The sequence below is a fragment of the Manis pentadactyla genome, chromosome X, assembly GCF_030020395.1.
Source record: "Manis pentadactyla isolate mManPen7 chromosome X, mManPen7.hap1, whole genome shotgun sequence".
In the NCBI taxonomy this organism is placed as follows: Eukaryota; Metazoa; Chordata; class Mammalia; order Pholidota; family Manidae; genus Manis; species Manis pentadactyla.
This window is the reverse complement of record NC_080038.1, coordinates 115,448,634-115,592,812: the sequence shown is the minus strand read 5'-3', so window position 1 is coordinate 115,592,812 and position 144,179 is coordinate 115,448,634. Positions and strand designations below refer to the sequence as shown.

General features: G+C 37.6%; 1 protein-coding gene and 1 long non-coding RNA gene across 10 annotated transcripts; one reads left to right on the top strand and one right to left on the bottom strand.

The window, feature by feature from the left end:
* The first annotated feature begins 39,695 nt into the window (after positions 1-39,695).
* On the top strand, positions 39,696-113,360 carry PLS3 (plastin 3). Of its 9 annotated transcripts, none has more exons than XM_036929939.2 (17): positions 39,696-39,741; positions 77,520-77,603; positions 79,784-79,867; positions 88,264-88,427; positions 93,817-93,946; positions 94,452-94,584; positions 96,868-96,949; positions 97,753-97,918; positions 99,800-99,942; positions 102,316-102,411; positions 106,522-106,717; positions 107,829-107,907; positions 108,681-108,795; positions 109,012-109,145; positions 109,805-109,928; positions 110,142-110,266; positions 112,130-113,360. In XM_036929939.2, exons 3-17 carry the CDS (start codon positions 79,804-79,806, stop codon positions 112,260-112,262), a joined length of 1,884 nt encoding a protein of 627 aa, XP_036785834.1. In that variant the 5' UTR covers positions 39,696-39,741; positions 77,520-77,603; positions 79,784-79,803; the 3' UTR covers positions 112,263-113,360. The 9 variants fall into 9 exon arrangements, with proteins under 9 accessions (XP_036785834.1, XP_036785843.1, XP_036785838.1 ...); XM_036929943.2 differs by having other exon boundaries at positions 39,701-39,720; XM_036929940.2 differs by lacking the exon at positions 39,696-39,741 and adding an exon at positions 40,244-40,407.
* Positions 113,361-128,109: 14,749 nt separating this feature from the next.
* LOC130681983 (uncharacterized) lies at positions 128,110-133,554 on the bottom strand. Its single transcript, XR_008995291.1, has 3 exons — positions 133,416-133,554; positions 132,919-133,192; positions 128,110-128,848 (listed from the first exon to the last, which is right to left on the bottom strand). It is a non-coding gene; the product is annotated as an uncharacterized LOC130681983 (long non-coding RNA).
* Positions 133,555-144,179: the final 10,625 nt, after the last annotated feature.

The following is a 144,179-nucleotide window of genomic DNA, read 5'->3' as shown; positions in this document are numbered from 1 at the left end:
TAAAGAAATAATATGTTCAATGATATTCACTGTAGTATTTCCCATAGTGGCAAAAAACTAGAAACACACCCTTACAATGTAATATTATGTAGAAATAAAAATAATATTGTTGGTAAGTATTCGTTGTAATGAAAAGTTCATAAAAATATCATTAAATGAAAATTGAAAGATGTGGTAATTGCATATATATAGCTTATATGTATATAATTGTATATAGTTATATATTGTAATACATATGTATAATATATATAATTATATATGCATGAAAATATTTTCTGAGAGGGACACCAAGGAGCTAATTGTGCCTATCTGGTGGTAGTGTTGTGTGCATTTTTAATTTTCTTCTTTTTTTTATATTTATTTTCTAAAATTTGTATAGAATGAACAAATTGCTTTTTTTCAGGAAGATTGCTTTTCTAATTTTCCAAAAAGTTGTCTTACTAGTAATAAGTAGTCTTCATTTTCAAAAAGGTCAGAAATGATTGTTCAAGTCTGTTTGGGCCTCTGGAACCAACCAATTTTATGCTCTGTTAGCTGAATTCCCTATCCTTGGCATTTTGCCTATCTGATCTCTAATTTCTCTCTGATACTTTCCATTAAAGCAGGCTATATTTTCAAGTCAAGTCATTCTACTACATAGTTTTTGTCTATTGAACTTATCCATCAAAAGAGATGTGGGGGTGAGGTGTGGCTGTAGCAGTGATCATCCCCCAGCCTAGATTAGCCCTCATTTCTATCCTGAGTCTGTGGTTAAATTTGTCAGATTAGTCTTTATTCTGAGCACACCTTCAAAAACTGTAATTATGACTAGTGACTTGTGGAGACATTTCAGAAACTTGCATATGCTGAGAGGCAAGAACAGAAATGAGGAATAAGTGACCCACCAAGATCTCCGTTTCTGATTAAAATGCATGTATGAGATCCAACATACATAGCAGTAGCAGTTGCTCTCTAACCTAGCAAACTTCTGTGCTTGCTACTTTTATGAATGCTGATTATGAAATTTTATTGCTTGATCTGCTCGCCCTTAAGCAGATCTGCTCAAATATTTGGATGTAGCAGGCTGATCTGCAACCAACATTTAGATATTTTTCTTCTTTGAATTTAATGGATTCCAGGAGGCCTGATCTCTTGCCAGTGTTTTCTTTGTGATTCCATCCAGTGACTATGAGGCAGACACAAAGTCAATTTCTCAGAACCTCTCTCTCTCTTTCTGCCTCTCTCTTCTTCCCTCCCTCCCTCCCTCTAAACTCATTCTGTGTCAAAAAGCTTCTATTAATAGCATGGGCCTAGAAATTGAATGGTGTGTAATTTTTCTTTATTAAAAGAGATGTGTTTTTCTGAAATAATATCTCTACTATTTGAATGCATAGTTGGTATGAAATTCAGTCAAAGTACAGTAATCAGCAGTTTGTATCTATTAACCCCTTTTTCATTTTTTTTCCTTCTGGATTGCCACAGACTTCTTCCTGTTATTCACATCTGTCAGAATCTTAGTCACAACATTTCTAGTTCCTTTTTAGCTTAAGCTCTTTTCAGTCAGTATCGAGTTAAATCATTTGAAGTAAGCAAGATCATCTTTGATATCTGATCCTAATTGAACTCAAACTTTGTGTACAGTTTATACTCTTCATTTAAAGGGCTTCATATTCCCTGAAATCCACAACCTTTAGGGAGTTTTAACTCAAGAACCATTTTATAGTGTTTTCTACTCTGATTTTTCTCCTGTGCCTGCTTGACAAATATAGACATAATGTCTGTGTCCCTGTGGACATTTTCCCCTGAAATGGTATTTCTTTCTCCTTTAGAAAAGAATCTAATACTTTTCATTGAGTTTCAGTGTATTTGGCACATGTGGACGCTAATAAATCATAAAAAGAGAGCCTGATTCTCCTAAGAAAGGAAGTTTGTCATATGCCTGTGGAAAAATACTAAGGGCATTTCTCCATGAGGTTTATTAGATTCAAGAGGAGAATCATTTTTCCTCATATTTCCCAGTCCTGTAGATTTTGTGGAGCCACCTTGCCAGTGTATTTACACCATGCAATTCAGGTAGAAGTGTAAGGCCATGATGGGGTTCTGACTAGAGAAAATCTTAACACGTGGCAATCTTACAGTCTTCATCTTAGAAGATCACATCCTCTTGAAACAGTGTTCCCTTGGTTTCTGGGACAGACCCCTCTTTCAGTGTCCTGCCTGTTATCTGGTCACTCCTCTGGCATCTTTTTTGGCTCCTCCACTTTTGACTACACATTAAATGTTGGAGATCCTCAGGGTATGGCCTTTTCTCCTTAAATTATGTCATTCATTCATTCCCAGGGTTTCAGTTAGGTACCAGTGACACCATTGTGGATTTTTATTCTGAACTTAAACCCTGCCTACTGCAGGTATCTGCTAGGCATCAAAAACTGAACAGAACAAAAAGTATATTCAAGATGTATACCACCTTTCTCAAAGTCCTGTTTCTCTTTCAGTTCTCTGCATTTCAGTTAAAGGTACCATTATCCACCCAACTATTCAAGTCAGAAATCCAGAAGTCAGCTTCGGCATTAGAGTCTCTCTTCTGCAATCAATTAATCACTAAATCCTCTTGATTCCAAGTCTGACATGCCCCCCAAATCTGTCCACTTCTCCCCAGCTCCATTACCAGGACTTAGGGTAAGCTGACAGGTATTGCTCCCTCTGCCTCTAGCCTTGCCCAATCCATTTTGCACACTGTACATCTGGTGACCTTTTAAACACATGAATCAGATTGCATCGCTCTTGAACATGAAAACCATTCAGTGATTTCCAATGGCTCTTAGGGTGAAGCCCAAATTCTCACCCTTACTCACTATCCTTGAACTATTTCTGGCCTTCTTTTACATCCACCAACATGCGAAGTTCCTTACCATCTCAGATCCTCTATACATGTTTTTCTATTTGAAATATCCTGCAACACCCTCTCCCTGCATTCCCAGTTTAATTTTCAAATGAATGAATGCCACTAGAACTGACATTATGGAAACTATGGATGGTAGCACTTAGGAAATCCTTTGGTTTACCTAATAGCAAACACACCAAACAGAAAAACATACAAATCCTGTATGAAGTCCTTCCTGTTAGGCCTGCCGACCTTAGTATGAATCAATATAATCAAACTTTGTTGTTCTTTTTAGTACAATACTCTCTTCTATAGAAAGAAATGAATAAGTAAAAAAGATGTTTTTGCAGTGTCCAGATGGTTATGGCTAACGTGTTGTAGGAAAAATGGAAGTGTTATTCTGTCATCATGGAGATATAGTCCAGATTTCTGACTGAAAGTTTCCATTTTTATCTAAATATTTGTGGTTGTCTGTACACATTATCTGCTTTATGAAGCTACCCACTTATTTTCAGGAATCTTTAAAGTATGGTACTTATATTATCAAACAAGATTCCTGTGGATCTAAGCCATCTGTGAAGCTAAAGATGAAAGAATTATTTTGATAATAACATCTGAATAAGATTCCTTAAAATTACATTCAGTGGCAATATAGGACATCAGAAAAGGTAAACAGTGACATTAGACTTGAGTTGGATGGTCAGTGGCTCACTAATTTTCTCTTTCCAATATTATTTACATTTTATACATGTATTTTAAAAGATAAATGACCTTTTCTTTGTGTTTAACTATATATATTTCTTTGTCTAGTGATACAGAAAGGATATTGGCAATGGGAAATGTTAGAATAATGCCCCATCTTATTCAATTTTACCCCTAGATTGCTCAGAGTTTAAAATAAATAAGAGGCAAATTGTCCTAGGCATGTACAGGACACTGTCCAAGGCCTGTCTCCTACTGTAACAGGTGTGCTTTCAATGGCCTTTTATTGCTCTTTTTCTCCCCCTCCTGTTCTGTTATCCCCTAGAGTCAACAGCTGTGACTACTGTTTGGTCTCTATAGCACCCAGATTCCTTTCTCCTGCAGTCTTTCAGCAATCTCATTTTCCTAATGACTTTGTTTATCTGCTATTGATTATGCTGCAATGTATATTGCAGTGGCTATTAGACTTTGAAGCTGTAGTTAATCTAGTTTGAATACACATAACTCCATAAATTTGTGTAGATTATACAGAAGCTAACTCTTTCTGGGCATAGCCTAGAAACACCTTGGCTAGCTATGTCATACATGAAAGCCCCATGCCTCCTAGTTGGGAATGACCCAGGAACCCAAAGTTAAGTAAGTACCCGAAGCCTTCCTTAGGCTAGACATATATTCTCCATCCATACATTCATCCCTTACTCCTTCAAAAACCATTTATTGAACAGCTACCTATGCAAGCCCCTGTACCAGGCAATGGAGATACAGAGATGAGTAAGATACAGTTCCCTGCCCATAAGGCTTAAGAGTCTTATGGTATAGAAAGACACAAACATAGCTACTATGAAATATGGTTAATAAGGATGGAGGAGAGCTGTAGGGTCACGAAAGAAAGATACTTTAGTGTCAGGAAAGCTTCCCAGAGGAAGTGGCATCTAAACGGGGATCTAAAGGCTTTATAGGATTTAGCCTCACTAAGAACTACAAAATAGCCATCTCAGGCAGAGAAGCCAGTGTTTACAAAGGCACAAAACCTTGAGATAACATAGTTTATTGGGTGAATTCTCAGTAATTCCTCATGTCTGGAACATAACATTCATGGGTAGGGAGAGGAGCATAGTAAAAGAAGCCTGAGGAAGAAAACAGGGACAACTTAGCTAGACTGAGAATCATGAGCTTTATCATTTAGAGCATGGGGATCCACAAAATGTTTTTAATAGTGTCTTGAATGGGCACCTGGGTACAATATGGAAAAATAGGAAAGGGTCATTGCTGGATACTATTGTAATAATCAAGGTGAGAGATCATAACAAACTGAACTAAAACACTGGTTGGAGAAGATATATTCGAGTAATATATGGAAGCTGAATTGCCAGTACAGGTAATTATATAGTTATGATTCAACATGCAAAGCACTCTGTCTTGCCAATGGGTTTCAGCCCCGGACAAGTTCACTATGGATTCAACGAGACTGAAAAAATAACAGTGGAACACTCTTGGGGTGAAAGGGTTTATACCCAACTTTATTCCCATGGTGGCAGGTCAATCACTAGAATCCTGTCCACTCAGAGCGAGTCTGCATGCAGCAAGCCGGTCTCTGCCTCTAGGCCTCTCTGCCTCCACAGCCGTCTCAGTCTCTGTCCTCAGTGCTGCCACCACTCCAGTCTCTGCTCTCCTGCAGCATTGCAGCCCAGAGCACGCAGAGCTCTTTATATACAGTCAATAACAGCCTATTGCCCACAGTATGTAGTCAGCAAGCCGACCAGGGCCATTTGAGAATCCGGGCCATAGGAACCTTCACTTTCTCCACACACTGTAATAACCATAAATACAGAATACTATCAAAAAGAGAAAGGAAACATTTTTTGTCTGCAAGGGTTGGGGGAGACTAATGAAAAGATGAGCTTTGGTTATCCCAGGCAGAAGAATTAACATGTGCAATGGCACAAACAAGTGAAAGCAATTGTGTGTTCAGTAAATGGCTTCAGGTGTGTGTGTGTGTGTTTTCAGCAACAGAGCACTTTATCCCAAATAAATCTTTCTCTAAACCTTAATGTTTAAAATAGACGTGATGAACCAATGCCTCAGGTAGGTTAAATATTTTGGCAAAATGTCATTGTTTGCAGAACTCTGGAGCACCCTGCCCTTTGAGTACCTATGGAGCCCAATTGAAAAATGGGGTAGGACTTTATCTACTAAAGTCCAAATCACTGAACTAGGCTAGAAGTGGGTCCTAAGAAATTACATGAGCTGACTCTTATCAGTCCATTGTTTCCTGAATCTAAGCTGTGTGCCATATGCTACCTAAAATGCTTCAGAGAGATTTATTTAACTCCTGCAGTTAGGGAGAATCTGGGAAATCAGGTAAACAGGTAACTTTATTTGCGGCCTTCATCAAAAGAGAGTTTTATGTACTGAGTTCCTTTATCCAAAGGGCCAAAAGCACTTCTGAAATCTCCCACCATCCTCCCTTCCAGCCTTTGTACCAGACTTCTACAATTTAGTGTGAACACAACTAAATGAATTCCTTGTCCCAAGGACATGAGCAATGTATGCTTGGTGAGTTCAGGATTGAGTATATGAGTTTTGGGGTCCCATATCACAATGACTCAACATTGACTCTTTTTTCAAAAAATGTGATAGCGTCTGGATGGGGTCAATAGGCATAACGCCTTCCTCCTTTCTCCAATTCCCTGCTTTTCACATTATTCTGTTCTTTGGGTCAATGTTGTTCAAACTGGGCACACATACTCCTGGGATGCATGAAGACTCTAAAGAGATATATAAGCAGGTTTTGTCTGTGTGTCTGTTTGTGGGGAAGTTGGGGTTCCTATAGCCAGGATCCTCACTGAACTTAAACCACCTGATGATGTAACTGGCCTGTTGCTGGGCTACTGCTTCCACACCTTTAGGCAATAAGTTATTATTGCGCTATATAGAGAGCTCGGCCCAGTGCTCTGGGCGGAGGCAGAGATGCTAGTGCTCCACCTACCACCAGGAGAACAAGCTGGGTAATAAACCCTTTCACTCCAAGAACGTTTTGCTATCAATTTCTTTGGTCACATTGAATCCATAGCGAACTTGCCTGGGGCTGAAACCCATTGGCAAGACAATTGGTGAAAGTCGGCAGGGTTCACTGTTGACCAAGGAAAAAGACAGGCTGCCCTTATGGGAGGGGTGCTTCAGCGGGCTGCCCCTGTGAATGGGGAGACAGTGGATCGTCCCCCAGTGGGTATGTGGTCTGAGGTGGCTTGCTTCCTAGAGGACTGGGCCCCATCCCAGGACTGGAGGCAAGTGGAGGTGACACCTAAGGCAGTAGGGGTGGCCCTTGGTATAGTAAGCAGATCCTTTGAGAAGCAGAATGCCCGTGAGGCAGCGGGGACTGTGGGTTGGCTGCTTCTCACAGTCTTAAAAAGGTCTATAGAGGAAACCCAAGAAATGGCGGCGTGAGAACACGAGCTGCAAACTTCAGTAGATTCCCTGAGGAGAGAAGTGGCATTGTTGCAAGAGGCAGTATGAGTCGCGAGCTGCAGACTTCTGTGGATGCCATGAGGAGGGAAATGGTATTGATGCGGGAGGAGGCCGCACAAGAACGTGAGCTGAAGACTTTTGTGGATTCCCTGAGGAAGGAGATGGCCTTGATGTGAGAGGAGGCGGCACAAGAACGCCAGCAGCAAAGTGTCTCACAATTGATCTTCTTTCTCTGGGGAATTGCCCTGAGCTGTCAGGAGCTACTTCTCCAGGAAAGTTGTGTCCTAGGTTGGGGGTGGCCCATAAATTCTGAACCACTGATAGAGGTATAAAAGGCTGACTTCTTGACAAAAATAGGGACAGCTCTGCAGTGTGGTTTATGCTCCAGAACCCTAACCCAATGGCTCAAACCAAGGCTAGGCTCATCTTAGACCACACCCTTTCCTGGTTCTCTTGGCTTTTCTGTCCTGTTCCCCTCACTTACTTACTGGTGTTTCCTAAAGAGCATTCGCTCAAAATGTCATTTGCAACCATATCCCTGCTTCTGCAGAATCTGACACAAGAGGGATGAGGCTAATAATGTTCATAAAACACTATAAAGTTAAGCTTAGACAGCACATTCAGCAAACCAACTCACAAGACTAAAATGATCATATGTAACCATGGATGCTCTTTGAAGACAAGGAAAAACTGTTGCAATATTTTAAGTATCAGGTTTTAAGAGCCAGGATTTAGAGAGTGAAAACGACAGAAGAGGTTGAATCTAACACATTTTTTTAAATTGGCAAAATTAAAAATAGTAGCTACCATTTATTGTTTTCTACATGCCTTCATGTAAATCAGGCAACAATACAACTCAGTTATAATCTTAATATAGAGCCCCTTGAGAGCTAGCACCACATCTTTGCACAGTACCTGGCTCACTGTTGAAGCTCGAGCAAAGTCTGTTAATGGAAGAAAGTCGTGTGTCCAAGGGACACCGAGATTTCTAGGTTGGAAGCACAGATGAATACCATCAAGAAAAAGGGAAAGCTGGCAAGATGATGACTTCATTTTTAAATAAGGATTTGCGGTGACCCAAATTAGAGAAACTCATGAAGACTGCTATAGACAGCTGGAAACAAAGGTGTGGCCAAAAAAAGTGAAAGTTCAGGGCCAAACATGTATATTAGGAAGTGGATTTCTGATTACAATGTCATTCATATAAACTCAGTCTTTATAATTCAGCATGAAGCCAGGGCATCTGATCACAGTTTTAAAAATCTAAAAAGAAAATTGCTAAACACAAATGTCTAGCTGCTCTTTCTCCTGAGTGATCTTCTGGAAATTTTACTTAAAGGAAACTTTGGTAAAGGACTTTCAATATAACAAAAGATGCTTCTGTGTAGCAAGCGACTGTGGAAGAAAGTTATTCTTTGATGCCACTGGTATGGAACTTTCCCCTGAGGAGAACTTTTTGTGTCAATTAGCCTGTGGGTTTTCACATACTTTTTTGAAAAACTTAGGTTCCCCAAAAGATATTCAAACCGATACTTTATGAACCAGCCACACACCTGAATTTTTGCACTGAAAAATAAGGTTTGCAATTTGCTACTTGAGGTTTTTTAAAGTAATATTTTTATGGCTAAAAAGCAGTCATTCTCTATAATAGTCCCTTTTCTCTTCTCAGGGTTTGGTCCACTTTTAATGGGCTGAGGACTCAGAGGCTTGTTTCTTTGATCTTATGCACCAGTTACATTATGCACTAAAGATGTGATGACTCATGCCTCCCAAGAACCATCTACATTGTCTAGGCAGCTCCATTTTCTTCTAAGAACAGCAAATGTATGGATGTTGAAGAAAATGCAGGCAATATGGAAGCTGGCTCCTGAGAGATAAAATACAAATGTGCAGACAACCTAGAATTTAAGATGAGTCTGAGTAAGTGTAAACCTTAAGAAGACAAGAAGAAAAAGGACTGAAGTGAGAAGAAGGACAGACTGGAGAAAAAGTAAAATGGAGAAACTGGGCAATTGACTAGAGAGCAGCTCATGTAACCTGACTTAGGCCAAGTTTCCAGGCTAAGGTTTTATTCAGGGGATTTAGAGGAGAGCAGTCCACCTGGGCTGTCAGGGTAATTGCTATGTCATAATTGATTTAGAATCTTAGGCTTACACCTGCAGTCCAGTCACAAAGACCTATTTTTCTGTAGTTACCAGGGGCTTAATAGTTGTCCTGGTTGGCTTGAGGGTAAAGGATGTCAAAACTAAGAAGACAAACTTAAGCTTTGCTCCATATAATCTAGGCTATTATCATTTGTTTCCCTGGGTGTGGTTTGGAACCTGAGATTTTTCACCAAGTGGCTATCCATGCATCCTTTGTGGTGGTATCCAAGTCAATTCTGAGGAGCGGTACTGACATCCAGAAGGGGAAAATCTTCAACCACTGAGGACTGGCGATGAGAAACTGATGACAAAAATGGGGAATATTCTGTTATTTGAGTAGTCCTGGCATTTTGGCCAAAAAAAAAAAGCATGTGAAAAGTCTCAGCCACCTTCTAGTTAACATCTGCAACACTCTGCTCTTTAAAACTGTGAAAATCTCAAATTTTGTGAATAGAATGGAAAAGATGATTAAAATAAGTTTGATATTCACAGAGCAGTTTCTTGAAGTAGTCAAAAGTGCATCCTTAAGAACGACAAAGTCTCTTTCTTGTATTAGCTGCTAATAGCAAACATACACCATTTGGTATCAACTGATACTCTTAAATGAACCCCAGAGAGATAAGCAAGTTAGCTAATTACTGTAAACAATCCCAAAGGAACAAAAACACCATTACTATGGTTTTCAAAGGAATATTATTGGTATACTCAGCTGAACATATATACTCAACAGACTATTTCGTGTGCTTAAATCCATATTCTAGAGGCTGTAGTCACTACTGCCCACTTGTCATATTGTCATGTTTCCTATTAGCAAAATTGTTCACAAGGGGGGGCAGTATATGCAGTAGTTAAAGTCATAAACTTTAACCTTTCAAGGTACAAATCTGGTTTCCATCATTTCCTGGTTGTGTGGCTCTGAGCAAGTCTCTGGATGTCTCTGAGCCTCAATGCTCACAGAGCACACACTGCACAGGGTTATGATGAGAGGTGAATAAGGCTTGGTACATGCCCCCAAATGATAGGTGCTGTGATATGGCAATTATTTCATTCTTCTCATTAAGTGATAGAATCAAATGAAAAAATATCATCTGTTAAAGTCCCTCAAAGAGCCCTATGACTTCCAAGTCCTCTGACATTTCAGCAAGTTTGAGAACTTCCCTTGTAGAGCATAGCCTGTGCCTGGATCCAAGATATTACACCTCAGGAGAAAACTGGACTGAAGGTGAACCTTTGGATGAACAAAAGACATGAAGGGGAGCCTTCGGGGAGAAAAACTACATGAGGAGAGATACTGCTGGGGAGAAAATCTACATCCAAACGTCAGAGGGTTAGGAAGTACAGGATCTTCAGGGAGAGTCAATGTTACTGCATTGCAACTGGGTCTGCATGATCACATTAGCTTTGTAGGAAAGGGAAAAATCTCAAACCAGGGTTTTTCTGGCTTTGTTCCCATGCACTCTCAAGGAACTTCACTCCCCATTCCATAGGCACACATTCCCATATATCCTCTCTCTTGCCCCTGCCTCCCATAAAAAGAAAACAAACTCCAGAAAACCAGTAAGATATCTCACAAGTTCTCTGCAATCTGGTGCTCATGGCCACCACAAGTCTCCCATTTCGCTTCTTCTCATCCAGAGCTTGCTCTGGGTATGTATGCTGTCGTGGCCAATGGCCATCAAAAGCAAGACTCCTATTGATGCTGCCCATGGTGTGACTGGTGGCCAACAGTGTCCAGGCTGGCAGTGCCCTCTAAGGCAGGTGCCATCTTCCCGTGCTGCAGAAGCCAGTCGTGCAGTCTCCCAGGGGGTTGCCATAGTTGTTGGCACTGAGGTTGCTGACATAATGCCATAAAGTTATTTTGTTAGAGATCCTCTGCTATAAGATTCAGGGATGGTTCAGGGGCTGGGCCAGAAGATATCTATCACAGACACTGTGCTGGGCTCATAATCTACCCAAGGCCCCTATACTGGACCAACTGACCTTGAAATAAGTGCTGTGACCCCCTTTTTAACTTTGGATGATTTATTTCCCAGGAGGCTTCTTGATGCTTATACCTTATCAAACCTCCTGGTGTGTGCAGCCAGTCATGTCTGACTTTTAGAGTAAACACCTAAATTGATGAGGAGGTTCTTTATTATGATGAGATGGTGAGAAGAACAGAATAGGGATAGTGAGGTGAAATCCACTGAGCAGTTGGGCTTCTCAGGCATTACTGAATACCTATTGTGTGCTCCATAACAACCTTGCAAGGCTGCCATTATTATACTCACTTTACTGGTATTATACTCCATTTGCTAATGGTCAGTCATTCAAAGGAATAAGAGTAAGGTCACACAGACAGTATGACAAAGTTAGAATTTGAAACCAGGTCTTCCTACTCCAGTTGTCCCTACTTGCCATAGTACTCTGTGCTTCTTCATGTCATAATTATCACTAAGAGTAATTATATTTGGTCCTAGGGAATTAGAACTAAATGTTCAAGAGGATACAAGCACACAGATTCTGCAGCATTATCTCTTTAACAGACTGTGTGCCCCCCTCTAATCTGGGGGTCAGCAAACTACAGCCTGAAGGCCCATAACCTGGTTTTGTAGATGAGGTTATACTGGAACACAGCCATGCTCATCCATTCACTTACATATGGTCTGCAAATGAAGAGATGAGTAGTTGTCACAGAGACCATACACCTGCAAACCTAAAATATTTATTTTCTGGGCCTTGAAGGGAACGTTTGGCAACACCTGCTAATTGCATCAAAATGTCCTATGGGCCTCAGGGGTGCCTTCATTGACAAATGATATTTCCCACCCCCTTTTAAAACCCTAAGGAGGCTGAAGAAGACCTAGTCCTGTGTTTCAGGAGAAACTGTAAACTCCAAGTACCCACAGAGCCCCAGCTCAGGCTGAAGAATGGCACCGTGGTGCACAGGTTCTTAACCTGGGGCTGCCACACACTTGCATAAGTTGATTTTTCTGGGGCAAAGATCTGTAGCTTTTACCATGTCAAAGAATAGTTAGGAAACACTAATTTAATCATTGTCAGAGAGACACATGTTCAAGTCTCACCTCAGGCACTGACCAGGTGTGTGGTTTTGGCCAATTAGTTCAACCCTTGGAGCTTCTCTTTTCTTTTTTGTCAAATTGTGTCTATGGACATCTCCTAGGATCAGGTCATCCCTTCAATGTGTGAATCTACTTGTAACTTTAGATCAGGGACGGGTTCACAGCTTCTGTTCTCCCTCTTTTCCTTAAACCAAACGTGACCACAGAGGATAGAATGTAAGGGGGCCAAGGACAGAAAGAACATGACTAGTTGTAAGACTAAATGAGGAAGAGATTGAAGCTTCTTTCTTTGAATTATGTCCAAAAGTGAAAATAAGTTTTTATTAAACAGTAAAATGACGCCAAGGTACTATTCTTTTCTTTTATTTAACCAAGAAACAGTTTTGCATAGCAGAGTCCGCATGAAACACTCTAGGTCAGCTGGATGCTTTGTTAGAGACCTGAAGACGTAGGATTGGTGCACTGCATTACAAGAGTATTGCAAGGTAATAGTCTATAAATTATATAACTTGTGTGGGCCCATGTTTTACATCAACTTCTGCCTATCCCAGGCCTCCTACCTCTTCTGGGCAGGCTGGAAGCCTCTAGTCCTCCGAGGGCAAATTCTTGTCACATCCAGTGCCATTATCTCAACTCAGGCAAATCACCACTTACAATACACTTTATCTATTGAGCTTCAGAATCCTTCTCAACACCATGCATTTTTTAAGACAGCCATTATTGATTCATTAGACTTGGCACCAAAAACTAAACTTGTTTAGTATCTCTAGTCTCACAGTTGTTATGTTCTTCTTTGCAGGGCACCTTCATGAGAGAATGAAATGGGGCTGATAACCACCCACGCTCTGTTCTTCATGGGCTGGGTCTGTGTTTGAAGCCTGTCTTTTCCAATCACATGTAGGCACTGTTTGGACTAGCAGCAGTTTTGTGTGTGTTAGGGGAATAGGCAGGGTGGGGCACTAAAAACATTCATCTTTGAAGAATGGCTAAGATTTGATTTTTAAATAGGCAATGACCTGTGTGACAACGAGGTTAGTGTGAAAATAGTCTAACTGAGCTAGATGTTGTAAATAGGGCGTGCAAAAGCAGGGTTGTAAAGAACAGGGGTTGGCCCTGCCTAATGGAGATGCTTCCCTAAGTGGTTATTGCTTCTGCCTCTTGACAACTAATTAAAGCCAACTTTGGTTTCTGAGCATGTTCAATGTTGGATGCTTTTCTGTCCAAGAAACTTAATATAATGTAAACCCAACAGCAGTTTTCTATTTACTGGTGCATTTTTGTTATTTGTTAACTTATGTTCTGTATTAAAGAAACACACACATGACATTATAATTTTACACAATAAATTAAGTGCCAAATGATTCATAGTGCCACAGTTCCTCAGGTGAGTCTAATATACATAAACTTGGTTGAAACCCATGGAACCTAAAGAGTAAGTCAACTGGCCTGGAGGGAGAATCAGACCAGAACCTAATGAATCAGCTTTCAGGCTCATTAAATAAGACTGTTCACCTGCCCCTTACCAGTGTATAAGGACATCCTGACATTCCCCATCCTGCAATGAGAAGCTCTAAAAATGGGGATGTGCTGAACTGAAAGTGTCAGCTGACAACATGGCGGACAGGGAAGAGCAAAACTTCAGCCCCAAGGCCATTTGGGGGAGAAACTGTTTAGCACACATGCTCTAGCAAGATTCCAGTAACAAAGACTGCCGGCCACATAGCCCCCTGATGAGAGTTTCATTAAGAAGAGTTGTCATTTTTGTATCACCTGCTCCCCCACCACCCCAACCTTGCTTTCTGTAATCCCCTTCATTGTCACTTGGGTTGCTTTTCTCTTCATCTTCTCTGACTCTATCATTCCTGTCTTACACACAGACTAGAGCTACAAAACACAGCCCAGATGCACATACCTCAAGGAATTATTGAAAAGTAGGATGACTGCTTACAGGTTTTTTCTCCTATTTTTCGTAATGATGTTCAACATTTTCCTGATTATTTTAGCCAAAGCAACACTTATGCAGCATCCTCAGGGAACAGTTTCTAAGGACTCTAGGCTCCCTTTCCTTGGGGGTAACAGCTCAGTACTCGTCATTTTAAAACATGCTTGAAGAGATGGAGAAGTGGAAAGGTGGAAATACAGATGTGATTTGAAAAACCAATGTATGGAGGTTAGGAACATTCACTCGGGTGGCTATTTGGAGAAAACACCTCATATTTGCATAATGCTTTATGGTTTGAAAGGGTCTTTCATGTATATTTGCACTAAACCTTCACAATAACTGATTAGAAAACTAAGTGCACTTTTCCATTATACAGTAGTTGTGCAATGAAGCTGGTATTAGAACTGAAGTCTGGCTCCTTCCTCCATGCTAGACTGCTTTATTGTTTGTTAGGAAACCCTGGGCCATCTTGACATCACAAAGTAAGTTGTGTGTTTTAGAAAAGATTTTATTTGAAAAAAATCCAAAAGTTCATACGGTAACTTTATAAAGAAATTTATGAGACTAAAGGTAACCAGTGGAGCATGCATGATAAAATGCCCATCTCCCTCAAATCTAAAGAAAATGTAGGGCTCTCTTTGTGACCGCTCATACTGTAAATTTAATCATGTTTCAGGCTTTAAAACCTTAGTGGTCAAAAATACAGCAAAGGGACCAAGGGGGAATTTTATTTAAGATTGTCAACTGTCAAAAGCAGCTACAGATGGAGGACTTCTATAGTGCTGCTTCCTCTGTGGGGAAAGATATTTTCATTCCATGCTGGAAGCTGTTCTTTCTCCATCATTCAGATTACTTTATGAGCCATTTGCTTTGCAAGTATTTTTTTTCTTTTAACAGAATGAAATGGTACAAGGTTAAAGCTCATTATCAGATTGGAATGCAGAAACATTGGTTCACAGTCTAAATTTGCCATTGTGGAAACTGTAAAGAAGAATATATATATATATATATAAAGAAGTTTGTTAGCCACTGAAAAATTCTGAAGAGACCTTGATACATTCAAGGCTGTCAATTTAAAAGAAATACTCAACTAAAACCATGCAAATGAAGGAAGACATTTTACATTTCATATTTCTTGAAATTTCAACTATCCACGAAGTTTTAATGCTCAGAAAGGAAAAAATCTCCCTATCTATAAACATCTATGAATATGAAACCACTTAGCAGTCATTTAGCGGAGTAACTAAATATAAACAAAACTTTACTACAGGATATGAGTAGGTGAATGGAACAAATTAACCGATATGAGTGAGTGGGAAAAGAGGCTAGTTGTAAAGAAGGAAAGGAAAGACAATTGTGTAGCACATCACCAACTCGTAGGTCCATATTCTATACAGAATAGTGAGTGCATCCCACATTACTTTTTGTTCTTTTGAAAAAGTGCAAACATATTCAAGGACAAAGTAAAAGATTAATGATTTTAGACTTAACACTAGAATGTGCTAAAGAAACCATCATAAGGAAACAAAAATCACATTGTTGGTAAGCCATATAAACTGACAATTTGGCTATCAGCTTGGTTGAGTATGAAGGGTATGTGTCCTCAAAAGAGAGTCCAAATATTTAGCACTAGAATAAGACTGCAGGTACTTTTTTTTTAAATAGTACTTTAAAGGTCTTTGCAATTACCAGTTTGTAGTCTACCCTGTGAATGCCTTGAAAGTCTAAATCAGAAGCCCATAAAAACTAGTTCTTTGCTTTTAATCATCTGATTTGGAAAAGTACAAAATTCTGTGGGATTTGATTTGATTTTTTAAAATATTCCTAACACACCATGGATAGTTCTATAATGTCAATCGATAATTAAGCCAATTATCTGAAATGATTCAGACAAAAAGTTCACTTTTGCCCACATTTATGAAGTGTTTTACTGTTTTCAATTGCTCAAGTTGCAGCAGCGAGGCAGTTTAAGGTTTTGGTGATAATAAATTTGATCTTAAACTCTTTATGTCTTAGATAATAATTATTAAAAGTGGGACAAGAGTGAAAGCCATCTATTAACAACCTGATTTCTTAAGTGAGGAACTCAAGCCCAGAAAGTTGAAATGACCAGTCCAACATCACAGAACTAAATGCTGGCACAGTTGGGCCACACGTAGGTCTCCAGTTTTGCGGTCTCATGTACTTCTGGTTTCTAGAGACTATCTCAAGTCTTAATTGGTTACTGCCAAAAGTATTTAATGATTTCTGTTTTCTAGAACTTTCTGATTTTAAAGTGATAGCAAGAGCAACAATTCACTGAGTGCCCCCTCTCTGTGCTAGCTGCTTTATATTATTTGGGAGAATTGATATCATGACAATATTGAGTCTTCCAACCAACGAACAATGGTATAAATCTCTCCATTTATTGTTTTAGGCAATATTTATTATCTAGACAATCTTTTGCCAGCTAAGTAAAATTAATTCTCTCTGATAACACTGTTTCCTTGGCCTCAAATTATTTCACCTTTTCAGAACAGTTGCTAGGCCATTTTCTCTCATTTTTTCAGATGTAACCATAACCAGTAAAATTCAGGGAAAATGCAATGTGTTCATTCAAGGGAGGTCTTTCATTTGGCTCATAAATAACATAGAAATGCCATCAAGATAGTTGCATGACATTCACTATGAAAGATTTTCAGGAAAAAATATTATAAGCTGATACTAAATTTCTAACAGCTTTATTAGTATATAATTTGACATTCAATAAACTGAATAAATTTCAACTGTGCAATTTGAAATGTTTTGACATATGTGTATGCACATGAAATCATTACCATAATCAACAGAGTGAACAAGTCTACAATCCCTAGAGTTCCCTTGTGCCCCACTGCACTACTTTCCACATACTCAGTCCCGGCTTCCCACATTCCCCAGGCAAGCACTCATCTGCTTTCAGTCACTATAGATGAGTTTGCATAGTCTAATATTTTACATATACATAGAATTATACAATCTGAACTCTTTTCTTGACTAGTTCATTTCACTCAGCATAATTATTTTCAGACTCATCCAAGTTTTTGCACATATCAAAAGTTCATTTTGTAGGTACATCACAGTTGTTTATCCTTTTCCCTGTTGATGGATATTTGGGATGTTTCCTGTTTGGAGCTATTTCACAAATAAAGATGCTATGGAATATGCTTTAATTTTTCTTGAATAATTGCAAAAGAGTTGAATAGGTGTATCATACAGTTTGTGTAACATTGTAAGAAGCTCCCAAATTGGTTTCCAAAGTGGTTACACCATTTTACATCCCACAAGCAGAATACGAGCATTCCAGTTCCTCTGCATCCTAGCTAAATACTTTGTATGGTCAGTCATTTTCATTTTTGCCATTCTAAGATGTGTAGTAGTATTCTTTTGTGGTTTTAAATTTCATTTCTTCTATTACTAATGATGAGCATCTTTTCATGTGTCCATTTGCCATTCATATATTTTCTTTGGTGAAGTGTCCATTCAGATTTTTCCCTTGTTTAAACAGGGTCGTTCATTTTCTTATTATTCAGTTTTGAGAGTTCTTTACATATTTTGCATGCGAGTCTTTATCATTTGTAATGCAAATATTTTCATCCAGCCAGTGGCTTGTTTTACATATTCTAACAGCATTTTTTGAAGAGTGGAATTTTAAGATTTTGATGAAGTCCAACTTACCAATTGTTTGCTTTATGGATTGTGCTCTTGTTGTCTTATATATAGAATCTTTGTTTAATCCAAGGACACAAAAATTTTCTCCTATATAGTCTGCAAGATGTACATTTAGGTCTGTAGTCCATTTTGAGTTAATTTTCGTGTATGATAAGAGGTATGAACCTATACTCATGTTTCTGCATATGGGTATCTAATTGTTCTAGCACAATTTGTGAAAAAGACTAGCCTTTCTGCATTTAATTGCAATTGATCCACTGCTAAAAATCAGTCATTCCTATATGTGTGGGCTTAGTTCTGAACTCTCTATTGTGTGCCATTGATCTACAAGTTTATAAAGATAAACTAGTATAAAGATTAGTATCAGAAGGTTTTGGTTACTGCAGATTTATAATGAGTTTTAAAAATAGATACTCTTACTCTTTCAACTTTATACTGTTTTTTCAAAGTTCTTTTAACTATTCTAGATCCTTTGTATTTCCATATGAATTTGAATATATATATATATATGGATTTATATATCATTTTGGAGAAAACTGGCAAAATGACAAAATTGAGTCTTCTGATCTACGAATACTGTACATTTATTAATTTATAATTTATTGAATTTCTCTCAGTAATGTTTTATAGTTTTCAGTGTATTGGTCTTGAACATATTTTGTTAGATTTGTTAGATCTATGTATTTCATGGGCTTTTTTGATGTTATTGTCAGTGGCATTATTTTATTTAAATACAATTTCCAGTTATTAGTTGCTAGTATATAGAAAGAATATTGGTGTTTCTATTTTTATCTTGTATCCTGCAACCTTATTAAACTCACTTATTATATCTAGTAGCTTTTTTGGAGATTCCTTAAGATCTTCTTTACAGATGATCATATCATGTATGAATAAAAATGATATTACTTCTTTTCTTACAATTTAAATACCTTTTGTTTCTTGCCTTATTACACTTACTAGAACATCCAGAACAATGTTGATGAAGTGGAAAGAGCAGACTTCCACACCTTGTTCCTGATCTTAAGAGCAAAGCATTCCATTTTTTTACCATTAAGTGCTTTCAATAAGTATGTACCTTTTCAGTTTGAATGTGTTTCATTTCTTTTTGTTGCCCAATTGCTCTGACTAGAACTTTCAGTAAGTTAGAATATGTGGTGTTTATGTTTGAGGAGGTACATTAAGTTAAACCAAGCTAATGAAGTTTTCATGTGAAGCTCTGTCAGGATTTTTTTATTGAAAAGAATATTCTACAATCTGCATATTAATATATATGTGCACGTGTGGGTGAGGATGTGTGCTTAAAATGTTCTCAGAGTTCATGAGTTAAGGATTTTGGACCTGATTAATTTGCTTGGCAAATATTTTTAAATGACTGAAAATATACATGTAGGGCTGACCTCCTAAACTATAACTAGCTTGTCATATATTTTATATTATTACAATTTAGTGTGATTTTACTGTGCATACTTATTGAAATGTTGATACTATTGTCAAATAAGTGTTCTTCACGGTGTGGAAAATTTTTTAATTACTTTAAAAATAACTTTTTATCTGCATGTAAGCATTTATTTCAATTTTGCTTCTGTAATTGAAGCTTCCTTGGATAAAAGACATACTGTATAATGTATATGATATAAAATCACATACAGAAAAATATTTTTTCAATCAACATTAAAGCTTGATCTGAAGTTGTACGTTTACTTATATCAGCATCTGGGAGCATGATATCTTTTTGAGCCTTTGTAGTGTTTGGGAGCTGAACAAAAGATTTAATAATCATAAATAGAAGCCACCAATATTAATATTTTTCCATTAAAGTGTTCCTGAGAGGGCAGATATCCTATATGAAAGTGTGTAAATAGAGTTCTTACTTATTTCTAGAGACAGCTCAGGCATTTATTGCTGTGTGTCCTTCTGCAAATCACTTAACCTCTCTGAACCTCAGTATTTTTCATATGTAAAATAAGTTGTATTACCTACATAAATTACCTCAGTCATTCACAGGGTTTCAAGTAAGTACAGTACACAGAAGTACTCTGTGTGTTTTAACAAAGCATATAAACAAAACATGGGAGTGTGTAAATCACATTTTAAAACTAAAAGGTTAAAGAATTTATAGGAAATGTTTGAAAAGCAGTACTTTTCAAAATATGTTTAAGGTTATGTCATCATCAAGGATATCTGTCATAATACAGTTGAAAGCTGTTTGAAAAGCTGTTTCAGGGTTTCATAGAAAGGTTTTCTCATGACACAATAAAGCAACTAGTGAAATCCATAATATTTCTTAGTTTTCATTAATTTGCCCCTCCCAAAATTGTTAGAAGTTTAGGAAACAACCCATATTATTCATATTCATTTGTACTATTTGTCATAATTAGAGCCTGTCTTCAGGGATAGCCTGAGGTAGAGGGAGCTAATCTCCTTTTGAGATAAGGAGTAACTAAGTAATCCTGGAAGCAGACATCAAGATATTCAAATGTGAAGAAGATGAACTTATTCTGTGTAAAAGTGGTTAAGAACTAAATGCAGAATCATCAACTTTTCAGACTTTTTTTGAACAACCTGATGGAAGTGTTAATTGAACGTTCACTGAAATGACCAGAAAAGGTAAAGCATCTGAGTTCTATTTGGGGAAGTGAAATTCTTTAAAGGAAAACTCCACCTGATGTCTACATTAGAGCTCACTACATATGCACTTTGGATGCTCTCCAAATTCTCATTCAAAGTATTTCTACTTTTTGGACTCAGTTCCTAGACCCCCCTCACCCCACCCCAGCCCCACCTCACTCTGGATGAGACTTGACACTAAAAACAGTAGAGTTGAGACTTATAGTTGAGGCACTTATCTGAATGATTCAACCCAGATCAACAAGCAAAGAGCAATTGAGATGGCAGAAAACAGGAGCCAGAAAGAAGCTTTCTGTTCACTTTTTTTTTGAGGGTACAGGGCTTTAAAATAATGCATTTATGAAGTGAATGGTCTTCTTCACAGAGAATATTTCCATTCATTCAAAGAAGTCTTGTTAGCTGGGGAGACATATAGGAATGAGGAAAGATGAAAAACAGGGGACATAAAGCAAACTTGCCTCCTAAAATTTAACCGTCCCACTGGAATGTTATATAATCAAGCCATGCTCTCTCAGGTTAGGGTTGCGAGATCTTGCATGGGTCACACTTACATAAAAATCATTTGTTTATCTCAAAATCAAATTTAACTAGGCATCCTGTATTTTACTGTATCATTATTTTTGCTAACTCTGGCAACCCTATTAAGGTGTTACCCATCGTGTGCATGGCAGTTAAAATTCCGAATCAGGCGTTATAATTTAACATTCTTTAATGAACGAAGAGTTTTTACACTGCTATGTGAAGAAAAAACTTGGTTTTTCCTTGACCTAAAAAAAGATTTGAAATTTAACTATTCCATCACTTTTCTAAAGGTTTAGGATGGTAATGATTTCATCTACAGAATTTAGAATCTAAGTTCCTATGCAGTATCAATATCAACATAACATTACGTTCTAGGTTTGTAAGTTTTCTGGCTATCCGTGGATTCTCTGCCTTCTCAATCAGGGCCCTATGTCTGTAAATACCAAACTTTCTGTGTCAGTGAGCTTGGGGGGAAAGGGACAGCTCTTTGCTATTAGTCCTGGCTCAGTGAGTACAATGTGGGCTATGTGTCTGCCTCACAGTGGCTGAGCAACAAAGAGTTAAAATCTTTTTCAATATTGCCACTCAAATTGCTGTTTACCATCTAAAGTACAGGGTACAGACTGAGGAGAAAGGGCACAAGGGTCATTATGCTTTGGTGGCAAAAGACCTATGATTGTTTTCATTCTATTCAATGCCAACAAATCATTTATTAAAGGATAAAATTGGAAATTCTCCACTTTGCTCCTTTTGAGGAATGTTTAGGAAAGAAGGCTTTACAGATGGAACGCTTCAGTTGTCAGAGTCTTTTGGTGCCTACAAGGCTGTCCTCATCCAGTGACACTATGGTCATTGTTTAGACAGTTGAATCTCCTTTTTTTCCTTATATTGAGTTGAAATATTTTCAGTCTTGCTGCAGAAACTAAGCTGGCTTCATGAGACTGACATATTTGGTGAGTCACTGAGGGAAACTAATCACATGAGGTTTTCTGCCTGGAGGAGTCTCTCCCTTTTCTGAAGATATATTCTCTATCTTATGTCCCATGTGCACGGCATTTATCCCTTTATGCTGTATGTTATAGCTTGTAGCTTCTCTCTCCTGTTCAGTGACAGACTCTGTGAGATCTCAGTAGGGTCCAGATCAGCTCATCTTTATCCCCTCATCCAGAACTTTACATTGCATATCGTCAGATCTTGATGAGTATTTGTTGAATGAATGAGTGAATGTGTGAACTGTTTTTCTTTTGTACCAACTATAGAACAACTGTACCCAGATATGCAGGGCTTCCAAGAAAATATTGCTGAGAGGAGTTTCTTCTCTTTTGTTAACTCAAAATAAAAGACTTTGCTGTTCTGTCATCCAAAACTACTCGGATGCAGAAAGAGGAGAAAGGTTTTGGCATTTTCCCCACTGACAAAGTCTAAAATCTAAGTAATTCTCAGCAACTGGAACTTCTTTTTTACCCTGTGGGTAAACAGAGAGGTCTGGCTGAGGTGAGAATTGACTGTAAGCTCAGTGTATTCTAGAATCTTAAACTAGGTCTCTTATCATACTCTCAAAGCCACGTGGTGAAAACCCAGCCTGTTTGGGATGTCACCTATCATTAGCTGGATTTTAGGTCAGCATGTTTTTGCATATATGTAGGAAAATTTGAATGTGGTCAGAAGAGGATGACAAACACTAGAGGCCTAGAAAAGTTACTGTGGAATAAGGGGGGAGGAAAATTTTTTTAAAACTTTGACACAATAGTAGGATAAATGCTGGAAAATAAGAAAGTTTAAGCAGGGGCCATGAAAAAAGTGAGAGACTAGTTTAGAGAAATTTGTCTGAGTAGGAGACCAGGGGATATATTCAGTATTAAGGAGGCTAAGGACTGAATTTTTCATTGAGAGATAAGTGGTCCTAAGAAACCTCACTTCCTTAGAAATAAAGGTGAGAGGGAGGGAGAAAACATGAAAGAGAAAGAGAACAAAGGGATGGATGAAAGCAAAAAGGTTAAAACTAGAAAGGAAAAACCGTGGATCCCAGAGGATCAGGGCTAAAGTCATGAGTTGAGGCACTATGTTAAAAAAAAAATCAATTCAGAACTATTGAAATTTGATTAATCAGGTAAAAAAGGATACTTAGGTACCAGTCATTGTACCCAGTTATTTCACTATTATATCTAATTTAACCCTCAAATAACTACTCAAGTAGAAATTTTTATCTCTATTTTCCAGATTTAAAAAAAACCAGTGGCTCATATACATCACATTCAAGATCACACAGATAGTAAGAAATTGAGAGGGAATTCCTACTGAGGAATAATTCAGGTGGTTCCTGACAGATCCATGCTCTTTCCAGTATACTTAGTGAATAGAGTTTGCAACAGGCTGGTTCAAATAACTATGTATGTATTTACTGCTGTATCATCTATCTGTTACCCCCTGAGATTTAATAACACTGGAATGTATTAATTTTGCAATAAATAAAAGCAATGATATACCCTACTGAGGAGAGAAGTCAAAAGGGAAATTAGATGGTTCAGAAGGCACATTTCCCATTTCCTGAGGTTGTGGCAACAGAAGTACATACTTGGACTCCTTCTACCTCCCTTCAACCCCCATAGTTCTCAATCCTCTCATTCTACGAACCAGTTTAATTAAGTCACCTCTTACAGATGTACCCTCACCTCATACCCTAACCTAGTCATGATTCTAAACTGGAAGGTGCGGCCAGTGTGAAGCCTGATGAAAGAACCTGACGACTATTATTCACATCTCTCAGTAAAACTGGGACCACTGAAAGCCTTACAGCTTTGCTCCTTCTGAAATAAGTCTGCCAATAACTTGTACTGTACTCCTACTATAGGCCTTCAATTGATGTCTTGCCTTCTGCCTCCCCTCAACCCCCGACTTAAGTTCTCCTGTGGACTGAATTTCTTGATACTGAACTTTATTTACACTTGTCAACACTGAGTCACTGGTACCCGGTGCCACACTGTCCAGATACTGACCATCACCAGCACTTCCTTTGATTCTATTATTAACAGTAAAACCTATGAAATTTACAAAGCACAGTTACATACGTTATTTCACCTGGATTCCTTACAACCCTGTTTACTTGGGCACATGCATTTCTTATCTTCATTTTAAGGGTAAGAAGCCTAAAGAGTTGTGACTCACTTAAGGACACAAGGATATTAAGTAGCAGAGCCCCTTTTTTCTGATTCATAGGCCAGTGCTCTTTCACCTATGCTCTACTGCATTCTGATTGTCCCTTCTATCTACTGGCTGATACACTGGTTTCAAATCTGTCTTTGACCTCAAGTTCTCACAAACATGCTTTTTGTTCTTTGCCTCCATGGACTTCTTAAAACTAATGTTCTTCCCTAGCCCAGAGATTCTCAAACTTTGAAGTGCACCACAATCACGTGGGATGCTTGTTAAAATGTGGATTCTAAGACTTCAAGCCCAAGGGACCTGATTTACAATGTTTGGAGGGAGGACACAGGAATCTCCATTTTAACGAGTAACCTAAGTGATCACCATACAGGGAGTCCAAAGACCATGCATTGAGAAAGGCTGTTGTTGTAGCTATTCTGAAATAAGGCTACAATCAGATAATCCTCAAACTGAAAATTGCTGGGGGATTCTTCAGTTTGAATGTTGTGTTGCCTTGGGTAACAGAGCTTTTTACACAATGTATAGTGAATAATGTGGAGCATTCAATCAACACAGTTGTTCACTGCAATAAAATGTCAACATTTCAAGTCTATTTTTCAAAAGACTGCTTAAGAATCTCTCTCCACACATGGTCCTGTTTAAAAGGAATTACAGCTGCTCCTGCTTTTGTAACTAACACTTCCAAATCTGTCTATAAAATATTTTAAATGAACAAAGCACAGCTATAGCTATAATGCAGTTGTGTAGAAAAAATCCATTGCCTTCAAAATTATAAGTCCAACTAATTAAAACTAACAAGAAACTTCTACTGAATAATAATGGAATTGTTAAGCATGTAAGCAGTAGAAGAAATTAAATAGAAAAAGCAATAAATTTGGACTATACGAAAATGGAAAAAAAACTGAAGCTCCAAAGCCATTACTAAATAAGAAAACCTTAAAGGCGAGCCACAAACTGGGAAAGATATTTGCAGTAAATATTAAAAAGGGATGATAGATTTGAAATATGAAAAGCTCAAAAAAGTCAAAAAAGGGAGATGGGTAAAGAACAAGAGCAGAGATAAATACACATCTGACAAACTCAAGAATCTTATGTATTTTTTGAATGTTCAATATTTTAAAACACCAGTGATACGTATATATACCATTTGTGTCAATCAAACTAAGAACTGTTAAATGTTTATTTGGGGGAACACGTTCAGTGAAATGGACATGCACACTAGAACATGCTGGTGGGTGGGTAAATTGGTACATTCTTTCAAACAATTAAAAAATTCGTATCACACCTAGTAAGTTTCTTTGTAGTATTCTAGTCTAATGAAACAACCAGAAACTTAGATAAAAATTAAGTGCAGAATCACTTTTAAGATAGAAAAATTGACATTAATTTGAATGTCCAACAGTAAAAGCATGTTATTTGAAATAAACCCATGGTATATTCATATGACAAAAGATTATATAGCAATTTAAGACAGTATTTTCAAATACTTACTGGTACTTGAAAATGTTTCAGATGTAAGGACACTTTGAAAAGCCAAGATACAGCATTTTATACATACTATGTCCCCAATTTTCTTTCAAAATATTTCATATGCACATTAAAAAGCTATACATAAATACATCAAAATGCTAACAGATGTTATCTCGAGGTGTTGAGATTTTTATTCTCAGTACTTTTCTGTACTATCAATTTTCTGCAATGACCATATGTTACTTTTATCATCAGAAAATGCAACAAATGGTATTTCAGAAGTCCCTCTGAAAGTATAACATAAAGAAGGAAAAGCTGCCAACTTAATTAATTTATAGTTTGCAAGTGACAGAGAACACTCACCACTTGTTCCTGGAGCAGGCACTGGAATCCATTTACGGAATGACAGTGACCTTACATTCTCAAGACAACTGCTTATCTGTCTCCCTAATTAAGCGAGGGGATATGGAGTAAAGACAACAGTCTCTGGGAACAGATGTCTGAATGAAGATAAAACAAGTGTCAGGATAAAGTGAAAGGAAAATTTCACTTACAATCCTTAGTCTAAATATATTCTAATTTAGAACTCATAGATTTGTATTCTTTGTACAGTCCAATACACCAATTGATCAACAGGAACACCATTGGTATTTATGAGTGGTGTTTTTTTTTCTTTTAACAGAAAAGGCTTTCCTTCAAGAATTTTACATTGTAATCATCAGAGAAATGTGTTCTTCTTTCCCTGACAATTAGGATGGCTGGGCAGGGGATAATTTGGGTAATTAAAAGACTGAAAAGAAAGATGACACTGGCTAGGATACTTGGCCCAACCCATCAAAGCCCAATTATGCATGAGAAAATACCAAAGAATCTAAGGCATTCATTTTGTATTGATCATACATGACAGACTGATGGGACAGAGATAATTTTAATACATTACTTACTAGCTAAATATCCACCTAGCACCCACTTTTTTCTTCATATTAAAATTAGCACAGAACATGGTTGCTTCTTGGTTGCTGGGCAAACAAAAATAAAGTGGGGATCACTTCAAGTAATTTGGAAGGGAGGTAGAGGCAAGATTTTTCTCCCAGCTCCATAAGATGTCATTACCTGAGCATTCCCAAACTCAAAAAGTAGGGAATTAGACCAGAGGAGTTCAGTTCTCATATTAAAAAGAATAGGTTCAAAATTGAGGGATTTCACAGGTTGATGCACTATATCTAATTTATGACACCTCTGCCCAGGGCTAGACATTGTCAACCAACACACTGGATAGCCACTGTACACAATGTGATTTGAAATGTATTTTAAGGATTATGCATTCAAATTGCTCCTCTCCTACCAACCTCAAACAGGTTGACAAAAGGCAATATACCATCATTTGCCAGGACATTTTTATTATAGCTGGACTGAGACACTGATTGGGAGGGATAGTGAGGAGTTAGCTAATAACACATTAGTGGAGTTGAGTTTATCTAATTCAAACCTATCCTTTGGCACTTAGGAAAAGAAAGCAGAGACTGAGAGAATACGTGGAAAGACAGACATTGTAAGGACCCTGTGAAGTGGAGGAGGAGAGTTACTCAAACAAAGAAAAACAAAAAGAATGGGTGAAAGAGCCCTAAAGATGGATTTTGCCTACACTAATTCAGCAGACATTTATTGTGCCCTGGCAGGCACTGTGTTGGTGCTGCATATACAAGGAAAGGGGCCTTCTCTTAAAATTTCATGGTCTAGTGGGGAACATAGATATGTGAATTAAATAGTATAGTCAGATCCTACATTCTAGTAAAAGCTCTGGTTGACAACTCAGTCTCTTCTTCATCTTTCATCAAACATTTATTTACTTTATTATGATGTACCTGAGACTTAGAAAATAGGGACAAAAAGTCCAGTGACGTGGAATCATTGCCCTTAAGGAGCTTCCTTACTCTACTTGGGAAAATAAACAAATCAGCTATGACAACACAATGCTCTGAGAGCTAGGTATAAGATGCTACAAGAATGCAGAGATAGAAGCTCTGCCTGGAGGGCTGGAGAAGTCATCTCCAAAGACATGTCATTTGATATGAGACTTGAAGGAGTCAATTGGTTAGGAATTTGCTAGGTTAAAAATGAACTTGAAAGCAGACCTTACAGAATGACAGGATAAATGATAAGAGGTATTATTTCCCAATATGTATATATGTTATATCTGATACTTCATTCAATAACAATTACTTGAGCACATGCTAGATACCTAAGCACTAAGCTGGACTGCTAATTCTCTGAATTTTCATAAGAGAATACTAAGGCATACAGTCTAAGTGATTTCCCCAAAGCCACCAGATAGTAAGAGACAGATTCAAATCAAGTTCTGATTCTCTCCTAAACACACGTGCTTTCCATTCCACTCCCCAAACTGGATTGTATAGGTATACAGGCATACTTGGGAAATGATGAAATATCTGGTTTGGCTAGAATATAAGGGAATGTGAGGAATGGGTGGGAAGTGGCAGCAGAAAATCTCTGGAATGTTTCACTAATTTGCATGTTAAGGTTTACATATCTGATCATTTGCATTTCATTTTAGAAAAAGAGAAAGAATTCCTTTTCTATGCATTTCCAAGATCCTGGACCAGGTACAGTAATAACTTTCTAATGTTTTTAGAAACTTTTGACCCCACAATGCTGAGGGGGGTAAAAAACAAAAAGAAATTAAAATTGATTCTGAATGCAATCATTTTTTACTTGTAATTACTTTAAAATACCATGAATATTTATCACTCAGCTTTCCAGACAATATGCCAGAACCCAGGCAATGACAAGGGGACAGTTATCTGAAGCAAACATGGAGAAGAGTACCAAATAAAAATGACAACCCTCATGCTGCATCATAACTATATCATGCATATGTAGTTTCATATCTTCATATTCCAAAATAATTGCCAAAATCTGCATATACCTTGAAAACTCATTTCTTATAAAATTACATCTCATTAAATGATCTAATATATGTTTAGTATTACACAATAAAAGAAAGTGTTTGGCAGTAAATATTAATTGTTGCATAGTGCAAACCAATAGTTATTTCCTGAGATTTCTATTAAGCCTACAGGGCACTAATTGAAATGACCCATCTGAGTGATCATGGAAAATAATTATACCCTCTGCTGGGATTTAAGATGTTGGCTTTAAGTTTTTAGATGTTAATGTTTAAGCATATACTTGATCTCCGTGGAGCACCAAAGCATTATAATTAATTTAATGGCTTTTAGTAAGAATAACTGAAAATGTAGAAATTAGCTCTGAGCCTGGCACTTTCATTTTATACAACTTTAAATAATTGAAACCCTGCTAATGCTTATGCACTTCTTGAATTTATGCAATACTTTATTCTTTCATACACATTGTTATAAAGTATGTATCCATTTCCCTTTTAGAAACTGAATTTGTATTTCTAATCATTTATAAAATGTTATGAGACATTTGGAAAAAATTATAGTACTACTGATAAGCATTCAATTAGCCCAATTTCCTGACCTGCACTTTGGAGGCTGAGCTATTCCAAACCTTAAGAGGACTTTCTTTCCTCCACAAAAAAAAAGATTGGGTTGTATAAATATAAATGCAGATATTGATTCATTTTTGAAAAATGTATATTTAGTTCAAAATGGAAAATAAGGCATAGGAAAGACCTTCATGTTCTGAATGATTTCTCATAAAAAGAATGATAAATGCTATTATTTCAAATATTCCAAGACAAATTTTAAAGAAGAGAGACTCCTGGACAACCGGATCCAGTCCTGTACATCTGTTCAGTGCATCTGGGGAGCTCCAACACATACTCATATATTGCTGGGAGGTAGGAGAGGCTGGTATTCGTGTTGGGGTTTAAAGGAAGTACTGCCCGTCCTCTGCAATCTCTTACCTGGGCCTCTCTCCTTCGTGGATTGTCTGCTCTGTTAAAAGTTGTACCTTACACTGATCCAGAATATTATGCCATTTTAATGAGCAGTACTGCTTCAATCAGGTAAAAAAGAAATGGGAAAGGATAAATAAAGCTTCTCAGATTTGATGAAGAGAAAGGGCTTCATCCTCCTTTAACAGAAGAGAAAGAATTTTGTATCCTCAACACTAAGGTTAGGGAGAAAGGAGAATTAAGGAAGCAAACTAACTAGATGATTCCATTATGTGGCAGAATGACCTGACAAGTGACCTCTTTGCAGACATTGAATTGCTCCTAATGATGTAAATAATTTACTCAGGCTTCTTAAGGAATAGTGCAGTGACTTTCATGCCTCTTAGAATCAGAATAATTAGAGAGCAGACTTAAATAGCAGCCTGATTAAGGGATCTTTGCATTTGTTTGCTCTGGAAAGGACACTGTCTCAGAAACTAGAAAATCATTTCTGCTGGGTTACTATGCAGGTTTCCCTTGCCTTACCTGGCTTCCTTGTCAAGCTCTCATCTTTGATTAGGTCCTTAAAGCTTCGATCTTTCCATTTCCTTTAGTTGACAGTTTCTTATCTTGGTTACTCCTGGCCCTACTTTCGCTCTGTTGGTGCAAGACTTTGGAGACCATTTTACGACTTACCTGCTATTTGACCTCAGCCAGTACCCTATTGTTGACTTCCTTCTACAGGAAACTGACAGCCAAAGGGGCTGCACTCTACTACATGGCATGAGTTATGACAGTGTCACTGGAATGTATCATTAGCTATCATATTTGCAAATTCATTTAAAATTGAATTACAGAGAAAGAAAATTATAATCCTCCCAATGCCACCTCTTAAAGTAATTTAAAGAAGAGACTTTGAAAGAACCAAATGATTAGGGCTAGTCATTTCAGTCCTGTGTGCCTCAGTTTTACTCATCTGTAAAGTGAGGGGAATGGTCTATAATGTTCCTTCTAACATAAATTCTATTAATAATCAAATTATTTGACTTTTAAAATTTGATGCTTCAAGAGACCCTGTGTTAAATAAAATTAAATAAAATGTCAGCTGTATACTAGAGTGTTGTTTTTATTAACAGATTTCTTTTAGAGTATATTTAATTTACTTAAAACTACCTTCACAATGAATTATGTGACCCATACTTCAGAGTTCATTAGATAGGACAACTTGGGCTGTGATGGTGTATTTTCTGGAAAATTTGATTAAATGCCTCTGTCTATACCCTAGCTAGAGGATAAAGTGAAGATCTGTTGTTTTGTATTCATAACAAACAACTAGTTTGATAAACTTTCTACTGAAATTATCCTGTATTTTAATATCCTCTAGAATGGAGACTGAAAATAAAACACCCTTTGCTGTGTTATTAATTCTAGACATCACCTAAAAATAATACTAAAGAGGAAGATAGAATTATATTCTTCTTGCTGCCATTGGCATAAATTGCTATTACATGGATCCATTGACTTGCAAAAGTTGACAGTGCCATTTGGTGGAAAGAAGAAATCATGTGTAGAATTATGAGAATAAATATATGCTACCATAGAGCCATACCTCACATTAGACTAGGCATGAGTATAATAAACATGCCTGCTTATTTATGAGATTTACCACTAACCGGCTTACCAATTTTCCATGGAAGTGAGAAGAAAGGTGAAATCATCAGCAGTGTTCCCATGCTTTAGTTCTTGGGATAAAGTATAATGAATGTTTCCTGTAAGATACTATGGTTCTACTCACAGGCTGTAGAGTCAGATATGAGAGGCAATACTCTCCTCCCCACTCCTGCACCCCCAGCTCTGCATTGCAAAGCAAATGATTTTGGACAAAAGTGACTTATTCCATAAGCCTTGGTTTTTTCATCTGCAAATGGGGATAATAATGCTTCCACTCATGGGACAGTTATTAGCATTCAATGAGTTAATATATATAAAGTTCCTAGTACAAGTCCTGACACACAGAAGGAGTTCAATAAGGGGCAGCTGTAATTGTCAATTTTCCCCCTTGGTGGAATTTTGCCATTGTGATTACATTCAACTTTGAAAGGTGAGAAAGAAATGAGAGTTAAATATAGCCAATCTGTCAACTGCTTGGTATTTAAGATGTGAAAACCTAAAATGAGGGAAGGGTGCTGATTTCTATTTTAATCTGTTTCAAAGCTCCAGTTGTGAATCAACTCTCACTTAAATACCCCTTTAACAACACAACTCCATCCAGATGCCAAGTCCACAAGAAACTAGACAGAGGACTGTTGGCAAACTACAGCAGCAAACCCAATCTGTGGCCATTTGTTCCTTTAAATAGAGTTCTATTGGCAACACACTATGCCCATTTGTTTACATTATCTATGACTGCTTTTGAACTACGATAGCAGAGTTGAGTAGTTACGACAAAGGCTGTATGGCCTAACTGGCAAAAATATTTCCTATCTCGTTCTTTATAGACAATGTTTGCTGACTTCTGACTTAGACTATTCCTTAGAAGTCTACTCTGATCTCACTTCACATGATGTACTTTCCAGAGGACTCCCAAATATTTTTGAAACATTTTAAATCTTAGTTAAGCTTAGTTATAGGCCTACTCCATTCCAGCCACTAAATGAGATGTATCTTACCATAATGTTGCCCAGTGTGTGAAAGGGAATGCTCCTCTGAATGGACAGCTTTACATTCTATTTGTACCCATGTTCAGGTGACCCTACGGCATTGATAAAGAACCAGGGAAGGCATTCGTGGTTTTGAATTATTAAAAAGATGTTTGTTGATTCCTAATGAAACTCCTTGTTCTCAACCCTTCTGGGACACTTTCTAAGGAACCTCTTGGTCGTTTAGACCAAACCTTTCTAACAGCAATTAGTTATTAAAACCTTGGCATGATTTAATCAAACCAATACAGTCACATGATAATTTAAACTTTCTAAAAATATCAAAGAAGAAATATATCATCTTTTGCTCTCTGGGCTCTGTTTCTGATTTATTTGATTTTAAATGTTTTTGCAATGTTTAAATCTCTCTTGTGGTAAATTGAAGCACTTTGTCCCTCTTTCAATGGCAGAGGCAAACAAAGGATCACGCTGACCAAGACATAGATTATTTTATCTTCCAAGACCCTTTTGATTTCTGAGTTTGTCTCCTACAATACAGATCCTTTCCATACTTTTTCCTGCCATCACATGTCATATTCTCACTAGTATGGTTTTTTTGTGCTTAAGCAACCTAATTGTGTCAATCTTTTTTAATACCAGTTTTATTGAAATACGATTCACAATACTATACAATTCACCCACTTAAATGGTACAATTCAATGGTTTTAGTGTATTTAGAGTTGTGTGAACACCACTACAATCTACTTTGGAACGTTTTCATGACCCCCAAAAGGAACCTTGTTAGCAGAAACTCCTCACTTTCCTCCAAGTGCCCCTGCCCCAGCTCTAGGGAACAACAAATCTACTTTCCCTCTCTGCAGATTGTTCCCTTTTTGTTATATTTCATATTAAAGGAGTCACACAATACGTCTTTTGTGACTGGTTTCTTTCACTTAGCATAATGTTTTCAGAGTTCATCCATGTTGTAGCACTATCAATCTCTTTTAAAGTACGTTTTGCATATTTAGTAGACACAGACTGAAATATTTATAGCATTTTAAAACCTGTTTATATTTTCTCTCTCTTTCACACACACATACAGACAGACACTCCTAAATTCACCAAAGTCTGGTCTAACCTATTTGAGAGTCAAACAATCAAATGTAACAGGCTAGAAATGACTGTTTCTTTAGGAGCCTGATTAGTGGTATGGAAAATTATGTATAATCCTTAAGAATTTTGAAGTATGCTCTACAATTTATCCTGAAGGGTCTCTATTATGTCTTTAACAGACCCTTCTCTCTCAGGAAACTTCCAATATTTGAAATTAGTCCAAAGAAGGTTTAGGTTGAATATTTCATCCAAAAGACTGCTTTTATAACCCAGATACACAGAATGGTGAAGTCAAGATATGTATATGAGCTAGGGCACTCACCTCCCTTTGCTTGTAATATGCAAGCATGTTCATTTTTCCTGTAAAAATAAAATGTGGGGGGATTAATATGGCTATATCTAAAGTAATGGTCAGAATTGCTGTAACCAAAAACAAGACTTTCTGTAACTTGTGGTTTAACCATTATAAAACATGATTCGTAAGTCTTTTCAATCTCTGCAGTAAGTAAATATTTTATCTTTTCAGTGGATTAAATAGACAACATCTCGAGCCACCTTCTTTCTGATTATGTTATCACTGGACTTTTATTACAGGCAAATCGAAACTTCTGTTTGGCTGATGAGTAAGTAGGAGCTGGGAATGGAAGTCCAATCCCAGAAACTCATCCGAAGCTGCTCCTCTGTTTTCTTTTCAGGAATGGAATGCCTTTCATTTCCATTTAGTCTTATCAAGCCTTATGCATCTTTTGAAAGCCTAGCTCAAATCCCATCACACAAAGGATGCCTTCTCTGATAGCTTCAGGCCAACCAGTCTCATGCTTTTCAGGATTCTTACAGCATCCCTTAAATATTCCATCTTTAATTGTTTTCTTAGTATTTCATGTATGTTGGTTTTGCTATTGAATTATTATTAAACTATTAATTCCATGTGCATCGAGACCATACTTTTTCTATGTTTCTTGTAATACTTAATTCAGTGCTGAGAACCTAACAGTAACTTAAAAGAATATGTTGACTAGTTATATATTTGACAAACAGCAAACCCAAGGGAAACATTTTAATTTGGAGCATTTCCAGTGATGATAGTAACCTTCATTAGATCTACATAATAGAAGGTTAATGTTGATCAAATATGTCCTAATCCTATAAAGACATTTCATTTGATTTTTGTCTTTAATTCTTCTTTTTTTAACAAGTGAAAAAGTACTCTTGGACACATCACAATAATTACTTTAAGAAAACGTTCTTGTAAGATAATTGGCATGCTTTAGCAGACATTCTGATTGATAGTAACCGCTGAGGCTTGAAAAATATTTAAAAGTGGCCTACTTGAGGAATTAACATTGATGTGTTATGCAGGCGTACATTCTGAGTCAGAAACATGAAAACACCCTTCTGTAAACAATGGAAAGAACTTCAAATTTCTATATTCCAGGTCAAAAAATGTTAAGAATTTTCCAGGTCTACCAAGATTTCTTCCATGCTTAATATTTTAAGGGTTAAAGAAAACTTTATCCTGAAATAGGAGAAATGGATAAAAGGGGGGAAAAAAAGGATACTCTTAATATCACAATTTTAAAAAATTTCAAGTCACTATTTGCTGTGGATATTATCATATAAGCTGCATTTTTAATAAGATATAACATGTTGAATAAAAAGAGGAATCAAGAATCAACCCAAGAGTCTAAAATATCATAATATAGAATAGAATTATCATACAAACCATAAAATGAAAGAATAAAACAGATTGGTTCCAGGAAATGAGCTGATAAATTAAGAAGCAATAAATTAAAATATATTGGTACACAATTATACATTTAGACCCTGAGGAAACAATTAGGTGAATTAGAAGAAATTATTTGGTATTGGCTTGATCAAGATTCTTTACTTCTTACTTCTACTATATAATTAATGGTTGTGTGGCAAAATCACAATTTGATAGCCCATACAAAGGAGGTTTTAAAAAATAGATAAAAAGGAGACAAATAATTTACCTAAGGGAAATTTCAGAAAAAAACTCAGACTATGCGGACATGATAAACTGTGAACTGGACTAGGGAGAGAACTGGAGTGGTGAAACTATAGGGAAAAGAACAAAGAAAGGGAGGAAGTGCTTGTGGAAAGATAGGTTGGACAGAGATAAAGCTAAGGGGGAAACTGGAGTTTCCTATGACATCAAAGGAATACAGGAAGAAGAAATGGTTTTCAAAATTTTGTGTTATTCTGAGAAGTGGATGGTGGTAACCATGGGGAAGGGACTGGGGTGAGTAGGTGAAACAGGTGAAGGGGATAAAGAAAGTAGAACATAGAGAATATAGCCAATAGTTTTGTAACATCTTTCTATGTTGACAAATAGTGACTGCATTCATTTGGGTGGTCATTTAATATTGTAAATTACTGTAGAATCACTATGTTGTATACTGCATACTAATATTGTATGCCAAGTATACTTCAATAAAAAAATCAGAAAACAAAAAAAGTGGAAAGATTTTTTGTGTTATTGATTTTAAGTTATTTATTACAAAGGCCCGTGGAATTGAAAAATTGGAGATGGAAGGAAAGGATAAAAGCTTTTAGGCCATTGATTCACAGGCTATGTGAGAGACCTATATATATAGCCTTCTTTGGTTTGTTTTTATTTTTACAAGAATAGAACCATAAAATAACCATTAGTTCACCAAACATTTACTGAACTCTCATGTATCAGGTGCTGTGCAAGGTGCTGTAAAGATGAGTTAGAACCTATAACCTGACTGTAAGTAGCTGGAAGCAACGCTGAAGATCATTTGTGCAAGCCTTTTTTCAATATAGGTAGGCAAAAAACCAGTTTGGGGTGACTGTGCATGATCCTGTGAGTTAAATTGAAAATCTAAATTGATGGTCTGAAAGAGCAGAAAGAAATGCAGTTTGAATAGAGCTTTGAGCCTGAGGCTCCCTTCTTAGAGAAAATGCTAATCTTTGAAAAAGCCTTTTAGATTTTGGGCAACACAAAGGTAGCTTAGTTATATCAAAATGCCTATCTTAATAGTATTCATTAAAATGGAGTTCTACCTGGTAATACTGTTGATCTTGTTAAATAGCAATCTCAACTAGCATCCAAATAGGTCCTCCGTGTTTAAGGCAGCTTTTATCTGTTGGAAACTACTGAGGCGATGAGAAGTAGGGCCACCACTTTTAGGCACCCTGCAGCTTTGAAACTATGGACCACTGCACTTCCATTAAAGTGATGTTTCTTGACAACAAACTCTTGCTGGCATCCTCTGTGTTAGTGGTGAACAAAGACTTTAAGGTAAAGCTTCTATGTAAGCTTTGTTTAAAATGTATTTATTTATTTATTTGTAAAATTGGAATATAGTTGATATATAATATTGTATTGGTTTCAGATGTACAACACAGTGATTCACTAATTTTATGTGTTACTAAATGCTTACCATGCTAAGTGTAGTTACCTCCCCCCGTTACTATACCAAGATATTGTGATATTATTGGTTATATTCACTATACTGTACTTCCATTCCTGTGACTAATTTGTTACAATTTGAAGTTTGTACCTCTTTATCCCCTTCACCTATTTTACCCATTCTCCCTACCCTTCTCCCCTATGGTAACCAATAGTCTGTCGTCAGTATTTAGGGGTCTACTTCTTTTTTGTTTGGTTGGTTTTTCAGATTCCACATGTAAGTGAAATCATATGATATTTGTCTTTCTCTTTCTTATTTCGTTTAGCATGATAACCTCTGGGTCCATACACATTGTCACAAATGGCAAGATTTCCTTCTTTCTCCGCTGAGTAATAGTCCATTGTGTATATGTACCACACAACTTCTTCATCCATTCATCTATCAATGGACACTTGGGTTGCTTTCTCTTGGTTATTGTAAATAATGGTGCAATGAACATAGAAGTGCATGTATCTTTTCGAATTAGTGATATTGTTTTCTTTGGCTAAATTCCCAGAAATGGAATTGCTGGGTTGTATGGTATTTCTATTTTCAGATTTTTGAGAAACCTCCATACTGCTTTTCACAGTGGCTGAACCAACTTACATTCTCACCTCTTGATCACCAACATCAGAAATTTTTTTCTGGATATGGCTCCCCAGGCAGGGAAACAAAAGCAAAAATAAACAAGAGGGACTGCATCAAACTAAAAAGCTTCTGCACAGTAAAGGAAACCAACAAGGAAACAAAAAGACAACCTACTATATTTGCAAATGATATATCCAATAAAGGGCTAATATTCAAAATATATAAAGAACTCATACAACTCAACATAAAAAAGCCACATAATCCAATTTAAAAATGGGCAGAGGACCTGAAAAGACATTTTTCCAAAGAAGACATACAGATGGCGAACCGACACCTGAAAAGATGTTCAACATCATTAGTCATCAGGGAAATGCAAATCAAAACCACAATGAGAAATTACACCAGTCAGAATGGCTAATATCAACAGGACAAGAAATAAAAAGTGTTGGTGAAGATGTGGAGAAAAGGGAACCCTCATACACTGTACATAAGCTTTTCTGAATAAGAAACAGAAAGTATAAATAGCATATGCATATGATTCTTATGATTTTGACTTATTCTAAATTCTAAAACTTAAAACCTAAATTAGAATAGAATATTCAGTTGAGTAATTGAGACAAATATATCCATACTCAAAAATTTAGCTTGCAGAGTCCCTTCATGCTATTGCTATGTCTATAAATTTAAGTTTAAAAGCAGGTGGAAGCTCTTCAGTGGTGACTCACAGACACCATCAAAGGTGGAAAACTGAAGGACCATGTTTAGCTTATCTAGCGATTTTGTGTAAGGCATTCCAGAAATCATACCAAACCTTGGGCCAATTATTGAAAGCCAGAAATCTCATTCTGGAGCCTATTGTAAATGTGTGTGGACATGCACTGCATGGTCAACTGAACACCAACATGGTGAAATCAGTATTTTTGTGCTGAACCAAACCTGACTCAGTATGCAATCTCTCACAACAGAAATTTAATGTTTCTAAAAGCATGAATGCCCTCTCATTTCTTTTTCACCTTCTGTGCCTTTCATAAGTTCTTCCAGTTGGTTGATCAATCATTAAGTAATATTTAACAAGGCTTTTTCCCAGTGCCAAGTCCTCTGCTTGTCTAGCCTTTAGGCAGAACTCCCCCAGTCCTTCCCATTTAAGAAGCCCTGAAACTCAATATACGGGTTAATGTCTCTAAGGAAATTCTTAATAGCAGATGAGGTAGGGGTTTCTTTACAAGAGCATTCAAGTTTTCAGGCCATCCTTAATTTAGCATGTTTCCCAAAGTGCATGCAAAATAGGATGTAACCGAACCAACTTTAAATTCTTAAAAAATTTCCAGGCACGGATTTCCTGAAACAAAATGTCGTCGACTGGAACAGGAAAGGGCTTGGACTTTCTCTTTTATAGCTGTCCCGCAAGCCAATGTTTTGACCTGACCCCGGAGAATTCCTCAATCTCTCGACCTCGGAGCTGATTTTGGACCTGGAATGAGCCAAAGGATTGGAATGTAGATAAGAAGGGGAAACCTCCGTGTGTATTAATGAAAGAGGTCAGCTATGACACGAAGGCAATCTCGTGAGCAAAGAAGAAAAGGTACTCTGGCAAGCTGGAGCATGTGTCCAAGTTTTCTCTGGTGAAAGGAGACGGATGAGAATCGACATCCATTATCAATCAAAAGAGGGGAACCACGTTACTTCCACCATACCTTCCCACCTCCACCTCTCACCCCTTTCCACATGGACAAACCCACCAGACAGGTGATTTTGGTCAACAGTTTACTTGGCACGAAGCCAAAGACATGGGAGTCCCATCCATATTCTCTGCTCCCTAGACCTCATAGGATTGGAAGATTGCTGAGGTTTTCCCTCTGCGTTGTTCTGCACTTGGGCTGAGTGGAGCAGACGAAACTACTAGTAATGTCTCTTCTCATGCCGAGATCTCTTCACGATTCGGAGAGGGACGGTACCCACCATAGACTTAAGTAGGGGCTTGGTGACGTTCAAACTCTGGTTCCCGACATTCTCATCTTTTCATTTATTTCACAAGATTTTTTTGAACATGTACTTCAGCCGGGCACTGTGGGCTTGCTACGTCTTCCTTAGCCAAGGAGTGGGCGAAACAGGCGCGGGGGACCAGCCTCCGATCCCTGCCGCCGAGTTAGAGTCCCCACCCCTCCGGGGCGCCCATCCTGAGCATTATTCTCCCAGCTCCCCACCCAGTTGATGTGACAGGCTCGTAGTCCAATCCCGTTCCAGGTTCCCAGGCCGACTGCTAGCACCACCCGAGCCAATGGCGACGGCCTAGGGGCGGAGGGGCTGGCAGGATGGGAGGGAGCTCTGGCTTTAGAACGGCTGCTGCAGAGATTCCGAGAGGCAGAAGTTGCCTGAGTGTGTCGGTTGGACGCTGTCAGGCCAGGTCGGTATTCTGCGACTTTCTGTAAGTGCTCGGCCCGAGGAGGGCGCGAAGGGAGCGGTTCCGTGGGCATGGGCAGAAGTGGGTCCAGGGAAGAGCATCTCCGGGAACCTCCGCGGGATCGTGCTTCGCGCGGGGGTGCAGGGGGCAGACGGGGAGGCTTGAGACCTCTCAGTCGTAGCCCTTGGGCGCCGAAGCTTTCCTTCGCTCAAGGATGGGTGGGAGTGACAGTGTTCCCCAGGACCACCACCCGCTGCAAATGCGTTTTCTGCTCGTAACTATAGAGATGGTGCTTTCCCAATAGTTGCTCTGAACTTGTTGCCAACCTCACGTACGAGTCCTTGACGCCAACCCTTGCCCTTTTCCCCTTCCGTGGGGCAGCCGCCAGGTGGAAACAGCGCGCCTAACTTCCCTCTGTCGTCCTTCTCCAGCTACCCCAGCTACTGCCTCCACCCCCGCTCCCCCCCACCACGCCCCGCCTCCAGGCTCAGGAAATCTAGGAGCCGGCAGCCGGCGACGCCTCCAGCTGCCGCTTGCCCAACCCGGGTGACTTCGCAGACTCACGCCGGCCCTGGGGCTCTGGGGGGTTGCCTTGGCCCCGGGAAAGGAGCGAGGCTCCCACTGCCTGCCTTCCGCCTGTTTCCCTGGCCATTAAGGAGAGCGTAGCGATTGCACCGCGTCTCCCTATGAGTAAGCACTTTTTTTCTTTCAGTAGCAAAACATCGGGCCATTAGAGCAGAACTTTTCGGTTCTCCTCTTCCCCGGTCCCGCGCCGCCTGTCAGCTCCCATCTCAGCTCTCCTGGCTCTGCAGCTCCGAGCGCGCGGTGGCAGCTCGGGACCTTTCAGGGCTCCCTGGGAGGCTGCGCCGAAGGGATGGCAGGAGGGGGCATTATCCCTTCCTCCCACGCGGCTGCACTTGCGGGCTCTTTGCTTTTCTCCGCCCGCAGCACTGAAGCTGGCTCTGGAGAGGCCGGTGGACCCCGACCACCCCCGCCCCTGGCTGCTTGCCAGCCTTAAAGTTGCCGCCGCCGCTGCTCCTCTTGTTTCCTGGCGACTCCGATGGCCCGGCTCCAGGGCAGTAGATGATCCCCGCTTGGGAGGTGGAGTGGGGTAAATGCTATTTGATACTTGGGATGCTTCTTGCCCCTCACCTGATCCGCTCAACATCCCTAGTGGTGCAGGAGGTTGAGCTTAGAACTAATTGGGTTGGCGAGCCTCACCATTAAGGTTCAGACAGTCGGGATGCTGGGGGTGCCCGGCCTGGTATGAGCGGTGGAGGGTGGGGAAGAGAGCCTGACCGACCACAGTAGGTAGAAAATGTAGGTGATATTAAAAGCTACGGAAAGGTAAGAACTAATTCCATTTTACTGGATGTCTCAATGTATTGGGACCCTAAACTTAGATCCTGGAGGTGCAATTTACAGTGAATTCCAACGACGTGGCCTAAGCCCCACACGTGCCAATTGGCATCACGCACCCCAAATCTGATGCCCCTAGGTTAATGGTCACATGACTTCTTTTGACTTTAAAACTGGATGTTTTGAATGTAATGGCTGAAGTCCATTTTCCAAAGCCTTCCCCGGACAAAAAGGAAGGGGAGTGTGAACTAGCCTCTACTCAAGAGACTTCTATTTGGATTTGGATGAGGGAAACAGAAAGGGAATTTGGTGCTCAGATTTTATCCAGAATAAAAGCAGGAGCTGTTTTAAAAATAAGGGCTTGAAATACGTTTGTGGTGGCACATACATTTCCCCTGTGGCCCTTCAATCTAGCTATGGCTTTCTAAATTTAAAAAATATCTTAGTAATAATTTTCTAGGAAAATTGCCCTTTTATTCATGCCCCATTTCATCCTTAAATAATAGATTTGAAGCCAGCTACTGCATCCTAAAATCCTAAGACAGTGTTTTTTGAAAAAAGGTTTTGTCCATATACCTGAGTCTGGCCTATATTCTAATGGAACTGTTCTCTATATTAGGCATCTGCTTGAAGGTGGTGGATCATCTCTTGACTAAAATTAACTTATTCGTTATTTGTGGTTTGGAATTAATGAGTCAGAAATCAGGCACAAAAACAGTGGACACTAAATTTGGTAAATCAAGCTGGTTGGGTTTTTGCCTGTCAATAATTTGGTAGAATAATGAGAGGACCCTGAAACAATTCCCATAATGACCAGTACTCACCCATGTGGCCCAAGTTAAGGTGCTGTTGGAAAAACGTGGCAGTTTTGCTATTCAGATTATATACTGCAAGGCATAGAAATGGGCAGAGGAATCTCTGAGGTCAGGAGTTTAAAAGCTTTACTTCTTTACAAAAATGGATCCAGTGATACATAGCCTTAAAAACAACTAGGGCAGCTAAATATAAAACTGGGAACATTTAAGAGATTGTAGCTTTGTTACGCTTTAGTCAAAAACCCTTTACTGCAGCAACCTCTCAGTGACTTGAGTACTTCATTTTAGTGCTGTGCATGGGTTTCTGAGCCTAAAAACTAGAACTACTTTAAAACAAATAGTTCTGACCCCAAGGCTAGCTTTGTGCACAGATTAGCTGGAAGTGGATTTAAGCGCCACCTTAATTAATGAAGTTAACTACACTGGTAGATAGACCCCCCTAGTGGAAGTGAGGTGATAATAAAATTTTAGATTGAACTCCTGATATTCAACCTCAAAAAAAGGAGAATACAACTATCCCACTAGGCTAAAGTGGTAGGGATTTTAAAAATTTTAAAAATATTGTTAACTCGTGTCACATCAGGATCATCACTAGGCTGTCGTCCACAGCATTCCATTGTCTTGGGGTGTGCATTCCTTTAAAACCACTGACTTCATTTTTTAGTGGTATGAACCCAGGTTTTTATTAAAATTAGGGGATTGTGAGTCTAATTATTAATTTCAACTGTTGGATCTAGCAGGTTATCAACCTCTTTCTTTGCCTTGGGTGGACAGCCAGACAAATTATGCCCTGCCTTGACTTATTACAGGCAATCAACATTGAAGTCCAAGGTCTCTAGTCTGATGCCATCATTTGGATTCCATTCCTAAAAATGTCTAGGCTTATGGCATTTGGGTAGAAGGATTAATTATAACAAGTGAGTAATATTTTGGTTGAGATTAAGTCTCTTCCACAAATGGTTACACGCACATTAAATTCGACTGTGACTATTTATACTGGCAGAATGTCAGTATCCAGGGCACTATTAGAAACCAAATGAATTTTGCTCCTAGGCAAACAGCATGACTGTTACTGAAAAGAAAGGGTGGTGTGGTCATAGTGTGTGGGCACTAAAGTGATTCTCTTTGGTGAAACTGACAGGGAAAAGGAAGAAAGTCTACCAGCCATTACTCCATATTCTGTTTTCAGCATTATTTCTATTTGCCTTTTCAAGAAATTTACTGACATAATATTCTCAGCACATACGATAAATTCATGTATTTGCTATTGTGTTTGGTGTAGTATAATATAGGTGGAATGTGTATGCCAAGCATTTTTGCTGTTTAATACAGATTCCAAAAGTAGCTGATATAAAACTGAAAATGAACATTTATCAATACATGACAACTTGGGTATCTGTTTTTAGAACCATTCTGTACTTGATTGTGTGACAGTTTTTCTTTTGGTAAAAAGTAATCCAGAGGGGGGAAAATTTGATCTGTGAAAGTAATAAAACAGTTTAGACGCTAGATCAAGTTTTGAATTATTCTAGAGAGTGATATACCATATAATGTATGTTCAGTGTGTTGCTGGAAAGCTTTCAAAAGCTTTATCTCACAATGTTGGGAGCTCTTCTAGACACCAGTGGTCAGAAATAGCTGTTTTTAGGTGTGATACAGCTTTGGTTAAAGTTATGGCTTAGAAATATAAGAAACTATCTAATCATGAAATGTCAGTCTCAGGAGAAGATATGATGATAATACTTGGGGCAACTTATTGTAGTTATAGATGTGAAGCAGTTTTAAAGAATTCAGTATGTTTAATAACATCTAATTTGCCTTATTCTTAGCCCATGAAAGACAAAAATCAGTGAGCATAAACTGTTTTAGGGATGAAAAAGCATTGCTGCTAATTGAAAATTAAAATACTAAGGGGAAGTATGTTGGACTTAGCTTCAGAAGAACGAGATTCTAGACATGGCTCTGCCACTGACTCGTGCAACCTTGAGAAAGTCCCTTAAAATTATTATATGTATAACTAATGTTGAATACATACATGTGCCAGACAACATGCATTTTCTCATTTATAAAATGAGGGTATTGCTCAAGGGTTTTGGTTTGCTGGGTTGTTTTTTTTCCAAATAGTCATAGTCTGGCTTATTTCCATTATATTTTACTTAACAGCTGATTTATCAAACTCAATGCACTTGCATTGAACAGCTACATACCTGTTGGCAAATTGGTGATGATCATCAGGGACTTATTCCATGATAAATGTCCTTTAAAATGCGAAGGTACCATTAATATCATTTCTTAGCAAGGATTTTTGGTGTGTTAAACCTACTCTTTTTATGTGATGAGAAAGCTTAATTTTTCTTAACAGTCTAGAAATTTGTTTGACGGTAAGAAGGTAGCGTTATTTATTGGAATGTAGGTGGAAAAGGTGTTGAGTGTGGAATCCAAGGTTTTTTAGTTCTCTACAGTTTGGACAGATAAGCCATCTTAAGTAAATCATGGAAGTTCTCTGTGTCCATATCTGGATTTTACTTTATTTGTAAGCCATCTGTTTCCAGTCTATGTATTTCACAGGCATGCTGAAAGGATAAGTGAGCTGTGTAAGGCTGGCTCTTCAGCAGACAGGTGCTACATAAATTCAAAGTCCTGTAGTAGGATATCATAGAAACACTAAAGCTTTAATGAGAGTTTACAGAAATGGTAGAATTCTCATCACTTAAGTCTTGCCACATGTCTGCAAATGTTCTCCAGCCACCCAATTTTATAAGCAAAGGAGAAATAAAGCCAGACAGAATATAATGAAAAATAAAAGAAATGGGTGACAAGAAGAGGATAAAAACCTCTGCGTAATACTTTCTTACATTTTTTTCCCTCAAATATTGTGCCAAGTAGCCTGTGAAAGCCATTAATGTGGTGGGTGGTTGTTCTGTTCTTTTGGGTTTTTTTTTTTAACCTCCTCAGGTACTGCTGCGCAGTTTGGTGTTCACTGGTAATCGGTACAGAATCTGTTGGCTCATCCTACTTCATTCTGGTTTTGTGATTGCCTGAAATAGGAGGTGTTATGTGGAACTGCTGATGAAAAACCAAGTGTTTCTCCTTACGTTTGCACTCTAAAGGGGTACAACATGCAGGAATGGAAAAGTGCATAATGTGGTAGGAATCTGTTTAAGTGATATGCCTTCAGTGACTCTTCTGTGAGAAGTTAATGCGGATCTTTGAAAAAGAAACATGTTAGACTAGATGACTTTGGAAGGGTCATTTTCAACCCTCCACCCTCAGAACTGTTAAGTTGGAATTAACTTTCAGTGTTTATTATCATCTTGCCTATTATGTGATGGTTCTTTAACTCTGTCAGTCATTCTTTGAGTCGTTAACCTTAAAAATAAAACTGTCCATTATTTCACCAGCAAAAATGGGTTTCTTTGGGAACAGCAGAGAATAGCAGTCCAGGACAAACAAGCTGTGGTAAAAGCACACTTATGTCCAGAGAACAAAGGAGAGGAACTGCTCTTTTGTAGAAGAAAGGGGATTGTTCTAAGCAGAAAGTCCAGTGGAGGAAACTGGGAGTCCGACCTCTCCTGGCTGCTCACTGGTTGGGTAGGGACAGTCTCTCATGGGCTGAGCTGGTTTTTGGGTGAGTGGGCAGGGTGGAGGCAAAAACTCTTCCCTCTTCCTACTGGGTGGTAAAGTAGCCAAAATAGTATGGGTTGTAAGAGGTCCTCCATCAACTAGGAGTGGTGGGAGTGACAGATCCCCCTGCAGGCCTCAGGAGGCCATATTGGTGAGGTTTTCCCTTTTTAATTTTATATGCATTTTAATTTTTTTGGATAAAATTGCTTTTGATAACATTTGTGGAAATATCATTTGTAAAGTGATAATACTTTATTAAAATGAAATACACAGAAAGCCCTGAGTTGATGGATTTTGAAATAACCTGACATTATATGACTAGTTATGAAGAATGGTTTCTTTTTGTCAATGGAAATTATTTTCTTTTGGAAAGTCTGATCTCTTATTTCTACCATCTCTGGTTTAAAAGACTCAGTAGCAAATTATCTTTTTGTGATCTTGTAACCCATTCCTTGAAAATATAACTGTTTCTCATAAGCTGTTTTGCTATCTATAGAATAAAATTTGAGGGCAGTATAGTAGCTTTGAATATTCATATTATTGTGTTCTACATTATATGCTCTAATTACATAGTGTTAATTACAAATTGACATTCTGCTATTGACACTAATACACTGTCTTTCATAGGCTAATGTAATTTTAAAATATTTTTTCAGTATTTCTTAATTTGTATATTCCCATTTTTGCCATTTCTTAACTGTTCTTTTTGACATTCTGGGGCTTGTATTTCAGGCCAGGGAGAATGACCATTTTAGACTGCAAACTGTTTTCTCAGAAGTGAAAAAATGGTAAGAAATAGTCCCTAGGGTATATCCTATTGCTGTAATGGTCCGTATGTATGATTTTGTTAATCTTCTGGAAAAGTGTCTTAAGTTTTGCATACTTAAGATGTTTTTAAATCATCTTACTTTGGATTAAAAAAATACAAAGTCATTGTGAAAATGTTAGAGGAAAACAAACGGGTTTATAAAAAAGAAAGTAAAAATTGCTTGTAATTGTATCACCTGTTCATGTTTTTCATCTATTTCCTGGTTAGAAAGTTAGATATTTTAAAAATTGGGATCATACTGTATATATAGTTTGTATCCCATTCTTTTCACTTATTACATTAGAACATGTTTTCATGTAATCATATACTTTTGAAAATGTTTAAAATCACCATTAGATATTCTGTATCATTGGTATTTCACAATTTATTTCACCAATTCCAGATTGTTGGAAGTTTATGCTGTTTTCATATCGTATAGATAATGCTTCAGTGAACATCTTTGGGCAGAAACCATTTTGTGGCTCATTATTTCTTTGAGAAATACTTAGAAATTGTAAAGATTTTTCTTTCTAAGGAAAGACTTTGACAGTCTCTGAAATTTAAACATTGGCTTAACAAAAGGAGCCTTGAAACAGTAGCACTCAAAAAAAAAAAGAAAAGCTGTTTTCCTGTATGATCTATCATATGTGACTCTAAACTGGAGCTGGTTTAGGTAAAGTAAATGTCTTGGGGATATTTGGTTTCCTCTGATCTAGTTAACAGGTGCAAAGCAGGATGAGGTAGAATCCTGTAGGGTACTACAATCATAGGAAGTTCTATTTTTTTAAAAAGGAACTGTTAATGTGGGAAGGGAGACAAGTTTATTTTTAAGTAGCCTTTAGATTTCAGTTTGCTATAAAACTCAGTTCAAGTATCAGACCTTAGTTGTGACCATAAACCTTCAGTATCCTCATGAAACTTTTAATCGTGGAGTTGGTTAAATGACTGTTGATAGGCTTTTAAAAATCTCAGTCTGTTAGTCTCTTAAATTACTTTGACATTACTCAATAAACTCAGAGTTTTAAATTTCATTCACGTTGCTTAAATAACTAAATGGAGATCCAGTAGTGGTAAAAATTCTGATGCCGCCAACCACTTAATTGGTGCCTAGTTTCAAATTACAAACTGCTAGCAAATACTTTGTATATTTGAATGACTCATTGTATGCTGCATATTGCTCCCTGAACTTATCCTGTGCTGCTTCACAGAGGCTTCCCTGATGTTTTTCCCCTTCTGCCAGTTCACCAGTCTCACCAAGGACCATGTTGGTCTGGGCTGGGCATTTCATGATGACCCAGAAGGGATGTGGAAGGTTTCTCTGACCTGACAACTTGTTCTTAACACCTCCTCCCCCCCACCTTTTCTTTGTAGAGGGATCATGTACATGCTATGTTTCATAGTCAGAATGGATTTTAGCATAAAATACGGGTTCCAGTGCTTTGAGATTTTATCTCTGGGACATTGGAAAAGTTCCTTAACTCCTCTAAACCTCAATTTCACCAACTATAAGAAGAGGATAATTCCACTTGTTTTCAATATCGTCCTTAAAATTAAATGAGAACATTTGAAACTTGCATATAGTAGGTGCTCAATAATGTTCCCATTTACAGTCAGTTAATGTCATCTTAGATGATCTTTGTTAATTATCTAGTTACAACTTCACTTCCTTCAATTCAGACCTTTTTCCTGAAGTTCACCATTCCAGATAAATAAGATAGTTTATTTTTGTGTGTGTTTTACTTAATGGCATTGTGAAAATAACTGCTTTCTATTGCTTTTTATTGTGAAGGAGGAGGATTTTAACAGTGTTCCAGATTGAAGAACCTTCTTGACTTAGCTAAGAAACCTGTTTACCATTTAATTTATACTTTTGTGAGGATATGTTATCTAGTAGTCAAAAGAATTCGATCTCATAGGAAAATTAGAAACATAGCTCTTTTAATACATTACAGACACCATTATAAACTCATTGCCACTAACAGATAGAGCTTAGATCAGGTTGAAAGGTAATAGGTAATGTTGATAACCTGGTTTGGGAGGAAGGGAAAAAAAGCTTGACATTCTTTAGTGTTTCTACAATAGGAGAAATAGTAGAAATGTGAATGTTAGAGAGTTTACCTTTGGAAAAACAGGAGAAAAGAGAAAAAGAAATTAGTGAAAATTTAAAATGCTGGGCAAGGCAGACCATTATAAATTAAATTACTATCTTTCCAAGACGACATGTAGCCTTTAGAAGTGGGTGAATCCAAAACCTATTAATCTTAAATTTATGATACCCATTATTTCCTTTGATGGAAGTTTCCAGAAACAAAAACCAGGAAATGATGAAGGATATTAACACATTCAACATGTATTTTGAGCAGTTTATGGGTCTCCAGTTTAAAGATACAGCTGAATCATTTTTACAAGTGGTTATAATTAAAATTTTATATTTTGTCTTACGATAATTAAACAAATATAACCACATTATCATTAAGTGTAGGTAATCAAAAGGTAGTATTGATAGATTTACATGTTTAACAAATATAACCCAGCCCATGAACCAGTGTTCCAGCATTAGTTGGTCCTCTGAGAAAAGCAAACTGGAATATATTTATAGATGCAAGCAGAAAGTAGAAAACTTCTCTAACCAGAGAAGATTTGTATAAAGATGAAAGGAAGGTTGATGTATCAAGTATCTTTAAATATGTATTATATAAAAGGAGCCGGTAGGCTATTTGTAAATAGGTGTAAAACTCAGGAAAACACTAAAATGTGCCCAGAGTTCTCAAGTATATGTTGAGGTAGTACAAAGTACAGATGGAGTAATATTTAGCCAGGGATAGTAACATGTACAGTGCCTTAATTAATCTATTTGTGGAATGGTTTCATCCTTCAACTAAAAAAAGTTAATTAAGACTGTTAGGTGCTAAGGCTGCAGAGATGGATAAGATACTCTTGCAGTCTAGTAGAAGAGAAAAACACAAAGGTAATGTTGGATTTCATGAAACCTAAAAATATTCTTACATGAGAAAGTGAACTTAAATATGGTCTTTTTTCTCCACACATAAAGTAATTTCTAAATTTAAGGCTTGTGTGAACAAAGACATTCATTTACAACCCAATATAATCAAATCTAAACTAAGAACAAATCAAGTTTAAACATTGTTATTTCTTTGCAATAATTATTGCATCCTAAAAAAAGTGCCCACTGTGAGTTAATTTTACTTAAATAGAACATTGCTCAGTCTATAAATGAAGGTCAGCAGACACCAGTGTCTTGGAATAAAATAGCCCTTTGGCAAGAAAATGAGCCACACCCCATTTAGTTTTTACAAAAATAAAATTCTTTCCAGCTTTACTAAATTGTAGATGTTGTGCACAGCATGTAGTTCTGCAGTAGTTGGTTCTGCAGCTCTGGAAATACCATGTATGCAGGAGCCTAGATAAACATTGGCCATTACCTGCCAATGTGGCTCTCATACTTTCTGTAGTATAGTATACTGTTAAGTTTTATCTGACTCAAGGACAATAGCAAGTAACTACAGGTGTAGCTGACACCTTAACTTCTTGCCTTGAACTTCTCTATTGTCACAGACTTTTAAATGTGCAGGAAAACCCAGGATTCCAAATCAGATCATTGTTTGATTTTGATGGGAGAGGATCAAATGTCTGGATGTACTATGTCTGCTGTATATGGTCTCTTTAAAGACAGTACTAAATTTCTGCCATGTATCATGGAAAAAACCATGCTTCTAGGGAGAAAGGAAAAGAAACTCTGGGGGGAAGCTCCATTCTCCTACTTCACAGTGCTCCTGGCTCACTATAGGTATCTCTATTTAAGTTTAAAAAGAGTGAAAAATAAATGGCCATAAATGCTTCTTTCTGATAGAGTAAATTGTGAAAACCTAATCAGCAAGTTTAGTAACTTATGAATCACATTGAATAAAATGCATAATGATGTGAATCTACAAGAAGACTAAGCCAGGCAGAGAAAAATAAGTATCAAATGATTTCAGTCAACTGTGGAGTGTAAGAACAAAGAAAAAACAGTAGCAGACTCACAGAACCCAAGAATGGACTAACAGTTTCCAAAGGGAAAGGGACTGGGGAGGATGGGAGGGAAGGGAGGGATAAGGGGGAAAAAGGGGTATTAGGATTAGCATACATAATGTAGCGGGTGGGGGGGAATATGGGGAAGACAGTATAACACAGAGAAGACAAGTAGTAACTCTATAGCATCTTACTATGCTGATGGACAGTAACTGTAATGAGGTATGTGGTGGGGACTTGATAATACGAGGAGTCTAGTAACCATAATATTGCTCTTGTAATTGTACATTAATAATAGCAAAATTTTAAAAAATTTTTAAAAAAAGAAGACTAAGCAAATGACTGCTTTGGTTTTCTTTCTCTATTAGTTGCTTTAAATCAGTGGTCGAGTGAATGTGACAGATGGCACTTTCATTGGGAGAAGTGCTGAACTTTAGAATCAAAAAGAGGAAATTGGGGCATAATACTTTTTCACTTCTTAAAGTGGTTTTATTGAGATATAATTAACATTCTATACCATTCATGTAAAGTCACAGTTCAGTGGATTTTACTGTACTCACAGATATGTACAACCATCACACAATTTTCCAACGTTATTATCATGTCAGAAAGAAACCCCATACTCTTAGGCTGTCACTTTCTTTAGCCCTCCACCTCCCCAGTCCTAAGCAATCACTAATCTACTTCCTGTCTCTAGATTTCCTGATTCTGGATTTCCATATGAATGGAACATATATGTCTTTTGCAACTAGCTTCTTTCACTTAGCATATTGTTTTCAAGGTTCATTCACATTTTATCAATAATTTATTCCTTTTTAGGGTTGAATAATATTCCATTCTATAGATGTATCACAGTTAGTTTATCCATTATTTCTACTTTTGGCTATTATAATAGGATATGTTACTAGAGGTGGTACTGAGAAAATAATATTTCACTTATCACTACTCTGCTGTTAATATAAAGCCTTGCTTTGATAGATTCTGAGCAATATTGATTTCTGCATCTAAGCATAGCTAATTTTTTCTTGTTTCCTAATGCTTAGCAGCTTATATCATCAGTTTGTTCCCAGTACCACTTATCTGATGTCCATTTCTATAATTTTGTCATTTCAAAAGTCTTACTATTTTTACCTGAATAATGTAAAGTCTGTAAGAGTGCATAATTACCTTTTCCAAACTTATTGTATAATAGATTTATACAAAATTCCTTGTTAATACACATTTAATTAAATACCTACTATAAAGAGCAAAGGTAAGCATATAAGTAGTACAGAAGGAAATGATAAATACCTTGAAAACAATGGTTTGAATCAACCTAAACATTAATGAGCATATCTACTTATTTTTTAAGTTTACTTTTCAATTATGAAATAAATTCATAGAACAAAATTCAGGAGCTATAGAGAGACATAAATAAAAGAAAATGGAGCCTCTTGCCTCTGTCCCCTATTTCCCTTCTCGGGAAGTGACCATTAGTACTAGTTTATTGTGTATCCATCCAGAAATATAATATTGAATACATTTAACACTTGACATTTTCAGAAGAATTTGGTGTTTTAAATTTAGAAAGTATGGCTTAAATTTGTGGGTTTTTATCTTTTCACTTTTTAGGGGTGAATATGAGGATGAGAGATTATCAGTGGATGATAAAAAGAATCACCTTAAGTTTCATATCAGAGTTTTTCTCTCAAGTACCCCTGACCCCAGATTCATCTGTGTGGCATCAGGTCAAAATACCTAATGACACCTAGAACCCAACTCTGCAATTATTTTCTGGATCCAACCCACATGAAAATTCCTGGACCAAATCTCCTTACTCTTACAGGCAGTTAGTATCTTGTAGACCCATTAGGAAAGGATAGTCTTCCCTGAGAGAGGAGGGCTGTAGTTTAGTCAAGAAAAGACAATTTCTAAATGGGGAGACCCATTTAGAACTTCCTGTAAAATTACTTAATTCATTTAACAGGCCTTTATTAATTAGCCATGTGCCAGGCACTGGTATCCACTAGGATAAATAAAACAACGTGCCATCATTTGAACTGAGTCTAATCCAGCCATTGCTTTTTACAGATGAGGTGACAGAGGTCTAACTGATTTTAACTTGCCCCAGCATGAAGTGGTCCAGGACAGTGATGAAGGATGGGGGTCTCCTAATATCTAATCCATCACGCTTCTCCCCATAAATTTAAACACCACATCTAGAGTCAAACTTTGTTTAATAGAAATGCCTCAGCCTCCTTGAATCAGCTTATACTAACTGATGTTTTCTTTCAGATGTTAACGGAATGGCAGATGCCTCATTAAAGCTGACATGAACTCTGAAACTCACTTCACCTATAATGTAAGCATCTTGGTTTTAACTTGACCAACTTTTCCACAGGTAATGGAAATTCATTACCAATGGCTTTACAATGGTAAATTATTTTTCTAAGCCATATTTTCAATCCAAAGTTTCTTATGCTAACAAAACCATAGTCCTAATAACTGATTTGAAAGAGTTTCCTATATTGTAATGCATCCAAAAGATTTTGAGAACCCTACTGCCAACATATTAGATATGCATTGTAGGATTTATCACACTTTATCTTCTCAACTGGATTTTATCACTCTCAGAAAGCCAGTATTTCCCCTTTGTATTACTCTTCACCAAGAAAAAAATTTGTTTCATTTATTTATTCATTTACACAGATACTCACTGAACACCTTTTATATAAGTCAGGTACCATTCTAGCCACTGGGAATTACACCTGTGACTGAAACAAACAAGCTGGCATCCTACTAGGAGGAGATAGAAAATAAACAATAATACAATATATTTGATGGTAATGGGTTATGGAGAAAATTAAGCAAGATTAAGAGTATAGGGCATAGAACAAGGGCAGTGCCATTTCAAATCTTGTGGTCACAGAAGGCTTCAATGAAGGGAAGATATGTGAGGCAAGACATGAAGGAAATCAAGGAGTGAGCCACATGACGATCTGGGGAGAAGTACAACTTGAACAAGTAAATATTTCTAATAACAGATACCTAAATTGTCATATATTGATGGGTTTTAGCCCAGAAATCCACCTTTATATCAGCTTTTTCTTTTAGTATTGAACAGAAATATCTTTCACCCAGATCACATATTCTAGTGGAGTCATGAATTGACCATATATGCTAAAGCTATTACATCAGTAGTTAATGTCAATAATATTTTGGAAACATTAGTGTGAATAACATTTAAGACAGGTTATGGAATTATTGCAAGTAGATTTTCTTGCCTTTCCCATATCAATTTAATTATACAGTTAACCCTTGAATAACACAGGGCTTGAACTGCATGGGTCCACTTTTTGGCAGATTTTGTTTCAGTAAAGATATTGGAAAACTTTTTGGAGATATGCAACAATTTGAAAAACATTTTTTCACAACCTTACTTTAGTGTAGGAATATAGTATATAGTACACATAACATGCAAACTGTGTTTATCAACTGTGTTATTGGCAAGACTTCTGGTCAACGGTAGGCTATTAAGTTTCAGGGAAATCAAAGATTATATGCACGTTTTCCACTGCACAGGGGCTGGTGCCCCTAACCTGCCATATTGTTCAAGAGTCAACTGTATTATATTCTGTGTTTAATCCTGAATTCGATTTTTCAGTGAAACTTTTCATTTTGTGATAATCATAGACATGTACTTGTAAGAAATACCATAGAAAGATCCTGTGTGCAATGTACTCAGTTCCCTAGAGTGGTAACCCCTTGCAAGTAACCTTGCATAGTACAGTATGAAAGCCAAGATGTTGACATTGATACAGTCAAGATGTGGAACAGTTTCGTCACCACTAGTAACTCATTCCTTACCCTTTTATAACAACACATCTCATTCCTCCTTACTCTGCCATCTCTACCCCTAGGAGTCACTAACCTGTTCTCCATTTCTATAATTTTGTCACTTCAAAAACATTACCTAAAGGAAATCATAGAGTATATAATAACCTTTGGGGATTAGCTTTTTTCACTTGGCATAATTCTCTGGGGATTCATCCAAGTTCTGTATATCAATACTTCCTTTTTATTGCTGAGTAGTATTACATGGTGTAGATGTACTATAGTTTATTTAACTTTTCACCCACTGAAGGACATCTGGGTCATTTCCAGTTTGGGCTATTACAAATAAAGCTGCTATAAACATTTGTGTATGTTTGTGTTAGCGTATGTTTTCATTTCTCTGAGACTAATGCCCAAAGAGTGCAATTGCTGGGTCATATGAGAGTTGCATGTTTAGTTTTACAGAAACTGCCAAAATATTTTTCCAGAGTGACTGTACCGTTTAATCTTCACCAGCAATGAATAAATGGTCCAGTTTTTCCACATCCTTGTCAGCATTTGGTATTGTCATTTTTTTTTATTTTAGCCATTCTGATAGCTGTGTACTGATATCTCATTGTGGTTTCATTTTTCATTTCCCAATGGTTAACGATGATGACTATCTTTTTATGTGTTTATTTCCCATTTGTATATCCTCTTCAGTGAAATCTCTGTTCAAGTCTTTTGTCTGTTTTTCAATTGGGTTTTTTTTTATGTTGAGTTTCAGAGGTCTTTATGTATTCTAGATAATAATCCTTTGTCAGATGTGTGGTATACAACTATATTTTTCCTAGCTTGTCATTTCAGCCTCTGAACAAGGTCTTTCACAGAACAAAAACATTTACTTTGGCAAGGCCAAATTTATCGGTATTTCCTTTTATGGATTGTCTTTTTGTTCTCATGTCTAAGAGCCCTTCAAGCATTGTTCCTGAAGATTTTTTCAAAAAAATTTTCCTAAGTTTTATCATGCTATGTTTCATATTTAAATCTGTGACCCATTTTGAGTTTACCTTTGTGTAAAAGTTATGAGGTTTTTAGGTTGAAGTTCTTTTGTTTTTTTCTTTATGGTTGTCTGCTTGCCCCAGCACCGTTCCTCCACCGATGTGCTTTTGTGCCCTTGTCACAAATCAGTTGAGCATATTTGTGTAGGTCTGTCATCTGCCAATACAACACTGTCTTGATAGCTCTAGCTACAAGGTATGACTTAATACCAGGCAGGGTGATTCTACCCACTTTATTATTCAATATATTTCACCTGTTCTAACACCTGTTTCTTTTCACATGAATTTTTAGAATAAGTGGACCTATGACTACAAAGAACTGTGTGAGGATGTTGATAGGAATTGCATTAATGAGTTAGAAGTTTGAGATTGCTCATGTAATGTTAAGTTAAAATGGTAATTCCATTAAGGAGGATAATTTTAAGTTCTATAATGTCATTCTAGGCTTTATTTTCTAATGTGCCTATTTTTATGATTTTTAAATCATTGAATGAATATTAATGGGTCATTTTTCTTCAGATGTAATTTAGATGTCTTTTTTAATTGCCAAAATTGTAAATTTTTTTCCCCAAAGGAATGGCACATTTTTGATTTAGGTATATAACTTTGAAGTTCTAAATCACTGGTCTGTTTTCAAATTTTTAAGTGTTTTAAAGGGATACTTCCAGAATTTTTAAAGACACCCCCACCATTAGCCTATTGTTCTGCCTGAAGGAAAGTATGGTTTACCTCTTCTGTTGTTTCAAACAAATGCATTTCCCCAAATAGCAAAATGCCACTAAAGCAGTAGGATTTAGGGTATTGGAGTTTGAGGTACATTTGTTATTCATGAATAGTAAGTCAAAAGTTCTTAGTTGAAAACTTTTATGCATTCTCATACTTTGATTTTGCAAAAATCTTAAAAATTACAGAAAGAATCAGGTAAATCTCTTAATTTAAAAAGGATACTTGGAAATGTACTATTAGGTGTAAAGAAAGGAGGGGACTCTTAAACTGATCAGGGCTGAAGAGGAAGGAAAAATGTCACCTTCTTGCTTTTGGGGGAGGGAGAATGAATGAGATCATGCTTTGATTTCTGTCTTGCTTTCTTGAAATAAAGCTTTTCCATCCTTCTTTCTGCTTAATGATTCAGGGCAGTGGCACCAAAAATATCTTCTGGCTCTCTTTCCCATCCTGTTTATATTCCAAATTGGCTTTTATTGCTTTAAGAAAATATATCACTGGTGGCCTATAACATTATGAATATGGTATTAAGTTGTTAGACTTAGAAAGCAGGAATTTGAAAAGCAAAGTCCAGTTATACTACCTTAAATACTGTTAGCAGAATTACTTCTCAGTAATGAAAACTGCCCTAAGTTATAACGTATGGCATATAGTTTTAGTGTAATCTTTACAGAAGTTTACTACCACTAATATCAGTGGTTTGTTTCTTCCCCCACCTCTTCCTAACTTGTTCAGGTAATAGTCACAGCTACAGCATAACCTTTCCTGTAATCAAAAAAGGTGTAATTTAAGGAAGAATGCAGTGTAATGGTACTCATCATAAACATATTCCAATTTCTTTCTTCACATATGAGTTATCTGCTTTTTTTTGTTTATTTGCTCTAATGAGATACCTTTAAAAGCTCATTCTCTGAAGCTGTAAATGCTCAGAGCCAATGAGCCTATGGCAGTCTACCCTATCAAAAGAACCCTGCTAATGGCTTTAGCCAGTTTCTGAAGTAACATAGTACCAGGAAGAGGAACAAACTGGAAGAGGGACAAAGGTACCCCTGTATGGATGATGTTTTGCTAACGAAATGATTTTTAGCAAGTGAAGGCCACAAAAACCATTTGATCTGTGGCAGAATTAATTATAATGAGACTTTGTAGCTGTACCAGGTAACAGATTGCCAAACAAAATATTCAGCAAACAACGCTGGTCAGTTCCAATTCATTCTCTAGAAATCTGAATCAGCATAGTGTTATGTTAATGGATTCAGCTCCATCTTCAAAGAAATACAACTGGGGCATCTCAGCAAAAATAAAATAAATATTTAAGATCTTTGGGGCATCTCTCATATGTTTGAATATTAAGGGCACATAATCCTTTCTGAGACTATGTTATTTTTGCAGCCAGTCTTAAGGATAAATCTACATTGTGTTCAGGATTCTGTGTTGTGCCAAACCTAACAATGACCATTATGTGTAGAAAATAGCAGTCATTGTTGCATTTAACTCCGTTCACTGGGAGATCAAAAAAATTTCTTTGTAATTAAGCTAATAAAACTTTAATGGCAGCATAATCAAAGAAATTAACATAATCAGGGAAGAATGGTAGAAGCAGAAAGCATAGTGCAATTGTTGGATTATCCCTGGTAAAGGAACCCTAAACTATAAAGCTGGGGACTGTTTACTTGTCTAAAAATTTTCAGAAGTATACACACTCAGAAATGTGGATTTTTCAACTAGACCTTTAAACAGGATGTTCATGACAAACTCCCAATGAAATGGAATTAGTTTGTGTTGTTTTGAAAGTGTTCTGTATGTGCTTACAAGAATTACATGGAAGAATTACAGTGATAGAGAGTTCTTGATGGTTCTTAAAGTGAATACTGGCAATGTTAAGGACATTTTATTAGACAATGAGACAAAATTTTTCTCTGGGAACATGTCTCCACAAAAATAGCAGAAGTCAGAAAATATTTCACATGTAAATGCATTTGAACCCCTTCTTGAATTCATTTAACACTTTGAAGTGATGGCAACATCTGGTAACAAGTAGAAACCAGCCTCTTATAAACTATGGCTTCATGTTACCACTTCGTCTGAATTAGTCATTTAAAGGGGTTTTATAAGTCTTCCTAAGAACTGACAAGGTTAATCTCAGACTAGGGCAGGCAGGCAGGAAATGCTGAAGCCGCTCCTTCTTTTGAAGGTTTCGTTATTCTTTGTGAGGTCAAAAAAATAGTCGTTTTAAAAGTTAGAAAGCAAAAGCACTGTTATCTTCACAGCAAACTGAGATTTTTCTGTCTTTTTTTGTTGGGCAAGTTTGAGGGAAAACTCGATAAAATTCAGAATTCTTTATACTTTCCATTACACTTCTTTAATCTGAACTGCCTTTATTTTCTAAAAATGAAGCATTAAAAACATCCATTCAATGGCCAGATATGATCATAAGTTCCATGCCACTAGAAAGATGTTAATTACCATTTGTTTGGCCAGAGTAGTTTTCAGGAATCATCTTATTTTGTAGTCACCCAATGGAACAGGAGTAGATAGATGCCTTTTATGTTTTTTTGTGTTAAAAGTAGTGAAAGTTTGCTGTTTTGTGTAATAAACCACTATAGCAAATGACAGTGAGTTTAATTCCTTTAGGATGCAATGTCATTATGTATTCATTTAACACATATTTAGTAAGTGCCTACTGTGTACCATTCTAGATACTGGAGATAGATTGGTGAACACAGCAGACAAGTCACTGCCCTCATAGAGCTTAATAAATATTAAATATCGAAACAGTAAAGCAGTTTAAAATTATTTAGTGCTACCACACAGCTTTTAAAGACTTTCACTGAGTGAGTTTTGAGAACTCTGGCACATTTTATCTGAAGGTTGAATAGGGAAGAATTTACTGTTTGGAATATATATATATATATATATATAGCAATAAAGTGGAAGGTGATAATTAAATATTTGACTTTTTGATTCCCACTTTTATTTTTCATTTATCATCAGTGTTATAATTAGACCCCTCTCGTAACTGAGGGGCATTACTAGTTGAACTGTAACAATGGATTTAATTTGTGTGGAGGGAGGTGGTGAAAGGACAATAGTATCACTGGAAATTAAGTATGACATCTGTAAACGTTGTCTTCTGTCATTTGAAGAATTATAGAACACTTAACGTATTTAGTATTCACCATGAAAAATGAATGTATTACTCAGTTATTTTTGCCTATGAGAGTAGTACTAGAGCTGACTCAAAGGAGATGACATGATGGTTCCTGTCCTGAAGTGAAATAAGATGACGCCTTGTGGTGGAAAATGATGTGATCATGCCCATATTTGCTCACATCTCTTGTTGGTTTCCTTTTATAGAGGAAAACCAGAGTCTCATTTCTTACTTTTTGTTTCTTTTTTGTACTTTTGATGCCAGGGTTCTTGTTTGCGGAGCCGAAGAATGAGCTTCACAGTCAAGGTAGGAGAGCAAGGTACAGGCTTTTATTTAGAGATAAAGTGAAAGAACAGAGCTCCCAGCTCACACCAGGAGGGGACAAGAGAGTCCGTAGTGGTGCCGTTGTCTAGGGGGTTTTATAGGCTGCTGAGGATTTTTCAAGAACATGAAAAAACTTAGGGGTGTGAACTTTTTAAGTGGTCTCTGAATATTTAGAATTAACTTAACACAAGCAACTTCCTCTGATGATTTCTCCCTGAGATACCAGCATCTTGGTCTGGGGGCACAGTAAACAAGGCCACCTGCTCAGCCCCCCAAGGTGGGCTGAGGTATTGTTTGCTAAAGAGTAAGTTAAGAATTTCTAACGTCTTGACTTCTTGGGTATTAAAATGCAATCTTATCTTTAAGGTGGAATCCTTCCTGCCTTTTACTGTGTTTATGCCTGGGCTTACTTGCTAAATTAGTTGCCCAGTTTGCAAAATCACTTCATCAGATCTGAAGGAGAAAGACAGCACATAGGCCTGGGCCTTTTAGTATGCCAAAGAGAACCTTACACATGATTATAAATGGTTAGTATAATAAAACATGTGCTACTCTTCTTTATCTGGGGAACATTAACTGATTTCACTGAAGAATGATTCTGGAGCTCAATGTTTAACATAGAGTTTTAGCAGGGTGGTTTCCTTGCATGCAGTTGCGTTGCTCTGACTGCAAATATCCCGCCCTGCCCCCTCCAGAGGCCCTCACCCTACTCTGACTACATCCATGGTCCCTGTCTCACTTTCATGTTATTTTTCCTTCCTTTGTTCTTAAAATTGCATTTTAATGATTTACAATTCAGTTGGCTCAAGTTGTGCTTTGTAATAATAAGTACCCCGTAGAATGGTCATAGCGGAGGCATTGTGTCCATTTTAGGGAATTAATTACATATTTGAACACAAGTACTTTGAGCCCTTTCACACAGGTGTGAAAGGCATGTTTCACGAATCTTTGTATTTCCTAATACCATCTAGTACAGAGTGGATCGCATTCAGTATTTGTCAGGTGAATGAATACAAGCCAGGAATTTTGATTTTGCTTTCCAAAATACCAAATACTTTCTTATAAGCTCACACAATTTTTAAAAACTTCCTTTTATGGAAACGTTAAAAAAAATACAAAGTAAAAGAGTTTAAGGAACCCCTTTGCTTCAACAGTTATCAATATTTGATGTTTTTATTTCATCTTTTCTCTCCCATTTTTTATTTGTTATTTGGAATTTGCCTTAAAATATCCCATATATTACCCATAAATGCTATAGTGCACTTAGTTTTTAATATTTTTAAATACTCATAATTTCTGCATCACACACAGAGTTTAACTTTCAAACCTTTTCTATTCTAGTTTATGTTAGAGAAGGAAACTCTTACTGTTTATCAGGAGAAAAATCTGATTTGCTACATATGAGCTGACTGTTTTTAAGTAGTTTTGTAACATATATTGCCTTCTGGTTCTTTTTAAAAACGGTATTAAAAGTTTCTAAGTACTGATAAATTCATGTCTTATGGGCATGAACCTGATTCTGGAAAATGTGCTTTGGGGTAGGTAAGCTGTAGATTGATCCCTCAGAATTGATATTAATGAATTAAATTTTCTTTTTACAATTGAATAGCCACAGAACTCGCATTAAAACCTATATATGCAATACAGTTATTGGCAGTTTTGAAATTTCTTGTTAAAGCCTACAGACCTTATGTTTTTTGTCTCTCTAAAATTAGATGACTCCATCACAAATATGACTAAATAACAGCAGCAGATCTCAAAAAATGTGTGGCAGATTACTTACATAATGACCTTAAGATGTTATTTTCTTTTCACCGTGTTGACATTTCCACTAGTAGTGCAAAAGCAATCGTGGATAAAACTGCTGATGCTTTAGCAAGAAGCAAGGCAATGGCACCATACCATATTATTAGTCATTCTATTTGACAGCATACTGTCACCATTAGAAGATCTACAACATGTGTTTCATTTACAAAAGTCCTTGATAAAGCAGGAAAAATGAATTTTATTAAGTCTCAACTCTTGGGTATACATCTTTTAATTCTGTGTGATGAGATAGGACACATACATAAAGCATTTTTACTACATATAGATGTATGGTGGTTGTCTTGAGGAAAAGCACTTGTGCAGTTGTTTGAGTTGCAAGCTAAACTAGCCACATTTTTAAAACTAGAAAACTGTTTTACTTGAAAAGCCAAATACCACTTTAGTTATTCAGACCTGAGTATTTGGCAGATATTTTATCAAAAATCAACCAAGGGTGCCTGTCACTGCAAGGGAAATAACTGAGAGAGTATTTGTTGCCAATGATAAAATTACAGCATTCAAGCAGAAATTCATATTTTTGAAAACTTGCATTAGCCACCAAGTATCAAGACTTAGAATTTTCTTATGAGGCCAGTACAGTGTTTTTAATGAGTGTGATTTGTTAGATGTTGTAAAATGAAGTGTGTCAACATTTGGAGGAGCTGTGCTAGTCAAACAGTATTGTTTCAAATGACCATGGCCTGATGTTACAAAATCAGGCATGGGTAAAAAGTTCATTTAAAGTGCAAGGTAGACCAGTGGATTTTAATGTAACAGAGTATGAAAAATTCATAGGTATGGTATCAGATTCCACACTGAAACTAACATTTAAGAAGCTACCACGCTGAGTTTTGGTGTAATATTATAAAGAATATCCATAATAATCTGAAAACGCTCTTAAAATACTTCTTTAACAATATATCTGTGGGAGGCAATATTTTCTTTATGTACTTGAACCTAAGCAACATAGCAACAAGATTGAATGCAGAAGCAGATGTGAAAATCCAGCTGTCATTGTATTAAGTTGAATAAGCAATTGGGAAAGTGTAAACAATATACTCTTCATACTCTGTTTTGAAAATATCGTGATTTTTTCATTTACAAAATTTCTGTGAATACGTAATAGGTTCTTTTTTATTAAATAATCATTTTAAAACCACTCCCAGTTGTAATTTCTAGTATGATAAATATATTGATTTTTCTAACCCACATATAAAAAAGCTCTTGGGGTCCCCACATCCTGAGGGCTGAAAATTTAGGAATTTCTGAGTTAGTTGGGTTTTTTGTTGTGTCCTGTCCTTTCCTTTTTCCTCTCCTGATTCCTTTTCTTTCCTATCCTGTTTTTTTTTTGAGTGAGAGAACCTCAAGATAGAGAGGTGTAGAGCATATGAATTTTCCTTTGTATGGTTTTATTAGCTATGAACAGAACATAGATTTTTCTCCCAGTTTTATTGAGATATAATTGGCATATAACATTTCTTTCAGGTATACAACCTAATGATTTGATCTATGTGAATTGTGAAATGATCACCACAGTAAGTCTAGTTAACATCCACCACCTCACACAGTTACAAGTTTTGTTCTTAGGCTGAGAACTTTTTAAGACTACTCTTTTATATTTGAAACTTTCAAATACACAATTCAGTATTGTTAACTACAGTGTCCACTGATGTCTTTTAAATCAGGCCCTTGCCCCATGTGTAATTCAGCTGATAATTTTTGGAGGAATGGTACTTAAACTACCTTCTGTTTATTTCAACCTTTTGATTCAGCACATTAAGACACAGTATATAAATTTAATGCATAGTAAGACAGCTTTAAAATTTTTGATTGTTATACAAATACAGAACTAATAAATACTGGGGAGATGGCCCTTAGAATATTGAAATTGAGATATTTTTGTGGCTTAATTTCCTCTGAAATAGGAAAAAAAGATGATTACATAAATCAGATATACTGGATTATTAAAACTGGCACATCCATACAACAGGAAGTTTGTATATCTCATACCCCATAGTATAAATTTCCCAAACTTTCCAGTGTAGTCCAAAATTAACAGTAGCAGTTTCTTGGGTGTTACTTTGGTACCTGTTTTATGTTAGACTCCTTTGCTTCAATGCTTCAGTCATTGTTGATCTAATTTATTTGTTTGCTTTATAAGTCATGAAGATGGGTAAAATCTTGTTTCATCAAAAAAACAATAGATCAGTGTTACTGAGGTGTGTCATTAACCACAGTGGGAGAGGCCTCTGGTGTATATGTTACACATGGAAAAAATATACCTGGTATTGGGTGTGGTGGAGAGCATGACATATGAATGAAAATTTGTAGAGACTAAAAACACTATGCCTAGATCTTGTGTTCTAAGTGCATATTACACTGATGCATCTATGAAACTCTCACGCAATTTTGGGTGTGTGCTTCTTCCTTTCCTTTTCACCAAGGGGTGTGTGTATCCACAGGTGTATGTATGTGAACTTTGTAACTTACACATCTGACAGAGATTTGAAATACAGAGAGAGAGAGAGCTTGAGAGATTTATATGTTTTCATTGGCTTTCCTCAGCATTCATCATGATGAATTTAGAATTCAGTGTAAAAGTTGTTTTCATTCTGTGGCCTGTTTATAAAATGTGAAATGTATTACTAAGCCCTTGCCACCATTTTCTATTCCCCAAGCAGTTTTCTTTACCTGTAGTAAAAACAGATTCTGTTCCCACACAGTCACACATATATGCACATATGCAAACATGAACACACGCCTCCTCCCCACCCAAACCCCAATCCCGCAAATCCACATATACCACAGATGATGAGTGAGACATTTAGAAGGTTACAAAATGAGCCACAGACTAAAACTGGCTGAACTACTGATGGAATAGAACAGTGTTTTAGGAAATGGCCTACTATTTACTAAGTAGATGTCCATTTTTGAGGCAAGTATGTATACATTCCTAGAAGTTATACCACAATGTTTTGCAGTATACATGCATTCTACAATGTTATGGTAAATAGACTTTAAAATCAAGACTTGGTGTGGACAGATTTTACTCCGATAAAAGATTAATGTTAGAGTTCAGAAAGCCAGAAAGCACATACTTTCCAGATGACCATGAAAGATAAAATCAAGGAAGCCATTTCTAGGTAGCATTGTCATTGAAGAAGCTAATAGCACTTGGGGCAGACCCATCTAAGTGGTCTGAAGTAACAAGTATGGCTGAAGAAAAGATAAGGTTGGAAAATCCAACATTTCTGGTCTAACCCTGATACTGTCATCTTAGCTGAGGTGATTATCTGTGCCCCAATTTTCTCTGCAAAAAACGTGATAATGAATACACGTATATCCTTTCTTCCAGTTAGTCCAGTGTGCTTGGGTGTTACTATCTCACATATGCCCTGACAGGCCCCAGGCAGGTAGTGCTATGCTTATTTTACAAGTGGAGAAATTGGGACTCAGGAAAGTTGAAGAGGCTTCACACAGTGAGTCAGCAACGAAGACAGATGGAAAAAGACATCCTCTGGCTCCTGCTGCTATATTCCTTCTGTTCTGGATTGTGTTGCCTTTTGATATTTCATGCAGTTTTCATGATTGATGAAATAAAGTGAAGTGCCTCCCTTAAGGAGACAAAATGTAATCCAGTGTCTGCTAATGGTTAGTGATGAGAACCGGAGAACACTCTGCCTTATAAGGTGGACTGTCCTGAACCTTTTACAAGTAAGTGCAGTATGAGTTGCCTCCTTATTTTAAGATAAAATGCTTCAGTTTGTTTCATATTATTTATAAATGACTGGAATATCTATCATCTCACTTTCATTCCTATTAGGTAGGTAGATCAGATGGTATTATGCATGTTTTAACCTAGACTGGTTATAATAATGTCTGCCATTTACTGAGCACCTTGTGCTGGAGCCAGATGCTCTTATGTACTTATGTCATTTTGTTTAATCTTAGCAACCCTGTGAAGTATGTGGAATTAGCTCTACTTTTTTTTATCTTTTGGTAATAGACTTTTTATTTATTATTATTAAAGTATCATTAATATACAATCTTATGATGGTTTCACATACACAACACAGTGGTTCAACTTTCATCCATTTTATCAAGACCTCACCACCCCCATTGCAGTTGCTGTCAACGTAGTAAGATGTTTTAGAGTCATTAATTGTATTCTCTGTGCTGTACTACCATCACCCTGACCAACCTATATTGTGATTGTGAATTATTGTGCCCCTTAATCCCCTTCTCCCTCCCTACCCACCATCTCCAACCCCTCGCCTTTGGTAACCACTAGTCCCTTCTCCGTGTCTATGAGTTGACTGAATTAGCTCTACTTATATAGATGTGAACCTAGGATTCAGAGAAGCTAAGTAATTTGTTCAAGGTCACACAGACTTCAAGTCTGGCCCACTTCTAAAATCCTGACTGCCCCCATTGCTCTCCATTTCCTTTCAAGTGACTGACTTGCCCTACCTATGTCAGTATTAGAAATGGTCTCCTGAGCCTAGCACAGTATTCCTACTGATTTTTTGTTCTTTCCCATAAAGGGCACTCGCAACTAACCAGTTTGCTCAGTTTAGCAATTAACTGATTAGAATTGCTAGACCAGTTAAAAGCAAATTTCAGAAAGAACAGCAGTTATCTAATGTTTACCATGTGCTACCAGGCTATGATCTGAAGTTAAACATATTAAATCATTTAAGCTTCACAGCAATGTAGGAAGTAGTCAATATTATGTAAGGTAGTTACTATTATCCCTGGGTGAGAAAATAGAGGCACAAGAGTTTAAGCAACTTGCCCAAGGACCTGCCCAGTTGGTAAATTGTGGAGCCAGGATTGGAACCCAATCTGGTTCCAGAGGTCTTAACTACTCTGCAGTACTTCCTCTCCATAGAAAATCATTCCATTCAGCAAGTAGTGGCTTGGTTATATGCTGTGGCCGGTGGAAAATACAGTTCTTACACTTAAATAGTTTACATTTTCAAGAGAAAACACGATGTAGGTACTCGAAAGAAATGCTACAACACCTAGCTTGTGGAGTATGAATGTTGTATGAAGGCACAAATAAGTATAGATTGAAAAGAATAACAGATAACATAAGTGGTCTGAGATAATTTGCCCTTCTGACTAATGCACTTTACCATGGACCAGTGACTGGGGAGAAGCTCGTTCCATGTGCTCCAAAATAAGTAGGTTACTTGGCTAATGTTCAAACTCTTAAATAGGTATGTGGGTTGTAGCTATTTGACCTAAACCAGCTTTAAATTCCCTTGTGTTTCTGCATGATTTCAGTGGAGCTGAAATAAAACAATTAACTTTGCGCTCAGTGTCGTGAAGTTAGAATTTATTAGTCCTTGGCAAAAATTCCGTGAGGCTGACAGGAAGGGGACTCATAAGTATTGTATCATTCTTTTGTAAGGGTGTTCTCTTTTTCCAGCAGGAAGTGTTATGACTTGCTCTCTAAAGTTGCAGTTGTAAGAAGAATGTTGGGTTTCCAGATTGGCATTCTGGGCGTGGGAGGTTCCTTCTATTAGTGCTTGGAGAAGGAAACAGGTTTGCTTCACTGTCGTCGCAGAAGGGTAACTTTTCATATTATTTTGTTAGGCTCTAACTTTTAGATTATTGAATATTTAAGTAGAAGTTTACTTTAAAAAGCTTGAAATTCTTATTATGTGTTTAGGTAATTAAACATTTGGAGACACTTTCTAAATCTTATTTATTCAAGTAGAATCAAATTTTTCTCTTAAATTTGAAGTTCATAATTTAACCTGTTCTCTATATATTCTGTCTTTTATTTTGGGAATATTTTAGGGACTTTGTACTTTTTAAAAATTGATTTTGAAATCCTGATAATATAGCCATGTCTATCCAGTTAGATGGCCAAAGGTTTAAATGAAATAAACTATTACTTTATATCATGGGGAGTGGGGTGGAATTTCAAATGCCTTTGAGCCCTGTTAAGTGGTTTTTCAAAATTCTATGAAATAGAAGATGAAGTAGGTGTCATGACAGGATATGTCATGATTAGATTGGTATTATATTCTTTAAAAATGACTTGTGTCATACAGTTGTCCTAGTGTTTGTTTATTCTTTACAAAATACATGAAAATCATTGGTGATCAAAGTTTGGTGGTGTTACTGTAACATGGTAGTGTTAGCGATTTCCGGTGCTCACAACCTCACCAGGGTTTTCGATCACATGGTGATCATATAAGTTTTATTTCTCCATAATTCAGTATAAGTAGTTATATAAATTCCAACTCAATGAGTTAAGGGTACCTCTCAGATTGGTTGGACGTAGTACACCCATGTGAAGTAAAAGAAAAGAATCTAGTTCTCTCAATTAACTAGTTCTGTATTTGAGAACACATAATAAGCATGGTATGTAACACTGTAGAGATATGGTTCAGTGACTAAAAGGTAAGCTTTCTGCTTAGCTCAAAGTCTAAGCTGAAGTTGTATCTCTAGTGATTTCCGACTTGAACATTGCAGTATTTTGTTTTGAGTTGAAACATGGTAACTAGTCTGATCTTGCCTTATGATATATATATATTTGTGTGAAGATTAATTAATTTCATCAGCAGCAGACATATTTTTTCATAAATTATTCAGATGTTTTTGGAAAGTGTCAAAGTTTACTTAGGAAATATGGAAGGGATTAGACCTTTTGAATGGAGACTGTGCTATTTCAATCCAAGGAGTTCACACACCTAAAAAAACACATAAAGCTGTGTAAAGATGGGGGAAGAAGAGATGTCATTTTGTTATGTTTTCGTGTTTGATGTAGTACTCTTCATCACAGGAAAGGGGGCTTTTAGAATATGATTAAGACATGCGCTGAAAACTCATGTCTGGCAAGAATTTAAAGAATGTCTTCAATCTGACTAAATTGAATTGAATGTTTATTATTGGAAAAGTTAATTATGTTTAAATAGCCATTGCTTTAAGATCTTATCTTTTTTTTATTACTACAAAAAGAAGAATGAACATTTTTACTTAAAATGGAGGTATTTAATATTCCTCCAGGAAATGACACAGAATTAGGCACCCTTTGGGGTTTGAGTGACGCATAGATATTAGCACTTGAAAAAAAGATCAATTAGAATCTAGTATTCTAGATTCTAGAATAGAATAGAGGTATTTCCAGAAAATGAACTCATTTCTTAATAGCTGTGTAGGGTGAAAATCACAGGATGTCTGGAGTTTGCTTTAAAATAATTCAGGAGGGAGAGAGAGACAGAGAGACAGGGAGAGAGAGGGAGGGAGTGGGAAACAAGAGCGGCCTGGAAGGGAGAATAGATGAAGCAAGTGTGGGGAAATCCTGATAAATGTAGAATCTGGGTGATGGGTTTATGGTGGTTATACTATTTTCTCTTACTTTTATATATATTGAAAAATTTCATAATAAAACATGTAAGTATAGCTTTAGTGTGGGGCAATTTACAGTTATCCCTAAATGTTACTTTTATCTATAAATTGCAGGTTTATCAAAACATGATCTATGTACAATGTTTATTACTGTAAAGGTGAAATGTGCTGCCTGACTGCCAAAATTGTTGAAAGTAAAAACTACTTCTGAAAAAAAGTTTCTGTTTGACTTTCAGCTAAATTCAAAGGACAGGTTGTAAACATCTTGAAGAGTTTTGTAGTATCGTGAAGTATTAAACGAGAGTAGGTAGTGAAAGCATGCTAACAAGCCAATTGCATGTGAAGAATGTGGGAACATTATTATGTCTTGACTATTTTGTTCATAACTTTCTCTGAGAGACTAAACATAATGCAGGCTAAATAGCTGTCTCCCGTGATTTGAAAAACACATAAAGTCTGTTGATTTTCTCTACTTGCCTCCATCAGAGTTTATTTATTCAACAAACAGTTTAGTAAGTAGGTGCTTATTGTGGGCCAAGATACAAAGTCAGATAAGATAAGACCCAGCTTTCAAGGAGCTGGCAGACTGGTGGAGGAGATGGATGCTCATCACTGAAAGGAGCTACAGGAATTGAGGAAGAGGAGTTACTGGTTGGCAGCTAGGACTATGATGCATCTCCTTTAAAACAAACAGAACATTTGAGATGGTTTCATTAGCCATGGGCGTTAGAGAAGTAGGAAGAGGGCTAAGATAGCTTGGTTCAATGCTTCAGTCCCCCATGTGTGACTTTGCACGTAATAGCCTGCTCTGCTTCTCTGCGCTTCTTCATAAACCTCTGTAGTTCTCTCGTGTGTCTGCAAACGTTGTACCTCAGCGCACACGCAGGGCATACCAATCGCATTCAAGGCAAAATGGCAGTTGTAGGCAAGCAGCTACTTGGGGCTGAATAAGAGGGGAGAGGTGAGCCTTCAGTCCCTGAGAGGGCCTTCCTAAGTTCATTTCTCAATTGAGTTGGTATTTGAAAGACAATTTTGTCATGGAAATAGGTAAGGTTTTTTCGGGTCATTTCACAAATGTCCCTGAAATGGTATGCTACGTTACCTGACATGGTATGTCTTTGTGTTCACATTATTTTCAAGTGAATGTAGAAGCATCAGTCAGTTGCTGTATTCTCTACTCCTGAGTACTGTATGACCTAAGAGCGTATATAACAGTGCCTCACAGCAAACACTGTCAGTTTGATTTGGGGTTATCTATCTGTTTAGTTTTACCAATTTGCAGCTAAAAAGCCAAGGGGAATTACCAGGAGATCTAGGCCTGAAAACAACCTCAGTGAGTGTGCTGTACAGGTTGATTATTGCTTTCACAGGAGCTTGCTCTTCACATTGACGATAACAAGCAATTTTTAATAATGCTGAGGTGCTAGACTAATGAACGTAAAATCCCTCAGCACTTCCTCCTTCTGCTTTAACCTTTCCTAAACTTTCAGGACTAGAAAACTGACGCTAGTCACAATAACACATTCAACTGAGAAAGATGCACGGAACCCCTCAAGCTGTCATGGTTACTCCTTTACCAAGATTCCATTCAAGTTTTCTAAAAGGAAGCAAACACAATTCAAACCACTTGCCCCTTGAGAAAAATCAGCTGTAAGGTTACTAAAAAAGCTGTGGGTATCATAGTGATGGCTTCTGTATGAAAAAAAGAATCCTAAAATAAAAAGTAAATCACAGAGATACTTGAGTGTTTGGTTATGTTTATACTAAGAATAAGTTATTAGCACCAGTACAATTGGCATGGTTGTTAGCAGGACTTAGCATTTAAGAGGCTGAAGTTCAGCAATATTAAATATGGCGAGGCAGATGCCTGTCCCTTTTGGAATGAATGTGCCACAAGAGAAGGTAAGCATTTGTGTCCCTATTTTTAAAAAGCATGGCTTCTCTTATTGTCAGTACCCATTTAACACCAATGTTTTGAAGAAAGAACTTAAGAACTGCATAATATATAGTCTTTACTGAACCTCTTGCTTATATTTTGTATGTTTTACACAGGTACAATTTGGGGATTTCAGTTCAAGGATTAACTTTAAATAATGAAAACAAGTTAGTATTAGTAGCTAGAGGGGTCACTATTTCCATTTTCAGTCAACCGTTCCTATTTCTCAATACCATGGTCACATTTCTTGGGAGCTTTTGAATTATCTTCTGTAGGCTGTAATAGGCATGGGACTTCTTTCCACAGAGCAAGTATGTAGCCTCTTTGTTTTTGTTTTTATGGTAAGAGTAGTTAATTACCTCCTGTCATACACACTCTTAATTTTACAGTTACTCAACAGTTGTGTCTTGGGCAGAGTCACTCACTACCCTAGGCTCACATTTCTTTCCTAGCACAATTTCATTAACCATGGATATTGGGCATGCTGGGAATTATTGCTACCCTTGAAACATGGCAGTCAGTTGGAATATTCTCTGAGCCATGCCTCTGTACTCGGCACCCAACAATGGGTTGTTATTGTGGGCATATATGAGAGGAAGATAAAGTTTAGACTGTGTTCTTGAGAAACAAACAATCTTGAAATAAGACTTACAGAGCAAGTAGTTAGACAAGTGTTTGTGTGCTGTTGGTAAAAGAATGGTTGTGTTTTATTGGGGGTTCTTCTCTTTGACCAAGTTTGAGGATTTGTGTGGAGGAGACAGATGAACTGAATCAGGTGTCCTCATGTCTATTTAGAGAACTATAGGAGGAAGCCTATAATTAAATTGCTAAATTTTGTGGCGAGATTCTAAATCCTGTGGGAGTTGAAGAGAAAAATCAGCCAGGGGTGGAGCCATTGGGAAACATGGTTTGGGAGAAGATGAGGCATCTGCTGAACGTTGAAGGGTGAGTAGAACTTGGGTAGGAAGAGAAGAAAAATAAAGAGGAGGGCTTTGTAAGTGTGAGAAGTAGATACGGGCAGAGGGAGTCCTTAGTGGGAGAGAAGGAAAGAGGAAGGGGGGCAGGATTAAATAAAAGGTACTGATGTAGGAGTTAACAGGACATGTCCTGGAAGATAGCTGTGATCAAAAAGCTAATTTGGAGTGTTGTTGAAAGGTAAAACTGGTTAAGTGGGAGTAGTTGGTCTAGGACCACTCTAGAGGACCTGGAATATCTGACAGAGGGATTAGACAAGCTGTGCAGGCATAAATGAGTATAGCTTCCTAAAAGGGGGATGACATGAGCAAAGTGGTTGTGAGTATTAGCTGTAGACCATTTTTTATTCAGAAGATATTTATTGGAAATGCACTGTGTCCATGCATTATTCTAAGTGCTATGGTGAATATGGAGCTGAGTAAGCTGTATTTCTACTCTAATAAGGTTACAACCATTGTTGAAGAGGCTGTATAGCATAGTGGTTGAGAATACTGACTTTGGAGTCAGGCAGACCTGGGTTTGAGACCTTGCTCTACCTCTCTCTAGCTGTGTGACTTAGGAAAAGTTATTCAACTTCTCTAAGCCTGTTGCTCTGGTCTAACAGTATCACTTGGTTAACTGAGTTTTTCTGAGAACTAACTTACATAATGTCTATAAAACATTTAGCCCAGTCACCCTAAACTGTAAGTCCTCTATAAATGTTAGCTGCTATAATATAAACTTAACAATGATACATTATTATATTATCTTAATTTTTATTATTACCTAGTCTGTAGGCACTGTGATAGGGGTGGGAATATGAAGACGAATGGGATATGGTCCCTTCCATCAAAGAGCTTTGTATAATAGCATTAAATGCTATCCTTAGGATGACTATATTTTCCCTTTCAAAAATTGGTACATATGGCCTGCCAGTAAAACAAGAGATTTAAAATTGGAGCTGTCTGAAAGAATCCAGCACTGGCTATAACAGGAGAAAACACAGTTCTGTGAGAGCACTGGGAAGAGAGAATTTGTATCTCAAGGGGGCCAATCTAGGGGCATCTTTGACTTACTCAGAGATGCTTTCAAAGAGTAGGTGGGAGATGGGTGAAGAGCATTCCACTGGAAAGAACCACAGAGGAGAAGGAATGGAGGTGGAAAAAATGTGGCCTGCTTGGGGACTAGGATATCTATATCTTTACTGTGTGATTCAAGGGTGTAGTGCATGTAATGGGAAATGACATTGGAAAGATAGGCAGGTACCAATACTGAAAACTGTAGGGCTTTAAATGTTGTAGGGCTTAAAAGTTGGGACTTTATTTCGTATGGAATATGTCATAGATCTGCTCCTTAGGAAGTGAGCAATGTAAAGATTATACTGGAGGGAGACAAGACTGTAGATCAACTAAAGGCTTTTGGAGTAGGCCAGACATGTGGAGATAAAGGAATATGAAAGAAGATTTCAGAGTGCTTAGCAGACTTCACCCTCCCTTTGTTTCTTGTGGCCAAATTTCAGATTCAAATTTGTAAACCTGGAGACTGAGGAAAGTGGAGAAGTTGAAAAGGAGATCCGATCGGGCAGGAGAGAGATCATTGAAAAGAGGAGAGGTGGGAATCATGTGACTCTAAGTTTAGTTGGAGACATGTAGACTTTCCTCACTGGAATCCTCCTCACTGACCTGCCTTCTTCCTTGGGGTCAAGTCCAGGTTTTGAGTGTAGTCCTTCCAAATTGGACCATGACTTTCTGCTCCCAGTAGTGTCTGTGACAAACTCTAGGCACAGTGTTCCAACCACAGTTTCTCTCTCCAGCTCCAGAATATCATCTCTTTAAGTCTCTGTGCCTAGAATGCCTTTATGTGTGAGGTTGTCTGAGGAATTCCTACTTACGTTCTAAGATAAAGTTAAAAAGTCACCTTCTCTGGCAAACCTCTCCTGACTCCCACCACTCAGCATGATAGCACTAATGTTAGGTCTTTGTTTTTCCATCTTTCTTCCCGCTCCCCCACAACCCCACCAGACAGTAAGCCCTTGGAGGGAAGGAGACTTTGGGTTCTAATTCTCTCTATCTGCAGCAGCCACCACAGGGCCTGGTAAATACTGAAGCCTTCAATTAAGGCTCAAATACATGTGGGTGAATATGGTAGACATTCAAGTTGAAATCTTCTGAAGTCATTTGGAAACACGGCACTGGAGCTTCCGGAACACAGTGCGATTGGGTGCGCTTCAGCTCAGAGTGTTGCGCCCCTCTGACCTGGAGACTAGTGTTGTTGACATAGCTACCTCGGGAGGAGGTAGGGTGGCAGTTTCTGTTGGTACAGGAAGGTATGTGAAGTGTGGGTGTTCCAAAGAACTGCTCGTTTTGGATGGAGGAAAGTAACAAATACTCCTCTTTTTTTGTGGACCACTGTTAAATTGTTCACACATTGCAGTGGCCATTTTCTCCTCACTTTATTGTGAAATACTGGGTTCTTCCATGTTTTGGCCACCCTTCATTGCTTTCTTCATGATACCAGTGTAAAGACGTGTTGCCAAATCCCTGACTTAAGTAATCAGCCTTGCTTTCCCAATCCTATGCATCGCGCATACTAGTGGCTGGGATGAAGTCTGTAGTAAACACCCCCCCGCTTTTATATTTGATTGTTGTCAATTTCAGGAAAAAATATATATAAAGCTCAAAATCACCACCAATGAGTTTTCCAGGGTGTCTGCTCTCTGCCTCCTGACCCACCTTCTGTGGTACTAACTGACACAGATTAGTAAATAGATTATTCAGTCAGCTGCATTCCTCAAGTGAATCACTTTAGGGGATGAAAACAGGCACCCCTCCTCATCTCCATCAAATACCTTTCAGAATTTGAGTAATAGTTTCAGGTAGTTAGTTGTAGGTACACCTTTCTCAGCATAGATTTGTGTTCAGGGTTTAAATATAGTTAAATGAGTCAGTGGAGTGGTTTCATAATTGCTGTATTGTTAGTCAAACTCTGTAATTAGAGATGACTTCATAGGCATAGGATTCCTCTGGGTGACGCCCTGAATTCAGACCCGCTTGTACACCATATCCTTTTATGAAAAAACAAACAAACAAGGTTTTGTTTTCTTTTGTTTTATTCCCTTATTTCAAAGTCTGTTTTCCTCTGTCTCAGATGTTCAGGGAGAGAGAGCATTTGCCTTTTTTTTCTGCTGCTTTCCCTTTATAGAGGAGGCAGGCATAGGAACTATGTTGGGTAACAGGCATAGGAAACAGAATTTGGGACACATCAAAGTGCTTTGCAGATGAGAGAATTCAGAAAAATGCAGAGACCTTGGGAGCTTTGACTTTTTGTTAGTATTTCATTTGGCTAGATTTAAACGGAGGAGAAATATTTCTATTTTTTTGAACATCAGTGCTTTCTCTCCGTGTCAATTAAGTTCACTTCTGTGGGAAGACAGACTGGGGAAAAGGACCTGTTTGAAAAGTCAGACTTTCTTTTTGCCTGTCAATCACATAACTGTGAACTTGAGGTTAAACTTTTATTCAGCAAGTAATATCTACTTTTATCTTCAATTTTTATTTTTCGTTGTTTATGGGGAAAATGTGCAAATTAGGAATGTGACAATATTGACAAGGTGTTAGCTGTTTTTAAAGTGGTCCTGAAACATTGAAAGTAGAATTTGGTTTTTGTTTTTGTATTTCCTGCCCACTCTTCAAGTTGTTTAGAAACTGGCTTTATGAAGGAGCCATACTGAGTCATGGGCAAAAAGGTGGCTGACAGGTTTTCTTTAGGCCCATCCTTAAATTACTTTGACTAAAGGCTTATAATTTTTATATATGAAGGAGATCTTTATATTCTGTAGTCAATAATTATAGGGCAAATGAGATAACTTTTCACAGATCCCATTTAAAAGGTTCTTAGAACTTACGCCTTATATTTATATAGCCTCTCACCATTACTTGGGTAGACATGCATTTATTCCCCGCTTTCTTTCATTAAGGATTTGAAGTTTCGGTATAATACTTTCTAGTTTACAAAGTGCCTTCACATACGCCATTTTTAATGTTCCTGAGGACCCTGGGAAGTAGGTATTATTACTGTTATTTTCAAATGAGGAAACTGAGGCTCAGAGATGAAATAAACTTGCCCATGGACACACTGCTAGGAAACAGCAATGCTGGGTCCTAGGTGAGGTCTTCTGATTCCACATTCAACAGTCTCCCCATTAGAACAGACCACGCCTTTGGGTGAAGAACAACAGCTTGCTTCAGGAACTCAGGATTGAATGAGGTGTCTCCAGGGCAACAGTGATGTCAAATCCTCTGATTTGCTTCATAAACCCCGGCCTGGGAGGTTTGAGTTGCTTTGAGAGAAAAAGGTCCTAAAGTACAATGAATATCCCATGGAGAGGAGGAAGAGTTTCTGTAATTTTAATTTGTAAGATTTGAAGTTTTAAAAACCTGATGTTACCTACCTGGCAGTCTTCCGTACATTATTAATGTGATGTTTTCTCTCAAGATAGCACTTAATTGCTTGATTCTTAAAGATACCACCAAGTACCTATGAGTAGTCTTAAGGACAAACCTTTTTTTATTAATAGTGGGGAAAAGCCTGGATTAAACAGCTAATTTTACATTTCTGATTTTTTTTATCAACTGAAGTTTATATTGTGAGCCTTTTAAACTTGACTGTATTTCCAAGTTTCATCTCAGGTACTTCATGGTAGCATTTATTTATTTACTTTCAAATAATTATAAATAAATGAAGTTGAGTTTATTTAAGTGAGAGATTCCTAAATCAAACTTTTCTGTTATGGGAGGTTACTGGGAAAAGCACAGTAAACAAGAGTAAGGTTGTGAAGCAGATTTGAGTGGACGCCCTCTCCTTTGATAACAGTTTCTAGGGATTTAGAGAGCCCTCTTCCTGGTGTAGCATGGGAGACACACCTGCAAATGGAGATTTCCCTTATCCATGTAAATGTCCCTTCCAAGGGGCAGCTTCTATTCAGTTTTCAGAGCTTCACCTGTGCTTGTTTCTTTAAAAATAACCACTTAAAATAGTCAATATGCCAAAGAGGATATTTGAGGAGGTATATTTTGCTCCCCTTCAGTGTGAATGAAGTCACTTTAGGCTTTCATTAAAACAATTAACTGCAAGAAATTAGAAAACTTGAAAGTATAGTTTGGGTTTTTTTAACGATGTGTCTTATTCATTCTTTTTTTTTTTTAAGTAAACAGGTGCTTTGAAATCATTTCTATGAGATACAATTTCCTAATTCTGTAAGAAGAACAAAAGTACTTCTTTCCTGGCCTGAGAGGGAATTAATCTTCTTTAAGGCCTCCAGAGCTTTTTCCCTTCTATACCTTTTACGGCATCCACTAATTCATAGGCATACAACAGATGCCTAAAATAATGGTAATATTGGGAGGATAGATAGTTTGTGTGTGTTGGGAAAGGGGTATGAAAAGAGGGAAAGTGATTTCTACCCTGTTCAGCCCTGTTACCTGCAAAGGGAAGTGGGAGAGGATTTAATTAGAACCCACTGGTCAGCAGCTATGAAGGGCGAGGGCAGGGCAGGCCAGGGGGAGACTTTATGTCCAGAACCTTCTTTGTGTAATATGCCCTTTTGTATATAAGTGATAATGGTAGTATGACAATACAATCAATTCCTTTTTCTTTCGACTCACATACTTTAGAATATTACTGACTCACAAACTGCCCAAACTGGAAAGGATGTTTAGAGATAGAGGAGAACCACATATTTTGGATTTTCTGAGAAAGTCTCACTTTCAGAGTTTCTGTGCCATTGTTCTACATGGCATAGTTCATGGAGATGAGTAGTAATTTCATTTTGAAACCTTATTACTTAAAGTGTGCGTGAAGAAAATAGTAGTAAATGCTATATAGTGTTTCTGTAACCATAAATGTTGAACATCATATTAGCAAAACACAGAACACTCTTCTAAAGTATTGTCATTAGTTTGCAGGTTTTACTTTATGAAAAATTGCTTTTTACTTTTAGTCTTTTAAAATGCTTGGCTTCCTATCTAACGGAAGATCTTTCCTTATCTTATAGATCCTGAGACTACTCTGAAAGGTGTTTTTACCCAATTTATTATCTACTGAGAAGTCCATCTTTAGTGACATTTTAACACCGTAGGTAAGAAAAGTTTATGAACAGGAAAGTTCTGTTTTTTTGTGTGATTTTTTAAAAGTCTTTTATTTACTTTTTAAAGATAATGGTCATTAGAAGTGTGGATTGCATTATGGTGGAAATTTAGCTAATAGTATAGTATGGTCATTTTAAAACTTCCCAGGGATTTGAGAAACCTGAATTTGAATTCCAGTTCCATGGTCCCTCAGAGCTTTTGTTAACTAACAAGAAAAGGGAATAAGAATATTTACCTCATCAAGCTGTTGTGAGGGTTCAGGGAATTTATATGAATCTGAATTCATGTAATGTAGTGCCTGGCACAAGTTGTTTGGATGAATTTATTAAAGTACAATTTTGAGTGCCTTACTGTGTGCCTGAGACTGTGATAAGTTCTAGAGATGACAAACACGGCTGTGAAAAAGAAGTGGCCCAGCTCTCTCTTGAGAGCTTCTCTGTACTGAGTAATAGGCTTAGTGGCAAAAAAGATGAGGTAGCGAGTAGTGTTTTAACTTCTCATAAAAATGTCTAAAGGGGATAAAATCAGGATCTCAAATTTGTATTTTACATGGTCTGTGAAATTTAACACATAGAGTACTTTTCTGAAAGGGCAACGCATTTAGGGCAGTGAAACTATTCTGTTTGATACTTCAGTGGTGGATATGTCCTTATATATTTGTCAAAACTCATAGACAGACCAGCACCAAGAGTGAACCTAATGTAAACTGTGGACTTTGGGTGATAGTGGCGTGTCAGTGTCGGTTCATCTTTGGTAACAAAAGTGTACTAGTGTGGTGGCGGATGTTGGTAACAGGAGAGGCTGTACGGGCAGGGGGTATATGGGAACTGAATTCTCTGTACTTTCTGCTCAATTTTGTCTCAATTTTTAGAACTGTTCTAAAAAGTAAACTCCTTAAGAAAGATAAAAAGACAAAAAAACAAAGCCAAAAAAAAGGCAACACATAATCATTTTCATTTCCTTCTGTCCAAAAATTAATAGGTTTGTATTTGGGGATTGTCCCATTGTGATACAGGCTTCCTTCCTCTATTGCAGGGCTTGGTAAAGTTTTTCTGTAAAGGTTCAGGTCATAAATATTTTGTGCCAAGAGGCAAAATCAAGAATATTATATTATTATACCACAACCTTTTGCTGACAAAATCCACACTGTAACAACAGAGTGCGTTCGCTTTAGTAATACAGGTCTACTGATGAGAAGAATGGTGTTCTTTTTTTGTTCTGGGCTATTTCTCTTAACTGGGGTTTCAGAGTTAATGTGCATTATCATGAAAATTCACTGCTGCAACACACATGTTTATCTTTAAAAACTGTACTTAGCTTTGGGGACATCCAGGAATAAGCAGTGATCCATATTTAGCCCACAGGCCACAGTTTGCCAAACTCCTGCTGTGTTGGTTAAACAGGAAAAAATGGAGCCAAATTGGAAAGGGTGTAAACTTAAATAATGCAAGTTATGTTCCCAAGGATGTGCTTATTAGCACACGCTTGTGTCTATTTCTGTGTTAAAGCCAAATATAATTTGTTTTAGTTGACTCCTATAATGGAAATGATTGATAGGTATTAGAATGCTATTTGAAAACCAGTGTTTTCATAGTGAATGATTTTGAAGTGGCTTAATGGTAACTACGTGAGGTGATGGATGCATTAACTAACCTTATTGGGGGAATCATTTTGCAGAATATACATAAATCAAATAAATCATCACTGTGCACTCTTTAAACCAACACAGTATTATATGTCAATTGTATCTTAATGAAAATAGAAAAATGGAAGTAGCCAGAGAGAAAGAAAGACTTAATGGGAAAGTTATATTTTACATGAATCTCTGATCACATAATTTTGACTTGTAATTTTGACTCCTATTAGCAAGAATTTTTATTATATATCCTTCCTGTCATTGCCGGTTTCCTTGACCCTTCTTTACACTCTTTGAACATAATATAAGAGTTTGTCCTTGAAAGAAAGATTCAGAAATATATTTTTTATGTATAACTTCATAAATGATGACTTGTTCTCTTTATTATGGCCATAGCAACAAATATGGAACCCTATTCAGATGGTTTTAGTACTTTGTATTTCTGTTTAAATTATCCCTAAGCTGAGAATTTCTTACAATATTTTCATCAAAAAAATTTTTTTGAAGTCTTAAACTTTTTTGCTTTCTCCTTAGATCCTCTTTAAACGGATGAGATGGCTACCACTCAGATTTCCAAAGATGAACTTGATGAGCTCAAAGAGGCCTTTGCAAAAGTTGGTGAGTATTTTTTTTTTGTGGTGTAATTATAGTAAAGCAATCTTTATTTGGCCCTAATCAAAGTTATTTCTCTGGAAAAATTATATGAATGGAGTTGCAAACCTTACAGCAAGATAGTTAAAACTGGCAGGATAAAGTTTCAGAAGCTACACTGTATTAAAATGTATTATTTCTAATTACATCTAGTATCTAATATGGTCAAAGGTGTTTAGTCCACAGTCCCACCCAGCCCTTAACTGGGGACTGCTGTGGCTCCTGAAAATTTTAGACAAATTTTGTATTATTATAGTATTTTGAGTATCCTGTTTTCGTGAGGAAAGAGCATTTGGAAATTTCACCATATTCTCCGAGATGTACGACTCCTTTAAATGTGAAGCACCATTAGATCATGTTTTTCCTTCCCTATTTAGCTTAGCCTCATTGCCTTTCTCATGGATCTTCTGTGCTTTTGGATAATGCACCCTGTTCTGCCTTCTCACATTAACTTAATAGCATCATGTAAGATGGGAGGCATAGCAAGCCATTTGGCCTATCCTTTAACATCATACACAGTATCTTAGAATTTAACAACTGTGGGAGCCATTTATAGCATTTACATTCAAAATTTCAGTGGTCAGGTCAGTAGAAGATAGTGAGAAAATAGGGCAAGAACTAATTCTTAATGTATGTACTCACATGAGTCAACAAGTGCTTAGAGAGGTAGGCTATTACTATTTGGTATCTCCTTGATTAAAGGGCATACGTTAGATCATGATGATTTGTTACTTTACTCAGAATTGAGTCTTCAACCTGTGTTGAAAGTCACATTAGTGAAAAGTGATGAAGCATACATGTCTATTCCCATACATTTGTGATCAACATTTTCTGTGAACGCATTTGTAGAAACAGTATGTATGGCCTGGAAAAAAAATGACCCCCAGAGTGACTATTCATAATCCCATTAGAATTCTAACTGGAAAAAAATTGGTTAGTTCTGAATCTAACAGAAGTGTGTGTGTGTGTGTGTGTGTGTGTGTGAAAAAGGCAGTTAATTAATTTGCCATTGATACTACTTAGTTTAAGAAGAGTACTACCCATCTGATACTAGATTGATTATGAAAGACAACAGGTGAAGTCCTGACTGCAAGATTTTTAAAGTCTCATTCTGGAGAGATATCCTTATAATTGTTTTAGGGTTGCATTTCCTTTGAACCTTGTTTTATTTCTATTCATCTTTCAGTGTTGGGGACAGTCCAATTTGTTCCTTTATAAATAGCATTTGGGGGTAGGGACATGACTTATTATTGCCTTTGTTAATCTCAAGGCCTTGCCTTCTCAAATAAATATGTAGTGTTGAATATAGCCTAGTTCTCATGTGCAGCAACTTGGAAATGTTTGTGTGCTATATTTTTAAAAAATTGAAGCTCATTTGTTTACCTGATAGGACTGGAATACTTTTATCTGTAAAAGAGTTTAATTGCTCCTTGGAAGCTTAATGATATCAAGGAGGTTGACTGGTTATCTCCATGGAGGAAATGGTGTTTAAATTGCACTAAGTGAGGGATCAATTAGAACTTGCATTGCAAGAAATAGTCATTGTGAAACTGCTGTCTTATTCAAAATCATACATCTGGGAGGGTTTAGGGTAGGCAGACAGCTTCCCAAAGGCAGGAGATTGGACCATATGTCCTACTGAAGTCCCTATCAGGCATATATTCCTAAGATACACAGACTCTTACTACTCTATATGCTGTAAATAGGAATTCTGGAATCCAGATTTTTTTCTGCCTGTTCTGCATGTTCTGGGTTTTTTTGTATTCCCTCCTCAGTATCTGGGTCAGTGTTGCACACAGGTTAGCTTCTCTTAATTGATTGAATTCCAAGGAATTATGCACAGTCTTTTCATGTACTAGGACTTCGTCATTATCACCTAAACTCAAAGGGCCTTTGTCATGAAGATTTCCACCATAGTGGAATTCATTTCTAAAGGTTTGGGTCATTACCTTGTAGCTGTAAAATTTCTGTAAATTTCTCAGCATAATAAAGGCTTGTGTATAGTCTTCCTTTGAGAAAATTGTTTAAAGACCCAGCTGAATATTTTGAGTTTCTTTTAAAACCTTTGTAGTTTTTAGTTGTTAGTGACGAGGCCCTCAGGCAACTGTCAAAGGTGCTAATGGAAATGCTTTCCATTCAGTTTTTCATTCAGGGAAACTTGATTTTAAAAACAAGCTCTGTAAGTTCTTTTCCTGTCAAAGATAATTCTTTCTTATTTTGGGGGGAGTTGGAGAAGGTAGGGAGGACTACTTTGTCTCAGTTCAGTTGTGACAAAATATGGAAATCGTTATATGATTTTCCCCATCTACTAACAATAATAGCCTTGATTATCTCTTTAGAAATTCAGCAAAATCATAGTGTCTGGAGAAAATCTCTGTAATTACCACTAATCATAGATTTTGTTCAATCAATTAATAGTTCTTTGAAACTCTCTTTACTAGCAATAAATCGAGTATTAGGATTTAAAGTTCTCTTTTCATTCACTTTCTGCATCTGCTTGGTGTTAAGGTCCAAGCAGTATGTTTTCATTTAATTATTTTAATTTTCTCAACATATTTTTTCCAGGATTTTCCACTGGGATATCAGAAGCCTTTGCTCTTGTTTTTTTTTTTTTCCTTATAATGTTTCTGTTTTAATTAAATGTTGCAATTCTAAGTTCTGTCTAAAAAAACAGGTAAAACTTTTCAGAAAACTTCTCAGAAGTAAATATTTTACCAACTAGAAAATGTCTCTTACATTTTGAGGCTTTAATCTTGTTATGGAAGCTAGAGTTCATTTGGATGATCATAAAGATAAATTTATGTAGTATAAATCTCTCAGATTGGCTTTAGTCCTGCAAATACTTATCTCTGACTTTCTCCTAAGCCATTGCTACTGAGCTTTTGAAAAACATGAGTTTGGCACTTTTGAAATAAGAGAATAGTGGGGTTTTGTAAATGACTAGGAATAGTGTGAGTATATTCCTTTGAGGCTGCCCACCAAACTCAGCCCGAAAGTTTTGGTTATGGTAATTGTAGCTGTACCAGATTTTCTCATCTTAGGCAGTTGAGTTGTTTCAAAGTACTTGATATTCTCTTACATAGAAAAGCCCCATCAGGATGATGCCTCAAAAAGCATGGTGGAATTTACTTGTAGTATTCAGTAAAACTACCAGTGCATATTTGTTTAATTAAAACTTAAAAATAAAAACTATAGCCCATCCAAAAAAAATAAACTAAGCAGTACTCTTTCACTCGACTTCTGGTTAATTATTGGTGGAGTATTTGAAATGAAGGAGGATGGCAGCAAGTGGAAAATGATGGCCAAGCTGCTGGCAGTTTTGCATTGGAAAAGGATTGATAGATGATGCTTTTGATTTTGCCTTGTCTCAGCCCTCTAACTTTGTCCAGTCCTTAGCTGTACTTGACTTCCACCTTTGGGGATCCACTGTTAGGATGAACTCTTAGGCAGTGACCTCTATTCTACCCTTAGCAAGACTCACTAAATTTCCTCTTATATTTCCTGGAATAGGCTACCCCAAAAGGTAGAAACTGTGAAAGGCAAAACCCATTTTGAGTTAAACATCTGGAGTCGTTTAGTAGCCCCCTTTTCTAAAGTTTTAATGCTTAATGAAAGCTTGACTTTACTGCTTAGATCTTAGGATGGAATATAATCTAAATTATTCTGCACAAGTCTTTTGGCTAAGTATTTTAAGTCAGTATTTTGTGTGCTTTCATGGACATTCAAGGTTTTATATGTGTGTAAAGTCATTATTGTTAGACATACAGATTCCTTTTGTTATTTTGTTGTGCAAAAAAATTGTGAAATATATTGATTAAACTAAATGGAACTTTTTAAGCCCAGTGTTTGTGAAAGGATGTACATCTGCACTAGATTGGTTTTCTTCTTTAAATCCTAATGAGCATTGTCCATAGTGGGTTAGCAAAGAGGTTGCATATGTGTTGCAGATGAGGACACACATATGCAACCTCCTTATAAAGAAAGATACTAGATTTAGACAGATTCAAGGATGTTTAAAGCAAAACACACATACACACGTACAAAACCTGAGGTCAAAGGAAATCCCTGTCTTTCTTACTGTCAGGTTTATATGACAGGGTAGCACCCCAAAAGATGTGTTTGAAGTGATAGATTGCACCCCATAGCACCTGGACATGGGCAGTGTAAAACAGCAGCTAAAATCAAAACCACTTGAATTCTGGCTCAGCTTTCTCCAGACAAGTACTTAAAATAGCTTAAATAACAGGATGCAAGGGGAGGGAAAACATTTCCTTTTAAGGATATATATTCTTGGTGTGATTCAAACTTCTACAGGAACATGGATGTATAATAAGTTTATTTACTTTAAGGTTACTTGGGGGAGGGTGTTGGGAGAGTTAACTGGCATTTAGAATAAGGCTTGGTGAAAGATCAAAATGAGGTTTCTTTCAAAACAGAATGCAGATGTGAACATACATGTGTCATCAGAAAGAGAGAGCGAGCACGCCCCACACAAAGGGAAGACAGAATCTGTTGTTAGAAACAGTTGGTTCCTTTCTGATGAATTCAGCAGCCAGTATGAAAGACAGGCCTCTCTGATGCAGCACTGGGAGCCTCTTGGTGATTTCTTTTTTAAGTATAGTGATTTTTCTTTAAAAATAAGAGCACATGGTCAGATTATTGAGATTTACCTCTTTACTTTCTATGGGAATTTTGTTCAGTGAGTAGGTGGAGTTTTCTTTTTCCTGCTGCCCATTTATGGCTACCCATACTGACCATATTTTCTGAACTAAAAGGTTGAGACATGTGCTTCCAGAAACATTGAAAATGCTCTAGATAATATAGGCTGTATGATAATTTCTACTTTATCAGGAGGTTGAAAATATGATACTGGAATAGAAGTCTTCAAAATGTAGAACCTGTTCCACCCTGTGGCAATGTGTAATGAAAAAGTGGCAAATGAGCCAGAAAGGGGTTCCAGAATCTTGGCAGCTTAATGAGAAAATAAAAGGACTGCCATCATACCAGGAAGTTGTGATTTTAGTTTCCATTTGTTAAAACTGTTTTCAATCCAGGGCTCTGTTTTTTTGGGTCAGTTTATTATTAAATTCTCATGTTTATGTCAAAACTAAGAATAGAAAAAGTTCACCATCAAACGTAGTTTTGAGCTCCTCGTTAATAATGTCACTGATGAAATTTCTAAAATGCCATTATGCAATCTCGTTTTCTAACCTTCTAAAACACAGCACTTTAGATCTCTGATATTAAGGGTGTGGTGGGAGGGGGCGGGGCTGAGGACTGGAAATAAAAATTAGCATAAAACTCTTAAAAATAATTGCACCCTGTTTTGTCTTTCAAGTACTTTGCCAGCTGTGAGATTTTCTAAAATTAATTGCAAGGCGCCTTTTTAGGCTCCTCTGCCTTTTTATTGAAATTCAAATTGTTTTCAAGAGAGATGATTTGGGATCTCTAACAAAAGCTTGCTAGAATTTACTAGTACTAACACTAAATGCCTTGATTATGGGAGGTAGTGTAAGCTAGATCTACTGAAAAAATATAGAGGTACTAGAAAAATAACTTTTAAAGTATATAAAACTAGATGACACGTGTTCAACAATTCTTTTCTCATCTCAGGAAAGGTATAAGCTCGATATTCCAAATGACTGAACAGTTTTAAAAGGATTTTAAAGCTACCATTTCAAGTAAGAAGAGGTTCTGTCTGATCTGTTCCTGTATCTTTGGCCTGTAGTTCAGTGCCTGCCACAGAGTCGGCACTCAGCTTGCTCTGAAGAGTGACTCACGCTGAACAAGCGCACATGGTATTTCTTAATAAAGTCAAAGCAAGTTTCTACATTTAGAACAAGAGAGAGGTCCTGACCAAACAGCCATCACTGGTTGTCTACTTGGTACTCCTTGGTGGGTATGTTCACTTGGAACACCAAATTACAGATCTGAAGGTTGCTGGGTGGGGACAGGATGAGAACAAAGGGAATGAGATTGAGTGTTACTTAAGGGCTATTTCTGTCCTTACAGTTTCCTGATGAATTGCCATTCAGTCTTTTAGTGCTACTTCTGTATTTTTTGTCATTGCTGTCTGGTTGGTTTTGTTTTTAAAATGCTCATTAGATCGGAGCACTCTTTTCCTGGTTAATACTTGAGAATCAGTGATTCTACAAAAAAATTTTCCCATTGCTCATTATATGCAAGGTATTGGGGTAGGAGATAAAAAGATTTACAAGAATCTTTATCGAAACATTTGCAACCTAATAAGGAAGATGGTTATGTAATGACAAATTCTTATCCCTCCAACCCCGTTTAAAATGTTCCTGTCAGTCACTAAAAGTATCTGTTAGTACTACTACCCTTACTTCAAAATGGAGTTGCCGCATGTGGTTTTTTTATGTTACTTACATGTTAGGGTGGCTGATTCCTGCCATTTTTAAATCACATCAGTGAGCTGTGTTCTAACTAATGCTCCAGAGGTATTTCAGAGAGCTTTTTCAAAAGTTGTAATTCTCCCCATTGCCTGCGCCTCTATTCTCCCCATTGCCAGCGCCTCTATCCTACCCATTGCCAATGAACTGCCGGATAGACCAGATTCTCAGTGCCTTAGTCAGTTCCATGTAGTTTTGAATTCATAGTTCTTTGATGTTTATTTTAAAACATCTCTACCTCCTGCTTCTGTTGTATCAGTGAGAATACAAAAAACAAGTAAGAACCTGTTATATGCTAGTTCTAAACTGGGGCCAATGATAAGATTAAATTATGCTCAGATACGTCATTTCAGAAGTCAAGGAAAAGTACAATACTTTTAGAAAATATTTTTCTATCAGAAATTGCCAAATGGACAGTTTTGGCAGTCACAAGGAATAAGTTACCTCCTTTTCTAAAAATACCATAAAAATGAAGGAATGTTGCATTTAGATATTGAGGTGTAATACTGATCAGAATGTACTACTCTGTATTTGTTTTTAATATGTATTATGATTTTTATCTCCCACTTTTAAAAAAAAGTGTATGGGTGTGATTTGTGAAGTCCTGAGTACTCAAACTTAAAATGAGTGTGTTAGAGCCAAAAAGGAACGCTTAGAGATCATATTATCGAAAGCACTCCTTTTACAGATGAGAAACCTAAGACCTGCCCTCTGACCTCCGGAGCACACACACACAACTCCCACACACAACTTATGGCAATCAAAACTGTCCCCAGGGCTAGGGAGGGGGCAAATAGCTCCCAGTGTAACCCCTTTCCCTGCTTTATTTTTCTTCATAGCAAGTAAGATTCTATTCTATTGCATTATATTTTATAGTCATATCACATGTTACATGTTATTTGCTTATTAGTTGTCATCAGATTGTGAGTTCTTGGACAGCCAGACTTTCGTTGTTGGTGGCAGTAACTCCAATCCCAAGAACAGGTTCTGGTACAGTTTTTAAGTAATGTATCAAATAGAGTAACTTTTATAATATGTTTTCTTGGATGGTGCTGTGGTCATCTTGAGTCATTTCTCTATTCAGATTGCTTCCTTTTATTACAATAATTGAATTTATATTTGAAAACCAGTGGGTACCTGAGGAATAAAAAAACGTTGCTGAACAGTAGGTATTTGAGGATGCTGGTGGAAGTCCAACTTTCTTTACTAAAAAAAATATACCCAAATGATCAACCCTCAGGACATTAACCCTCTTCCCCAATAAATTAACTTTTGGTGATTGATCAGGGTTTTTCCCATTTTTAACAGTTTCAGAATAAGCATCATCTACATAATTCTGTTAAGCTGGAATAGCACAAAAACTAAAAGGTTTTTTATAGAGTCATGTTAAACATTTGCACTACTCAGGACTGCATTTACTTTTATGAAGTCTGTGTTTGTCTTGGATTAATGTTTATTTAAATTAACTCATGGAAAACATTGGGACTGATGATTGTACCCTAATTTCAGGTGTGCTTTGTAATATAATGAGCATTGATTCATAAACTATTCTGTTAGCCAAATGGAAGAATAAGGGGCATAAAACTCCTAAATAGCTACAGTGGAAATTGCTTTATACCATGACAGTGTTTTATTGGTGTATAAGCTCTTAATTCTTTTTAAAAAGTCTTGTCAGCTTCATGATTTAATAATTTTTTTAAACAGCTATGCTTTTTTAATATTAGAGATGCTATTTTTAAGGAAAGCTACTTTAATACTGCTTAAGGTACAGAAAAAGGTGTAAAATCATGCTCTTTCGCTAAAATTTTCATTTCCTTTTCAAACAATAAGAAAGGGAAACACTGTATTTAGGTGAATTTATGAACCTGAGACTCAGATGAAGAAAAATACTCTAAATAGGTTAACTGGTTTCTCCTAAAACTTTTTTTTTCATTCTCCCTTTTTACAAAGATCTCAACAGCAATGGATTCATTTGTGACTATGAACTTCATGAGCTCTTCAAGGAAGCTAATATGCCATTACCAGGATATAAAGTGAGAGAAATTATTCAAAAACTCATGCTGGATGGTGACAGAAATAAAGATGGGAAGATAAGTTTTGATGAATTTGTTTATGTAAGTATGTGCAAATCCACCATTATTAGAAGTAATGATTGTTCTTTTGTCTAGTGGGATCTTACAGTAATAGTAAGTCCTATTAAGTTCTGAAGTATATATATCATATTAGTACTGTTACAGCTAATAAAATTTCTCTCATCCCACCCACTAAATTAGTTCTTTTAGCTCTTAGGATATCTCAACTAAAGAATTAAGAAAAAAGAGCTCTGACAGAAGGAAAGATATACTGCTTGCTGTGTAAGGTGAACAGTCTCCTTTGGGGGCATCATAAAGGCCATTTTTCAAGGTGCTAAATGAATGAGATCCTTGAAGTGTTCTTTCTGTCTCCCTTGGTGAACAGTGTGCTCCCAGATTTTAATGATATACCCTGACTCACAGGCCTGGAAGTTTCCTGAGTTGAACCTGATTAAGAAGATAGTTGCTACTCTTATGGCAGTAGTATTTAACTGCACAGTTTTCTCTAGGATAGTAAGTTTGATAATTACAAATTAGAACCCTATCTTTTTAGTCCATTGGAAGAGTCATTTAAAATTTTTGTTCTCTTTTCTAGTATCATCAGATACTCTTCAAGGTTAGGGGCCTATTTCCTAATCCTTCTCCCTCGAGCACCTACTTTATTGTTCTGTGCTCTGTGCTGGGAAAATGTATGTAACACTCATTGTTGAAGGGGTTTAGCTTCTAGTGAAGCAAGCTGTAGATTTTCTAGGCATATGCCATTTTCAGTCCATATTCATTGACAAAGTATTTGAGGTATATATTAAAGCATAGCTGTTGCCTCTTCTCCCAATGAAGAACACCCCTAAGATATTTTTGTTTTTATCTATTATTAACTTAAGGTTGAGTGTGACTAGCTCTCATTAGTTATTCCTCACAGTATATTGCAAACAGGTAATTGCTGCCTAATATTTATCACAAACTTCCTAGCACACCTACCCTCTTTTCCCATGGTTTACTTTTGCCCTAAAACACCTGAAATAATGACATATATCCCCATCAGTAACTGGCTCACTGTAGCAAGTGAAATTCTGATGTGCTCTCTCCGATTAGAATTAACTCCTTTAAACTAAGTAATAATGTCTACTCAGCATATACCATTTTGTGGGGGGTGTTGTGGTTTTAAAAACGCAGGTATGTGTCATAGTGACAGTGATAAAGTTCTTGCCTTCTTTTCAAATACTCATTTCCTCCCCATCGTTTTTGTCTCCAGTTATTGCCAAAGCCTTTTGTTTTGAACTGTGTTCAACAGTAAGTTGCAATTGACTTCTAGTATGAGCACTTGCATGTCCTTTGATGTATAACTTGCTTCTCTTGTAACTGCATGTTGAATTGTGAATTTAAGGCAGCTGAGATCAGTAAACTATGGTTATTTTTGATAAAATTTACCACTCAGTATTTTTTAGTCTACTAGAAAGAACAGACCTAAATCATTAATGTTTGCAGTGTGCCAGTGTTATAAAGGACAAAATTATGAAAGTATCTTTGAGGAGAATGATCTTGGGAAATATTTAATTTTGTGTATTTTGAGACCATGCAAATACGGCTCAGCTGTTTGTAGCTTTTAAGTGAGGAGGTGTGAATTCCTTAGTATAGTGTATTGTTAAAAAGTAAATAACATGCATAAAAATTTTCTCATCACTAGGGCTTTTTTAAAAAACGAAACAAAACATTTTAGAATTGTAAGGAATCAATGCTTCTACTCTTTCCTTCATTTTTCAAAATTAAAAAAAAAAAGGCTTGGATTGCTGAAAAAGGAAGTGACTTGCCCAGCATTATAAAGGAGACTAGTGTATTTTTCATTACCTCCCTTCTAGTCAAGAAATTTGAAATATGAAAGACAGTAAAATAATCTGCCTGCTGTTTTGGAATTATACCACCATGACTACTGAAAAAAAGATGGGCATTTAACCAAACATCTGTCCACTCTCATCCGCTTTGTCATCAATGAAACATCTTACAAATTGTCAAACAAAATACAGGTAGATCTTAGTTATCTGAGAAAGAGGAAGTATGTTATTCCTGTCAGGTATTAGCATAAGGAAGTAGAAATAAACATGTTCTTACCTCTTAGGGTTTTGTGTTTTATTTAAATTGCTGCTTAAAAGGTGTTAATTGCCAACCAGCCTGCAAACAGTTTATGTTAATTTTGGAGACTATATATGAGGCAGAAGAGTCCCTAAATTTTATGTAAACTTCAAATGATAAGATTAAATTTAATACCCTAATTTATTTTTTTTAAGTATTTCAAAATGAAATTCCTGGATTTTTATATTTTCAAGATGATAATCGTTTTTTTTTTTCCGGCATCTTTAAAAAGACCAGTATAGCAATTTTTTTTCAGCAGAAATGTCAGCAGAGATACATGAGTACTGACTTCATAGGATTAAATAACTTCATACAAATGCTTAGAACAGTACCAGGCATATAGCAAATGCTATATAAGTGCTGGTTGTTGGGGTAGTTAACTTCTGTTTTCTTAAAAAAAGCAATTTTTTTTTTCCTACTATTACTAAGTTTAGGCCTACAACAGAGTCTGAAAAAAAGGAAAAATTCAAACTGCTACTTTGCAAGCCCTTTAAAGCAAACCTCTAAGGTTGGAAGCCAATCAATTTTTTTTTGCAATTCTTTCCTTTAGTCATACGCCTCTGGATTGTTTTCGTTTGGCCATTAGTCCTGTGCTGACCTAGAAAGTCGATGAAACTTTAAAACGGAATAAGAAACATATATACTCCATAAAAGAGACCTGGAAAGATGTCTAGAACCAGAGTGAGAAGTGTATACCAGCCGTTTGTTCACACACGATAAAGCAAATCCTTCCTCGGTGAGGGAAAACAGCCCGAAACAGTGAGCTCATTAGTATCACAATGGGTAGCTTTGAAAAGATTCATTAAGACTGCAGCACAGTGGTTGGCCTTGTGTTATCTCTTATTTTGTTAAGCCCACGTTTATACTCAAATAGCTTTTTCAGCCACTCGAGCAATTTCTTTACTGAAGTAGAAAATATAATGCAAATTCTCATGCAGTGAATAAATTTAACAGATACATAAATCTTCCATTATCTCTTGTCTTTAATTTTTTTACCCTAAGAAACAGACTAAAATACTATGAATCTGAAAATCTGACCTTAGCTGGAATAATTTAAAGACACTTAGAAAACAAAGGCCATGTAACTTTTGTAAGACAATTGAAAATTAACTAATTGTAACTTTACATACATGTAGTTCCCAAGCATCATGAGTTTAAGTAAAGCTATGTAAGTAATTGCATTAGGATATTATACAGCAGCCCTTCCTTTTTTATCATTTGTATTATTCCTCTTTTCATGAATATATATAAAATTGAGTTTATTTTTCAGCTGAAATTGTGATCATGGAAACAAATTTTAGAAGCAAATGACCTTTGAGACAAAAATTGTCATAATAAAAAAAAACATCATTCTGAAGCAGAAATATTTTGGACATTTTTTTGTCATTCCAGTGATTTATGGTTAGTCATGAGGAAATACACACGTTTCAGATTTTAATTTACTAGACAATGTTTTACTAAATGAAGTAGAGTTCAGAATGAGACAGAATGGTGAATATTGTTTTTTCACCGAGCAGATACAGAGTTATCAAAGGGGGAGTTTTTGGGAACAAAATGCATCACAGTTAAGACTGCTACATTCCCAGTAACCATTTGGTTGTGTAATCTTGGCCTGGAAGTTAAGGTAAATTAAATGAATTTGAAGTTGGACTAAAAAAAAGTCAAGAGTGTAAAGAAAACTAATTTTAATAATTTGGCAATTACCAGAGTGCATGAGTTAGCCACACTACTGATACTTAACAGGAGTCAGTAATGGCCAGAAAGGAGGAAAAGTGATTTCTACTTTGGTGTGTGAATTATTTAGAGCAGTCAGTGTGTGTGTATGTGTCCATATACATATATAAAAAAAGACACACACACATCCATTCTAAAATTGTACCTGTGAAATTACAGGTATAGTACAAAAATCATGGCTGTGGAAATGGAGTAAGCTTGCTTTTGTAAAACTTACTGCTTACCAACTATTTTCCTAAAATAAATTGGGTTTGTAAGTCCAAGGAAAGTCAGGATTTAAGAAAGGTAACAGGAAAAGATGACTTTGTTATAGGGCCACTGACAACACCTACAGCAGCTGTTTGACCAGTTACAAAAAGTCACTCCATCTAGGCGGATTAATTAAAAAAAGGTGCTCTCCTGGAACGACTAAATATAAGAAGGCACTCCTGCTTTTGGCCTGACACAGTCTTGTGCAAGACACTTGGTTAGTGGCTGGATTTCAGCTTCCACTTGTGCCTGCTCTCACAGATACAACCTGAACTGCTAGGTACTGTGACCCTGTTCTGTGAACTTCAAATACAGCCTGCACCTCTGAGATGTGTGTGTCTGTGTGTGTGACTATGTACTTGTCAAAATGCTAAAGGCCTTTGAGTTGTTTCCTATTTGTTCAGCAACTTTTCCATTAGGGTCCTAAGTTTCTGTAAGTCCACTTACATGTTCTGAGCACCTTGGAGCAAAATTTTTATGAAGATGCTACATCTTGCTCTTGTTTTACTGGCAGTGGCTAATTTAGCCATGCACATTAGTAGATCAGGAACAGATTTGGGGTTGGGTAAGTTCCAGTGTTTAAGAAGTACACAGATGGTCCTTTAGAATGTCTGGTACAATGGTTAGAGTACAGTGTGAGATTTGCTTTGTTATAACTGGCTATTGTACAATTAGAATGTACAAGTTAATTTTGTTAGCCACGTTGCTTACTGTAAAGAGAAGCCAGACTGCCTAAGTGCTCAAACAAGACGATCACTGAAAAAAACTCTTATTTGTGCTTATTCTCAATAGTCATCTGTTGCTGTCAACACCAAGGTTTTTTCCACCTTACTATTCTATACATTTTGATTGAACAAACTCTGGCTGAGCTACCTAAGCCCATGATACCCCAAAATAGCTTTTTTGGATGGGTCATAAATTTTCATCTCTCTTTGCACTAAGAATTGTGGTTAAAGAAAGGGGATCCTTTAGCCTTTCCTCTCCAGGAAAAGAACAAAGCTTTACTTGTTCTTAGAATATTAACAGATTTACCTGTGCCTTTGAACCACGCTGGTTTTTGGTGTAAAGCAGATTCGATGCATGTGGCACTTAATGTTTTTGACAAGTGTGTGCAATTGACTTTTTGGCGCTTTACTTTCAGTAGCACTATGGTAGTACTTGTTGAGCATTTTAAAAACACAAGCCAGTTTTCCATACCTTTTAACGCTTATCACCTATGGGGGAAAATACAGGTGATCAGAGTATAAAAGAAGATAAATGTGGTTATTCTTGTTCCTGATTTAAAATTAATTGTGAATTGATAACATATTTTAATTGATAGATTTTCCAAGAGGTAAAAAGCAGTGATATTGCCAAAACCTTCCGCAAAGCAATCAACAGGAAAGAAGGAATTTGTGCTCTGGGAGGAACTTCGGAACTGTCCAGTGAAGGAACACAGCATTCCTACTCAGGTACTAGTTTCACATTCTTTAGGTCAACACAGTGCACTTAAGTAGGATACGTGCTGTAATGTCAAGGAGGACTCTAGAGAAACATTGCCTCCTAGTTAAGAATAGAGTATAAGTCCTTTCTGACATGTATTTTTTTGGAGTTGGGTCTAATACTTGCCCTAAAGGAATTTATAAGTATTCATTGTATGGCTTTGTTAGCTTGTAAGAGACATGATACAATATGTGTAATAATAGGCTTTCTTATAATAGAACTCTAATCATAATTGTAAAAGAGTGTTGTAACTAACTTTTCTGAGGATCAGTTAACTCTGCTGTATTCTTTTGTTAATTTTGTAGTTCCTAGTAGCCACTGGGTTGTGTTCCAGTGTCTGGGTTTCCAAAGAGGATACTCACATGTTTATGACACATTAACATTCAGCACTCTCTCTACAACTATTTCAGGCTTTAGAGTCAAATATTTTACCTAGAGTATGAACTAACTTCTTGTTACTCAACATAATTTTAGAGGAAGAAAAGTATGCTTTTGTTAACTGGATAAACAAAGCTTTGGAAACTGATCCTGATTGCAGACATGTTATACCAATGAACCCAAATACCGATGACCTGTTCAAAGCTGTTGGTGATGGAATTGTGCTCTGGTAAGCCATTGCCTTATTTTAGATCCAGATTTCCGAAAACAGTCTTCCATGTAACTGATATATTTGTTGGGATGCTTGCCAGCTTTTACCTTGGGGGAAATCATAATCGAATTGAAAATTGCCTAGGTTCTGCCCATTTCATTTCTTCTCTAGGTCTATCCATAAAAGTACCACCAAAATGTGAATGTAAAATTCAGTCATTTAGACTGAGAACCTATTTATGGGAGACTCTCAGCTTCCAGTTTCTTCTCACCACTGAGCAAGCAGAACATTACAACTTTGTTGAACTTAAGTAGGTCAATATCTACTTATTCCAAAGTACCTTAGGTTCCCAAAGGAACAAAGAGGCTACTCCTCGGTTCTCACCCCCTCCCCAGTTACTTATATCTGAAAAATGCGTTGGTCACTGCTGTTGCTCCAGAGCCAACAGTATCTTGGTAGAAATGACACAAGATTACCAACACTTTGTCAGTTGGTGCACCTATTTACTGAGGCAGTATAGCCAGTGGTTAGGAGCATGCTCCATAATCAGTCTGCTTGGGTTCCTATTTAGTAACTGCGATCAAGATATCCAACCCCTTTCGCATTTCAGTTTCCATCTATTATGGTCCCCATATTATTGTACTTACCTCAGGGCCGTTACAAGCATGAAGTGACTACATATGGAGTGCTTAGAACAGTGCAGTAGAGATATATTTCAGATGGTAGTGTACAATATATAAAATTCCTTTTTGCAATAAGGTCATTTTGGCTGTTCGAAAAACTGATTTTTAAAATGTAAGGTATCTTAATTTTGTCCATTTATAGACACTAAAGAAATAATTCCCCATGTGTTTTAATAGAGACAGATAATCATGTGGTATTATTTATTTAATATTTAAATTTTGCATGGAAAGGAGCATGGTTTTCCCTGTGCAGAATAACATGTTTTAGGGCAGTAGTATAAACATCTAAAATGTTAAAATCTAACTTCAAATTCTACCAAATGAGATTCTTCCTAGTAAATCACAGACTCTAGCCTTACTAATATACCCTTTCTTTCCCTCACCACTGTATTTCCAGCACCAAATGTAGTGCCTAGCTCATCATTTAGGCATTCAGTAAATATCTAGTGAATGAAAGAATCTCATGCACAACTAATTTTACCTCTTTGTGGATCAATTGTAATTTTTAATTGTAAATTACATAATCTAGACAAGACACAATTGCAGTGTGGGATTTTATCTGATTTTCAGGAAGAGTCATGAGGTCCATATCATTTAAATCTTTCTCAAGAGTTGTATTAACAATTTTACTCTGGACAAGGTTCCTTTGGTGTTTCATGTTTGTATATGGCGCCCTCTAGTGTCCAGAAGCTCTATACTGGAGCTGCTGAGCCCCTGAAGCAATGTCGGGGGTCGCAGGGGAGCGGTACTGGTGCCTGGGGGGAGGAAAGAGCTGTTCCCCGCCTCCTGACTCCTGTGCCTGTCTCCACTGCCTGAGCCAGTGGGCCGGGCACACAGGTACAAGTTTTTGTCCCAGAGCAGCCAGATATGGATCCCTGCTTTCCACAAGCAGCCAGAATCCCAGTCTCCCCAGGAACTCTGCCTGTATTAACTTTCCAACCTGGAAGTCATGCGAGTCTCATGAAAGCACCATGAAATGTAGGTTTGTGCTCTCAGGGCAGGACTCCGGAGCTAGGTATTCAGCAGTCCCAAGCCTTCCACTCCCTCCCTGCTCCCGTTTGTCTTCCTCCCGCAGGCGAGCTGGGGTGGAGGAGGGGCTCGGGTCCCAGGGAGCCACAGCTCTGGTAAGTTACCCCATTCGCTGAGGTCTGCTCTTTTCTCCAGGTGTGTGCAGTCTGACGCCATCCTCTTTCCTGTTGCTTTCTCAGGATTAGTTGCGCCAATTAAATTTTCTAATTGTATCCAGTTTTAGGAGGAAGCCTCTGTCTCTCCTCTCACGCCGCCATCTTTAATCACGATTTTATCTGATTTTAACATTTATTCAATCAAGCTTTTTCAACATCCAAGTTATTCAGTCTTATAATATGGAAAATATTTAAAAATAAAATGAGAAAATATGCCCCATCCTCCAACTCAGAAATGCCCAACTATTGTAAACATTTTGGTCTTTTTTTTGATTTGCATTTTTCATATGTATAGTTTTTTGTAATCAGCACAATAAAAGTCACATGTTGCATTTATTTTTTCAGATTACTTGGGAGACATAATGAGCCTTAAAATATTTGTGACTACAGTATTTTTCAAAGTAAATTAACTCATTATTTAATTTTTGTTTCAGTAAAATGATCAACCTTTCAGTTCCTGATACAATTGATGAAAGAGCAATCAACAAGAAGAAACTTACACCCTTCATCATCCAGGTTTGCATTGTTCTCCCCTCCCTCTTCCATGAAGCAGCTGTTAGAGAACCTGTTCTGTAGACAGACTATAGACAGACACTTTCTATCTTCTCATTTAATTCTTATAACAACTCTGAGTTTAGGATTGTTATCCAGATTTTACAGAGAAGAGAGCTGAGACCGAGAAAGGTTTCCAGGCCTTGCCCAAGTTTAATATTGGAACTGAAGTTCAAATCCAGGTCTAACTGCAAAGCCATATGTTCTTTTCATTAGACACTGTGTTCAAACATGTAGGAATAAGCAAAAATATTTAAGTTCTTAATGAATTAGCATGCTTAAAGAATGGAGCATTTTCCCTTTCCATCACGTGAGTACTATGCTACCAGATAGCAAAATTCCCTCAGGAAGGACACCTCCTGGGGTGTGGAGATTTGAGAACTTCTAGAACTCTTCCAAGAATATGCAACAGATCTCTCATTTAGGCATTTTTAGAAATACAAAACTTAACAAGCATGGATATACTTACCCTAGTCACTCAGCTTTTTCCTTTACTATCAATGTACTTCAGGAGGGATCAAATAAAAATACCATGTTGACTTCCCACGGAATTCGGGAAAAGCCAATAAGCAATAAGGTTGAGATTTGTGTTAGCTATGCTTTTAACTCTAAAGTCTGAAATTTCTTTCCTGTGGATCATGTATGGCTGAAATTAATACAGGGCATTAATTTCCTCAGTGAGTTGAGTGTTATTTTTCAGTGAAGTGAGAAATAGACTTCTAATAAATGGAAAGGCCAAGCAAGTGTATAAACTGGCTGTCTTGCAGGAAAACTTGAACTTGGCACTGAACTCTGCTTCTGCCATTGGGTGTCATGTTGTGAACATTGGTGCAGAGGACTTGCGGGCTGGGAAGCCTCATCTGGTTTTGGGACTGCTTTGGCAGATCATTAAGATCGGTTTGTTTGCTGACATTGAATTAAGCAGGAATGAAGGTAATGCAATACAGTCATTTTGAAAGTTGTTTATTGGTTATTTTTTTCTAGTCATGCAGACTGTCATGCTTTCACTTAATTGAGGTGATTAGATGATAACTAGAATTAATGCAAGGTAATGCTATAGTGTTATTCAGGAGAACAGCCTAATGATAACTTTCTTCTTGAGTAGCATGCTATTATAATTTGTCTGGCATTTTAGAATTCATTTTACAGTAACGACATGGAAGCACAGAGAGTTTAAGGAACTTTACCAAGGTCCCCAAACTTGACATCTATTCTTTTCTGCTCTGCCCACCTAGCCCCCAGCCCCTCACCACCCTCAGCTCTACCACTGTGCACCATCTCCTGTTAGTTTTAATACTTTTTATATTCTATCATATGTTTAGACCTCTTCAAAAATAGTCTAATTTGCTCTTGATGGTCTCATACTTCCTGAACCAGCAGAAGCATCATCCTCCTTACAGAATAGGTTTTTATATCACATCATGGATTTATAGACTATGCAGGGCTATGTAGTACAATTGCCCTGAGATCCTAGGAAATACTATATTATCCTCACCTTATCAAGCTTAGAACAGTTAAGCTCCACTCCAAATATCCATATTTGATTCCAGGAATCACCATATCAATCCTCAGTTACTTTGGGGGAAGAATATATATTTTGGGTTCTCAGTATTTTCAGGGTCTCAGAATATCTGTCAAAGCTTTATTTTGCACATTTATCTATGTGAGACTTTTTGTTCTTTCAAGACTTCACTGTACTTAACACTTTCAATCCATTCAAAGGTATATATTTGAACAAATAAAGTTATTCTAATTCCTGGCTTTCTTCACAGCGGTGTTTGTCTTGTTAGAGTTGAAGTCCATTGAAAAAGGAAAGTAGATGACAAAATACAGTTACATTGGCTTTGACAAGGTCTCAGTTGCATAGTTGTCCAAGCTGTTTAATCCCTGCCAGCCTTTGACATGGTGGAGGGTGGGGAGCAGGAGAGTTCTGTACAAATGACCATCCTGTCCCTGGCCTTGCTTAAATCCCTCGGTGCCAAAATGACACAGTGAGAAGCAGAGTCCATGCAAAATGAAATATGCCTGATAGAGCTATTACTTAGACCTCTTCAGAAATCAGGTGGTTTCAGTCCTCTTGTTCAATATAAACTTCCTTTATTTTAAGGGAGGGAATTAGTGCATAAGGACTACATATCTTCATAAAATAATGCCTAAATTTAGACAGTTCTCTCTGCAGACACCCATTCTCTATGCAGACACTTCTACCTATTGCCTATGGGACAATTTCCCAGAAACCCTTGGCTTCTTCCACACAATCAAATCAACAACAAAAAATTATTGCACAGCCTTTACATAGAGCATCCCTTAGGTGCTATACAAAATGTAAAGTCTAATTGTATTTCTTTAAAAACAGGTTTAACTCTTCAAGATTTAATGAATTATACTTAATTATAAATGCCATAGTGTTTATATACAAACAAAGCATTAAGTAAAAGACTCCAAAATAACAAACATCCTCCCCCAAATCTCTGGTTTTAATATTATTAAACAAGGACCATTGGTGTAAATATGTGACTTAATGTGAAAATGTTAATCTTAAAATCTGTAACTTGTTTGGTATTTGGAATGTGAAGAATAGTAAATAAATTATATACATGCTGTGTATTCTCACAATACAGTGCCTTTCTCTGTATCATGTTACAATCACCTACTTCCATATTTATCTTTTGTTAGACTATGAGTCCCTGAAAATGCAGAACTAGGTTTTACCCGTTTTTGCACCTCTGTTATTTAACAGTGTCAAAAGACAGAATAAACTTGTAATGACCATTATTATATAATATATTGGTTTTGGGGTTTTTCTTCTTGCAGCCTTGGCTGCTTTACTTCGAGATGGTGAGACTCTGGAGGAGCTTATGAAGTTGTCTCCAGAAGAGCTTCTGCTTAGATGGGCCAACTTTCATTTGGAAAACTCAGGCTGGCAAAAAATCAACAACTTTAGTGCTGACATCAAGGTAACTGTGCCAAGAACCAGAAACGTTTTCAGGGGAATGTAAAGACTTGAGAGGTTTCATCCCAGCTTAACAGAGGGAGAATCCTACCAGTATATCACCAAGCCTGGTTGCCCCTTGGCCCCGATGGTAGGTTTCAGTAGAGACACAGTGCCAAGTAAGGAGCACGAGCACCAGTCTGGCTTTCATTTTGTGGGAAAGGGTAAAAGTTTTCTAGTGATAACATTTCAGTCTGCCTATTGTTGAAGATGGAGTGCAAGAGGATGGGCCGTGAGTATTCTACTCTCAACTGCCTCCCCCAGGTCTCAGTGTACCTGTTAGGAAAGACCTAGAAGAGAGAGAATGGGCCTCAAGAGTCCCCTTCCCCTTTCTTGTTTGGCTTCTCTCCAGTCATGGGCTCCCACCTTTAGACATTGAGATATTGAGGGTAATGATGAGCTCTTATTATGTCTGTGTCTCCTCCCCCAGCTCCAGCCCCAGGGCACTCCTTCTACAGCACACCTCTAACACAATACCTGGCATATAAAAGACCCACAGATACTTCTTGTGCTGCGTTGAATTTTGGTACTCACTGCTCACCATGAGCAACAGAGGAAAGCTAGCAAAGGAGGGAGACATTGATAGCATTCATTCAACACATGTTGCCCTTTGGCCTCTCAGGGAGAGAAGGCCAGAATTAACATAGCAAATACTGCAGAGTTCTCGATAACTGACTCTTTAACTCTTTCCAAAATCCAGATGTTGGGAGGCAGGGAGTAGACTTGAGGATCTTCTGATGTCACTGACCAACAGAACTATGAAAACAGTAGTCTGTGATCATACTGATTTGTTCAGTGGTGAGAGGAAGGAATGGGATATTTGCACTACTGGTATCATCATACTAGAGGACAGCCTTATAATTAAGGCTAGCCACCAAATTATTAAAGCCACCCCTTTTAACTCACACGTTTGACCCTGTATATTTTGCTTTATGCATTGGGTGTGTTCCTGAAAACCATTCGCAAGTGGATTATGCATTCTGGGACGTATTTTAAATGTTCAAAAGGAAATAATTAAAAAAAAATAAAGCCTGTTTTCAGTATATTTTAAAAGCAAAATATTGTTTGGTAATGTGAAAAGGAACATCAGTTTATCTATATTCAAGTTCTAATTTTCACCTGTAAAGTCCTTTTCAGGGTCATAACTACAGACTCTGCTGGGTCTGCTCTCTATCTTTTCTTCTCAAGTACACAGAATTAGACTATGAAGTATTTATGCACTGTTAGTAGGTAATTTTAATCGAAAGCATTCACAACAGTAATGCACTGTTCCTTAGAAGGAGGCAAATCTTATGCCCACTAATGGGAGGTAGTATGTGGGTTTGCATTTCAGAAATAAATCTGAAATGCCTTTCACTCCCTGATTTTCCCATATCTTAGAATAATTGATGGCACTGGGTATCAGGCTCACTTGGGTAGCTCATTTAAGATGCAGCTTTCTGAGTAGCTCTCAGAGTTTCATATATTTGGTAGGTCTAGGGTTGGATATAGTAATCTGCTTATTGAAAAGCTTCCCCAGAGGATTAGGATGCACATAATCTACAGAGCTGACTGTGAGAAACACTCCTTTGTAGCCTGTTGGACTGTCAGGGTCTAGTAATAGAAAACTCACAGCTTGAAAGGTGGTCTTCAGATATAGCAGGATGAGAAATCTTGATCCCAGTTCCTGTCCTCTAGTACTGCAGAAAGGCATAAGTGTGTGTGTTGAAGACCTTTACTAGTTTTTGCAGGCCACTCCCAGTAGGAGCAACACCACTTTGTTAGGCATTGGGATTCCAAGTAAAAATGGGCAAGTGATAAAAGAGTTCAGGCTCTTAAAACAAGAGAAGCTCATTTGGCTAAGTATATTCAGATCATAAAGGGTGGAATGTTATCTCACCAACTCAAGTGCTCCTCGTTTAAAAGTTTTCTCTCTTAAATTTGCAATTAAATATATCTTTAACAGTCTTCTGCATAGGTTATGGGATATATACTGCACTTTGTAATGATGTAACCTGTTCATTTTCTCTTTCCCTATGCTTCCTGGATTCCCGTTGTCCTTTTTTTTTCTTGCTTGTTTTATCTACCAAGCTTACTGACTTCAGTAATTCATTGAAGGTACAGAACTAGTTACATGTTTATTAGCACACCATGGCAACATGCAGTTCATCCATATTCAAAGTAGACATAAGGCCAGATAGATGAACTTTTCTGGGGAAAAAATATGTTAAATTAGAAGACAGGTTTATGCCATATATTCTCACAAAATCCAATGCAAATAGCCTTCTAAACACAGGATGGTAGGATACATTCCCTCTTTGTAAATTTGATCTCACTGACATTTTCAATTCTTTTGTAGGATTCCAAAGCATATTTCCATCTTCTCAATCAAATTGCACCGAAAGGACAAAAGGAAGGTGAACCACGGATAGATATTAACATTTCAGGTTTTAATGTAAGTACAGATGTTTTGAAATCTACAGTCTTACAAAATTGTTACCGATTTCTTACAGATAACAAGAATTTTTGTGATTGTAGTGGTGTTGACAATTTTAAGCATTATTTTAAAATGTATTGCTGTAGGTGTAATTCAGAGGCAGAGACCACAGCTTTCACTTATTTTGATAGTTAGTGAGTTCCATAATTATGGTGGTATTAGTTTATATGGATGCATATGGTTTATAAGTCAAAGCAAAACTGGGGTAGTAAGCACTAGACACTCACCTTTTCCAAGTATTTGGTTTATAATCACAGTGGCAGCTTTAATGACTGCATGTTTGCCTATGCATCTGTAATATTCTTGTGCAGAGAGTAATCTGAATGTGTTTACAAACTCTTGATCCCTGAAATCCAATTTGGGGAGTCACTGTCATGGACCGTGTTCCCTAGTTGTGGCAGTCATTTGTTCAGTGACCTTGGATGAGTTCCTTCCTCAAATGGGATCTCACTTTGTAAGTAAGGAGTTGGACTAGATGATTTATTCTCAAGTTTCTAGGATCCTATGTACCCATTAGATATGGAATGCATTCTGCTAATTTTAAAAATCAACACTTCTAGTCTATTATGCAGGAGGATTGAGTGCATTACCCTGGCTAAACCATTTACACTGCCCTTAGTAGAATTGGATTGTGTGTGTATGTTTCTGTCTGTTAAATGTGAAAGTCTTCGGTTCGGTTCACTCTTGAGGGGCCATCCTGTGCACTGTGGGAGCTGTCTGGGATGGCCAGCCACATGATCTTATGCCTGGGTAAATGGCACCAGTATATTAACTGATTCCAATTCTGATCAGCCCTAACTGATCTTACAGCACTCCTTTGGCTCTTCCCTCCTCAAAATCCTTCAAGGATTCCCCATTGACTCTAGAGTTCAGACTAAAATGTTCTGCTTAGCATTTAAGGCCCTACACAGTCTTGCTCCATCTCTTCTAGGCAGACTACTTCCCACTGGTCTGCAGCTCCCCCAACACTCATTTTGCCTCTGAGCCCTTTGGTCATGCTTTCCCTGTTCTTGTCAGTGTCCTTCATCTTTTTCAGCCTTACACCTTCTTTAGGGCCTTATTTATTTCTTTGTCTAATAGCCATTACTATATCAAGTTTTCTCTTAAGCTTTTGTCATTTCTCCCTTCCCATGCCGTACTTCCCATTCCAGGTGACAAACCAAAACTCTCGAGAGTGAGAGTGCTCTGATATGAAGGGGCCTATTGAGCCTTTACAGATGCAGCCAGGCAAGAACTGAGTCCTGGGACAGGAAGTTCTCTGCTCTCCAACACCAAAGCCAGGTCACAGGAACAGCTTGCCCCCAGACTCAAGAAATGGCATATTTATGAGAGGTCTTAAGGGAAAAAGTTGTTTAAATTTATATTAGCTATAGATAAGAAAGGTGGGCAAATGTGAAGCTGGCAAAGCCTGGGGGTAGGTGGTCAGTCCAGAGAGAAGGCTTGTTTGGTGGTTGACAGCCAGGAACTGTCCACCTGTAAGAGGGATGCAGTGGTTCTGGGGACCTTCTAGATCATTGCTAAAATGACTTCATTCAGGAATGTGGAGCCTCTGGTTAGCTGCAGCCTGAGGCTATTGACTGATTAACCTCTTATCTCGCCCCCATTCTCTGGCCCTTATGTCACTTGATTTTAGGACTTATCAGAATTTTTCTTATCACAAGCAACCACAGATTTGTGTTCTTTCACTTTAGATAAGTTTGAATTTTTTGGAATTTTATATAAATGGAATCATACAATACATACCTCTTTTTGTCTCATTTCTTTCCCTCTGCATAACTGAGAGCATGTAGCATAAATTCCTTCCTTCTTTTTCTTGCTCAATAATATTCCAGTTAACAGATACACCATATTTGTTTATCCACTCACCTGTTGATGAATATTTATATTGTTTCCAATTTTGGCTATTACAGATAGAGCTGCTATGAACATTCATGTACAAGTCTTTGTATGAATGACTATATGCATTTGTCATATCTAGGAATGGAATGGTTGGGTAACACAGTGTATGTTTCACTTTTTTAAGAGGCTGCCAGGTGGTTTTCCACAGTGGTTGTACAGGTTCACATTGCCACCAGCAATGTGTGGACATCCCCCTACGTCCATGTCTTATGGTTACTCTTTTTAATGTTAATCATCCTAACAGGTGCTGAAAGATACGTCATTGTGGTTTTAATTTGCATTTCCCAAATGACAAATGATGTTGAACATCTTTTTTGTATGGTTACTTGCTATCCATATATCTTCTTTATTCAAACATTTTGCCCATTTTTAATTGCATTGTTTTCTTATTATCATTTTGAGTGTTTATATATATTTTGGCTAGAAATCCTTTATTGGATATGTGATTTGATTTCCATATATTTTCTCCCAGTGTTTTCAAAGAACAGACATTCTTAATTTTGACAAAGTCAGGTTTAGTCATTTTTTCTTTTGTGGATCATGCCTGTGGTGTTGGATGTAAGAAATTACAGCCTTACACAAGGTCCATAATATTTCTTCCCACATTTTCTCCTAGATGTTTTATAGTTTTGGGTTTTACAGTTAGGAATATGTTTGTGTGGTTAATTTTGAATATCATGTGAAGTATGGGCCAAAGTGCTTTTTTTTATATGTATGTTTTTTATTTCACTCTCCTGTATTTGACTTCTATATTTTTTAATTTCTGGCTTTTCTAAAGCTTCCTTCTGTTCCACTACTATCAATGCTTTTTCTTTAGGAATGCCAAGATGATAAATAAAGAAGGGATTTTAAAATTAAGGTGGTAAACAGCATAAACCAGAAAATATTAAAATAACAACTGACAGGTTACAAGAAGTAGAATAGGCTGTATGAGAGAAACTCACTGTCCTCAAAGAGAATCTTGAAGAAAGGCTGAATCCCACTCAGTTGCCCATCTGCTGGTGGTTACTGATTGCCCTGCAGATGGTAACAATGAAAAGGGAGCAGTAACTACACGTTGTTCTGGAGTTCTATGCAGTCAAGTCTTAATACTACCTCACTGGAGATTAAAAAACCAATTAAAGACAGCATCACCCAGTAATGATGGAGTCAAAGACTGTCAAGCTACACATCCTGAGCTGCGCAGTGTTGGTTTATATGTAACATTCATCAAGTTTCTTTTATCTCTTTTATCCTCCACCAATTTTAAAACCCTTTTTCATGTGACACTGTTTTCCAGAAGTGCTGCTTTTGCCGCAGAGCAAACTGGGGTGGAGCTGTCTGAGTAACTGCTAAGAGGGTCCCTTTGTCCCTTTCCAGGGATAGGTCACTAGAAATGGGACATCCAAAACCATTGTTCCTCCTGCAGCTCCTGGCTTTTTACTTTTAGCACTGGGAGGTGAGAATGGTGGGCTCCTGGGAAACTGCTATTTCTATACCAGTTTGAAATCACTGGATCTACAACTTAAATTCTTCAGTAAATCCCATCTTAATGAAGAGATCGGTGGGCATCTTTCCAGAAAAAAAGGGGAAATAAAAGAATGGGGAAGAAGGCAACAAATTAGGAGTCATAGGAATCAGTTGAAAGTAAGTATTCTTTACAGAAATGAGCAACTTTGTTTCCTGGGTGGAAAAGTTAAGTAAAACAAAACAAAGACAAAAAAAATGGTTGAAGAGAAAAACTGCAATTTGAAATATGCCAATTAAACCTGAAGTTAAATGATTGGAACCTGGTGTCCTTGATGATTATTTTCTAAAACATTTGCTCATAATTCCTTCATCTTTTTCAGCATTATACCTTCTTTAGGGCCTGATTGAAAAATCTGAACAGTTTTATTAGCTATTTTTCCTGAGATTTCACACTAGAGATTTAATCTCAATTGAGTTAAAAATGTTCTGTCCTTAGAGATATGTTCTGGTGCCATCTAGGGTATTTTCAAGGTACTGCATATCAATCAGGGCCAACTTTTTTTTTTTTTGCCTTCAGAACAATTTTATAATAAGTATCATATGTTGGCCGAGAGAAAGTAGACTTGTATATCCAGCCTATCACTGTAGAGAAATATTTCTACATTTAAAAGGCCATTTCTATGGCTTTTTAAAAAATGTCTTTTTATTGTGCTTCAACAGGAAACAGATGATTTGAAGAGAGCTGAGAGTATGCTTCAACAAGCAGACAAGTTAGGTTGTAGACAGTTTGTTACCCCTGCTGATGTTGTCAGTGGAAACCCCAAATTGAACCTAGCCTTTGTGGCTAACCTGTTTAATAAATACCCAGCACTAACTAAGCCAGAAAACCAGGATATTGACTGGACTCTCCTAGAAGGTGAGTAAAAGTTTCTCAAATTCTAGTATGTTGGACTACAGAGTAGGAATACATAAGCCACGATGATTTCATAATCTTGACTTAATAAATTTTCTTATCCACTTTCCTTCACCAAATTTCTGCTGGGAGTAGACCCAAGGGCTGAGTAAAAAGAGGCAGCTGATAGAAAGGGATGATACAAGGGAACTTTTAAAGTAGTCTAGGGTAACTTAGTCTAAGGCCACTTAGTAAACAAATGTTTTATTTTAATATTTTAGAATTTGATCACTTTTTAAACCTCTCACCAGAAAAATGCATATATGCATAAAATTTGACCTATACATTTCCAGTGTTTATGTTTCATTTTTCCATAGACTACTTGGACCTAGCCCCAGTTCTTTTCCTACTCACCCTACTCAGAAAATAATACTAATCATTGGTTTAAGTTTGGGGAAGGCAGAGTTAACCTCTTCCAGATGATATATGCATGAAGTATAGTGTTCAAAAATTAACAAATGTGATAGTGGTTTTTTGAATATCCATTGAAATTACTGTAAAAATCTTTAAACCTTGTGCTTTTGAAATTTCAAGTAATTTGTTGTTGTAATATAGGTGTGTAAAAGGAGTACTCATATATAGCTTACTATTTTTAAATGGGGAGAGGAAAGACATAAATTAATATGAGTACAGAGGTTCATATGAAAGACATAAATTAATATGAGTACAGAGGTTCATATGAAAGACATAAATTAATATGAGTACAGAGGTTCATATGACCACAGCAAATTCTTAAAATATAAGCTAAAGTGACACGATGAAGTTACTTTTGAGGTATGGGAATTGGGGGAGATACTGGAGAAGGACTAGAGAGGTAAGAAGATTTTTTTTTTAAGTTCATAAACTTTAAATTGGTTACCTGGTTATCATGAGGTTGTATTATTCTTTAATTTTAAAATAAGTTCAACAAATTAGAAAAAGTAGCATGTATCTAGAGAGAATGCTTGAAGATTCATATTGGAGAAAGCTTCTAGATCTGTACAGAGGAAATAAAATAATCTTATATGGGTTGACATTATATGCACTTATACAAGGTATTTAATTGATATCTAAATTTTGTGAATATTCTTAATAGGAGAAACACGTGAAGAAAGAACCTTCCGTAACTGGATGAACTCTCTTGGTGTTAATCCCCATGTAAACCATCTCTATGTGTAAGCCTTCGTACTGCTATTGTAAACTGTCAGGAACATCATGAATAGATACTACACAAATAATTATAGCTCTAAACATTTTGTGTTAGTTTGGAGCAATTCTTTATATCAGAAAATGATGAGTAGTGACTCACATGATCATTTTCCAAATAAACAAATGCCTAGCTTATTTCATTACATGATGTTAACATTAAGTGAAAGAATGTATCAGTCTTTCTAACACCCTAAGGAACAGATACTTTTATTTTTAAACAGAGACCAGAGAAAGCCTTATGTAGTCCATCCGTGATGTCTCAAACCCTTTGTGCTCAATTTCCTCTCAGCCTGGAATGTTCTGTTCCACATCTAATGCCTTAATCCCTTACTATAGTCAAACCACTGGTTCAGATCCTCACCGCCACCTATTTACTACTCCCTAACCCCTAATCCTAGTCCTTTCCTTCTTCTAACAGTTACATGCACCCCAAAATCATACTAACCTTTTATCCATATACTTGTTTTTGTCTCTCTGACTCTAATGTAAGGCCAGGAATTTTTATCCTATGTGCCAGCTTCTAGAACAAGACTTTGCAAACAATAAGCTTTCGATAAATATTTTTAAGTGAATTGAATAATGTTAGCTCTATTTTTCAGCATAAATTGGTAGAAAATATGAGTCTTGGATATTACCTATGGTTTATATATCTTGTTTGACAGTAGAGTGTTAATTGTTTTTAAGGAAACAAAGGACCAGCTATCTGAAAACACTGATTAAATTATTTTTAAATTGTTAGCGACCTGCAAGATGCCCTGGTAATCTTACAGTTATATGAACGAATTAAAGTTCCTGTTGACTGGAGTAAGGTTAATAAACCTCCATACCCGAAACTTGGAGCCAACATGAAAAAGGTAGATAATTAAATTGTTGCACATATTTGTTACAGACTATTTTTATTCCCAATTCGTTTCTTTTCTTTGGAAAACTCTTGACTAAGCTTCTTAAGGACAGGAATAGTGTCTTATTTTTGTGTGCTAAACACTTAACATCATGTTCACATGCACACACATGTATACCGATTAAACAAAGGAAAAATCTTTTAACCATTTACCTTTGTGTGTTTGCAGCTAGAAAACTGCAACTATGCTGTTGAATTAGGGAAGCATCCTGCCAAATTCTCTCTGGTTGGCATTGGAGGGCAAGACCTGAATGATGGGAACCAAACCCTGACATTGGCTTTAGTCTGGCAGCTGATGAGAAGGTATGTTACACAATTTTAGCTGTTTAAGCTTCACTATGATACAGGTCTGTGATCTAGTCATTATTTTTAAGCAAATGTGTCAATGCCTACACCTTGGAGATCATTGTAATTAGCCTCTGAAGTTAGCTTAAATAGTGGATCTATGCTGAATGTTCTGTGGGAGGTGCCTCCTTGAAAGTTAAGCAGCAGAACTATTTTATTTCCATTTTTCAGAGAAAGCCTGACACAGACTTGAGCCTTATCGAAAGCCAGTGAATAAAAAAAACAGTCAGCAAAAATTATGAACATCCTATGTGTCCATTTGAAAAACAAGATCTCTTAACTATAGTGCTGAAAAGCATTCATTATGACTGGGTACCAGCCAAAGCACAGCCTATTTTAAGTCATTACCACTGTTGAACTAGTACAAAATTTACTTGTAGTGGATTGTTGGACTGGCTTATTAAAGAAATAAAAATGTTCTGCACCACTACAAAGGGTAGATGAGTGGCAAGCCACTGTTACTTGAAATTTTTTTTTTAAATAGTGTGAGTCTCTTTCCATGAACTCTTTATAGTCTGGAGTAAAAGAAGTGGAAGATAAGGCCTATGTCTAATGTTTGCATTTTTTCTCATAAAGTAGATAAGGACCTTTTCTTCTTTTCTGCTGCTTCCTTTTAGATATACCCTCAATGTCCTGGAAGATCTTGGAGATGGTCAGAAAGCTAATGATGACATCATTGTAAGCTGGGTGAACAGAACATTAAGTGAAGCTGGAAAATCAACCTCCATTCAGAATTTTAAAGTAAGAATTCCCCATGTGACCATTAAACAATATGTTTGCTCGAAAATGGAATTTGGAAGGACAATCTTTGGTTTTTCTTTGAGAATTGTTATTGGGCTAATGGCAAGATTCTCTTTTAATTCACTGGGCTTTGTTTTTAGCAACTTTAGATAAGATAATCACTGTTAATTTCTACATACTGAAGTTCTCAGATTCATTGTCCTTTTACCATAGGACAAGACAATCAGCTCCAGTTTGGCAGTTGTGGATTTAATTGACGCCATCCAGCCAGGCTGCATAAACTATGACCTTGTTAAGAGTGGCAATCTAACAGAAGATGACAAGCACAATAATGCCAAGTAAGGGACACTGCATAATATCCTGGTGAGCGTACAGGCTTTGTAGACAGGCAGATGTGCGCTCTCAGGTTCTGCCACTGAAGAATGTTGTCACGGGTGAGGCAGGGGTCTCTTTGAGCTGCTGATTCCTCACAATACTATTTACCTTAGAGATTTTGAAATGAATAAAATATTTGTGCCTAGCATTGTGCCTGACTTAGTAGGTGCTCAATTTGTTGTTGCTTCAGTGGATTACAGAAAAAATGTAGTGTATGTTTTAATGCAACTCAGTTACAAACTTAAGAGAAAAATGACCCAAGGATATTCATGCCTTAGATAAGACTATTTTGTCTCTTTCTTTAAACACATTATCCACTGATGCCTCTTTTACCGTGCATAGGTTACTCTTACTACACATGTTGAGTTTATTATCTTGGTCCCTAAATAGGCAGAGTGCTTAACTCTCAGCTGAAAATATGCCTTGGAAGTTTCTTGCAATTCAGCAATACTGAGAAGGTCTTTTCAGCCCATGTCTTCCCTTCCTCACCAAAGGCCTATACTGGGACATGGTTTCATGAGCAACGCATAAAAGCTTAACTAGTATACCCTGAAAATCAGCCTGCAGCAGAGCATCACAGGATAGCTAAGAAGGCATACTGCAAAACTTCAGAGTTAGGCACCTCATTTGTTTCCTCCTTGAAAAATATTTGTTAAATATTTAATATCCATAACATATAGAGAGCTCTTCAAACTTCCTTTTCCAGAAACTTGATCATCTATTTATTTATCCCCTTCACTTATTTCGCCCATCCCTCTACCTCCCCCACTATAGCAACCACCAGTGTGTTCTCTGTGTTTTTTAGTCTGTTTCTGTTTTTTTAGATTCCACATGTAAGTGAAATCATATGTTATTTGTCTGTCTTCATCTACTTCTGTTAGTGCAATACCCTCTAGGTCCAACCACATTGTCGCAAATGGTGAGATTTAATTCTTTTTGATGGCTGAGTAATATTCCATTTTGTGTGTATATCTGTATCTTGGCTATTGTAAATAATGCTGCTGTAAACATAGGGGTGCATGTATCTTTTTGAATTAGTGTTTTTGTTTTCTTTGGGTAAATACCCAGAAGTAGAATTATTGGGTCAATGGTATTTGTATTTTTAATTTTTTTGAGAACCCAACATACTGTTTTCCATAGTGGCTGCACCATTTTACATTCCCACCAATAGTGCACAAGGGTTCCCTTTTGATAAAGATCATCCTTAAAGATTCCTGTTATAAAACACCTAGAAATGCCTCATACATTAGTTGACTAGTGCTCCTGTAGATTTCCCTAACTGGAAATGTCAGATCTTTCCTCCATTCTTTTGTCTCCCCTTTCCATTTCTTGTTCTGGCCAACTCTGGCTGTCTACCATGTAGACTCTTTCCCCTCCTTTGAATATTTAGAAGTATTCACTGCATCTGTTTGAGTGACTTGGATTTTGTAGCTGGCATAGTTTTCCATCTCTCAGCTCTAAGATCACGTAAGAGTGTCTGTTACTACATGCCCAATGAGAATATAAATGTTTCACACTCACTCCAGGTAATTACATACATGTTTTTTCATTTTCATATCAAGTCTGCTTAATGTTATTTCATATTGGAGAAAAGGAATAAATATTCTCAGTCTCAAATAGTAGAGCTTTAAAACCTGATGTCGCTTAAGAGTGACCCTCAAAAACAAAATGGAAAACAAAAAAACAAGTATTCATTCTGATTTGAATTTTCATTATGGCAGTTTTGCATCCCAGCCAAATTATTATATAAGAAGAAATAGATGTCTCACATTGTGTCCGTGACTGACAAGAATTTCGTTTTAAATTTTTGTTTCCCTAAAATATAGGTATGCCGTGTCAATGGCTAGACGAATTGGAGCCAGGGTTTATGCGCTTCCTGAAGACCTTGTGGAAGTAAAGCCCAAGATGGTCATGACTGTGTTTGCATGCTTGATGGGCAGGGGAATGAAGAGAGTGTAAAATAACCAATTTGAATAAAAACAACCTTGCTCCCAGGGGCATGATTAGCAGGTCAGCTATTTCCAGGTGAAGTGCTCATGGATTAAGGAACTGTTGGTCATCTAAAGGACTTTTAGTTTTGATAAACAAGACTAGCTCATTGGGAGAGCCCTCAGGGGAAAGAGTTTTAATAAAACCTGCTTTCCCATAGTCAAAGTTGAATTTGTCAGGCACACCTGGAATGTGCTCATAGCCAAATAATTTACTCTCTCCTCCTAGATCGCCGCCCTTGACATTTCCCATTGCTGTATGTTATTTCTATGTATATTTTCCCTCTTAGAATGTCCACCTCTTGGGACTCACTTAGATGATTGGGTATGAATATTGTTAGACAATAATTTGCTTCCCATCTAGTGCGCTAGTTCTTATCCAAGAACTGTGGTCAGAGGGTATTTGGCTGTGAGAGTCTTCTGCTTGTCTTTACAGTACTGAGAATTTGTAGAAGTAACTGGCTGTGCAGAATGTAATAGATGCTTTGCATATTCTTTTATTCTTAAAATTGGTATCTTTTTACAGTATTCTTTCTACATGATCCTTTTTTGTACATTTAAGAATATTTTGATTACATTAAATAAGACTGCTGATTTTGCTACTTTTTTAAAGGGGTCTTCAAGTAAGTGAAAAACATACATTATAGATAGAGGAAAAATGTACCTTGGGTTTGCATCTCCCCTCTCACACCCAAGCTGTAAACAACTGACATATTTTGTCTTAAAACATGTGGTTCAGTATATGCTTATATATTTTGAAACCTGTATCATCAAACTCTCTCTTTAAATTGAAAATGTTGTTAAATATGATACTTTTGAGGAGAGAGTGTGCTCAGAACTTAGACAGGATATGGTAGGCCACGTATGCTAAGTGTACAATAAATTTCCTAATTTTACACCTAAGGCAAGGAGATGTGGTCACTAAAAAATACATATGTAGGACTTAATGTACTCTTGCTTTGTCAAGCTGTTTGCTATAGTTTTCAAGATCATAATGTTACCCTAACTCTGGAAAGAGATGTAATCTGGTAGCAGTGTATAAGTTCAAATAAAGGCATTTACATAAAAATTAGTCTCTTCATGTTTCTGTCCCTTAGGTGTATGCTAATAATGTTTGCCAGGTTTTTTCCTCCAATATTCTAACTGCTTTTCTGGTGTATTGTACAAAATCATGTTTGTTAAATTTAAGCTGGAATTACAGGGACTGAAGTAAGGATAGTATGAATGGGATATGACAGCTTTACTTACCCAAATGTCCTTACCTACTTTCTTCCTTGTTCTTTCTTCCCATACCATTCAGTCTTTTCAATGTTCTGTGAAAATACAGAACACCATAACAGTGGGGATCCAAGCAACCAGGGAGGAGAGGTGTCTGGCAGGTGTTCTCAGCTTCATCATCACTGACATTTGGGGCTGGAGGGGAGGGGATATCCTGTGCTTTGCAAGAGGTTTAGTTGTATCCCAGTCCTTTGCCCACTAGATGTTGTAGCACACCCCTACTATGTAGACCAAATAAGTCTTCAGACACTGCCAAACATTCCATGAGGGGCAAAATAAGCCCTAGTTGACAACCAGTGGCTTATGGTCCCATTTTAAGGCTTTGTGTGAATGAGTCATATGAAATGCAATCCTTTGAGGAGCTGCATGGTGATACTATAAAATATTTTGTATTTCTAATCTAAAAGTAAGAAAGACCTTTCTAAGTATGATAGAAACCCCAAAGACATAAAGTAAAAGAATGATAAAGTTGACAGTTCTGCTTTTGCAAAAAGTATATAAATAAAGTCAAAATACAGATGACCAAGAAAACAAGTTTAGTACCATTATCTTAGTCCATGTGGGCTGCTATAACAAAATATAGACTGGGTAGCTTATGAACAACAGAAATTTATTTCTCAGAGTAGTGCAGTCTGGTAAGCCCAAGACCAAGGTGCCGACAGATTTGCTTTCTGGTGAGGGCTGGCCTCCCGGTCCATAGACAGCTGTCTTCTGGCCGTGTTCTCATGGTGGAAGGGGCAAGGGAGCTCTCTGAGGTCTCTCTAATGCGCTCTACCCTCATGACCCAAGCACCTCTTAAAGGCTTGGCCTCCAGATACCATCACATGGGAGATGAGGTTTCAACATACGAATTTTGGGGGAGAGACAAACATTTGGTCTTACAGTACCTATATCATGGATTAATTTTATTAATATAAGAACAGCTTTTGTGAATAAACAAAAGATAAGTCTTCTTCATATAACAGGGCAACTGAAAAGGACAATCACATCTTATGACCTGTCTTCTGCTTCATATTTTTTATGCTTACCCACATTTCTCTCCTTCCATGTACAATGGCACTAAGTAATTAGGACCCTAATGCCTTGAAATGCCTTTGAAGCATGATGGAAAAGGTTTATCCCATCTTGCCCTTTATTCAGGAAAGGAGCTGGTTTTTTGTGTGGTTCACTGTACAAAGGCCCACAGTTTATAGAAATGCACCTTGGACTGTTGCGTTCATATAAAGCAATGGGCCTGAACACACCATTTCTTCCTCCAAATAATGGGCTAACATCACTAATACTTTTAAGAATTCTATAAAAGAGAAAGTTCCACTAGAAAAAATGGGCGAAAGAGATGAATATCCTATTCAAAAAACAATAAGTTGCCAGTGGACATAAAAAAGGAATGCTGATTTTCAAGCGTATGATGGTATGCAATTTAAAAGAATCAAGAACTGCCCCCTCCCCCAGCTTTTTAGTAGACTACATCTAGAGCAGTTTGAGGCTCACAGTAAAATTAAGAGGAACGTGCAAAGATTTCCCATAAACCCATATACTATCAATACCAGAGAGGGACATTTGTTACAGTGGATGAACCTACATTGACACTTCTTCATCACCCAGGGTCTATAGTTTACATTAGGGTCCATTCTTGGTGGTGTGCATTCTGTAGGTTTGGACAAATGTATGTTGATATGTGTCTACATTATACTATCATAGGGAGTAGTTACACTGCCCTAAAAATGCTCTGTGCTCTGCCTCTTCATCCCTTGCCTTCCCCTAACCCCTGGAAACCACTGATATTTTATTTTCATAGTTTGGCCTTTTGCAGATATCATGTAGTTAGAGAATCATATGGTATGTAGCCATTTCAGATTGCCTTCTTTCACTTAATAATATTCATTTAAGAGAACTGCCTTGTTAATGAACTGCTTTTCATTGATAAAAAAGTGATAAGTTATCTGATGAAGGTATGAGTATATAAACGTTCTCTAACATCACAGATGGAAGGAAGAGTGATCAGTTTACAGTTTGTTGAAGTCGATTTGGTAATTAAAGTCAAACTAAAGCTGGTATATCCTTTAATCCTGCAGCCAGAAGGTGTAGCAATGTGCCCTTGATACATCTTGTCTTGTAATAAAGGATTGGTGAAATAAGTTGTGTTCCATCTACACAATGGAATACTTAATGTATTAAAAAGACTGAAAAGAAAAGTTGTTCTGCTCCATCCCACTGTTAAAAAATAAATGGTAATATATACATAAAAATCTTGATACTATATGAATATACGTGCATAGTTATACTTGGAGAGGTGGAGTACAATAACAAGGGTGTTTTACTTTTCATGTTCCATACTTCTACAATGTCAGAAAGTTTAAAAGGAAAATTAAAATATACTATTACCATAATCAGACAAATAACAGATAATAGACATTTTGTTAACCTACAGAGAAGTATTAAAAGTATTACAGTGAACACAAAAATATTCTTCATCTACATTCACCAATTCTTAGCAATTCACATATTTCTTTTTTATCTGTGTGTTTTTTTACTGAAGTATTGTTGATATACAATCTTAAATTGGTTTCAAGTGTACAGTACAGTGGTTTAACAGTTACCCGTATTATTAAATCCTCACCCCCATAGTGTGGTTACTATCTGTCAACATAGGAAGATGTTACCAAATCACTGACTGTATTCTCCATGCTGTACAACTATTCCCATGACCAACTTATATTAAGATGGAGGATTTTTATGCCTCTTTATCTCTCTCACCCTCCCCAGCTACCCACCCCAACCCCTCCCCATGGTAACCACCAGTCACTTCGCAGTGTTTTTGAGTCTACTGCTTGTTTGTTCCTGTAGTTTTTCTTTGTTGTTATACTCCACAAATGAGTGAAATCATTTGGTACTTGTCTTTCTCCACCTGGCTTATTTCACTGAGCATAATACCCTCTAGCTCCATCCATGTTGTTGCAAGTGGTAGAATTTGTGTTTTTCTTATGGCTGAAAAATATTCCATTGTGTATATGTACCAAATGTTCTTTATCCATTCATCTACTAATGGACAGTTAGGTTGCTTCCATTTCTTGGCTATTGTAAATAGTGCTGTGATAAACATAAGGGTGTGTATGTCTTTTTGAGACTGGGAAACTGCATTCTTGGGGTAAATTCCTAGGAGTGGAATTCCTGGATCAAATGGTATTTCTATTTTTAGTTTTTTGAGGAACCTCATACTGCTTACTACAATGGTTGAAGTAGTTTACATTCCCACCAACAGTGTAGGAGGGTTTCTCTTTGAGCTATCCATTTTGTGCTGTTCCCTCATAACAGTCCATTCTTGGGTTCTGTGAGTCTGCTGCTGTTTTGTTCCTTCAGTTTTCTCTTTGTTCTTATACTCCACAGATGAATGAAATCATTTGGTACTTGTCCTTCTCTACCTGGCTTATTTCACTGAGCATAATACCCTCTAGCTCCATCCATGTTGTTGCAAATGGTAGGATTTGTTTTCTTCTTATGGCTGAATAATATTCCATTGTGTACATGTACCACATCTTCTTTATCCATTCATTTACTGATGGACACTTAGGTTGCTTCCGTATCTTGGCTATTGTAAATAGGGCTGCAATAAACATAGGGGTGCATTTATCTTTTCAAATCAGGAATTTTGTTTTCTTTGGGTAAATTCCTAGAAGTGGAATTACTGGGTCGAATGGTATTTCTAATTTTAGTTTTTTGAAGAATATCTGTGTGTTTTTTGCTTAACCATTTGAAAGTAAGTTGCAGACATTGTGACATTTCACTCCTGAATACTTCAGCGTAAACCTCCTGAGAACAAGCACATTTGTCAGATGACTGAATAACACTGTCATGTCTCCAAAGTTTCACATAGATATCATATCTAACATATAGCTTGAATCCAAATTTTTCAAAGTAGTCCAAATGCCTTTAAAGATGTTCTTTTTAATCCAAGAGACAGTAAAAATCTACACACTGCATTTGATTGTCAGTCAACTCCCTGCTCTGTCCTTTGAGATTTAAAATACTGGAACAATCTTTTTTTCCATCTTTAGTGTCACTGACATTTGTTAAGAGTTCAGACCAGTTTTGTCGTAGAATGACCCCACAATCTGGATTTGTCTGCTTGTATAGAGAAGAAAAAAAGTTTTTGCAATTTATGCAAAATTGTATTTATAAAACCTGGTATAAATGAGCACATGGTATGAGTGTGCAGGATTTAAGTGGGTACAGGTAAAAAGGTGATATGGGTTTTTTGGGGGGGTGCGTCATTTTACATTTTTATTTTGAAATACTTATAGGTTAAAAGGAAGTGCAAAAAATGAACAAGAGGTTCCATATCTTCTATATCTATATATTGTATATATAGCTATAGTACAATATCAAAAACCAAGTGGGTGAAATGGGTGAAGGGGATCAAAAGGTACAAATTTCCAGTTATAAAGTAAGTCCTGGGGATGTAATGAATGGCATGGTGACTACAGTTAGTAATACTGTATAGTGTATCTGAAAGTTGCCAAGATAGTAAATCTTAAAAGCTCTCATCACAAGAAAAAAGTTTCTCTAACTGTGTGGTGATCGATGTTAACTAGACTTGCAATTGTTTTGCAATATATACAAATATTGAATAATGTATATACAGATACTGAATTCTGTTATACACCTGAAACTAATGTTGTATGTCAATTACTTCTCAATTTAAAAAAAAACCAGGAGCTAGAAAATAGTAAGCAATGAAAAATGTGAAAAAAAACAAAAACGGAATTGACATTGGTGCAATCCACAGAGTTTATTCATACTTCACCGATTTTATAGACATGCATTTGTGTGTGTGTGTGTGTGTGTGTGTAGTTTTGTGTAATTGTATCATGTAGGTTCACAGAACCACCACCACAATGCTCCCTAGTGCTACCCCTTTATAGCCACATCCACCACCCATCATTCTTAAGCCCTGGGTCTACTTGTGGGTTCTCTATTCTGTTCTATTCATGTGTCTACCCCTCAGCCAATACCACAGTTATTAATGTAGCTACATAATAAGCCTTAACAGGTACAGTGATTCTTCCCACTTTATTGTTCTTTTTCAAAACAGTTTTAGCTACTCGAGGTCCTTTGCATTTCCTCAGACATTTTAGAATAAGCTTCTCTACAGCTACAAAAAATATTTGCTGCAATTTCAGTAAGGATCATGTGAAATCTATGGATGAATTTGGGGAGAACTGACATCTTACTGTGTAAGCTCTTCCAGTCCATAAGCATGGTATTTCTCTCCATTTATTAAGGTCATCTTTGATTTCTTTAATAAACATTTAAAATTTTTCAATATACACAGCATACATTTTTAAATAAGTTTATACCTAAGTATTTTGTTTTATTTGGTGGTTTTTTTGATAAATTCCTTGAGATTTTCTACATAGACAATCACGTCATCTGTAAATAGGAAATTTATTTCTTCCCTTCCAACCTCACAGTTCGTTAAAGGGTAGATCTCATGTAAAATATTCTCACCAAAATAAAACAATTTGTTTACAAAACAAGAAGAATGAGTGCTTTTATAATGAGAGGTAGTCCTCTGTCCATTATACACCTGTGTACACCTTCCCGGGAGCACTGCATGGGAAGGTGTATTTAAATGACCAACAAGATGAAAATGACAACTCATGAGGGATTTATAAGATTTTATTCACTTTGTATAATGTCCCTCAGTGGAAAGCTTAGGACATCAGTCTTCTTTTGTTGCTTTTTATTCAACATACTTTCTGTGGGTGTTGAGGTTTTCAAAGTTACGTTTTCTTTTGAGTCTGCTATTAAGATACTTTTCATGAATAATTAATTCATTAATCAGTCAAACAATTTTGAGCACCTGCCTTGTTTCTCAGGCTTTTGTGTAAGGCCCGAATGCTACATTCTTTTCCTAGAGCTCTGTAGTTGTTTACCTGGGACATAAACATATCATAAAGTGTAACAGTGGAAGTTTGCTCAGGTAGGGGTGCAAAGTCAGAAAGGGTAAATTCTGAAAGTGGTAGGCAAAATTATGTGTGAGTTAGGGTGATGGTGGTCAGCAAAATCTCCAATGTGTAGTGTTGGTTTAGCTGGTGACTAGATTATCACAACTTTGACTGGAGATAAAAGGGCCCAGATAGGTTTTGAAAAAAAATCCTAAAGGCTTCAGATTTTACCCATTGTGGAGAAGTTGGGGTTCCTATGGCCAGGATACTCACTGAACTTAAACCAGTTGATGATGTAACTGACCTGTTGCTAGGCTACTGCTTCCACTCCTGTAGCCAATAAGCTATTATTGCACTATATAGAGAGCTTGGCCCAGTACTCTGGGCAGAGGCAGAGATGCTAGTGCTCAACCTACTGCCAGGTAATAAACCCTTTCACCCCAAGAACGTTCTACTGTCATTTCTTTGGTCACACTGAATCCATAGCGAACTTGCCCAGGGCTGGAACCCATGGGCAAGACAATTGGTGAAGTTGGCAGGGTTCATTGTTGACCAAGGAAAAAGACAGGCTGCCCTTATGTGACGGGTGCTTCAGTGGGGACTGTGGGTTGCCTGCTTCTCACAGTATTAAAAAAGTCTACAGAAGAGAAGAACATGCACCTGAAAAAGACCCAAGAAATGGTGGCATGAGAACGCAAGCTGCAAACTTCTGTGGATTCCCTGAAGAATGAAATGGCATTGATGTGAGAGGAGGCAGCATGAGAACACCAGCAGTGAGGTGCCATTGGAGAGGTAAAAGATTCCTTACAGAATGAGATAGCAGTGCTGCCAGTTGCTCTAAAGGAGGAAAAGGCCAGACATCAAGGAAAAAGATGAACTCCTAAGAGAAGCACCCATCCACCCTAGTCCCTTTCCCTTTGGTAACTGTTAGTCCATTCCTGGGTTCTGTGAGTCTGCTGCTGTTTTGTTCCTTCAGTTTTTGCTTTGTTCTTATACTCCACATATGAGTGAAATCATTCGATATTTGTATTTCTCTGCCTGGCTTATTTCATGGAGCATAATACCCTCTAGCTCCATCCATGTTGTTGCAAATGGTAGGATTTGTTTTCTTCTAATGGCTGAATAATATTCCATTGCGTATATATACTACATCTTCTTTATCCATTCATTTACTGATGGACACTTAGGTTGCTTCCATTTCTTGGCTATAAACATAGGGGTACATATCTTGCTGCAGTAAACATAGGGGTGTATATGTCTTTCTCAAACTGGACTCCTGCATTCTTAGGGTAAGTTTCTAGAAGTGGAATCCCTGGGTCAAATTGGTATTTCTATTTTGTGTTTTTTGAGGAACCTCCATACTGCTTTCCACAATGGTTGAACTAATTTACATTCCCACCAGCAGTGTAGGAGGGTTCCCCTTTCTCCACATCCTTGCCAACATTTGTTGTTGTTTGTATTTTGGATGGTGGCCATCCTAACTCATGGCCATCCTAACTGGTGTAAGGTGATATCTCATTGTGGTTTTAATTTGCATTTCTCTGATGATTAGCAATATGGAGCATCTTTTCATGTGCCTGTTGGCCATCTGAATTTCTTCTTTGGAGAAGTGTCTGTTCAGACCCTCTGCCCATTTCTTAATTGGAGTATTTGCTTTTGTTTGTTGAGGTGCATGAGCTTTTTATATAATTTGGATGTCAACCCTCTATCAAATATGTCATTTATGAATATATTCTCCCATACTGTAGGATGTCTTTTGTTCCACTAATGGTGTCCTTTGCTGTACAGAAGCTTTTTAGTTTGATATAGTCCCATTTGTTCATTTTTGCTTTTGTTTCCCTTGCCTGGGGAGATATGTTCATGAAGAAGTTGCACGTGCTTATGTCCAAGAGAGTTTTGCCTATGTTTTTTTCTAAGCGTTGTATGGTTTCATGACTTACATCCAGGTCTTTGATCCATTTGGAGTTTACTTTTGTGTATGGGGTTAGACAATAATCCAGTTTCATTCTCTTACATGCAGCTGTCCAGTTTTTCCAATACCAGCTGTTGAAGAGGCGGTTGTTTTCCCATTGTGTGTCCATGGTTCCTTTATCATACATTAATTGACCATATATGCATGGGTTAATATCTGGACTCTATATTCTGTTCCACTGGTCTGTGGGTCTGTTTTTTCTGCCAGTACCAAATTGTCTTGATTACTGTGGCTTTATAGTAGAGCTTGAATTCGGGGAGCATAATCCACCCAGCTTTTTTCTTCCTTCTCAGGATTGCTTTGGCTATACGGGGTCTTTTGTGGTTCCATATGAATTTTTGAACTATTTGCTCTAGTTCATTGAAGAATGCTGTTGGTATTTTGATAGGGCTTGCACTGAATCTATAGATTGCTTTAGGCAGGATGGCCATTTTGACAATATTAATTCTTCCTAACCATGAGCATGGGATGTGTTTCCATTTATTGGTTTCTTCTTTAATTTCTGTCATGAGTGTCTGTAGTTTTCATAGTATAAGTCTTTCACTTCCTTGGTTAGGTTTATTCCTAGGTATTTTATTCTTTTTGATGCAATTGTGAATGGAATTGTTTTCCTGATTTCTCTTTCTGTTAGTTCATCATTGGTGTATAGGAATGCAACAGATTTCTGTGTATTAATTTTGTAGCCACAACTTTACTGAATTCAGATATTAGATGTAATAGTTTTGGAGTGGATTCTTTAGGGTTTCTTATGTACAATATCATGTCATCTGCAAATAGTGACAGTTTGACTTCTTCCTTACCAATCTGGATTTCTTTGTGTTCTCTGATTGCTGTGGCTAAGACCTCTAGAACTGTGTTGAATAAAAGTGGGGAGACTGGGCATCCTTGCCTTATTTCCAATCTTAAAGGAAAAGCTTTCAGCTTCTCTCTCTTAAGTATAATGTTGGCTGTGGGTTTGTCATATATGGCCTTTATTATGTTGAGGTACTTGCCCTGTATACCCATTTTGTTGAGAGTTTTTATCATGAATGGATGTTGAATTTTGTCGAATGCTTTTTCAGCATCTATGTAGATTATTATGTGGTTTTTATCCTTCTTTTTGTTGATGTGGTGGATGGTGTTGATGGATCTCCTAATGTTGTACCATCCTTGCATCCCTGGGATGAATCCCACTTGATCATGATGTATGATCTTTTTAATGTAGATTTAATTCAGTTTGCTAATATTTTGTTGAGTATTTTTGCATCTATGTTCATCTGGGATATTGGTCTGTAAGTTTGTTTTTTTGTGGTGTCTTTGACTGGTTTTGGTATTAGAGTGATGTTGGCCTCATAGAATGAGTTTGGAAGTATTCCCTCCTCTTAAATTTTTTGGAAAACGTTAAGGAGAATGGGTATTATGTCTTCCCTATATGTCTGGTAAAATTCAGTGGTGAATCCATCTTGTCAGGGAGTTTTGTTCTTGGGTAGTTTTTTGATTACTGATTCAATTTCATTGCTGGTAATTTGTCTGTTTAGATTTTCTGTTTCTTCCTTGGTCAGTCTTGGAAGGTTGTATTTTCTACGAAGTTGTCAATTTCTTCTAGGCTATCCAGCTTGTTAGCATATAGATTTTCATAGTATTTTCTAATAATTCGTTGTATTTCTGTGGTGTCAGTCGTGATTTTTCCTTTCTCATTTCTGATTCTGTTTATGTGTGTAGATTCTCTTTTTCTCTTAATATGTCTGGCTAGGGGTTTACCTATTTTGTTTATTTTATTGAGGAACCAGCTCCTCCTTTCTTTGATTCTACTGTTTTATTCTTCTCAATTTTTTAAATTTCTGCTTTAATCATTATTATGTCCCTCCTTCTACTGACTTTGAGCCTCATTTTTCTTCCTTTTCTAGTTTCATTAGTTGTGAGTTTAGACTGTTCATTTGGGATTGTTCTTCTTTCCTGAGGTAGGCTTGCATTACAATATATTTCCCTCTTAGCACGGCCTTTGCTGCATCACACAGATTTTATGGTGTTGAATTATTGGTGTCATTTGTCTCCATATATTGCTTGATCTTTGTTTTTATTTAGTCATTGATCCATTGTATATTTAGGAGCATATTATTAAGCCTCCCTGTGTTTGTGAGCTTTTTCAATTTCTTTGTGTAATTTATTTCTAGTTTAATACCTTTGTGATCTGACAAGCTGGTTGGTACAATTTCAATCCTTTTCAATTTACTGATTGTGTTTTTGTGGCCTAGTATATGATCTATTCTTGAAAATGTTTCATGTGCACTTGAGAAGAATCTGTATCCTGTTGCTTTTGAATGGGGTGTTCTGTAGATGTCCGTTAGGTCCATCTGTTCTAATACTTTGTTCAGTGCCTCTGTCTCTTTATTTTCTGTCTGGTTGATCTGTCCTTTGGAGTGAGTGATGTGTTGAAGTTCCTAAAATGAATGCATTGCATTCTATTTTCCCCCTTTAATTCTGTTAGTATTTGTTTCACATATGTAGGTGATCATGTGTTGGGTGCATAGATATTTATAATAGTTATATCCTCTTGTTGGACTGAGCCCCTTACCATTATGTAATGTCCTTCTTTTTCTCTTGTTACTTTCTTTGTTTTGAAGTCTATTTTGTCTGATACAAGTGCAACTCCTGCTTTGTTCTCCCTATTAGTTGCATGAAATATCTTTTTCCATCCCTTTACTTTCAGTCTGTATAGGTCTTTGGGTTTGAAGTGAGTCTCTTGTAGGCAACATACAGGTGGATCTTGTTTTTTATCCATTCAGTGACTCTGTGTCTTTTGATTGGTGTATTCAGACCATTTACATTTAAGGTGATTATCGATAGGTATGTACTTATTTCCATTGCAGGCTTCAGGTTCATGGTTACCAACAGTTCAAGGGTAATTTCCTTACTATCAAACAGTCTAATTTAACTCACTTAGAATGCTATTACAAACACAACCTAAAGGTTCTTTTTTTCCCCTCCTTTTCCTTCCTCCTCCCTTCTTTTTATGTTATGAATTATATTCTGTACTCTTTGTCCATTCCTTGGGTGACATCTACTTAGCCTTAGGAACACTTCCATCTATAACAATCCCTCCAATATACACTGTAGATATGGTTTATGGGAGGTAAATTCTCTCAGCTTTTGCTTGTCTGGAAATTGTTTAATCCTTCTTTCAAATTTAAATGACAACCTTGCCGGATAGAGTAGTCTTGGTTCGTGGCCCTTCTGCTTCATTGCATTAAATATATCATGCCACTCCCTTCTGGCCGGTAAGGATTCTGTTGAGAAGTCTGATGAGAGCCTGATGGGTTTTCCTTTGTATGTGATCTTTTTTCTCTCTCTAGCTGCTTTTAAGTTTTTCTTCATCCTTGATCTTTGCCATTTTAATTATTATATGTCTTGATGTAGTCTTCCTTTGGTCCCTTGTGTTGGGAGATCTGTGCACCTCCATGGTTTGATAGACTATCTCCTTCCCCTGATTTTCAGCAATTACCTCCTCAATGACACTTTCTATCCCTTTTTCTCTCTCTTCTTCTGCTGGTACCTCTACAATGAGAATATTGTTCCATTTGGATTGGTCACAAAGTTCTCTCAATATTCTTTCATTCTTAGTGATTCTTTTTTCTCTCTGTGCCTCAGCTTCCTTGTATTCCTCTTCTGTAATTTCTATTCCATTTACCATCTCTTCTACTACATCTATTCTGCTTTTAAATCCCTCCACTGTATGTTTCATTTCAGATATGGTATTTCTTAATGATTGAATCTCCATCTCAAATTCATTCCTGAGTTCTTGAGTATTTTTCTGTTCCTCCATAAGCATGTTTATGAATTTTATTTTGAACTATCTTTCAGGCAGATTGGTAAGTTCAGTTTCATTAGGCCCTTTTTCTGGGGTTTGTGAGATTTTGGTCTGAACCATGTTCTTTTGAGGTTTCATATTTCTGTGTGGTGCCCACTAGTGCCCAGAAGCTCCAGTCTCTGGAGATGCTCAGACCCTAGAGTGAGGTTGGGGTTGTAGGGGAGGGGAGCTGCTGCCCTGTTTCATGAGGTCTGTTCTGTTCCTCGATAATAAGAGTCAATGTAGTAACCACAATGTTGTTAATGTGAAACCTTCATAAGATTGTGTATCAATGAAACCTTAATTTAAAAAGGTGACAAAAGATAACACAATCACTATAAATCCTAAATAAATAAATAAATAAATAGAACTATATTCATAAATTCACTATAAACCAAAGCAACACATAACCCTAACTCTAACCCAAACCCCCATGCCCACTTTCACCATCATCATTACCCTCTCCAAAAGTTATCCATTATCCAAAACCAATATCTAACCATCAGCCAAACCCTGAATGCCATACCAAACTCTAAGTGTAACCATAAGGTCACTGAAACAGATGCTAAGCCAAACCCTAACCTTAAACATTACCCCTTACCCTTACCCACACTTCACAGTTAGCTGAAAGCTAAATATAATCCTCACCCTAACCATAACCCAGTGTCCCAACTAAAACTATATCCATAACTTCACCCTAACCCCAACACAATGCCTAACCCTAACCGTAACATAAACCCTCACCCGAATTGTTACCATCATCCTCACACTCACCCACAGATATCTGTTACCTGAAACCAAAACATAAACCTCAGCCTAACACTCTATGCTAAGCCAAACTCTAAGTGTAACCATAGGTTCACCGAAACATGGACCCTAAGCATAACCCTAACCATACCCATCACCCCTCATCCTCACATTTACCCAGACCTCACTGTTAGCTGAAAGCTGTTTAACCCTAAGCCTAATCCTAACCCAGAGCCCTAACTAAAACTGTATGCATAACTTCACCCTAACCCCTGCTAAAATATTAGTGCATCAGGATTGAGGTTACCAATTCAGTTACACAGGACTCATGAGGCGTCTATTGCTTAGATGGAATAACCAAGACACATTCACTTTGTGTGATACACCAGCAACAACAAAATATTTAAAAACTTTCATAAGCTTATTTCTATGGTCTTCACTAAACATAATGTTCCTCCCTGCTATGTGAACTCTTCTGTGGAAGAATAGTGCTCACCACTTTCCAGCTAGTCACTTAGCTGCCTACGTTCTACTTCACCCAACACTGTCCATCCTTGCAATACTCCAAACCCAGCCACTCTCCTTCCTTTACCTAAAACAGAAAAACCCTGTGGTCATTGATCTCTTTTAGGAGATTATCTATGCCCTGTAAAGTCCTGTTAGAGAATCTTCTATAAATTATTTAGTGGTATTTGTTAATGGTAGAAATATGAAAAGACTAAAAATTGCTGGGCAGGATATGCTATCACAGACTTAACTTTCCTCTTAAAAATAAGCTTCTCATAAAAAATAAATCCATTCAGATGGCAAACTTAATTGCCCTTGTCCAGACTTAGCATTCGACAAAATAGGAAAAGATGTTTTATACTGAGAGTAAATATGTGATTTTAGATTAGTCCACATCAATATGCTTTAAAAACAAAAGGTATTTCCTGCCCTCTCCAGGAATCCCCATAAAATAAATGGTAAGTTCAAAGACCTTTAGATTCTTTGCCATTATCTACAAAGACCTTGGGAAGGAGGAATTTTCCCTCCATCCTTCAAGTTTCTTCTAGCTGTTCTAAGAATCAAATTGACATGATACAAATTAACAGGAGAAAAAACAGTATGTACAAAGGCCAAATAATGAAATGGGGACCTATAGATATGAACCAAGGCATACAGTTTTTATACATTTTGGAGGAGGAGACAATAAATCTGTAAAGAATTGACAGGAGAAAGAAAACTTAGGTTTGGAAGCTTCAATTAGGAAGGAATTCTAAACATCATTTGGGCTGGGGTAGTAAATTAGTAAAAAAGTAACAAGATTTGTTTATGCAGACTTCTTGGCTCTAAATTCCCTGTCTCTGGTGACTAAGGGCCTTCCAGGTACAGGGATGGTACCTTTCACATGGGAGAGTAATTTCCCAGTTTCAGGGGGAAACAGAGGATGGTCAGGGTATCTCTTGCATTGTTTGTTCTTCCCGTCACTTTAATTTAATCAATATGCCAAAGTGGCACATTTTGGTGCAGCCTGTCCTTAGCCCCTATGAAGATAACCATGATAGAAACAGGTTTTAGCAAAAATGCTTCATATCAATCTCAGTAGCAGAGACAGTTTGACCACAACACTCTAGTAACAGGGACACACATTTTGCAAGTGTCATCATTTTAAAATCATTTAAAGTATTACCTTTTACTCAGAAATCCCTCTGTACTGACCATATTCTAATTGAAAAAAAAATAAAGAAAATTAATATAATGCTAAAATTATAATTACCAAAGCTCTCAAAAGCCCTCTAGCTTCCCAGGCCTGCAGCACTGTCATGAGACCTGATAAAAATAAGATCAAACATCTCAAGGATCCATAAGTTGTCTCCTTATATGTTAATAAAAGGCTGCCTCATGAACTTGGGGATTTCACTTCCAATCCCAGAGTCTAGGCTAATATGACTGAATATTCCAAGAGGCTCATAAAATAGCTTTATGACCATTGGACATAAGGCACATTTTCAAAATACACCCGGAAACAGCCTCTACATGATCTGTTGATGCCGGAGTTCTTGTTCACGAAGCTGAAGAATGAGCTTCACAGACACTCAAGGTAGGAGAGCAAGGTACAGGCTTTTATTTAGAAATAAAGTGAGAGGAAAGAGCTCCTGGCTCATGCCAGTAGGGGACAAGAAAGCCCAGGGTGGTGCATTGTCTAGGGGATTTATAGGCAGTTGAGGATTTTGGGGAATTGAGGGCTTCAGGTGTGGACTTGTACCACCTGCCCTGCCCTCAAGGTGGGCTGGGTTGTTGTCTGTTTGCTAGAGCTGGTTACAGTGAAGTCATGCGTTATGCTGAGATACCCTTGCGGAACACTCAAACGTTCCAGGCCAAGTTGCTCCTGGCCTTTTGTTCTTTAACTGATCTCACTGAAGATGTCTATATTCCTAGTCTGCTATCTTTACCCTAGAGAATTAGGGTGACCTTGACTTTGCATAATGCTGAACACAGAATTTCGATAGGGACTTTATATTGTTACATTGCTTTGACTGTAAATATCTTGTCTTGCTTTTCCAGAGGCCTTCACCCTACTCTGTCTAAGCCCATGGTCCCTGTCTCATTTCCCCCTCTACAGATAGAGATCCTAGCTGCTGCTAGGGAAAGGGGGCGAAGACCACTCTGGCTGCTTCATGCTGAGAAGGGGTGCAGTAAAGGGTGCAGTTAGGTCTCCATCAGTGGTCAGTTGAGAGGCTCTCGGAAGATGGGCACTTCTATTCCAGGTTCCATTTCTATTACTATCGGCATTTTTGTGGCTTCTAGGCAAGATAGAACAAATTGTGTTATTAGGTTAAGTAGCAACATCTGGAGTTGGATTTTCCATTCTGGAAGGACAAACTTGAGATTAAGAATGCATGGTCGAATTTGAGAACTAGAAATAGAAAAACTTTAATTGAAATGATGGGAGAAAACTAACACAGCTGGACAATCATAGCCAGATATTTTGGGAAACTAGAATTCTGAATTTAGTTTATGTCCCAATGACTACTATTAGGATTTAGTATAGATAAAGGCTGCATTATTGAAACAATACTTTTCTCTAGAAAATAATTAACACTTGGCTTGATTATTTGCATAAGTGCAGCAAGAAAAGCAATTGATTACATGGGCTCTTTTAAATGTGCTTTGCTGAAACATTTTATAAGGAATTTCAGATTGGACTTTTAAAGGCCTCATGAAGCCAGAAAGCCAAGCCAGACTTACCATCAGGTTTTGCCTGCAGTACCTGTAGATTTGGGTGAATGCCTCTCTTCTCAAGGTCCCCAAGACATTCTGAGGTTCCTGTACCTGCCAGGAAGTGACCTTCCTTACTCACCTGGTAAGGCTGCTGGGAACCCTGTATAAGCAAGGTACCAGGCCAGTTCTTCCAAGGGGCTTTGTTGGCTCTATAAAGTCAACCTTAGTTCCTTAAAGCTTTTCATATCTGAGTTTATGCACGTGTCTCTCAGGTATGACATTCCAGTCAAAGCCTTGGTAATATAACCTGTGTTTTCAATTGTTCCTCTTACAAGGAAAGCAGATTCTTATTGAACTTATGCAAATAAACATACTGCCATGAAATATAAAAATAGTCACTGAGAGTTTTTAAATTCTGGAGGGATCAGGTAGAAAGATAAATGTTTCATTTCTGCTTATAAAGATATTGTTATTTACTAAACTGTTGTCAGCTTAAGAGAAAAAGCTTAAAACACTTTATCAACAATATTTGAAACAAAAAACCACAAAATCATCTTCCTTAGTTTACTTAATACTATATAACCAATACCTGTTCTGCTGAAATCTAGTTCTTTACTAGTTCAGGAGTAATAAAACAGTGACTATAGATGACAAAAGACTTACAAATGACAATGGTTAAAGATCTGATGAGAGCTTACTGTAAGACAGTTGACATAAGGAAATTCAGATATTTCTGCACAAAACATTCAGTAACAAAGTTTAGTATCATTCCCTTTGACAGTGCTTTCCAGGTAATTAAGCAGATAATTATATATCAGATAAATAAGCCAAATTAGCAATACTTTCTCCAATGAGAAAAAATTCCTCTGACATGTTCCAGGGGCCCTCTGGAAAATATCAGAGTTAACTAGAGGTAAAAGCACCTTTTCGAATTTGATTTTGGGAAGTTGGCAGAAGAAAGTTTCTTTGACACTTGCTTAAATAGGATTATAGGTTGCCATGAAGCAATACTTATCCATTTAACCAGAATGAAAACAAAATACCTCAAAGGCAAATACAGAAGGTTACAGTTGTTAGCAAAGTTTAGCTTTTAGTCCTTTTAATATTAAGATCTCATTTTCTTAAATAATCAAGGCAACTCATTGAGACTTTAAGCATGAGAAACTGCTTTGATAAAAACAATTAGAAAACCCTTTGCAATCTTTCAACATAAAGAGCAGACCCTTTAAGAAAACTTGTCTAACTGAAGACAAAATTTTAGTTTTGTTTTGTACTTGATATTGAGACTCATTTGCTTTGATTTTATATAGCATGACCATATCAATTCTTCTACAAACTTTCTACAACCTTCTTTTACATTCAGAGTTGTCCCTCTTTAAATAAGCAGCTGTACTTTAGAACAAAGTTACTTTCTTTTATCAAGACACATTCTTTAGCATGTAGAAATGTTTTCTTTATTACTTTAAGTAGTTTTAATTAGAACTTAAAACCATTAGGTACCTTAATTTTCAGTGAACACAGAGTAGGCTATTGTAAACTGTTACACTAGCATTCTTTAGATTGACAAATTTATGAAAACATTTTATAATTTCTGGAACCGTGTGCTTTGCAGCACAATCTCACTAAGCACAAAATATGTCTAAACTTAGCAAAATTTTGAGATTTTAGGTTACTACAGAAATTCTCAGGCTGTAGGTAGGTATACACACTGTAACATCATTATTATTAAGATGTTCACTTCCTACACTTAAGTTTACTCATTCTTAACAACTATGCTAAACTACTTACAAAACCTTTACTGAATATTAGACAAAGTCAAGCCTCTAAGCATTTTATTATTGAAAGATGTAGCAGATAACATTAACTTAAATGGCTTTAGGATAAACTTGGGCAGCTGATAACCATAAGGACACGTCCATTTCAGTTCAACTTAAATTAGCATTAATGCTTAATATTTTCTATTAGAATTTTCTGGAAGTTTTAGAATGCCCAATTTTCACGAGCACTTGTCTTTAAATCAATTTTATTAATACCATCCAGAGGTAGAAAAATCTTTCATTTACATGCTTAGACACACAAACATGCAGATTGAGACATAATGACTACAGTTAGCAACACTTTTCATAAAAGAACATATACACAGACAGATAAACTGATACAGAGATTTGAGTTACTGATATCCAAATGCCTTTCCTTTTAGCTTATTTGACTAAAAGCATCTCAGTTTTCAAGAATACACTCTACGGGGTGAGCAGTTTACATAACTGGGTTAAGGTTTAGATGGCCCCAGACTAATAGGGCCAATGAAGGCTCTGAACTGATAGGGACTGTGTGTGTCCAGGGGGCTGGAAATGAAATGCAAGTACAATTCTAGCACCAGTCATTTAAAGCCAGGCTGTATTTCTGAAGATACATTTCTTCTGTTTCAGGGAGTCTAGTTTAAAAACCTCCCAATTTTTGAAGATAATGAACCCAATAAGTAGAATAGATTTTCACCAAAAAAATTTAGAAAACTAGCCTCATAATAGTCCATGGGACTTTTGACTATTTTCCATCCTTGCATTAAAATAAATTTAGCTGTATAACCTTATTATATTGTATACTTCTCTCAGGGACCAAGCCTCTCCATTAGAGAGTTTCTATTGAGGCCAGGCTTGTGTGCAGAAGATAAGGCACTTCTTTTTCAGGGTCTGGGGATCAAAATTGCTCCCAGTTCTTTAGAATGCAAGCCAGAGGCGTGTATGGCTTTAGACTTGAAGAGGATGCTTCTATCTGAAAGAGAGAGAGGGAAAGACAGGTGTCCAGCACCTGATCAACCTCTCTCTCTGAGGGCGTCCCCTCGCATTGGAGCCTAGGTGACAGTGGTTAGTCACCCCCTCTGCCTACTGGAATTAACCACTCCTTACCAGCGTGGCCTATACCTTGCCTTGACTCCCCTCTTGCCTTTCCACTAAGCAAGAGTTGCTTCAGAGCCCTGGATCTAGTGGGGACCTCACCAGTATGCTCTTATTTTACGCCTCTGGGAGTCCTGATCCAGACCCTAGTTTCTCTGCACAGACTTTAGCATAATCCACTCTGGCTGCAGATAAGGAAATGCCATAGCCCCAGGAAGACTGCCTCCAAGGAAGAGAGATCAATAGAATAGAGCCACGGCTAGAATTTAAACGGGGCCATTTACATGTACATTTATGGAGGGGGATGTCTATATTCAAACACCAGTTTCTGCCACTGCCTGGGATTTAGCCAGTCACCCACTATAACAAATTTGATCTGTGAAACAAGAGGTCGGGGGGTTATCTACGACTCTCACATAAGCAGCAGCCTAGCCGGAGGTTCACTCAGTGCCGTGGGATCAATCGGCTGGAGCCAAGATCCAAGGACCACTGTCTACTAGTCCGGTCTGCCTTTGGAGTCTGCAGATTAGGATAGGAAAGTAGGAAATCGGCTCGCCACTCCCCGACATTCCCGTCCATCTGGAGGGCAGGGGATCAAGGAGCAGCAGACACCGGGAAACCTTTCACCGGACACTTAAGACTGGTAGCTGACTCTAATTTTCTTTTAAGTGGCTAACGGGTGCCCAGACATATTTTTATGAGATAAAAAGTACAGCATTTACTTAGTCAGGAATAAGAGCGAAGCATAGACCTCCTACCTTGCGGTGGTGAGCATCAGGTTCCGTGAAACTGATGAAGTTGGAAGAGAGTTAGGAACGCCCCCTGCCTCACCCAGAGGCCAGGGCAGCCTGAAGAAGCACGCTGGAAGTCAGAGACAGAGACAGAGAGACACTCCTCATGGATACCCAGTCGGGCTGTCGGGGCCTGATTGCAGACACGTGGGCCTTTGAGAAGCCACTGAAGTGCAGCCTCAGCCTAGATTCTCGCAGGTGCCCATGGCCTTCCTCAGTCCCTCGCATCCAAGGAGAGGCTCTGAAAGGGAATCCGGGCCTCCACTCAGCTGACTTTCCCGGCTCCCAAGTGAGACGGGGGATCCACTGCGGGAGATGAGGGGAACCTGACGCTTAAGACTTTCAGATCGGCAGCCAGGGTAGTCCCATTTAAGTGGCTGACGAGCACCCGATTTTGTGTGCCATAGATGGCTTACTCTATAAGGACAGTGAAAGAAAAGGCAGTCTTGGATGCTGATACTCACCTCTGAGGTAATCCTGGACGAGCCCCCAAAGATGATGCCGGGGTTCTTGTTCACAAAGCCAAAGAATGAGCTTCACAAACACTCAAGGTAGGAGAGCAAAGTACAGGCTTTTATTTAGAAATAAAGTGAGAGGAATGAGCTCCTGGCTCACACCAGGAGGGGACAAGAGAGCCCGGGGTGTTGCGTTGTGTAGGGGATTTATAGGCAGTTGAGGATTTTGGGGGACTGACGACTTAGGGTGTGGACTTGTACCACTTGCCCTGACCTCAATGTGGGCTGGGTTGTTTTCTGTTTGCTAGAGCTGTTTACAGTGAAGTCATGGGTTATGCTGAGATACACTTGCGGAACACTCAAACGTTCCAGGCCAAGTTGCTCCTGGCCTTTTGACCTTTAACTGATCTCACTGAAGATGTTTATATTCCTAGTCTTGTATCTTTACCCTAGAGAATTAGTGTGACCTTGACTTTGCATAATGCTGAACACAGAGCTTCGATAGGGACTTTACATTGTTACATTGCTTTGACTGTAAATATCTTGCCTTGCTTTTTCCGGAGGCCTTCACCCTACCCTGTCCAAGCCCATGGTCCCTGTCTCATAACCATCAGGGAAATTCTGGGGTATTAGGAACTGCGTGCGAACAATTTGGAACAAAGACCAAATATTTATTTCCGATTACATTACAGCAATGAATTCAGAGTAAAGCACTCATTCTTTAAGCACTCTCTAAAACCATCTAATACAAACTCAAATCCTAAATTAAGTCCTTTCTAACAGAAGGCAATCCAAGGTTACCTTCAATAAGCAATAAATCCTACTTGTTTCACTGCAGGGATGGATGATCCTGGTATTTTTTTTTTTTTAATTTTATTTATTTATTTATTTTTTTTATTGAAGGGTAGTTGACAACAGCATTGCATTACATTAGTTTCAGGTGTACAACACAGTGATTCAACATTTATATACATGATAATTCTAGGTACCAGGTATCACCATACCAAGTTGTTACAATATTTTGACTATATTCCTTATGCTATACATTACATCCCGGTTACTTATTTATTTTACAATTGGAAGTGTGTTTATATATATATATATATGTATATATATATTTTGTGAGGGCATCTCTCATATTTATTGATCAAATAGTTGTTAACCACAATAAATTTCTGTATAGGGGGGTCAATACTCAATGCACAATCATTAATCCACCCCAAGCCTAATTTTCATCAGTCTCCAATCTTCTGATGCATAACGAACAAATTCTTACATGGAGAACAAATTCTTACATAGTGAATAAGTTACATGGTGAACAGTGCAAGGGCAGTCATCACAGAAGCTTTCGGTTTTGTTCATGCATTATGAACTATACACAGTCAGTTCAAATATGTATATTCATTTGATTTTTAAACTTGATTTATATGTGGATACCACATTTCTCTATTATTATTATTTTTAATAAAATGCTGAAGTAGGTAGATACGAGATAAAGGTAGAAAACAGAGTTTAGTGTTGTAAGAGAGCAAATATAGATGAACAGGTGTGTGCCTGTAGACTATGTGTTAATCCGAGCTAGACGAGGGCAATAAACATCCATGTATGCAGAAGATTTCTCTCAGAACATGAGGGGGGAGGTTCTAAGCCTCACCTCTGCTGCTCCCCATTTTCTCACCACATGGCCCCCTGCGACTGTGCCTGTCTTAGGTTGTTCCTCCCTTGAGGAATCTTACCCGTCTCTGGCTAACCAGTCATCTTCCGGGGCCATACAGGGAAATGTTAAGTTGGTAAGTGAGAGAGAAGCCTTATTGTTTGAAAAGGTTAGCTTTTTACTTCTTTGCATATTTATGCCCTGTGGCTTCTATGCCCAGCATTTGTCTTGAGGTATCTTTACCACTTGGAAGAATTATGATACTCGGTAAATTCGACATGTGGCACGAGTTCTATTTAAAGGTTGTGATTAGGTAGGAAGAAGAAAAGCTATAGAAGTAGGAGGCAGAAGAAAACCTGGGAAGATTGATTATTTCTTTGACATATCTTCTTGTAGAGTAACTTCAGCATGGATAGGTTTTAAACTACTAATTAAATTGTGCACACACACATTAACATAATAGGAATATAGTTACCTAACCAAAGCATACCTGTAATTACCAGCCATCTCCAGTGAAACCAAGAAAACCAGTTAGGCACCTTAGGCATTTGTGAAAACTTATCTATGATATGGTGGATATTGTCCGACTGAACTTAAACAGTCTGAGAGAATTCAGATAAACTAGAACAACCCATTCCTGGGGACTGTTCATATTCCATATGTTCTTTTAACGATAAATAGTCTGTGGTTGTAAGATTTTGGAGTACTACAATTTGCACTTCTCCTAATTCTTGGTTGAGTTCCAACAGTATAGATCCAGTCCAATTTTTGTTTTACTGTATGCACAGGTCAGCTTAGATATCTCCTTCTTCATTCCCATGGCAAGTCCAGGAGCTGGTGGGATGAGTGCATCTACACCTGTGACAGTGTGTGGATCTTTGTTGGAGTTTTTTTTTTTTTTCTGATCATCTTCTGTCATGAGTCTTCCAGAGAGTGCTGATGTTGGAAGTTCTTTTTCATATCGTATCTTAGTTCATTTTCGGGGTAGCCAAATTAGGCTTTGATCCTCTGTATAAACACAAACAGACCCTTTGCCTACACTTTTTTTTTTTTTTAATAATTATTTTTTATTGAAGGGTAGTTGACACACAGTATTACATTACATGAGTTTCAAGTGTACAACACAGTGGTAGAACATTTATATACATAATTCTAGGTTCCAGCTATCACCCTACCAGGCTGTTACAATATCTTGACTATATTCCTTATGCTATACATTACATCCCGGTTACTAATTTATTTTACCATTGGAAGTCTGTCCTTTTTTTTTTTTTTTTTTTTTGTGAGGGCATCTCTCATATTTATTGATCAAATGGTTGTTAACGACAATAAAATTCTGTATAGGGGACTCAATGCTCAATGCACAATCATTAATCCACCCCAAGCCTAATTTTTGTCAGTCTCCAATCTTCTGAGGCATAACAAACAAGTTTTTACATGTAGAACAAATTCTTACATAATGAATAAGTTACATAGTGAACAGTACAAGGGCAGTCATCACAGAAACTTTCGGTTTTGCTCATGCATTATGAACTCTAAACAGTCAGTTCAAATATGAATACTCATTTGGTTTTTATACTTGATTTATATGTGGATACCACATTTCTCTCTTTATTATTATTATTTTTAATAAAATGCTGAAGTGGTAGGTAGATACAAGATAAAGGTAGAAAACATAGTTTAGTGTTGTAAGAGAGCAAATGTAGATGATCAGGTGTGTGCCTGTAGACTATGTGTTAATCCAAGCTAGACCAGGGCAATAAAACATCCACGTACGCAGAAGATTTCTCTCAGAACGGGGGGGTGAGGTTCTAAGCCTCACCTCTGTTGATCCCCAATTTCTCACCTGATGGCCCCCCTGCGACTGTGCCTGTCTTAGGTTGTTCCTCCCTTGAGGAATCTTACCCGTCTCTGGCTAACCAGTCATCTTCCAGGGCCATACAGGGAAATGTGAAGTTGGTAAGTGAGAGAGAAGCCTTATTGTTTGAAAAAGTTAGCTTTTTACTTCTTTGCATATTTATGCCCTGTGGCTTCTATGCCCAGCATTTGTCTTGAGGTATCTTTACCACTTGGAAGAATTATGATACTCGGTAAATTTGATATGAGGCACGAATTCTATTTATGATCCTGGTATTTTTTTGACACTGGAAACAACCGCATCCCTCTCTAGGTGGCTAGTAAGGAAAGCCACAAGAAATTGCGCTCAAGTTTTACCCCCACTTGAATGTCCAGAACTGTCTCCTTGTCTCCAATTCTCCTTCAGCCCACTTTGTCCTCTATGGTTTTATTTTCTACAAAGAGGAAAATAGTTTTGTAACAACCCATCTTATCTTTGGAAAACTTCAAAGTACTTGGCATAAAACTAATTATTTTGAAGTTCTAACTATGAATAATTGCTCCAAATATAATTTGCTCCAAATAAATTTCTTCTCTGTGTTTGAAATTGTTAGGAAAGAGCATAAAACCTAAATGTGATTTATTACCACCAGGATGTTTAAACATTTCAACAGTAAGGTATTAACAAAGGGCCACGTGGTGGAAGATGCTCAGGCCAAGTGGGGGTGGGGGTAGGGGTGGGGGAATTAGTAAGGGCCTGGCTATACCTGTTTGATTTGAGTTCTTTAAACCTACCAATAAAATGAAGACAAATATAAGGGGAAAATATAACTGGCTTAGGCGACGTCTGGGAAAGAATGTAAACCCTGTAGTACTCAGTCAATGAGAAACCAGGGGAGGGACTCATGTACTAGGAGATAAATTACTGACACCAATCTCCCCAGGTGTGCCTGCTCACCAGACACCCGATCTTGCAAGACCGTCATTAAAGCCTCGCTCCACTGTTCTCTTTGTCTCCATGTCCACTTACTGAATTTGGACCAGTTAGTGTGTTTCTCAAAATTTGGGGGCTGATCTAGGATCATCTTGCCTGTGCGAGGTGGGGGCCCACAGGGAGTGGGAAGATGCGTCCCCCCCGGCTTTGGGCAACCGGCTCTGTCTGGGCATTTCACCTTCACATGGAAGCCTAGAGAAGTCCCAAGACTGTTGTGAGGAGACAGTGTGACCGAAGCAGGGGAGAAAACGCAAGCACCGCAGCAACCAGGCAACCTCGTGCACTAGCCAAGGTAGGAAAATTGGGCTATAAGTACTGCTTGGTGGTTGGGCATTTTTTGGAGGTCGAGTGTGTGTGGCTGAGACGTGTCCTAGATACGAAGTGAGTGTGGAGTCCCGATCTGCGGTTCCGTTCTCCCTCGAGGGAAATGGCCGGAGAAGGACGAAGCAAATCTCAGGGCGTGTACAAGAAACTTCCATTATGGGGGGTTGAGTACACAGGGAACTCGGACACAGGGACCTCTTGAAAGATGGGACATACAAATTCTAGGCCTAGGGAAGCAGGGAAAGGGAACCAGATGAGCTCCCTTGGAATTCCCCCCAGATAGCCTGCTGGGGTGAAGGTTACGGTACTGGGGGGACGCCTCCTGTACTGTAAGAATTAATTAGCATGAGAATGGCCATCTTAAGGGCCGAAAAGCTATTTTCTGAGTGCGTGACTCAGGAAAGGAGGAACTGGGTAAGGCTTGATAAACAGGTGTTGAAGAACAAGTTAATCATAGACACCGGGTTGTGGGCGGCTGCCACCCTTGGTCAGCTAATCATGCATACCGAGTTGTGGGCGGTTGCGACTCTGGTCACCTTATCTTGCTGAACCACCCTAACATTTGAGGAGTGGTCTTATCTTGCTTTTGCTTAACCCCCAGAATGTGGCACAAGCCAAAAATTATGGAAAATTACTGTAAGTGCTTTTTGAAAATGCCATATAAACCCCTGGCTTTGAGTGCTCTAGGTCCTTGTTAAAATCCGCTGTGTCGGGCAGACACTTGGACCCCAGCTAGCTGGAAATAAACCTTGCTGTGTGACTTGCATTATCATGAGTGTCTTCTGTCTATCTGAGAGGTGGTCGACTCCGGACCCTAACAGTACCAGGGTTAAGGACAAACAGAAGATAATCAAATTTTGCTGTTTTGTCTGGATTAAAGTTAGGTCAGATGAAAACTGGCTTTGCCGGGTTTAAGTTATTTTTGAGAGTCATAAAACCTCCAGTTCACCTGAGTAAAAAGGGACACTCTGTTGGTTACCAAGGGTGCTACCCATATTTCCCCTCAACACCAGAGAAGGGAAAGCTAAGGAGGAGGAACTACAAGAGACTTCCCAGGATAAGTCCGGGTGTTGGGGGAGTGTTGTGTATTTTCCTCGGCCCTTGTCCCTGCCTCAGCAGAGAGCTGAGGGGCAGGGACACGGTGGTGAGGCCGAGTGAAAGTTTTGTTTGGAGTTACTTGGGGAGAGAGAAGGCCACCTTGGCAGGGAGGGGTGCCCTGGGAGGTTGGAGAGAGAAAGTCTGAAATTAAAAGGTTGAGCACTTTGAGGGTGCCAGCAGCCTCGGAGAGAGGAGCACCCCAGAGGTTGGGGGTTCCCCATTTTAAAGATTCTTTAGGAGTGTGGCCGGGGTTTGGGGGTGTAGACATGTTAGGTGGTCTGAAGTATCTTTGATGAGACATTAAATTTCTTATCAATCCTCTAGGTAATTCTGCAAAATTAGCTTAACACAAGAAATTTGCTGCTTTAGTCCCCTCCCAGGATAGCAGCTTCCTGGTTTGGGAGCATATCAGGACTGACTGCCCTTCCTCCAACGGGGGCAGAGTTATTGTCTGTCTGCTAATGAGTAAGTTGAGAGTCTTGCTTCTTGACTTCTTGGGTATTAAAGTGCAATCTTTGGGATGGAATCCTTCCTTCTTTTTGCTATGTTGTTTATGGCTGTGCCTGCAAGCTGAATTAATTGCCTGAGTTGCAGGCTACTTGATGAGGCTGGAGGAGAAAAAAAAAAACAGCATATAGGTAAATTTATAAATAAATAAATAAGCTGGGCCTGTATGATTAACATAATAAAGACAGGCTATGCTGAGGTACCCTCCTTTATCTAAGGAATATTCAAACATTCCAGACCAAGTTGCTCCTGTCTTTTTGAGCTTTTATTAATTAACTTTGGTTCTTTTTAGTGGACTTTCCTGGCCTTTTTCTCTTACCACCCCACTCATATCTATTTAACATTGGGAAACACTTTCTTGTCTCCCTCCCTGTGGGTAAAATTGTAACATTTCCAGAATATCTCGCCTGGCTTTGGTACATCTGCGTATCAACAGGCGTTCAGAGGTGGAAAGAACTGTGGCTTTAGTGTATTTGCATCTTTCCTCAGGGGTGGAAAGAAGTTCATCTCCATATCAATGGGTAATTACCTGGACAATGGAGGGCTTATCTGTACCTGAGAGGTGAAGGTGGGGGCTGGTTTTTGGCAGTTGCTGGAGCCAGAGAGAGAGAAATGGCCCCAGACTGCAGCTTGTGAACAATAAATGGATTTTAAACTTTATTTCTCTCTTTGACTGATTTCAGTTTTTAGAGGTATTTTGCCCCAGGATTTCCTCTTCCCAGACTTAACATTCCCCCTTATGATCCTCGGGCTAGAACTCAAGGGGAACAAAGCCAGGAAGATCAAGTAAAAGACTCAGGTTCATCTGAGAACCAGGAGCCTTTAGCCCTTACTAGGCCTCCTATAACCCCTTATTCTAACCTTAGAAAGGAATTAGAACAATATAAGAAGGACTTAGAGTTTCTCCCTTCTGGGGAGTCCACCAAAAACCCCAAGATGTTTCCATTGACAGAGGTCCCACTAGGACAAGTGGAAATTGGGTTTGTTAATGCTCCCCTCACTGGCACTGAGGTGAGAAATTTTAAGTCTTGCTAGAAGATCCCCTTGGCCTAGTGGACCAACTAGATCAATTCCTGGGACCTAATATATACACTTAGATTGAATTGATGCCCATCATGAATATCCTATTCCCTGGTGTTGAGAGGTGGGTGATCAGGAGAGCTGCTGTGTCCATTTGGGAACAACACCCACTGGGCCAGGGTGTCCAGCCAGCTGATCAAAAGTTCCCAAATGTAATCCTAGATGGGATAATAATAATCTAGAGGATAGAACTAAAATGCAGGAACTTTGAGGGCTAATTATAAAGGGAATTAAGGAATCAACCCCAAGATCTCAAAATGTTTCTAAGGTATTTGAAGTCCAACAGGAAAAGGAAGAGACCCCAACTGCATTTTCACAGAGACTCAGGGACCAGATGAGAAAAGTATTCAGGACTTGACCCAGAAGCTCAGGTAGGACAGGGTCTTTTAAATGTCAATTTTGTAACCAAAAGTTGGCCAGATATTGCTAAGAAATTACAGAATTTAGATGGATGGAATGAGAAACCTATAAAGGAATTATTGAGAGAAGCTCAAAAGGTGTTTGTTAAAAGAGAGGCCAGAAGCTTGTATTTCAAATTGTTAGAGGGAGAGCCAGACCCTCTCTGATGGACCCCAGGGGAACTGCAAATTCTAGAGGAATTGAAAGCAATCCTTAGTCACCGTCCCATTCTTGGCACTCCCATCTTTAGAGAAGCCATTTCACTAGTTTGTTACTGTTGAACAAGGTTCCCCTGTAGGGGTTTTGACCCAAGCCTGAGGAGGAAAGAAACAACCAGTGGCCGTTATGTCTAAACTATTGGACCCTGTCTCTTGAGGATGGACTGAATGTGTTCAGGCCATTGCAGCCACAGCCTTACTAGTAGAAGAGAGCAGGAAACTAACTTTGGAGGAACCCTCACGGTCAGTACTCCTCACCAGGTTCGGGTCATACTTACTTAATCAGCGGGCTGGGTGCTGGCTAATAGATTCTCAAATTTTAAAATATGAAGCAATTTTACTTGAAAAAGATGACCTGATCTTAATCACAGACACCTATCTCAATCTGACCAGCTTCCTATGTGCAGGGGAGGCTGAAGGCCAATCAGAATTGAGCCATAGTGATGCCGGGTTCTTGTTTGCAGAGCCGAAGAATGAGCTTCACAAACAGTCAAGGTAGGAGAGCAAGGTACAGGCTTTTATTTAGAGATATAGTGAAAGGACAGAGCTCCCGGCTCACGCCAGGAGGGGACAAGAGAGTCTGTAGTGGTGCGTTGTCTAGGGGGTTTTATAGGCAGTTGAGGATTTTTCGAGAACATGAGAAAACTTAGGGGTGGGGACTTGTTAAGTGGTCTCTGAATATTAAAAATTAACTTAACTGTAAGGAATTTCCTGCCTTGATTTCTCTCTGGAACACCGGTGCCTTGGTCTGGGAGCATATTAAAAGGCCGCCTGTTTAGCTCTCAAGGTGGGCTGAGGTATTGTCTACTTGCTAAAGAATCTTGCCTCTTGAACTTCTTGGGTGTTAAAATGCAATCTTATCTTTAAGATGGAATTCTTCTTGCCTTTTACCATGTCGTCTACAGCTGGGTCTGCATGCTAAGTTAGTTGCTCAGTTTGCAGAATTACCTAGTCATATCTGAAGGAGGAAAGGTAGCACATAGGCCTGGGCCTTCTGGTATGCTAAAGTGAATCTTACACATGGTTACAAATGATTAGCATAATAAAACACGTGCTACCCTTCTTTATCTGGGGAACATTAACTGATTTCACTGAAGAATGATTCTATAGCTCAATGTTTAACATAGAGTTTTAGCAGGGGGGGTTTCCTTGCATGTAGTTACATTGCTCTGACTGCAAATATCCCACCCTGCCCCCTCCAGAGGCTCTCACCCTACTCTGACTACATCCATGGTCCCTGTCTCAATAGTTACATAGACCTCATAGATTATCAGACTCAGAGTAGTCCATACCTTTGGAAAAATTTGGACAGAAAGAGGACTCATAAACAGTAAAGGAAAAGAATTAATTCATGGGGTATTAATCAATGAGGTTCTGGAATTCTAGAGAATATCTGAAATATCTATAATGCATGTAAATAGTTACCAGAAAGGAAATTTTTTTTGAGAGGGCATCTCTCATATTTATTGATCATATGGTTGTTAACAACAATAAAATTCTGTATAGGGGACTCAATGCACAATCATTAATCAACCCCAAGCCTAATTCTCAACAGTCTCCAATCTTCTGAAGCATAACGAACAAGTTTTTACATGGTGAACAAGTTCTTACATAGTGAATAAGTTCTTACATGGTGAACAGTGCAAGGGCAGTCATCACAGAAACAGAAAGGAAATTCTTATGAAGCAACAGGTAATAGAATTACTGGTGCGGCCACTAAAGAGGCTGCATCTGAAGATGAAATTAGACTTTTAAATCTCACTCCTAATATCCCCAAAATTTCCCTTTTCCCAAAGTTTTCTTAAAAAATGGAAATTAATTAGCGACAGGAGGTGGAGGCATCTCGAGATGAGAAAGGGAGGTGGACTTTACCAGATGGGAGAGAAATGATCAGCCAACCTATTACAAGAGAGCATGTTATGTAGAGAGAGCCATTGGGGTCCCCAGGCAATGTGTGATGCTTTCCTAAAGGTTTATGGATGTACTAGTATTTACAGCATTGCTAAACAGGTTTGTAGGAGTTGCATAACATGCCAAAGAATTAACAAGAAATGTATGAGAGAGCCAGTATCAAGAGGGAGACTCCCAGGAATAAGACCATTCCAAAGTATTCAGATTGACTTTACTGAGATGCTGAAAGTGGGAAAGCTTAAATATTTAGTAGTGATTGTTGGCCATCTCACTGGATGGGTGGAGGCCCACCCATTAACAACTGCAATGGCAGGATCAGTGATAAAAGTACTTCTACAGCAATTAATTCCTAGGTTTGGGTTAATAGAAAATGTTGATTCAGATAATGGGAGTCATTTTACTTCAGAAGTACTACAGGGAATAATGATGGCACTCCAAGTACAGTGGAATTTCCATACTCCTTGGCACCCACCATCCTCTGGAAAGGTAGAAAGAATGAATCAGACTCTTAAGAAGCATTTAACCAAATTAATATTAGAAACCAGGTTGCCTTGGACTAAATGTCTTCCTATAGCACTCCTAAGGATTAGAACTGCTCCCTGAAAGGATTTAGGACTTCTCCTTATGAATTATTGTATGGGCTGCCATATCTGGGAAGGGCAACAGACTTGCTCACTATGGAAACAAAAGATCAATTTTTAAGGGAATATGTGCTGGCCATATCTTCTACCTTATCTTCTCTCAGGCTGAAA

Bases quoted from the DNA above. Each gene is read 5' to 3' on its own strand.
- PLS3 (XM_036929939.2), top strand. From the start codon at position 79,804: ATGGCTACCACTCAGATTTCCAAAGATGAACTTGATGAGCTCAAAGAG. The intron at 88,428-93,816 runs GTAAGTATGTGC...TTTAATTGATAG, and splicing joins GTTTTGATGAATTTGTTTAT to ATTTTCCAAGAGGTAAAAAG. The intron at 107,908-108,680 runs GTAAGCCTTCGT...TTAAATTGTTAG, and splicing joins CATGTAAACCATCTCTATGT to CGACCTGCAAGATGCCCTGG.